General features: G+C 54.5%; 5 protein-coding genes, 1 non-coding gene and 2 pseudogenes across 10 annotated transcripts; 3 read left to right on the top strand and 5 right to left on the bottom strand.

Annotated features, from left to right (window-relative positions):
* Positions 1–11,328: 11,328 nt before the first annotated feature.
* LOC133348292 (CCA tRNA nucleotidyltransferase 1, mitochondrial-like) lies at positions 11,329–12,466 on the bottom strand (annotated as a pseudogene).
* A 20,592-nt stretch (positions 12,467–33,058) lies between these two features.
* On the top strand, positions 33,059–68,898 carry GALNT9 (polypeptide N-acetylgalactosaminyltransferase 9). Its single transcript, XM_061561024.1, has 13 exons — positions 33,059–33,587; positions 34,512–34,592; positions 35,536–35,934; positions 37,078–37,351; positions 44,406–44,572; positions 46,813–46,987; positions 47,600–47,797; positions 50,440–50,557; positions 55,088–55,273; positions 56,573–56,710; positions 58,912–59,007; positions 65,812–65,979; positions 66,418–68,898. The coding sequence occupies exons 3-13, from the start codon at positions 35,550–35,552 to the stop codon at positions 66,538–66,540; spliced, it is 2,028 nt and encodes a 675-aa protein (XP_061417008.1). The 5' UTR covers positions 33,059–33,587; positions 34,512–34,592; positions 35,536–35,549; the 3' UTR covers positions 66,541–68,898.
* A 6,775-nt stretch (positions 68,899–75,673) lies between these two features.
* On the top strand, positions 75,674–75,745 carry TRNAA-CGC (transfer RNA alanine (anticodon CGC)). Its single transcript has one exon. It is a non-coding gene; the product is annotated as a tRNA-Ala (tRNA).
* Positions 75,746–76,939: 1,194 nt separating this feature from the next.
* On the bottom strand, positions 76,940–85,562 carry LOC133348289 (pseudouridylate synthase 1 homolog). 2 transcript variants are annotated; one of them, XM_061561025.1, is made up of 7 exons: positions 84,628–85,562; positions 81,786–81,923; positions 81,265–81,367; positions 80,712–80,836; positions 79,787–80,003; positions 78,575–78,945; positions 76,940–77,349 (listed from the first exon to the last, which is right to left on the bottom strand). In XM_061561025.1, exons 1-7 carry the CDS (start codon positions 85,225–85,227, stop codon positions 77,305–77,307), a joined length of 1,599 nt encoding a protein of 532 aa, XP_061417009.1. In that variant the 5' UTR covers positions 85,228–85,562; the 3' UTR covers positions 76,940–77,304. The 2 variants fall into 2 exon arrangements, with proteins under 2 accessions (XP_061417009.1, XP_061417010.1); XM_061561026.1 differs by having other exon boundaries at positions 76,940–77,346.
* A 950-nt stretch (positions 85,563–86,512) lies between these two features.
* Positions 86,513–90,193, bottom strand: LOC133348302 (large ribosomal subunit protein uL18m-like). The gene is made up of 4 exons (XM_061561039.1): positions 89,940–90,193; positions 87,892–88,087; positions 87,097–87,328; positions 86,513–86,678 (listed from the first exon to the last, which is right to left on the bottom strand). The coding sequence occupies exons 1-4, from the start codon at positions 90,034–90,036 to the stop codon at positions 86,604–86,606; spliced, it is 600 nt and encodes a 199-aa protein (XP_061417023.1). The 5' UTR covers positions 90,037–90,193; the 3' UTR covers positions 86,513–86,603.
* Positions 90,194–91,818: 1,625 nt separating this feature from the next.
* On the bottom strand, positions 91,819–112,204 carry LOC133348285 (V-type proton ATPase 116 kDa subunit a 2-like). 4 transcript variants are annotated; one of them, XM_061561021.1, is made up of 23 exons: positions 112,052–112,181; positions 110,695–110,811; positions 110,067–110,259; positions 108,415–108,493; positions 107,588–107,685; positions 106,660–106,794; positions 105,616–105,722; positions 104,316–104,442; positions 103,931–104,013; positions 103,528–103,621; positions 102,935–103,012; positions 101,839–101,973; positions 100,885–101,035; positions 100,104–100,243; positions 99,416–99,573; positions 98,583–98,673; positions 97,533–97,651; positions 96,882–97,107; positions 96,268–96,399; positions 95,702–95,845; positions 94,897–95,014; positions 94,272–94,443; positions 91,819–93,891 (listed from the first exon to the last, which is right to left on the bottom strand). In XM_061561021.1, the coding sequence occupies exons 3-23, from the start codon at positions 110,181–110,183 to the stop codon at positions 93,798–93,800; spliced, it is 2,598 nt and encodes an 865-aa protein (XP_061417005.1). In that variant the 5' UTR covers positions 110,184–110,259; positions 110,695–110,811; positions 112,052–112,181; the 3' UTR covers positions 91,819–93,797. The 4 variants fall into 4 exon arrangements, with proteins under 4 accessions (XP_061417005.1, XP_061417004.1, XP_061417003.1 ...); XM_061561020.1 differs by lacking the exon at positions 110,695–110,811 and having other exon boundaries at positions 112,070–112,204; XM_061561019.1 differs by lacking the exon at positions 110,695–110,811 and having other exon boundaries at positions 112,052–112,188.
* On the bottom strand, positions 111,672–112,961 carry LOC133348249 (histidine-rich glycoprotein-like). Its single transcript, XM_061560963.1, has 2 exons — positions 111,848–112,961; positions 111,672–111,803 (listed from the first exon to the last, which is right to left on the bottom strand). The coding sequence occupies exons 1-2, from the start codon at positions 112,959–112,961 to the stop codon at positions 111,775–111,777; spliced, it is 1,143 nt and encodes a 380-aa protein (XP_061416947.1). The 3' UTR covers positions 111,672–111,774.
* A 1,843-nt stretch (positions 112,962–114,804) lies between these two features.
* The window catches only part of LOC133348246 (polypeptide N-acetylgalactosaminyltransferase 9-like), a 30,318-nt pseudogene continuing 27,179 nt past the window's right edge, over positions 114,805–117,943 (top strand).

Below are 117,943 nucleotides of genomic sequence, written 5' to 3'. Positions count from 1 at the left end.
CCCGTTCGTGCGGACGAACAGCGCGCTCCTTCTTGCCGAACCTTCGGGGGAGTAATCGGGCCGCTGCAAGTCCTCGCCTGACCCGCGGCGTTCACGCAACGCGAGGTCGCGGTGACGCGGCGCTTAACATTTGGGGAACGCGTTGAGCGCAACGCGGCCCCTTCGTAACGGAGCGCGCCCGTTACAAGGGAGGGCGCCCATTGTAACAGAGCGCGCCCATTGTAACGGAGCGCGCCAATTGTAACGGAGGGCGCCCATTGTAACGGAGGGCGCCCATTGTAACGGAGGGTGTGGGGGTCGCTAGCCCCCGAGATCCCTCCCTCGATAATGCTAACGGCCGGGCTAGCATCATCAATCGCCCCCCCGCTGCTAAGCGAACCGCTGCTAAGTTCCTCACCCATGGTGTGGGAGCCGTCGCCCGAGGATTCCCCTCCACCGCGGGTCCGCGTAGCAGGCATGGTTAATTACGTACGCGCACACCCACACACACAGCTCTGCACGGCACTCACTCTTGCGCCGCTCTGCGCCGCGCTGGCCGCTCACGTTACAATCGCGCACCTGGGGTACGCCGATTTCGCACGACGAGAGCTTACGCATACACCGTACCACACGCGTTCACACTTATAACACGAGATCACACGAGGCCACGAAAACGGGGCACACGCCGACACAACGACTCAAGTTGCCGCCGCCGTGCGCGCGAGATAAACCGTACAACAATGCGCAGCCGATTACGCGCTCGAGCACACGCAAGCTCGCACAAAGCTAACAGCTTCACTGCGCACCGCGGTTTCGCACACGCGAGCGGGGTGCACGCCGACACGACGACTCGTCCCCTCCCGCACTCGCGCGTGCACGTCAACCCAAGTATCGTGCAAGGACGATTCTCCTCTCACACGGCTGCGTAGGCACGCCAACACACAAAAGTACTCTCCCCGGGCGTTAACACACACACCTCCGTACCCGCACCATCGTACAGAGACCACGGCCTTTACGCATACAACGACCACACACCCGCGAATGCAGTGCACGCTAATACCACGTTCAAAAACACCCAACAACACGGTTTTGTTACTACGCTCGAGATTTTATTAACCCTTGTTAACCCACCGAGCCACCCGTGTGTGTGTACGAGCCAGCAAGGCGCTTCCAACCCACTCTCTAGTGGCGTGCAGCCCTATTTTATGCTGCGCTCTCTGTTACACCGCTTTCCTACTCGTCCTTACCCCGAACTAACCTTCTCCTACGGATCCTACTCTCCGCTCTGAGGTGTTGTAAGGCGCGTAATACGATACCGTCTGTAGTCCTAGGTGACCTTGCGGCGCTCAGGTCGTCCTGCAGACGATCCTGCGGCTCGCCCGATGACTCCCTCGTCGTCGAGCCCGTGTCACTACTCCAGAAGAAGAGAGTTCCCTACTGCCCCTGCGTTTTCTTTTAAACTATCCACATCAAAGGCTAGGCGCCCCCGTCCCGACCGCCTTGGTCTCTCGGCCAATCCTGAGCCTAGGATTTCCCGCCCTTTTGCGATCCCGCCGGCCTTTGACCTTTTGACCAATCAGTAGCCCCGGGTCCTGATCCCAGCTATCTGCCTTGCCGACCCGTGTTTGTGTCCATATGCGTTTCTCACTGCGGGGCTCTCTGAGCTCGCCGTGGTCGTGCGATCTCAAATCCGCCCACGGCGCCGCAGTGTTACTTAGCCTGGGAAGGGTCCTGTCCAATTCCCTGGCCCTGAGAAACCGTGGGGTAACCCCCCGAGGGGGCCCTCGGGTGAAAACTCAGGGTAGGTGACCCGACCACAAGGCCCTACGTGGGTGCGGGTGCATGCTTATGTGGGGGGGTGATGGGGGGCAGTGCAGTGGTGGAAGCCGGGCGGCTCCCTGGCTCGGCAGAGCGGCCCCGTCGTTGTGGCACCACAAGGGCGCCCATTGTAACAGAGCGCGCCCATTGTAACGGAGGGCGCCCATCGTAACGGAGGGCGCCCATTGTAACGGAGGGCGCCCATTGTAACAGAGCGCGCCCATTGTAACGGAGCGCGCCCATTGTAACGGAGGGCGCCCATTGTAACGGAGGGCGCCCATTGTAACGGAGGGCGCCCATTGTCACGGAGCGCGCCCATTGTAACGGAGGGCGCCCATTGTAACGGAGGGCGCCCATTGTAACGGAGGGCGCCCATTGTAACAGAGCGCGCCCATTGTAACGGAGCGCGCCCATTGTAACGGAGGGCGCCCATTGTAACGGAGGGCGCCCATTGTAACGGAGGGCGCCCATTGTCACAGAGCGCGCCCATTGTAACGGAGGGCGCCCATTGTAACGGAGGGCGCCCATTGTAACGGAGGGCGCCAATTGTAACGGAGGGCGCCCATTGTAACGGAGGGCGCCCATTGTAACGGAGGGCGCCCATTGTAACAGAGCGCGCCCATTGTAACGGAGGGCGCCCATTGTAACAGAGCGCGCCCATTGTAACAGAGCGCGCCCATTGTAACGGAGCGCGCCCATTGTAACGGAGGGCGCCCATTGTAACGGAGCGCGCCCGTTGTAACAGAGCGCGCCCATTGTAACGGAGCGCGCCCATTGTAACGGAGGGCGCCCATTGTAACGGAGCGCGCCCATTGTAACGGAGCAGCGCCCGTTGTAACGGAGCGCGCCCGCATGATATTGGAACCGGTCCCTGGGTCTCCTAAATTCACCATCTCGCACTGGCCAACGTGGTGAAGTATGGCTCAACGACCAAGCATGACCGACACGGCTTGTCGCAGTCACTGTCAGCTGCAGAATCATCATCAGCATCATCAGCAGCAGCAGCATTTCATAATATAATCCACAGCCTTCTTTGCCAATCCACTGCTGGATGGATTAAAGCTTCCTCCCGCTGTGTCCGTCATGGAGACTTTTCGCCCATACTTCACCGCAAGTTGCTGACGTGGGAGGAGTGGAGGCTTGGGGACCGGTTCAGGTATCACATGACTGCGCCACTGACGTTAGCCGTAGGCGGGAATCCAACTCATGTCCGGCCGGGTTCCTAGCGCCGTGCGCTAACCACCGCGCCACCACTCCCCCCCTCCCTCCATTGAATAAAACATAAAATGAATATACAATTAGACGGGGATTTGTGCAAATTAATTGGCAGGGAAACGAACCGGAATCCACCCAAGAGCCCCCCCCCCTCCACTCTCTCTCCCTGTGATGATGTACGGATTGTACGGGGTAATTGCGAGCGTTGTGAATTAAATTCCGTCTCTGTTATCGCAGCGTTCGTGTGTCCGCACGCGGCACGACAGGCCCTCAAATCTAAGCGCGCTTCAAATCGCAGTCACATTCAACACAGATTGTGCCACCCGTGCCCACGAGACCCAGGGTTCGTAACTCTCTCCCTTTCTCCCCCTTTCTCTTTCTCAATCTCTCTCCCGTGGTGCAGCACTCCGCAGTGTCACTGCACTCGCTCGCTCAATGCTTGCATCTTTCGCTCGCTCAATTATCCCACCCACCCATCCACTCAACTCACTCGCTCTCACACACACACCTATTAACACACCCACTCATCTATCCATCCACTCTTACACCCACCTATTCCCTCACTCACTCGTCTACCTACCCACTCACTCACCCGCCCACCTACCCTCTCACTCACCCACCCACCTACACACTCACCCACCCACCTACCCACTCACTAACTCACCCACCTACCCACTCACTCACCCACCCACCTACCCACTCACTCACTCACTCACCCACCCACCTACCCACTCACTAACTCACCCACCTACCCACTCACTCACCCACCTATCTACCCACTCAGTCACTCACCCACCTACCCACTCACTCACCCACCTACCCACTCACTCAATTACCCATACAAACTACCCACTCACTCATCCACCTACACACTCACTCACTCTACCTTTTCACTCAAACCTCACGACCTCCGCGGCGTAGAGAGGCCCTCATCCAGCAGTAGATCATCTAAAGGGCTCAATAACAACCCGGCCCCCTTTGTCTCCCTAGTGGCGATGTTTGCACACCGCACCAGGTGTCTCGTTTGAGGCTGAGTCGACCTAGACGCGCACGCGCATGCACGGGTCACGGTGAGGCCGGATAAAGGGGCGGCCCTGCAATGCCACGCTCCTTCCACTGCTGGCGGGAAGAGCGTCACAGCGGCTGTCTCGAGTCGTGGCGGTGTGTTTGGCCTACTCTTCCACCCTGGGCAGGCGTCTTGCAAACAGTACGAGTACCCACTATCACCCTACCAGTGACGTCTGTGGGATGTGTGTACTCAGTGTGTACGTATGGGGTGTGTGTACTCTGTGTGTACGTATGGGGTGTGTGTACTCTGTGTGTATGTGTGGGGTGTGTGTACTCTGTGTGTACTCTGTGTGTACTCTGCGTGTATGGATTGAAACCAGATACTCTTCTCACAGCCACTTGGCTCAAAGATCCCCCGTATAGCCTTCACACACTGTTGGGGCAAGTACTGGGGGGGGGGGGGTTCGCGTGGCTGTCATCACGCCCGGCCGCCTTTGTCTCCCTAGTGGCGTTAGACGTCCACACCATCCATCGTACCAGATATCCATCTCGGGGTGATGTGAGCCGTGGGCGGAACTCAAAATCGAGTCGCCGGGTTCGTGGCGCAGCGCGCTAATCACACGCGCTGCTGTTCACACCCACACTCTGACACACACACACAAAGACAAAGCTCTCCCGTATAGCCTTGCTCTTCTTTTGGGGCAAAGCGCTGTTAGCGAGCACCTATGAAGGGCGGCACGGCACACGAGGGGGTGGGTGGCCAACACCACGCCCGGCCGCCTTTGTCTCCCTCCAGTGGTGAGGTTTACTACACACCGCACCAGGTACTTATTTGAGGCTGAGTCGACCTCAGAGAGGCCCAGGACCGGTTCAGATAATCGTCACCGGTGTTGGTGGCCGTGAGCGGGAATCGAACTCGGGTCGCCGGGTTTCGTAACGCAGCGCGCTGACCGCTGCACTACCGCGTACACAAAGACAAAGACTCCCCCCACCCCCGTATAGCCTTAGCAGACTGTCGGGGCAAGTGCTGTTAGCGAGTAGCACCTATGAAGGCCGGCACGGCACACGTCACTCACACCTAGATACACAACACACTGAGCCTCCCTCCTCCACGAACACCTCGCTCCATTCTCAATCAACCAAGCAATCTTTTTTCTCGCAAGGGAAGCCCCCTGGGTTCCCAGTCGGCTCTCCGTTCTCATCTGTAGCGCACCAGGCGCGGACGGATCACGGATTATTATGGCCAACCAATAATAACAACAACCACAAGAACGCAATTACCATTTGTGTGGTCACGATGTTGCGTGATTGCCTCGCCAATTAAAAGCGTCCTGCATCACATGTCACGGCGACATGGCTCTTCAATTCACGACTTTTTATTTCACCAGGCAAGGCCCACTGAGCTAGGCGGCTCTTCTTCAGAAGCCACCTGGCCACGCAGATGAACACATTGTCCTGCTGCGGAGGGAGCTGGTAGGAACGTTGGGTTGCTCGGTCAATGGCCAGGGTCAACGGCGGCGTGGTGTATTCCACAAATATGCCCGACTGTGAGGGCGGGCACAAGCCGGCGTGAGTAGGTTAAACGTTGAGTTTTATAAGGGCACCACGGGGTGACCAGCCCCTCCCCACGCAGCCCCACCCTTCCCACCCCCACCCAGCCCCACCCTCCTCACCCAGCCCCTCCCTGCACGACGGACGGACGGACACAATAATCCCCTGTGGGCTGGTGTAACCAGGAGGTTCCGACCAGTATAACTCAACGAAGTAGCTTATCATGTTGGAAAGTTATAGCAGCAGCCAAAGACTCTAAACGCGTGGTGAAGTTGATTCTAAATGTGGAGGGAAACCCCGGAGGACCGGGAGAAAAATCCACGCGACCACGGGGAGAGAGACACGCAAACTCCAAATATCCACAGCAAGCGTCAGGGTCGAGATTGAATCCACAACCTCCTGCATACCGGGCGAGGTAGTCAACATCTCGCTACTGTGGCACGTCAACAATTGCCGCGCCCTGCGGTGTCCCGGCAATCGTTGTCTTTTAATGCCAATATCGTGCAGAGTAAATGTTGGGGTTGTTTTTGTTGAGATCGCGTTGATGTGAATGATGCCGTCAAACCATCCACACACCGTGCCGATGAGTTACTCCCTCGGCACAGCGGTGTGTTGGTGATTAACTCACAGACACGTTCTGTTTACGTGACAACCCTTACTAATTGGCTGTGTCGGGGTGGTGGTGGCGAGTTGCACGACACATTCGATATCCACGCGATCTCACCCAACAAATACAACCCCACCTCTTGATCGCGTTTCTCTCTCCTTGCAAAAGCCGCCGGGGTCTCCTTGAACCGGGAGGCTTCCCCGCTCCACGACGGGCCACTGTTTGCCCAATCCCGCTAATGAGGAGCGCGCCAGGGAACTCGAGAACCGGAGAAAACCCGGCACCGGCTCTGCATACTTCATCTGAGGGTCTATCGGGTGTCGCACTGCGAGCCATCCTCTATCCGCTGCTGGAGGGGAACACACAGCTTCGCCCCGTCGGGTAAATGTTTCACGGGGAGTTGGGTTTCCGAGGGCGCGACCCCAGGATAAGTGGGCCGGGGGGCGGGGTGTGGGGGGCTGGGGGTTGGGGGATAGTTGGTGGGGGTGGTGGGGTGTCAAGCCAGGGCAGGGCTAGTGGATGAGTGGGCAGCTGTTGACCCGGGGAGGTTGAGGGGGGGGAGATGTTCTGGTGGGGGGGGGGGGGGGGGCAATAAATGAGACGCGACTGCTCACGCGCACAAGACGAGAACACGTGGACAGCCCGCATACACACACACAGCGTGTACACACACACAGCGTGTACACACACACAGGGCGTACATACACACACACACAGCGTGTACACACACACAGAGGGCGTACATACACACACAGCGTATACACACATACAGAGGGCGTACACACACGCGGCGTGTACACACGGCGTGTATACACAAACACAACAACAATCGCCGTCCGCCACTAAGTGGCGGTGACATCACCACGGCGCTTGTGCCAGGCTATGTGCACGTTGAGGCCACGTGAAGTGTCGAACGCCCGCCGACAGGAGGTCACGGGGCAGACCCAGCAGGTGCCACGGGTCAACTGACTGAGATAACTGGCTGATGCACCACCTGTTCCCCCTTACTGTGCCAACTTGATGTGTTTTAGCCACCTGGCGCTCCGCTCGTTGTTGTGAGCGTCGCTCCTCCGCCCTCCGTTGTTGTTGGAGGGCGACTGCCTCCAACTGCCCAGTAGCGTCCTTCACGAGCCTCCTCCACAGAGGCCGATCTTGACACCGCTGGTACCAGTCATCAGCAAGTCCACTCAGCTCCACATCTTCCTGTACCACATCACTCCATCTCTTCTCCAGCCCGTGCCGCGCCCGTTTAGCCCCCTCTATCCGGCCGAACAAAGGCTGTTTAGGCATGCGGTGGCTGGGCATGCGGGCAACATGGCCCAGCCAACGCAGCCTTGCCTGCTGGAGGAGCTCACCGAAGGAACTTTGTCCAGATCTTTCAACGATTTGTGCGGGCCAGCCGCATTAAAGTAAAGATCAGCCACGGCACAAGTATTGGTCCTGCCGTGTTTCAAATCTGCCTTGTGCTCACGAACACGGTCCGATACATGTCGCTTAGTTTCCCCAATGTAACTACTGCCGCAGATACAGCTTAGTTTGTAGACGCCGGGGTATTGCATGTCAGAGATCTTGTCCTTCACAGATGGGATTAGATCACGAATTTTATGTACTGTGTTAAATCGGACCTGGATCTTGTGTTTGTTCAAGATTTTGGAAATATTTTTGGTTACCCCTGCTATGCATGGCAAGGTGCTGGTTTTGATTGGATCCTCAGATGACTCCTTCCTCACGGTTGGGGTGATGGCTTTGTGGATTGTGTTGTCAGAATATCCATGCGCCTTGAGAGCTGGGTGTACGTGTTTGAGTTCACTGGTTAGGTGTTCATGGTCAGAGATACATTGAGCTCTATGGTGTAGCTTTTGATGAGGGAATTCCATGAATGGAGATCGTACAAAGATAAATACGGAACATGAATGAATGGCCATGCGTACTTGATGATTAATTAAATGACATGAAATAAAAGGACATTACTCAACGAATGAAAAAAATTACGCGAATAAATGTACGGTGTAGGTGAATGAATAAAAAAGAACGAGGTACGCGAATTAATATTTTGATGAAACGATGACATTCACAAACCCCACGTGTGAAACCACGAACAAATGGGTACGATTGAATGAATGATAACTAACATGAATACGTTGTTGAATTAAAAGTACTGTATATATATATCGAAGTACAGGAATGAATAAATGAATGAATGCGCTCACAACGCGTGACCCGTCGCGGTTGATGATGTCTCCTCGCGGCCGGACCGCGCGCTCCGCTAATGGCCCGGCCACTTCAAATTCATTAGCGAGCAGCCCGAACGGGGAGAGCTCAATACTCTCTCTCTCTCCCTCTGTCTCCCTCTCTCTTCCCTTTCTTTCTCCTCTCTCCCCTCTCTCCCTCTCTCCCCCTCTCTCCCCTCCTGTTTTTTTAGGTTTCTTAATTTATTTAAAAATCTCAAGTACAGCCCCGGATGAATTACGCATCAGAAGTCTCAGGATGAATACAAAAAAAAAAACCACGTGAAACACTCCTGACAATTACCCAACAATCGTATATTCACACCGTCACCACGCACGGTGCAACGATCTCTGTGACTGACACGGCGTGGAGCGGACTTCATCCGGCAGTGGATTGCCAAAGGGGCTTTCTGTACATCAGTTTCACACGTAGAATACAACAACAAAACCCCCACAAAGATGTAGCGCATAACAGAACCCACATTATAATTACTGTAGCCACTAGAATATATCCAAGTACGGCAAACTATGTACACACAATCTTATACACGTGTTGTTATGCAGGTATCGGCGACTGAACGCCACACGCCTTACTGAACCGTGGATGGTTTTCGATGCAATCCTATCCTGTTTGGTTCACTCTCAGTGTGCAGACAGGAGCCATAATATTTACATGAGCTTACTGATGAGTAAATATTGGTCAAGGCACATTGACTCAGGAGGGACGACTGACCTGTGCGAGAGACTTATGCATTCGCTCGACCCACACACCCCAGCAATGCCCCCCCCCTCATCCACCTCCCAGAAGCCCGGCACAGTCCCGTGACGGTACATATCTCCCCCCACGACAGGTTAAGAGGAGGCAAACACGCATCATAATGATGATGTGTGCAGCCCCGTCGTCAACTTACTGCCGGATGAAGGCCTCCCTCCCCCACGTCATATCTGCTTTGTCTTTAGTTTGTTTCCCTTCCTCACCCCCACACCTCCGATGAGCACGGTCGGCTACTTACGGTGGTGCGAAATGCGTCCAACACGCATCCCAACACATTCCTGCGGAGGGAGCTGGTAGGAACGTTGGGTTGCTGGGTCAATGGCCAGAGTCAACGGCGGCGTGGTGTATTCCGCAAATATGGCCGACTGTGAGGGCGGGCACAAGCCGGCGTGAGTAGGTTAAACGGTGAGTCTTATAAGGGCACCACGGGGTGACCAGCCCCTCCTCACCCAGCCCCTCCCCACCCTCCCCTCCCCATTCAGCCCCTCCCCACCCTCCCCACCCAGCCCCTCCCCACCCTCCCCTCTCCACCCAGCCCCACCCCTCCCATTTTTGGATGCACGACGGACGGACACAATAATCCCCTGTGGGCTGGTGGAACCAGGTGGTTCCTAGCAGTAACATACATGTAGCGCTATCTCCTTCCTTCTCTGGTACACGAGAGAGACGTCATCGGTCACGGTGGCACTTCTCCACACTCGTCAGGGTGGCGTGGTGGAGCGGAGAGGCCCACCAGGACTGGTTCGTATGTTACTCGCAGCGAGGCGACAGAATATGCAAGAGATAGAGGCGACGGAAATGAAGACAACAGAGATACAGATGAGACAGCTGTGGCGGGACGAGCAGGAGACGAGACAAAGAATGTGTCAAATGAAAGATGAGACAAATTAACTTTTGATGTTTATTGAAATATATTTTTCTGACTTTTTGCTTTGTCCCTATATTTGTCATGAATCCAGAGCCCACTGCACATCAACTTTATTGCTGAATTTGCCCGTGTCGAGCGCCACCGCCGATTATTCCACAACGGGAATCGAACTCGAGTTGCCCTGTGCGTGGGGACATGCATTACTGCTCACTGATTTCCCAGGGTGTCAAATGCCCGCCAGTAATGGTCAACGTTCTCTTTTACTCGCGGCGTTTACACTTCTTTTATATCCCACCCCACCCTGCCCCTCAGCAAAATTTGCGTCACAAAGTAAATTCACCCGTCGTCAGACGAGCAGCCACCGTTTACAAGAGGATTTTTGTTTTGTTAAAGCCAATAACTGACCCGCGAGAAGCTCTGTGTGTGTATCCTGGTTTGCGTGCTTTTAAAATGTTAACTTAAACAAAATACACCCAACAACTGACTTCTTAACAGCAACACACCGATTTTGCCTCGTAAAACACGCCACGATTTAAAGCACCACCCACAGCAATCCCGCCGATAGTTTGTTTTGACGCTAATAATTTAGATCAATCCACTACGGGGTTCAATCCACTCCTCGGTGAATGTGGTTTGCCAAAAAAAATGATAATTTCCACAAAAACAGCATTTCTGACCGTTCCGAGGGGAAACTGAGCACCGTTACCCAACGACCAATGACCGAGAGGACAAACGAGCGGACGAACTAACGAACAAACAGTGTTTCAAGTTTATTTATGAGGTATAGCCCTGTGAGCCATTCGGCTCTTGAATCGGGTGCAACCGCAACAACCAAAAAACAAAAACATGAACAAGAAAACATCTTAAAGTGACTTCGTGACTAAGTGCAAACTGAAAATCCAGGAAAAAAACCCAGCAAAAATTCCAGAAAAAATCACCGTACACCAACGCTGTGTGCAAAAATCCCAGTGGGATGCAAGTCTAACAACAACAACAAGTTTCGATTTAAAGCTTTCGTGACTGCAGGGATTCATCTTCTTGGTTCTTTCGATACGTGATTTTACCGAAAGAACCAAGAAGAACAACAACAAGCACAAGACAACTTAGATTAAGGCCATCAGTCTAACTCCGTAGTACAACAAACAAACATGGCCAAACCATAAAAATTTTTCGAAATCACCAAAATAAAGCCATTAAAGCAATGTAACAGTGATCATAGGAACTGTGACCGATTTTTCACAATAAACGACATAAACAACATGTACCACCAAACCCGGCAGCCATAAAACGAGCGCAGTCAAAACGCATCCGATGGGAGCGACCGCCACGACTTGGACTCGTGGCCCTGGCGGACGGTGGCCAGCAGAGCGTCCTGGTCAGCGCGGGAGCCCGAGCGCCGCCGGACAGCGCGCAGGCGCTGCAGCTCCTTGCCGGACGTGAGGCCCAGCCGGCGGGGGTCGTGGCCGCTCACGGGGAAGGCCGGCGGCCTCCGACCATCCAGCTCGACGTCGGGCCCCGCCTCGCCCAGGGAGCTTAGCAGCGGCTCGCTCGCTCGTGCACGCCGTCGCCTCCCCGTGCGGAGACGAAGGCCGTGATGGAGCCGAGCGGGGTCGTCTCCGTCCGCGTCGGGCCGCAGCTCCCCGCGGGGCTTGGCGACGAACGCCGCCAGGTTGCGCTCGTCCTTGGAGAGGCGGAGACGCGCGTCCAGCCGGCCCACGTCGTCCGCGCAGCTCAGGGGCGCCGACAGGAGCGTGACGGGGCGCGGGCCACGTTCCCGGCGCACGGCAGGCCTGTGTGTGGTACCACGCCGAGCTCGTAGATGAGAGCGAAGAGGGGTCTCGCGTGGTGTCCCATGAGCGACTTCTTCAGCTCCACCCAGATGCGCTCGCCCGCGATGCCGGCCAGCCCGCCCGCGTCGCGCTCGATCGCCGCCAGCGTCTGCGTGCCCGGCCACGGATCCATAAAACCTGAAATATCGCACGATGCGGAGATAATTTTCTTGGATGCTTTTCTCTGGGTCTCCTACGAAGCGCACCTTCTTATTTTTAAGATCCTCCATCCAGTTGAAATATTCGTAAAGTGTCCCATCAGAGTCCGACTGCCAGTCGGTGGTGAACTCCACCTCGGCGTGGCGGCCGTCCGTCGTCACGTCCACTCGCAGCGTCGTGATCTCAAAGTTCTGCTCGTGCACCCTTGCGGCGGTGGTGCGAACGCCGGCCTCTGAGAACATCTCCTTCATCTGTGCCGGGGTGGCGGACGTGGCCAAGTCGATGTCCTGAGGTCGTTTGCCGCTCAGCAAGTCCCGCACGGCGCCACCCGCAAATCCGCAGCTCGTGCCCGTGCTCCGAAAGCAGCGCGGCAATGGCTTTGAGGCCATCAGTGAAGAGGCACTGGAGCTCGCTGGTGCCCAGCCTCATGGTGCGTCCCTCCACCCGGGAATGCAGGGTCCTGAAGGCAGGCAGCACGAGTCGGCTCCACAACATCCGCTGCACGCGGCGGCTGGGTCCAGTGAACTTACTCCTTTCCAGGCTCACCAGCGTCGCGATGCAACCTTGAAAACGCCCGACGGCTGCCGACGAGACGCTCTTCGAGGGCGTTGTCGCGCTGCACGGGCCGACGCTCTAAACGTTTCGCATCACTGCGACATCTCTGCCACCGAACCTGTAAGGGATGGGGCGAAGGGGGGGGGGGTATACAATCGACAGGTATGCCCCCAATCCCCCCACCACCGACATCTATGCACTACCCCCCTGCAACCTGGACCCAGCATAGCCCCCCCCCCCCACCGGGATTTAGTCTGCACAGAAATCACGCAGGGACCTCCGGTCTCCCAGTAATCCTGTAGACCCAACCCTGCTGCACACTCGTGACCCCCAGAACCCTCGAACAGAGCCCCCCCCCCCCTCGATCCACACACACAGACAGAGAGCCCCTCACCCCCGCCTCTTTCCCCCCAGGGGTGTGGGGTGCGGCGAGGTTGCGAGCCGGCACGAGGCCACAGCGAGGCAACGAGCTCAAGAGGCGGTCCGCACAGACAGGTTCACGAACTCACTCGCAGCAGCAGCACTGCGCGTTATCAACAACAACAACAACGTAACACGAACAGCAATTACCCTTCATTGGCCGTCAGGGGTGCCACGCTCAGGACAACTTGGAGTGGCCACCTCAAAGCCCGGCAGCACGCAGCGCTGGAAGCGCTCGCCGGAGGGTGCCAAGAGCCGAGGAGGGTGCCTGGGGAGCTGCCGTGCGCGTGCCTCGGTGCCACGTGGGACGCTTCTTCTTCCAACGACAACGCAAATGCAGCAGCGCCTTTAATTATCGCGAACGATTGATCGATCCCCTTCCGAATCGCATTGACTAGGCGATGACGACGTCACGCGTCAAGCTCCGTGTGACGTCACGCGGCGTGTGACGTCACACGCAGCGTGACGTGTGACGCCATCGCCTTGGCCGAAGAAGCTTACCCCGTTGATCGCCGTGGTTTTATCACGGGCAAGTTTTTTTTGCCCAAATTCCTTTAATCGGTGCGCGGTTTTAACTCTAGGAGAGAAGGCCTCGAATAGCAACACGACTTTAAAACTCAAATGTCATCGATATACTTCGCTGGACTCTCCATGTGCTGCGGAGAAGGGACATGAATCGAAACGTCGCTTCGACGTGTGTGTTTCTTCCCAGCTTTATTTGTCATTGACAAACACGTCGGTGCTACTGTTGTTGTTGTTTTGTGTGCACCACTGCCAACGGATGAGAAGCAGCAGCAGCAGCGGCCAAATACATTACCGAATTTCTTATCGGATCATTCTCATGCCGCTAATTGTGGCTGAACACATCTTTAAAAAATACAAACTCGACGTACCACCAGCAGCAGCAGCAGGACCCTCCGACACATTGCGCGTCGCACGCCCCAGCGACGTGCCTCTCCCAGGCAGATCATCATCTTCTTCTGCAATGAATAGCACGACTAAACAGGGAGGAATCAGTTTAATGCGCTCAGGGGCGAATGCGCTGCGTGCCACGTTTCACCTCGGCAAGAGCGAGTTGAGAGACCTCGTGGGGGAGGTGGGGGGCTATGCTTTGTTTGTGCGCTCTTGGCCATTGGTGATGAGCTTACAGCCCCAGCGCAGGACCCGCGCGCATACAGATTAGCACCGGAGACTTCAGGTACCATCACGCGCTCAGTGTGGATTACCCGCGGCTACGCAGCGGGGTGGGGGCTCAGGTGTGTGGGGTGTGGGGGGCTGGTGAAGAAGGCAACAGCTTGACAGGGTTATTTATTGTGTTACTCAACCAGTAGCGTACTCCGTGACATTACTACGGTCGCTTCTGTCTTCTTAGTCTTCTTGCGTACGGCTGCTGCTGCTGATGTAGACGCAAAGCAGCCACCTTCAGTGACGCATTCAGGCGATGAAGCCAGCAGGTTGCGGGTGACGTCATCACGCAGATGTTCCCTGTGACGTCACTGCACCCGCGTGCCAGCCGTGCGGAGAGGAATCGAGGCAGGAGAGCAGCCAGCAAAACTTGTAGATCTGATGCAATGATCATTTAGAGTCGTGTACTGGATGGGGTTTGCGTCGAATTAAAATATAGCCGAGAGTGTGGGGGGGGGGGGGCCCTTGCACTGTGCTGTGCCAGGCCCCCATGTACTCGACTCGTCCTGATTAATGGTGGGAGGGGGGGGGGCAATCCGGGGGAGGTAGGGCGGAGAACAATAGCGCCGGTAGAACAATCGCTTTGTTCTCTAACGTAGGGGGGGAGGGGGGGGGTCAAAGTAAAAGGGGGGTGGGGTGTGGTGTTTTTTTAACACCCAGCAGCAGCAGCAGCGGCCGGGGGCTTTCGCGAGCAATATCATCCATAACAGAGGTTGTTTGGGTCAGATCGCCCGGCTAGAAATGTGTCGGTAAACCCGGCGCCACCCGACACAGCCGATTAGTAAGGGTTGTCACGGAATTGGCACGTTTCGTGACACGCCTTGACAATCGGCTGTGTCGGGTGGTGGCGGGTTTAACGACGCATTTATATTTACGCCATCTCACCCAAAAAAATTCTATTGTGGTGGGGGGGGGGGGGGGTTAATATTGGGGTGCCCTCCCCCCGGCTTGAATGGCGGAGGTTGTGGAGGGTAAGCCGGGGGGGTCGCCCCAAAATCAACAAAACCAATCGACGCTTCCCCGCCCTTAGGGCGAGTGTCACTCCCGCCGGGACCCTGAGGGGTCTCAAATCCCCTTCCAGCGGTCCCTGTTCCCTCGGCATTCCCGTCTGGTTCACTCAACGCAGGAGCCGCATCAGGAGAGAGACCCCCCCCCCCCCCACACACGTGACTCATTTCCTTCCCCCTTGTGCCACCGTTCACCAGCTGTGTGGGATTTGTGCTGTCCTTTCACTGCAGGAGAGATTTGTCTTCCTGGCAAATCGCGTTCAGGGTCTGAAGCAGGGCTTGCTGGCGATCCGATATCTTTACTGACTTTAGATCGCCCCCCCCACCCCCCACGGTGTATCCTCTTAATCGATGTACGATAGGTTCGTGGCGCATAATAAAACCACAATGCGTCACATCTCGCGGTGAGGCTTCGCAATGTCTGGCAAGGTCAGAATACGTGGGAAGAACGGAGAGTTGTGCCTGGTGGTGCATCTGGGGCAATCCCCACCATCATAGATCCACGCGAACTGTCTTACAGCCAAGCCGGACTGCTGACGAGACGCTGAATGTTAGAACCGGTCCAGAGTTTACCGACGTTGCACCAATTATTGCTCCTACGAAATTTCCCCTCCCAGGAGGAAGACGCAGATGGCGTGCGTAGAAACACAAACGTGTGTTTTACGTGCGGGGACGAGATATGGGAAGAATGAATGACTATTATCTGCTTAGTTATTAAGCGTGGTGAAGTATGGTCAAACGACCCCCACGAACGAGGCCTACATCCATCAGCGTGGGAGTCAACGAGGTCTGTTTGAAAACGACGTGGGACACAACAACAGCAACAGGAGCCACACGCGATGGAGGCGTGGAGGAGGGGAGGGCTGGGGGAGGTGGTGGTGGTGGGGGTTGTCAATGAGAGGCCCATGCCCTCCCGGCCCATCTGCTCCTGTTTCACCTGCACGTTCAGTCTCCGTGCCCCGTATTTAACCGTGCGGGTGAGAGGAGCATGGAAACCGCACCTCCAGATTATCACGGTCGGCTACTTACGGTGCGAAAGAGGTTCAACATAATACCAATAGCCGCCATTCCCCATTAAGTGGCGGTGACGTCACCACGTCACCTGTGCCAGGCCAGGTGCACTTTGAGGCCACGTGAATTGTCGAAGGCTCGCTGCTGACAAGAGGAGGTCTCGGGACAGACCCAGCAGGTGCCATGGGTTGGCTGACTGAGATAACCGGTCGATGCACACCAGGTGTACTCCTCTACTGTGCCAGGCTAGGTGCAGGTCTCGGGACAGATCCAGCAGGTGCCATGGGTTGGCTGACTGAGATGACAGGTCGATGCACCGTCAGCTGTGCCAACTTGCCGCATCTTCGCCACCGGCGCTCCACTAGTGAGCATCACTCCTCTGCCCTCCGTTGTTGCTGGAGGGCGACTGCTTCCAACTGCCCCATGAGCGTCCTTCACGAGCATCCTCTGGCCACACTTAACATAATAAAGATAAAAGACAAAGATCCCCCGTATAGCCTTAACAGATTGTAGGGGCAAGTGCTGTTAGCGAGCACCTATGAAGGCCGGAACGGTACACGAGGGGGTGGGTGACCAGCACCACGCCCGACCGCCTTTGTCTCCCTAGCGGCGATGTTTACACACCGCACCAGGTACTCATTTAAGGCTGAGTCGACCTAGGGGAGGCCCAGGACCGGTTCAGATAATCGTCACACATACACACATACACAGACATACACACACAAACACACATACACAGACATACACATACACACATACAACAACAACAACAACCGCCATTCGCCACTAAGTGGCGGTGACGTCACCACGATGCTTGTGCCAGGCCAAGTGCACCTTGAGGCCACGTGAAGTGTCGAAAGCCCGCTGGCAGGAGGTCACGGGGCAGACCCAGGTGCCACTGGTCGACTGACCGAGATGACCGAGATGACTGGCTGATGCACCACCTGTGCCCCTACTGTGCCAACTTGCTGTGCTTTAGCCACCCGGCGCTCCGCTCGTTGTTGTGAGCGTCGCTCCTCCGCCCTCCGTTGTTGTTGGAGGGCGACTGCCTCCAACTGCCCAGTAGCGTCCTTCACGAGCCTCCTCCACTGAGGCCGATCTTGACACCGCTGGTACCAGTCATCGGCAAGTCCACTCAGCTCCACGTCCTCCTGTACCACATCACTCCATCTCTTCTCCAGCCCGTGCCGCGCCCGTCTAGCCCCCTCGATCCGGCCGAACAAAAGCTGTTTAGGCATGCGGTGGCTGGGCATGCGGGCTACATGACCCAGCCAACGCAGCCTTGCCTGCCGGAGGAGCTCACCGATGGGACTTTGCCCAGATCTTTCAAGGATTTGTGAGCTCCTCACACAATCCAGCCTGGTTAAACCCAGAATGGATCATAGGCAGGCCAGCCTCACATACACACACACATACACACACACATACACAGACACATACACACACACACATACACACACACATACACACACACATACACACACATACATACACACACATACACACACATACACACACACATACACAGACACACACATATACACACACATACACACACATACACACACATACACACACACATACACACACATACACACACACACACATACACAGACACACACACACATACACACACACACACATACACACACACACACATACACACACACACACATACACACACACACACATACACACACATACACACACATACACACACATACACACATACACAGACACACATACACACACACATACACACACATACACACACACACACATACACACAACAACAACAACCGCCATTCGCCACTAAGTGGCGGTGACGTCACCACGATGCTTGTGCCAGGCCAAGTGCACCTTGAGGCCACGTGAAGTGTCGAAAGCCCGCTGGCAGGAGGTCACGGGGCAGACCCAGCAGGTGCCACGGGTCGACTGACCGAGATGACCGAGATGACTGGCTGATGCACCACCTGTGCCCCCTACTGTGCCAACTTGCTGTGCTTTAGCCACCCGGCGCTCCGCTCGTTGTTGTGAGCGTCGCTCCTCCGCCCTCCGTTGTTGTTGGAGGGCGACTGCCTCCAACTGCCCAGTAGCGTCCTTCACGAGCCTCCTCCACTGAGGCCGATCTTGACACCGCTGGTACCAGTCATCGGCAAGTCCACTCAGCTCCACGTCCTCCTGTACCACATCACTCCATCTCTTCTCCAGCCCGTGCCGCGCCCGTCTAGCCCCCTCGATCCGGCCGAACAAAAGCTGTTTAGGCATGCGGTGGCTGGGCATGCGGGCTACATGACCCAGCCAACGCAGCCTTGCCTGCCGGAGGAGCTCACTGATGGGACTTTGCCCAGATCTTTCAAGGATTTGTGAGCTCCTCACACAATCCAGCCTGGTTAAACCCAGGATGGATCGTAGGCAGGCCAGCCTAAATGTTTCCAACCGGCGAAGATGCTCCACCAGGGGGGTCCACGTCTCGCAAGCGTAGAGAAGGGAGGGAATGACCGTGGCCGAGAAGACCTGAAGCTTCGTGCGGAGCGACAGACCAGGTAGCTTCCACACAGCGTTACGCAACCAATGAAAAGATATTGCCGCTCGACTGATTCGGAGTGAGACCTCTGCTGATAGACTGGAGCCGGTCATAAGCACACTGCCCAGGTATGGGAAACTCTCCACTCTCTCCACAACTGCCCCATCACCAATTGGGAGTTGTGGGGGTGGAGTGTCCGATGGTACAAAATACCCAGGCAGGTGCTTAGTTTTGGTGGGGCTGATGGTAAGGCCCCACCTCTTAGTGGCACGCTCCAGTCTCAGCAGCAGCGTCTCCAACTCCTCCTCTGAGTGAGCAGCTATTACCAAATCATCGGCATACATAACGTGGTTGACCAATAGGGAGCCATCCCTTGATCGCACCCGGGCGTCGATCAGCCTCCCATTATATCTGTACCAAATGGAAATTCCCCCGGTACAGCTATTGAAGGCTTCACGAACTACGCGGTCAAAATAGATGTTAAATAATGTGGGAGCCAGAGGACATCCCTGTCGCACCCCAAGGTGTACAGGGAAAGGCTCCGACTCCCGGCCACGTAGTTTTACCCGGGCCCGCTCACCATCATGAAGGTCCTTAATGATCGTGAGCAGAGGGTCAGGGACTCCGAAAGCACGAAGAACAACCCAGAGCCCAGGCCTACTGATGGTATCATAGGCCTTGACCAGGTCAATAAAGCAGAGATGTAGGTCTTTTTGGAATTCCCTACACCTCTGCTGTAGCAGACGGACAGAAAATATGGCATCTGTGCAGGACCGCCCTTTCCTGAAACCGCATTGGGGCTCCGCAAGCCTCTCCTCAGCGTGCCTAGCAAGGCGATGTTGAATAATCCTTGCCAGGACCTTACCCGGCACACTGAGGAGTGAGATGCCCCTGTAGTTGTTACAGTCGGTACGGTCCCCCTTCTTAAAGAGGGGAACCACCAGGGCATCCTTCCAGTCCTGCGGAACCCGTCCAGTGGTCCAGACTGTTGTTATGATGTCATATAGGGCAGTCTGTGCACAAACGCCACCCTCCCTCAGCATTTCGCTTGGGAGATCATCTCTGCCCGATGCCTTCCCTGGTCTCAGACTCCGGATCGCCCTCAGTACTTCCTCAACAGCTGGCACCTCAGCCAGCCACTCACAGGGGGTGACCTCTTCCAATATTTGAGGCACCGCAGCCTCAGCAGGGTTATCACCACTTTGTGCCATGATGTTTTCCTGGCTGAGAGAATTTCCCTCCCCCAGGACCTCACAGAAATGCTCAGCAAATCTGCAAACCTGTTCCTGTGGGTCGGAGATTGGATCACCGTTTTTTCCTCTAATGATGGTAATAGGTGTGGCGCTGCAGGTTACTTTTTTGATGGAGTTAAATAGTGATTTGTGATCACGGGCCACTGAGGCAGACTCCATCTCCTCAGCAACTCGCGACCACCACCCATCCTTACAGCGCCTTACGGCTCTCCGAACTTCTGAGCGAAGGCTGCGGTAAACCTCCTCATTCTCTGACGTGGGATGCTGTAGGCGATGAGAGTGGGCCTGACGCTTTTTCTCAATTAACCTGAACACCTCCTCTGTCAGCCAGGGTTTCTGGGGAGGTCTGGACCGCGTACCCAAAGCAGCCATTGCAGCTGCATGAGTCACAGTCTTAAACCTCGCCCATTTCCCCTCGACATCAGGTGGAGTGGGGGACGATGCCAACCCCAGCTGCAAGCGATGATGAAATTCTCGCTTGCAACTTTCATCAGCTAACTGAGACCAGGCCACTTTTGGTTGGAATGGGATCCTGGGTGTACACCCACCACCGGAGTGGAAGAAAGGCAGGCGCATCTTACAGATGACTAGTCGATGGTCAGAGGAGAGATCAGCTCCACGGTAGGTCCTGGTGTCAAGGACATGGGTTCGCATCCGCTGGTCCGTCACTATGTAGTCCAGCAGATGTTCTTGCTTGGACCCGGCATGTATCCATGATGTTGTGTGGATGCGCCGATGCCGGAAGAGCGTGTTGGTAATTACAAGCCCATGGGCTGCACAAAAATCTAGCAGCCTCCTACCGTTATTATTGAGCTGATCTGGCCCATGCCTTCCAATCACTCCAGACCAGGTATCAGCATCATGACCAACTCGGGCATTGAAGTCACCCAACAAGATGACTCTGTCCCGAGTGGCCACTTTAGCCAGCACCTGTGACAGGAGGTCATAGAAAGAGTCTGACTCATCGGCTTTGCCTGCATCCCTCCACGGATGTTCGTCTTCGGTGGGGGCATAAGTAACCACGACCACCACTCCTCGCCTCTGGTTGATGGGAAGGCGAGCCCAAAGTATCCTGGGGCTTACAGCTTCCCACACCTCACCGCCACGCTCCCACGCCCCCTTCATTCTTTTGTTCAGAAGAAGAGCCACACCCTGTTGTTTGGCAGTCTCCTGCCCCGAGTAGAGGACTGTCCACCCCTCATGGTGGCAGGAGCCAGAACCGGTCCACCGGACCTCCTGAATGCCACAGAGATCCAGGCGGTACCGGTCCAGCTCCCGACAGAGGAGTGGCAGCCTCTCCTCCGCAGTGAGCGTTCGAACATTCCACGTGGCCATCCGCAATGGTTTATTGTTGTTTCTGGAGGAGCCCCGAGGGTGAAAATTCAATCTCCTGGCTCCGCCAAATGGGGTTTGGCCAGGAGACGTCATAAAAGCCTGACCCCCCGGGGCCTCCGGCACAAGCTTATTTGTTACAGGTTTATGTTTAATTCGTGGTTTAGTGGTGGTTAATTGAAGGTGGAGGGGTTACCAGCCCCTCACACCCGTCCAGAGCCCCCGTTTAGCCACTGTGGTGGTCACAGACGCCATGAGGGGAGAGGCCAATGGGCATTGGCCCTCCCCCCACAGCACTGCCCACGACAGTGTTGCCCGTCCGGCACCGCGAGGAGGTAGGAGGTTGTTTTGCCGGACTACACACACACACATACACACACATACACACACACATACACACACACACATACACACACACATACACACACACACACATACACACACACACATACACACACACACATACACACACACACACATACACACACACATACACACATACACACACACACATATGAAGTACCGGTGAGGACGCTTGACGCCGAGGTTGAGGCACACGTATATTTATTTCACAATACGACAGTGGGCATATACACACTCGAGGGGGTATCGGCCCCCTCACCCGTATAACTCGGGATACACCCCTAGCTAACTCTGTCCTAGCCCCAAATCCTCCACTAATGGGCTAGGGGAGGCTAACTGGCCCGACACTGGTAAGTCGGGCCCGGTACCCGGAGTTCCAGACCAGCTCTTACAAGAGCACCGGCTCTGGCTTTCGGGACCACGCCGCTGGCTCAGTCCTGTCCGGCCCTGAAAAGGACATCGAACTAGGGGAGTCCAGGGCTCTATCTAAGACGTCTTCAGTCTTCTTCCCTTAGCTTAAACATAACTCTCTCGAGCCCTTTGAACATCCCCTTTTATACCCAACCCCTCCCTGAGGGGTGGGGCCCCGGGGGATCATAACGTTCGAACCAGCCCCCCCCAGGGTGTCTGGCTCGGACGTCGTAGAGGGCACCTCCTCGTGCACTTACGTAGCCCCGCCCACTGTGTTTGTTTTCCATAGGCTGCCATGCATAACGGGCCCTCTCTTTAACACCCCTACATCACCCCCCCCCCCCCCCCCCCGCATAGCTTGCAGCCGTCCCGGCTGCCAACATACAAAAATGACAATAAAAGTGCATTTACACCTTGACCGCGCGTGTGCCTCACTATTTTTCAACAATAACAAGAACAGCAACAAGAACACAACAAAATGCAACAGCAAGAAGAGAAAACAACCCGACGCACCCCCCCTTGAATAAATACGAATTCCGTAAAAAAAACAACCTATATACAATTTGCAGGGAACCCACCATACACACAACACCAGGTGAACCCAACGTATGTACATTTCAATGGGCAGGGAACACACCACCCACACAACACACAATGAACACAACGTATGTACATTTCAATGGGCAGGGAACACACCACCCACACAACACACGATGAACACAACCTATGTACACATCTTCCGGCCTCATAACAGTCTGCGCATTTTTGCGCGCGTCCTTGCAGCGGGCCCCTCACACGGGGTAACCCCGGGTGGCGGACCGTCAGGTGGCAATTGTCCGTCCCGGAGTGAGTCCTCATCCGATGCCGCGCGACCGTCGGTATCCCCAGGAGGGGTGGTCGGGCGTGAGCCCGTCAGTCCTGATGCACCTGGAGGTGGCACGGCCGGCAAGGCATTAGGTGAGAACGACGGAGACAGACCCAATGAGACGGTCGACCCCCCCCCACGTTTGGCCACGCATGTGTGAAGTGGGTTTGTGTACCGCAACGAAGGGTTTTAACCTAGAGGGGTGCACGAACCATCGCCGCTTCCCCCATTTAATGCGCACGCACTGTGGTCGCAAAACTTCGACCACCTCCACAGGGCCCCGCCACGGCCGCGCCAGCTTAGAGGAGGTAGCCAGGGGCACTTGGGGACAGTGCAACCATGCCTTGTCCCCCGGCTTCCACTGTATCACGTGCGCCCGACCCAGCCTGAGGCGCTCATTCGCTTTTTGACGGAGGTCCGAGTTTAGCATTGCAGCATCCCGCGCCTCTGTTAATTTGGCCAGATTAAATTTGACGTGGTCAGCCAATTTTCGTTTTCCCTTGCGGCTCGGGCATCTGCAGCTGGGCGCGAACAGGCGGGTCGGGTTCGCGACCGTACATGAGGTAAAAGGGGGAAAATCCCGTAGCTGCATGGGGTGCCATCCGGTATGCCGCCAAGACCCCTTGAATATGCAGGTCCCAGTCAGTCTGCGAGTCCGAGACCTGCTGTGACATCATTGACGTAATGGTGCGATGCAGGCGCTCGACCATTCCGTCAGTTTGCGGGTGATACGGGGAGGTACGAATTTTCTTCGTGCCTAAGAGGTCACAGACTTGTTTGAGTAATTTACCGGAAAAATTTCTGCCCTGGTCGGTCAGCAGCCGCTCCGGAGCACCTTTGTCCAGGACGTATCCCTGAACAAAGGCCTCCACGATGGCTGCTGCCGACTGGTTGGCAAGGGGCCAGGCCATAGGCCAGCGCGTAAAATACTCGACACCAGTCAACAAATACCTATTGCCCCTGGGGGTGGCGGGAAATGGGCCCAAAATGTCCAGCGCGACAAGCTCATTTATTCTGGACACTTTGATCGATTGCAAGGGCGGGTTAGACTCCCGCGCCAGCGGTTTCCGTTGCGCACACCGAGGGCATGATCCCAATAGATCCCCAACATCCCTCGTCATGCCAGGCCAAAAAAAATCAAGTTGTAGCAGTGCAAGAGTCTTTTGGGTCCCCAGGTGTAATAGGCGCTCATGCGCGGCCCACACCACCTTGCCTCGCAACTCAGAAGGGACCACCAGCCGATGTCGCTGGGATTTGCCGCCCCAATGCATCAGCAGACCTTGCACCATTTCCCATGCATCCGAATCACCCTTCACCCGCCCAGCACCCCCGACGCGACGACGCCACCCGAGGAGGGAGGTATCCTCCATTTGGAGGCGCCCCCATTCAGTGACGGGCAACCCCAACAGGGAATCTCTTCCCTGTTGTTCGATCGAATTAGTAATTAATGTTTCGTCGTCGTCGGTGGCTGCCAAGACCGGAACCGATGCGTCCCCTGAAGGCCTGCAACGTCCCGACCCCAGGAGGCATGCACATTCGGAGGTGGTTGGCATGCGCGACAGAGCGTCCGCATTCGTATGGCGAACGCCCTTACGGTAGGTGGTTTCAAAATCAAAGTCCTGGAGAACCTCCAACCATCGAGACAACTGTCCCGATGGTTGTTGAACTCGCAGGGCATACTGTAGTGCCGCATGATCTGTGCGGACGGTGAAATGCCGACCGTACAGATATGGGCGATACTGTTGGATGAAATAGACAATTGCCAACAGTTCCCTACGGGTGACACAATATCTTTGCTCCGCAGGAGACAACACCCGACTACCGTACGCGACCACCCGTTCCACGCCATCAACTACCTGGGAAAGCACACCCCCAATACCCGTGTTGCTCGCATCGGTGTCGAGCAAAAAGGGCTTAGAAAAATCGGGGTAAACCAAGGGAGGGGCTTTTACCAGGGCGTCCCGAAGGGAGCAGAAAGCAGCCTCCTCCTCTTGACCCCAGTGGAACCGAACCCCTTTAGATGTTAAAGCGTGCAGGGGTTTTGCAATTGTCGCAAAATCAGCGACGAACCGTCGGTAATACGACGCGAACCCAATGAAACTCCTGACCTCTCCCACCGAGGTGGGAGTCGGCCAGGAGCTGACACACTGCGTTTTGGCGGGATCGGTAGCAATACCTGAGCGTCCCACGATGTGCCCCAAATAACGCACCGAATCGCGCAACAAATGGCATTTTTGGGGTTTGAATTTCAAATTAGCAGCCCGCATCTTTAGGAAAACCGCCCGCAACCTCTAAAGATGTTCATCAAAAGTTTTACCAAAGACGATAACGTCATCCAAATAAATGAGGCACGACTCCCATTGCAATCCAGCCAAAACCAATTCCATCAAACGCTGGAAAGTTGCCGGCGCTGAGTGTAAGCCCATCGGCAACCGGTTGAATTGGAACAGGCCGTGCGGTGTACGGAAAGCAGTTTTAGGCTTTGAATCATCGTCCAGAGGAAGCTGCCAGAATCCCGAAAGTAAATCGAGTGTGGAAAAGAATCGCGCTCCCGCCAAGGCGTCCAGCGATTCATCCATCCGAGGGAGCGGGTATGCGTCGGCAACCGAAATTTTGTTAAGGCGCCGAAAATCAACGCAAAACCGCAACGATCCGTCCTGCTTTTTAACCAGGACAATCGGCGCTCCCCAAGGGCTGGTGGACGGAGAAATGATGTCGGCGGCCAACATGTCATCAATAGCCGATTTGACATGGTCCTTTTCGGCGGGACTCAACCGAAACGGATTTTGGCGAATTGGCGCGCTGTCACCCGTGTCAATATGGTGACGCAGCAGGTGAGTACAACCCAAATCGTATTTATTCCGACTAAAAACGTCGGAAAATTCCCGCAGTAGTGTTTTAAGTTGTTGACGCTCTGAATCTGACAGGTCCGTCGATCCCGCACAAAGCGCCTCGAGCCACCCTTCATCGCTGTCCGAATGCGGTCGCGACACAGGGACAGCGCTGACGTGATTTGCGACGGGTTCCTCACATGGCACCGGCGTTGCGTGAGCAAGCACGGTCCCCTGTGGGACCACCACCGTCTGCGAGCCCACATTGAGGACCGCGATGAAGGGTTCACCGTCCCCTCTTACTATGGTCTGGGCCGGAAGTAAATGAGGTCCACTAACCCCGGCCCTAGACGGCCCCAGCAGAACCCCTTGGGCCCCAATACCCTTAGCGAAGGGCCGCCGAAGTTTCAAAGGAATCAACATTTGCGCCCCCGGAGGGACGCGCACCGTTCTCTCTACGAATGCCGGCACCGTCGCGAACGCCGTCCGAGTCGTAACTGGCGATGGCAGAAACGCCATGCGTCTGCCCGACGGGAGCTCAATACATCCCTGGTCGATTAATATCCTAATCGGCATTTTGGCCAGGAAGTCCGTCCCCAGCAGGCACGGAACCGCCAGCGAGGAGGAAACAAAAATCGGCCCAGACAATTTAATTTCCCCAATACAAATTTGGGCACGAATTTGTCCGATGATGCCAAGTGAGCCCCCGTTAGCCGCATAGAATGGTACGTTAACAGGCATCAAAGGACGGCTCCGGACAGGGAGAATATTGTAAATTAACTCCGAAATAATGGTCGCCGATGCTCCCGTATCGACCAGGATGCGCACTTCAACCCCGTCGATGTGCCCCACAACGGCCGACGACCCCGACGATGCGGCTATCACACGATCGGCCAGCACGGACCACTGGCCGGGTTCGATATGAGTACCCGGAGTGGTGCGTGATGGTGCGGTGGTGCGCGATATCGGCCCCCCTCTCGTTGCGGTGTTTGAGTGCGTGACGGGCGTGTGTGTGGGCCAAACGTGTGGGGTGCCGCGACTCGCCGGGTTGTGATGGTGGAGCTTGTGATGAGGCCCGTCGTCCCGTTGAGGTGTCGTCCCGCGCTGACGAGGAGAGCGGCACCCCGAGGCGACGTGGCCCCGGACGCCGCAGTTAAAACACCGCGGGAGCGCCGTCGGAGGTGACGGATGGTCGGAACGGCCCGACCCGTCCCGGCCTGACCGTGCTCCCGTCGCCTGTTGCCGTCGGTGGTCGACGGCGTAGAGCTCCTCCGTCGGAAGGGTGGCTGCAGCCACCGCACGCCCCGCCGATGCCCTGCTGGCTTTCCGCCGGAGCGACAGGAGGTTGGCGTGGAGGAGCCTTGCCGCCTGGAGCGATGTCATCTCCGCGTCCTCCTGCGTGACCACAGCGATGTCAAGGTCGTCTGCCAGGAGGAGGATTTTCTCCGTGACCATAGCGTCCACGCCGTCGTCGTCCATACGAGGGAAGGCCGACTTAGCCATCGCCAGGAGGCTCGTCCGGTATGCTAGGGGCGACTCCTTCTCACCCCGCTTGCGGTCGTAAAATTGCTGTCGGCATTCAGCCGATGGTCCATAGACTCCGCCCAGCAGCTGTAGTGCCATCGGTAACGTAGACCGCTTCTCTCTCGGCGCCGATGTGAGGGCGGCGAGCGCGTCGCCGTCGAGGAGCGCCGGCAGCGCGCAGAGAGCCTCCTCATCGGACCATTTCGCCATCTCCTAATGGGCGAGGAAACGTCGGCGAAAACCGGCCCAGTCTCCCTCCGCGCCGATGAACTCCTTCAGCAGGGGCAGTCTCTGATGAAGCGCAGCGGTTGTTGTAGACTCCCGCAGGCTGATGTCACCACCACTCGGCTGTGCGTCGGTGCGAACGGCCGATGGGATCGCCTGTCGCGGTTGTGATGACGCTGCAGCTTCAGCGACGGCGATGTCGGAGCGGATGTCTAGGCTGGCCACGCCCCGAACAGCTGTAGCGTCGATGGCGGGAATTTCAAATTCGGACTGCTCCGAAATGGCGGGAAGGCGCCCTGGTCGTTGGCTCGCCTCGCCCCGTGTTGGATCACCGGCCCCTAGTCGCGTGATGGTCTCCAGCGTGGCGGCAGCGGCATACAGCAGCTCCGCCAGCCTCCCGTGAGCCAGCCGTAACGCGTCTGGCTGCGGCCCCTCTTCATTTCGATGCCCCGGTAAGGAGGCGTCAGGCCCCGGCTGCAACATGTCTTGTGGAGCTGTCTCGGGCTCGACGATCTCGGCAGTGTCTTCCTCCTGCGGTACTTTGGCCCGCGCTGTTTTCCGCGTGTCCATGTTCGAATTACTTCTGACACCAGTTGAAGTACCGGTGAGGACGCTTGACGCCGAGGTTGAGGCACACGTATATTTATTTCACAATACGACAGTGGGCATATACACACTCGAGGGGGTATCGGCCCCCTCACCCGTATAACTCGGGATACACCCCTAGCTAACTCTGTCCTAGCCCCGAATCCTCCACTAATGGGCTAGGGGAGGCTAACTGGCCCGACACTGGTAAGTCGGGCCCGGTACCCGGAGTTCCAGACCAGCTCTTACAAGAGCACCGGCTCTGGCTTTCGGGACCACGCCGCTGGCTCAGTCCTGTCCGGCCCTGAAAAGGACATCGAACTAGGGGAGTCCAGGGCTCTATCTAAGACGTCTTCAGTCTTCTTCCCTTAGCTTAAACATAACTCTCTCGAGCCCTTTGAACATCCCCTTTTATACCCAACCCCTCCCTGAGGGGTGGGGCCCCGGGGGATCATAACGTTCGAACCAGCCCCCCCCCAGGGTGTCTGGCTCGGACGTCGTAGAGGGCACCTCCTCGTGCACTTACGTAGCCCCGCCCACTGTGTTTGTTTCCCATAGGCTGCCATGCATAACGGGCCCTCTCTTTAACACCCCTACACATACACAGACACACTCGTCCACTCGCACGCGACATCACGGCACATGGGTTTTGTGGCGGGGTGCGTTCTGCGGTAATGGAGCGGTTTGCGCGCTGTGCCCCCCCCCCCCCACTCTGGGCTGTGCCCCCCCCCCCACTCTGGGCTGTGCCCCCCCCCCTCCACTCTGGACTGTGCCCACCCCCCCTCCCACTCTGGGCTGTGCCCCCCCCCACACTGGGCTGCCCCCCCCCCCACCGTGGGCTGTGAGTGACACCCTTAATCAATGTGTAATGGGTTCAACTGAGTCGCAGACGTAGACTCAGACACACGGGGTAACTTCCCCTTAGCAGAATAACAACCTATGGTGGTGGCAACCAGGCTAGCTACACTAGTTACTACGCTAGTTACTACACTGCACTAGTTACTACACTAGTTACTACACTACACTAGTTACTACACTAGTTACTACATTAGTTACGACACTAGTTACTACACTAGTTACTACACTAGTTACTACGTAACTGCTGCTACGGACCGAGACCAACAGCTTGGTTCCAGGTCCACGTGTTGGAGACTCGTAGAACGTAGAGCGTAGACGAAGGTTTCTCCCAGGATGATCAACAACAACCCTGGTCCCTCTCGGGACCCGGCTTTTATTCTCTGCGGCGTGGCTGCTCCACCCTTGGCCACGACCACCTTCCAGAATCCTCGGGAAGGATCTGGGTCCCAATCACGTGACCACCCCCAGCCCCCTCTGGGGGCCCCTCTGTAGACTTAACTGGTCACGTGTCCTCCCGAGTCGAGGAACCTCATCCCTCAGCCGGCACTCACACACCCTGTCCTGTAGGGTTGGCACTGCACGCCAAGCGTGGTGCCATCCAGCGCTATCAATCAGTGCCGGCACTACACCCACACCACTGTGGTATCCGCGATGTTGTTACACCACACGCCGTGCCTCTCTAGGGCTAGCACTGCTCGTTGACATCCCGCGATGTCACTACATCACCCCCCCCCCCCCTTCGTAGAACTCAGCCACCCCGGCTGTCAACTCCCCCTCAACAATACAACAAAGCCTCTTAGTGTGCCTCAACAAATAAATACCCCATCCCATAAAGACAATATATACAAAGACGAACGGGGGAAGGGGACAGAAGTACAGAACAACAATAGGCGAACACAAAGGAAGAGAGAGAAGGGAAGAGAAAACAACAACACGTAGTAGCGGTACACGCCGCCAACCCCTTATGTCGTTGCAAGAGCAGGTGCGCCTGGATGCATCTTGCAACCTTGAGAGAAGACAAATCGTCTTGGTCGACGGCCGGCAGGACGATGTTGAGGTCCTTCGCCAACGTCATCAATCTCTCGAGGACCAGCGAGTCGACTCCGTCGTGGTCCATCTTCGGGAAAGCAGCCTTCGCTCGCGCCAATAGTGCACTACGGACGGCGAGGGGCATCTCGCCCTCCCCCCTCCTCCGCGCAGCTAACTTATGGCGAACGTTTGATGGAGGTTCGTAGATTGCCGCCACTTCAGCAAAGGCTTGTTGTAGCGTGGCCCTCTCCGACGGTGGGATGTTGTGAAACGCCGCCAAGGCGTCGTCGTCAAGCGCGGCGGGCAGCGCTCTCAGCGCTTCCGTCCACCCCGCCAAGTCGCAGTTCGTCTGGAACCGGCACTTGAAGGCCACCCAGTCGCCTCCGGCGGCTGAAAATTCTTTAACAAAAGGTCGACGTCGCCCGAGGGATGTAATCTCAACAGGCGAACTCGAACAAAATGGCGGCCTCGTGCGCGGGCTGCGACACGGAGCTTTCCCGCTGGCGGGAAACGGCGACGGGATGCTCGACCACGCACAGCTCCGGTGCTCTCTCCTCCACCGCTGGCTGTTCACGGTCGAGTTAAGCGACCACCGCAGCCACGGCCTCTAGGAGTTCCGCGAGGCAGGTGCGGAACATGCGGCGCTCTCTCCCCAACGGTGGTGAGCTGTCGCTGAGATGGTCATTGCGATGCTCCCCCGACGGCGCCTCACTCCCTTTTCTCCGGGGTCGCCATCCCCGGCGCTGTCTGAGGCATAACGCCTTCGTCGTCCTCGTCGTCCTCCTCGTCCGACAACTTCCTGGTATGTAGTCTGCGTCGCGTACGCATAACCTAACTCGGCCTATCTTACTGACAAAAGAATGTTTGGCCACTTCCAACACCAATTGTAATGGGTTCAACTGAGTCGCAGACGTAGACTTGGAGGCAATACATTTATTCAACTCCACCACACGTCGGTAACTTCCCCTTAACAGAATAACAACCTATGGAGGTGAATCCTGTCACGACCATCACTGAATGTAACACAACAACAACAACCGCCATTCGCCACTAAGTGGCGGTGACGTCAACCACGGCGCTTGTGCCAGGCTAGGTGCGCTTTAAGGCCACGTTAAGTTGTCGAATGCCCCCTGGCAGGAGGTCACGGGACAGCAGCCAGCAGGTGCCATGGGTTGACCGAGATGATTGGCCGATGCACCACCTGTGCACAACACACACACACTCACACACCCTCGTATGTACGGGGCACGTTTGCGTAAACAATATAACGAGCGAGAGAAGGAGGCGGGGGTCAATCACTGGAGAGCGCAAGGGCGGCGAGATGTTAACTACCTCGCCTGGTCTACAGGAGGTCGTGAGTTAGACCCTGACGCCTGTTCTATATTTGGAGTTTGCGTGTCTCTCTCACTGTGGTCGCGTGGATTTTTCTCCGGGTCTTCCGCTTTTTGCCTCCACATTTAGAATCGACAACACGCGTGCAGAGTCTTTGGCTGCTGTAAATTTCCACACGATGATAGGCCACTTCGTCGATCTATCACTTGTGATAGCCACGTGGCCTCTGAGCTACACGGCAGCTCAGTGGGGCCTCACCGAGTAAAAGAAAAAACCGAGATTAGTCGCTCACTCCGCTGGGGACCCGGTGGTGGAATCGCGCGTGTGGGCGAGGAGCGACCTCTGAACTGGTCCCGTACCCCCCTCGTCACCCCCCCCCTCGCACTGACCACCAGCGTCGTGAAGTATGGCCAAGCACCCCTACCATCAACACGGCGCGAGCACGAACACTCCCCCGTGTAGCCTGAACAGATTGTTGGGGAAGGCCGGCACGGCACACAAAGGAGTGGCGATGTTTACACATCGCACGGGGGTACTCATTTGAGGCTGAGTCGACCTAGGGGGAGGCCGAGGACCGGTTCAGATAATCGTCACTGGTGTTGGCCGTGAAACGACACACACAGACGCACACAAAAACACACACACATCCAACACACACACACATCCAACACACACACACATCCAACACACACACACATCCAACACACACACACACATCCAACACACACACACATCCAACACATACACACACACACCCAACACACACACACACATCCAACACACACACACACATCCAACACACACACACATCCAACACATACACACACACACCCAACACACACACACACATCCAACAAACACACACAAGCTGCCTTCCACTTGATTCAAGGCGCGTGCTCATAGCGACCCGCGATTGCCCAGCGGCGGGGGCGAGTGGACGCACTGAGGGACGTGGGGGGGGGTCTGTAAGGGGGGCGGGCTTTAGAGGGACAGGGTGGGCAGCAGGGGCAGCGGGAGCAGCAGGAGCCCCCCGCTCTCCCCGTGGTCCCGTGAACAGCCCCGTGTCCAGACCGCGTCACATCCATCATCGGCGCGTAACCGCAGCGACCAGAGCGATGCTCCTCCTCCTCCCTCCTCCTCCTCCCTCCTCCTCCCTCCCGCGTCTCCCACCGCGATGCACAAGGAGCCCGCATCCAGCACAGCCCCGCCCCTCTCCATCCATTGCATTGACTCACCCCCCCCCCCCAATTTATTTCTCCCCACAGACCCCCCGCTCCTCCTACACCCACCCATACAATCACACAACACCACCTACAACACGCACGGCGTAGGTCTATTGCTGGGATCGAGATGGAGTGGTCGCGGAGCAAGGGTGGAGGAGGGAAGGGGGAGGGTGTGGATGGAGGAAGGAGAGAGAAGAGGGATTGAGGAGAGAGGAGGCAGGAGATTCATGGAGAAGAGGGTTGTGGAGGAGGGAGGAGAGAGGGACAAGGAACGAGGGATAGACGAGGGGGGGTGGAGCAAAGATGAGATGAGAGAGCGGAGCTGGAAGCAGCCAGAAGGCGGCAGGGATGGTGAGATGGAGAGAAAGAGATGGGGGGGAAGGAGGGAGTGAGGTGAGAGGGAGAGAGAGAGAGACGGAGAGACGAAGGGAGGGAGAGATCAACCGGGTAGGAGTGGGAGGGTTAAGGACCCGCCTTCGCTCAGACACACGCAAGTACGCACGCACGCGCACGCACGCACTCACACACCAGCGCGCAAGGACATCAATGCACGATGCACATAGCACGCTAACACGCCTGCGCATTACAAAACGCGGGCACGCACACGCACACACCGCACACACGCGCGCACGCACACACCACACACGCACACACACACGCGCACGCACACACCACACACGCGTGCACGCACACACCGCACGCACACACCACACACGCGTGCACGCACACACCGTACACACACAGGCGCGCACGCGTGCACACGCACCGAGACGCACCGAGAGACATGCGGTTCGTCACCGAGCGAGCAGCGGTGACGGTCTCCTCCGTCGGTCGCTCGCAGTCGCCATCGCTTCCTTCCCGTCGCTCGTAGCTCGAACGCTGCCGAGCGTCCTCGCATGGCCGGCCGAGTCGAGTGGCAAACGCGGCGGCGGTGGCGGAGGCGAGGAGGAGGAGGGGAGGAGGAGGAGGGCGCAGATCCACTGGACGGACGCGGCGAGCTCCACAGATTCTCACGTAGGGCGGCAAATGTCTCCTACAGTGCGCGGCTCGGCTCGATTGTGAATCTGTGCGGTAGCAGCAGCAGCAGCGGCAGCAGTAGCAGCAGCAGCTAGCACCGTCAGTAGCAGCAGCAGCGGTAGCGGCTGAAGCAGTAGCAGCGTCACAACAGCAACAGCAGCAGCAGCATTGTCGCCGTCATCATCATCAGCATCGTCGTCGTAATCAGCAGCGGCGGCAGTGGCAGAAGCATCATTAGCAGCAGCGGCGGCAGCTTCATCATCAGCAGTATCGGCATCAGTCCCCTCGTCATCAGCAGCAGCACCACGATTAGCATCAACCGCAGCATCAGCAGAATCGACAACCGCTGCAGGATCATCACCACCACGGCCTATCCACTGCTGAATGAACGTCCGGCCTCCCCACGTCGTCTCCATCCCTCACGGACTCGTCCGCGTCGCCCCACATCATCATCACCACCACCATCACCGCCACCACCACCTCCGCGCTACGGAATGACGATCAGCGCCGTTGCGGATTTCCATTCAATTCTGCTTCTCCCGTCACCACCGCCGCCACCACCGCCCCCACCACCGCCACTACCACCGCCACCGCCGCCACTACCACCACCGCCACCACCACCACCACAACCGCCACCACCACCGCCACCACCACCGCCACCACCACCGCCATCGCCGCCACTACCACCACCGCCACCACCACCACCGCCACCACAACCGCCACCACCGTTGCGTACACGGAGGGGGTAGGAAACCGCTCCGTGTCGCCGAGACGCGGACCACGTGCGCAAACACTGCACCCGCGAGGCATCCATCCAGCAGTGGACGGACCACGGGCTGAGTACGCGATGCCATGTCACGTGCACGTGGATTTGTTCATCGCTGTGCCCGTGCGTGTGTGCGTGCGCGTGTGCGCGTGTAGGACGCCCCGGTGAAGGAGGATTACGACCGCTGTCCGCGCGCGCGTGAACATCGGTGAGACGCGCAGTGGCAGTGCGGCGAGGTGAGCACACGGGCAGACGGATCGTGTATTTGTCACAGGGAGACGGAGGGACGCGGGGTGGCCGTGCGGCTCGCAGGTCTGGGGGCGCCGAGCCGCCGGCACCGCTGACAACGTGGGCTCGAATCCTCGCTCCAGCCGCACAGCCGCAGTGACTGACGCCGAGGTCACGGCTGACTCGTGTCGTGACGGTGCAGACTCTCACCGGGGTCCATGCACTCGCACCGATAGAGCCATAGACTGAGACAGAGAGAAGCAGAGACTCATGTGGAGACTCGTACACTCCCACAGAGAGCCAGAGACGTGCATGGAGGCCCACAGACTGCGCTGTGGTAGCTGCGCATGTGGCCTGTAATGCAGCAGCGTGGAGCAGCGAGGGTTGGTGGATCACGCGCACACACACAGCGGTGATACTCATTCCCGGGAGCGTCGGTGTCTCCGTCTCATGGCTTGCCAGGGTGTGTGAGTACAGCAAGTAGGTCACCGTCCACCTCGACGGCTATTGAGCGTTACCCCCCCCCCCTCGCACGCGTGGGGGTTTCTCCGGCCGCTCCCGCTGACTCCCACAGTGTACACAGCATTCACTGATCGTGCCAAACAGAGGACCGCAGAGCTGGGGAAATTGTTGGCGTCGTTTCTGGCTGGCATCGCGCTCGTTTCTGCGTGGGGTTCCCCGCGCCTCTAAACCATTCTCACTCCCTCCCTCTCTCTCTGTCTCTCTCTGTCTCTCTCCCTTTGTCTCTGTCTCTCTCTCTATCTCTCTCTCTGTGTCTCTGTCTCTCTTTCTCTGTCTCTCTCTGACTCCCTCTCTCTGTCTCTCTCTCTCGATCTGAGGTTGAACGAAGCCTGCCCGTTCCAAATTCTCGATATCAACAACATTCCAGCGGGATGCGCCTGCCCCAGCAACATCACCACTCCCCTCCCTCCCTCCCTCCCCTTCCCTCAGCTATCCCCGTTAGCATGGCCGTGGCACGTAAAGTCCGGACCCTCCTGGCCCTCAACCTCCTCATGCTGGCCGCGCTGCTCCTCTTCCTCGTCTACTCGCGCTCCGTGGACCGCACCGAGCCGGCGGTCGTCGAGGCGATGGCCACGGCGGGCGAGGCGGCCTCGAGGGCGGCCGCTGTGGCCGCCCGGGCCCGGCTCACGCGCGCCCGGGGCAAGGCGAAAGCACGGGCGAGGCGCGCGGGCGAGGCGGGGTTCGACGCGGCGGCGGTGGGGGACCAGGGCGGCAGCGTGGAGGGCAACGCGGGTGGCCAGGGGGCTGTCGGCGGGAGGAGAGGGGACCCCGAGGGGCTCCTCAAGCGACTGGAGCAGCTGGAGCAGTTGGTGTACCGGAGACTCGGAGGTGAGCCGCCTCCTCCCCCCCCCCAGGCCGCTTCCGCCCACCGGCTCGATTCCTGGCTCGATATTGGGACCGCTGCAGGGAGCTCCACAGGGCTCAGGATAAATGGAGCTCAGCTGATGAACACTTCGTAGCACGCTTTCGCGACCAATATCATCCATAATAGAGGTTTTTGGGGTTAGATCGTGTAAATATATAAATGCGTCGTTAAACCCGCCACCACCCGACACAGCCAACTAGTAAGGGTTGTCACGTAAACAGAACGTGGCCAATTCGTCACTAGTACAGCACACCGGTGTGTTGGAGCCAAGCTACAACATTTACAATCCGAGAACGACGTTTCGTCAGTAATTACAACCAGCTTCATCAGGCGACAGCCAGATTTGTGGAGAAGTCCACCTGTTTCGTTCCTTACACAGCTGATCGCTGTCTGTCTTATCACACTGAGTCCACGTGCTCCGTACGGGCGATGTGCGCGCCAGCGACACGCCGTGTGGCTCCGGGTTGAGGAGCCTACAAACTCCGCCTCGGGGTTGTCCAGTCTCGGCTGATAGCGCATGGCACGTGGAGTCATCATCATCGCCATCAGCTCACGCAGAGACCCGCAGACTCGCATAGAGACTCGCGCACAGATGCCCATCATGCGAGCACAGAGAGAGAGAGATCCATGGACCTCACGGAGAGTCCCAGAGACTCGCGCGGAGCCACAGAGGTTGACATGGAGGAGATAATATTTTCATTAACGATACTAGGGGCTGGGCTTAGAGTCGAGATAATCGGCGTTTTATTAAAAAAAAAACGTAAATTGTAAAAAACTAATTACAACGTTAAGATAATGTCTATAAATATGGCAGGGAATGGGGCAACTAGGGAATGTCTCAGTGACGGAAAAGAATGTAATAGTCAAACTGTCTTGTTTAAGAATTACTAATAGGGGCAATCAACTAAATAGACAGCGGTATATTCCGTCACCTACTTTGTTTTTGTCGGAATGTGTTGTTGTTGTTGTTGTCGTCTTGCTGTCCGCCCGCCCGCTCTGTCTGTGTGATGCGTCTCTCGCACGATTTGGCTCGACTCGAAGGTTGCCGACCCCTGCCCACAACGCTGACCGATCCCTCCCTCGCTCTGCCCCCCCCCCCCACACAGACGGGGGTCGCTTGGGCCCCCCGCTGCTGGGCGCCGGGCCCGCAGGGGGGGGCCCCCCGTTGGGAGCGGGGGGGGCCCTCCCCGAGGGCCCCGGGTCGCGCGGGGGGGCGGCCCGGGAGGCGGAGGGCCGCGCGTCGCTGCTGCAGCTGCAGCAGCAGCGGCAGCAGGGGGGGGATGACGACGAGGAGGAGCTGTACCACAAGTACGGCTACAACGCGCACCGCAGCGACCGCCTGCCGCTCCTGCGGGACATCCCCGACTACAGACCCGGCGGGTGGGTGGGGGTGGGGGGCACGGGGGAGGGGGGGGGGGTTATATGGGGGAGGTTGTGGGTGGAGGAGGGGGGCGGGGGGCACGGGGGAGGGGGGGTGAGTTTATATGGGGGAGGTGGTGGGTGGAGGAGGGGGGCGGGTGGGTGGGGGGTGAGCTTATATGGGGGGCGGGCGGGCCGTGGGGGGGCGAGGTCACGTGGGGGAGGGGGGCTTGCATTAAGGAATGAGAGAAGGGGGGGAGCGGTAGTGTGGTGCGCCACGAACCTGGCGACCCGAGTTCGATTCCTACTCACGGTCAACACCGGTTACAGCTGTAGCTGTAGTTACAGCTGTAGCAACAGCTGTGGAGGTCGGGTGGAGGGAGGAGGGGGGAGAGTAGGGGTGGAGGGTAGGGGTGGAGGGTAGGGGTGGAGGTAGGGTGGAGGGTAGAGAGGGGAGGGTAGTGGTGGAGGGTAGGAGGGTGGAGGGTAGTGGTGAAGGGTGGGGGTGGAGGTAGGGTGGAGGGTAGAGAGGGGAGGGTAGTGGTGGAGGGTAGGGGTGGAGGGTGGAGGGTAGTGGTGGAGGGTGGGGGTGGAGGTAGGGGTGGAGGGTAGAGAGGGGAGGGTAGTGGTGAAGGGTGGGGGTGGAGGTAGGGGTGGAGGGTGGAGGTAGGGGTGGAGGGTAGGTTGAGGGCGATTTGCTTCTCTGCCTCCCACCACGTGGTAGTGAATAAGTCAATTGTTTAATTATTGATGCTGATGATCGCGTCTGCCCACAGCATCATCGCTAACGCCGCCACGTTTCTGATTTGCATATTGCATTATAATGAGTGTGTGTGTCACTGTGTGTGTGTCACTGTGTGTGTGTGTCGCTGTGTGTGTGTGTCGCTGTGTGTGTGTCACTGTATGTGCCACTGTGTGTGTCACTGTGTGTGTGTGGTGTACGTGGGTGTGGGGAGCGGTAGTGTAGCGGTTAGCGGGAATGGAACCCGGCGACCCGAGTTCGATTCCCGCTCACGGCCAACACCGGTGACGATTATCTGAACCGGTCTTGGGCCTCCCCTAGGTCGACTCAGCCTCAAATGGGTACCTAGTGCGATGTGTAAACATCGCCACTAGGGAGACAAAGGCGACCGGGCGTGGTGCTGGCCACCCACCCCCTCGTGTGCTGTGCCAGCTTTCATAGGTGCTCGCTAACAGCACTTGCCCCAACAGTCTGTTAGGGCTACACGTGGGTTCTTTGTCTTTGTGTGGGCAGTGGTTAGCGCACTGTCCCGAGTTCGATTCCCGCTCAGAAGCAAACACCGGCGACGAATACCTGAACCGGTCGTGGGCCTCTCCTAGGTCGACCCAGCCTTAAACCATCAGTCTCATTGGGCGTGACAAAGGCAGCCAAGCGATGTTGCTGGCTGCAACACCTCAATAGAATAGGTGCTATTCGCCAACAGCACTTGCCCCAAGAGTCTGTCAAGTCTATACGGGTGGTCTTTGTCTTTGTGCACGGACGCGTGGTCGATTGGGGCGCCGCGTGATGAATCGCGTCCCGAGCGAAGCGCTGCAGACTGCAGGAGCGCCACGCGCACCAGAGACAAAGATCCCCCGTGTAGCCTTCACGCAATTTTGGGGCAAGTGCCGTCGGCGAGCATTTATCAATGCCGGCACGGCGCACCGGATGGTTGAGGGGGGGTGCCCAGCATCACGCCCAGCGATGTTTGCACATCGCAACAGGTACTCATTTAAGGCTGAGTAGACCTAGGAGTGACATAGGATCGGTTGAGAACATCGCCACTGGCGTTGGTCGTGAGCGAGATAGGAAGTCGGGGTCGCCGGGTTCGTAGCGCAGCGCTCACCACTTCACTACCGCTCCCCACACACCACACACACCACACACACAGACAAATATCTCCCGTGTAGCCTTAACAGACTGTTGGGGCAAGTGCTGTTAGTGAGCACCTATGAAGGCCGGAACGGCACACGAGGAGGTGGGTGGCCAATACCACGCCCGGCCGCCTTTGTCTCCCTAGTGGCGATGTAAACGCACCGTCGCAGGTACTCATTTGAGGCTGAGTCGACCTAGGGGGGGCCCAGGGCCGGTTCAGATCATCGTCACTTGGTGTTGGCCGTGAGCGGGAATCGAACTCGGGAGGCCGGGTTCGTAGCGCAGCGCGCTAACCGCTACACTATCGCTCCCCACACACCACACACACACACACCGCACACACCACACACACACGTCACACACACCACACACCACACACACAGACAATGTCATATTTTCCTTGTCAGCGGATACTCGTGTCGAGACTGAATGCGACTCCCGAGGGCGAGGTGGGGGCCCAGGGGAGAGTAGGGGGCCGAAGGGGAGGAGGGTGCGCGGGGGATGAGGGGAGGGGGTGTGGATGGAGGGGAAGCCCTCATAGGACGCTAAGTGACCAGGTCACCTTGCATGATCGGGTGACTTCACGTGACCAGGTCACGTTATGTAACCGGGAGTCATTTCGCACGAGCGGATAATTTCGCGTTTGCAAGTGCGACGAAATGTGTGGCCAATGTTTGGCCTCGCAGCTGTGGTTGGTTTGCCTTGGGGTGGGAACATCGTCGCGCCAGGCGTCACCAATGCTGCAATGTCACACGCGGGTCGCACACGCTGCACGCGCCCGATGATTGCTAAAACACGTGCGCCGTGAACGTGGCGAGATGTTAACTCCCTCGCCTGCTACGCAGGAGGTCGTGGGTTCGATCCCGACCCTGACGCCTGTTGTATATTTGGAGTTTGTGTCTCTCTCTCTCTCTCCGTGGTCGCGTGGATTTTTCTCCGGGTCCTCCGGTTTCCCCCTCCACATTTCGAATCAACATCAGCGCGAGTTGAGAGTGTTTGTCTGCCGCTATACATGTCCACGTGATGAGCCAACTTGGTTGAGCTGTCATTCGTGATAGGCCAGGCCGCTTCCGAAAAATAGCTACACAGCTCAGCGGGGGCTTACCTGGTAAAGTAAAATAAACATGTCTAGTTTATTAAGAGGCTGCAAAGACAAGAATGACCCCGTGTAGCATTGGACAGATTGTTGGGACAAGTGAAGTGACCGAGCGAGCGCCTATGAAGACCGCCACGGCGTTTTACGCACCGCGAACTCGTTCGAGACGGAGTCGACCGAGCGGATGCCCAGGACCGGTCCAGATAATCGTGCACTGGTGGTGTTCGTTGGCCGTGAGTGGGCATCGAACTCGGGTTGTCGGGGTTTGGGGCGAAGCGTGCTGAAGCGCTGCACACAGCAAGGCCTACGACCGCGGGGTAGGTGGCGTGCATATGAACGCGCTCGTTAAAGAGCCACACACACGCGCGCGATCTCTATCGATGTAAAGGACAATATAAATTAGGCGGATGATAACCGACTTGTTCGTGTGGTTTCAAACAGCTGGGCGAGTCTAAGGGGCGGCGGGGGGGGGGTAACTCTGTTAACCCCCCCTCCCCCTATCCCCCACCCATTAAAGGCACGCTCGCTAATTGGCTGTTCGGTGATTCTGCGTGCGCGCGCGAATCGCCCGTCTGAGCTGCGCGCCTCTCTCTCCACCACCACCATCATCATCCCTCCCATCCACCGCCCTCGCTCCACATTCTATCCATCCTCTCATCATCTCTGCCTTTCTCCACACCAACCCCACCATCACGTCTCCGTCCTTGCCTCTCTCCATCTCTCTCTCTCCCTTCCTCTATCAACAATGCCCCCCCTCCCTTTCCCATCTCCCTTACGTCAATTCGATCCTCCCACCTTCAATCCAATTCCCCTCCAACCACCATTGTCAACATCGTTGTCCCTACGACCGTAAACTCCTCCCCCCCTCGTCCTGCCTACCTCACCTCCCTCTCCCACACCTCGACAACCCCCACTCCCTCCCCCCTCCCTCCCCTCCCCTCCCTCCCTCAATTCTCCCTCCCGCTCGCCCCACCCCCTCGGCTCCCTTCCCTCCCCGTTCCCCTAATCCCTCCCACCCCCTGCGCCCTTCCAAAGACAAAGCGCCCCCCGTAGCCTTAACAGACGTTTGGGCCAAGTGCAATAAGCGAGTGGCACCTATGAAAGCCGGCACGGCACCACAGAGGGGGTGAGGGCCCAGCACAACGCCCGACCGCCTTTGTCTCCCCAGTGGCGATGTTTCACTACACACTGCACCAGGTACTCATTTGAGGCTGAGTCGATCTAAGGGAGGCCCAGAACCGGTTCAGATAATCGTCGTCGTCACTGCTGTCGGTGGTCGTGAAGGGCAACAGAACTCGGGTCGCCGGGTCCGTTAGCGCAGCGCGCACCCTCCCTCCCTCCCTCCCTCCCTCCCTCCCTCCCTCCCTCCCTCCCTCCCTCCCTCCCTCCCTCCCTCCCTCCCTCCCTCCCCTCCCTCCCTCCCTCCCTCCCTCCCTCCCTCCCCCTCACACGTCTCTCGCTCCCTCCCTCCCTCCCTCCCTCCCTCCCTCCCTCCCTCCCTCCCTCCCTCCCTCCCTCCCTCCCTCCCTCCCTCCCTCCCTCCCTCCCTCCCTCCCTCCCCCTCACACGTCTCTCGCTCCCTCCCTCCCTCCCTCCCTCCCTCCCTCCCTCCCTCCCCTCCCTCCCTCCCTCCCTCCCTCCCTCCCTCCCCCTCACACGTCTCTCGCTCCCTCCCTCCCTCCCTCCCTCCCTCCCTCCCTCCCTCCCTCCTCCCTCCCTCCTCCCTCCCTCCCTCCCTCCCCCTCACACGTCTCTCGCTCCCTCCCTCCCTCCCTCCCTCCCTCCCTCCCTCCCTCCCTCCCTCCCTCCCTCCCTCCCTCCCTCCCCCTCACACGTCTCTCGCTCCTCCCTCCCTCCCTCCCTCCCTCCCCCTCCCTCCCTCCCTCCCTCTCCCTCCTCCCTCCCTCCCTCCCTCCCTCCCTCCCCTCCTCCCCTCACACGTCTCTCGCTCCCTCCCTCCCTCCCTCCCTCCCTCCCTTCCTCCCTCCCTCCCCTCCCCCTCACGCGTCTCTCACTCCCCTCCCTCCCTCCCTCCCTCCCTCCCTCCCTCCCTCCCCTCCCCCTCACGCGTCTCTCACTCCCCTCCCTCCCTCCCTCCCTCCCTCCCTCCCCCTCACACGTCTCTCCCTCCCTCCCTCCCTCCCTCCCTCCCCCTCACACGTCTCTCCTCCCTCCCTCCCTCCCTCCCTCCCCCTCACACGTCTCTCGCTCCCCTCCCCTCCCTCCCTCCCTCCCCCTCACACGTCTCTCGCTCCCCTCCCACCCCTCCCCCTCACGCGTCTCTCGCTCCCTCCCTCCCTCCCTCCCCTCCCTCCCTCCCTCCCCCTCACACGTCTCTCGCTCCCCTCCCACCCCTCCCCCTCACGCGTCCTCTCGCCCCCTCCCTCCCCTCCCTCCCTCCCTCCCCCTCACGCGTCTCTCACTCCCCTCCCTCCCTCCCTCCCTCCCCTCCCCCTCACACGTCTCTCGCTCCCCTCCCTCCCCTCCCCCTCACGCGTCTCTCACTCCCCTCCCTCCCCTCCCTCCCTCCCTCCCTCCCTCCCTCCCTCCCTCCCCCCTCACACGTCTCTCGCTCCCTCCCTCCCTCCCTCCCTCCCCTCCCCCTCACGCGTCTCTCACTCCCCTCCCTCCCTCCCTCCCTCCCTCCCTTCCTCCCTCCCTCCCCTCCCCCTCACGCGTCATCTCACTCCCCTCCCTCCCTCCCTCCCTCCCTCCCTCCCCTCCCCCTCACGCGTCTCTCACTCCCCTCCCTCCCTCCCTCCCTCCCTCCTCCTCCCCCTCACACGTCCTCTCCCTCCCTCCCCTCCCTCCCTCCCTCCCCCTCACACTCCGCTCCCGTCCTCCCTCCCTCCCTCCCTCCCCCTCACACGTCTCTCCCTCCCTCCCTCCCTCCCTCCCCCTCACACGTCTCTCGCTCCCCTCCCTCCCCTCCCTCCCTCCCTCCCCCTCACACGTCTCTCGCTCCCCTCCCTCCCCTCCCTCCCTCCCTCCCCCTCACACGTCTCTCGCTCCCCTCCCACCCCTCCCCCTCACGCGTCTCTCGCTCCCTCCCTCCCTCCCTCCCCTCCCTCCCTCCCTCCCCCTCACACGTCTCTCGCTCCCCTCCCACCCCTCCCCCTCACGCGTCTCTCGCTCCCTCCCTCCCCTCCCTCCCTCCCTCCCCCTCACGCGTCTCTCACTCCCCTCCCTCCCTCCCTCCCCTCCCCCTCACACGTCTCTCGCTCCCCTCCCTCCCCTCCCCCTCACGCGTCTCTCACTCCCCTCCCTCCCCTCCCTCCCTCCCTCCCTCCCTCCCTCCCCCTCACACGTCTCTCGCTCCCTCCCTCCCTCCCTCCCTCCCCTCCCCCTCACGCGTCTCTCACTCCCCTCCCTCCCTCCCTCCCTCCCTCCCTTCCTCCCTCCCTCCCCTCCCCCTCACGCGTCTCTCACTCCCCTCCCTCCCTCCCTCCCTCCCTCCCTCCCTCCCCTCCCCCTCACGCGTCTCTCACTCCCCTCCCTCCCTCCCTCCCTCCCTCCCTCCCCCTCACACGTCTCTCCCTCCCTCCCTCCCTCCCTCCCTCCCCCTCACACGTCTCTCCCTCCCTCCCTCCCTCCCTCCCTCCCCCTCACACGTCTCTCGCTCCCCTCCCTCCCCTCCCTCCCTCCCTCCCCCTCACACGTCTCTCGCTCCCCTCCCTCCCCTCCCTCCCTCCCTCCCCCTCACACGTCTCTCGCTCCCCTCCCACCCCTCCCCCTCACGCGTCTCTCGCTCCCTCCCTCCCTCCCTCCCCTCCCTCCCTCCCTCCCCCTCACACGTCTCTCGCTCCCCTCCCACCCCTCCCCCTCACGCGTCTCTCGCTCCCTCCCTCCCCTCCCTCCCTCCCTCCCCCTCACGCGTCTCTCACTCCCCTCCCTCCCTCCCTCCCTCCCCTCCCCCTCACACGTCTCTCGCTCCCCTCCCTCCCCTCCCCCTCACGCGTCTCTCACTCCCCTCCCTCCCCTCCCTCCCTCCCTCCCTCCCTCCCCCTCACACGTCTCTCGCTCCCCTCCCTCCCTCCCCCTCACGCGTCCCTCCCTGCCTCCCCCTCACGCGTCTCTCGCTGCCCCCCCCCTACCCCGGGCAGGTGTAAGGAGCTGCGCTACGCGGCCGACCTGCCGCAGGTCTCCGTGGTGTTCATCTTCGTGAACGAGGCCGCGTCCGTGATCGAGCGCTCCGCGCACAGCGCCGCGCGCCGCACCCCGGCGCATCTCCTGCGGGAAATCATCCTCGTGGACGACGCCAGCGACGACCGTGAGTGGCGGGGGTGGGATGGGAGAGACGGAGGGAGGCGCGTGGGGAATGGAGGAGTGGAAGGGAAGGAGGAGCGAGGGATTGTCGGGAGGAAGAGACGGGGAGAGGGCGCTGTAGGGATGGTCGCGGGATGGATGATGCCGGCGAAGATCGCGAGCGATTTTGGGAATATGGTGGGGGAGGGGTGGGAGGGGGGATGTGAGAGATGGGGGGGGGTGTCTCGTCCCAGGAGAGGCTGCTGAAGGTGAGTGAGGTCCACGCTGTGGGGGGGGGGGGGGGGGGGTCACATCGCGGCGTCTCTCTCGGGGGCTTGCTCCTGGATCGGCCAAACATCTCGGCACAGCGGGGGCACCTCTTGAATACGTGAATTGATCATACCCTGACCGACGGAGGTTATTGAGAATTTGATGATCGGTTGATTTTTTAAATCAACAACCAGTAATGCTTGAATTAATTGACCGTTAACGATGGTTGTAGACGATTGTTACTTATTGTAAAAGAAAAAAAAAGAAAAATCAACTCGTGATGAATATATGGCCTCGTGGACGATGATTAATTTCCCAGTCACCTTCGTAATGAGCAGTCCACTCCACGTGACCAGCTCGAGTTGCGGGACCTGGTCTCCTTGCAGGATCGGGTTGTCTTTCATGGCAATGTTGGTGCTCATGACGATGTTGATGCTCATCATGACGATGTTGATGGTGATCATGACGATGTTGATGGTGATCATGACGATGTTGGTGCTGATCATGACGATGTTGATGCTGATCATGACGATGTTGGTGCTGATCATGACGATGTTGATGCTCATCATGACGATGTTGGTGCTGATCATGACGATGTTGATGCTGATCATGACGATGTTGGTGCTGATCATGACGATGTTGATGCTCATCATGACGATGTTGATGGTGATCATGACGATGTTGGTGCTGATCGTGACGATGTTGATGCTGATCATGACGATGTTGGTGCTGATCATGACGATGTTGGTGCTCATCATGACGATGTTGATGCTGATCATAACGATGTTGGTGCTCATCATGACGATGTTGATGGTGATCATGACGATGTTGGTGGTGATCATGACGATGTTGGTGGTGATCATGACGATGTTGATGCTGATCATGACAATGTTGATGGTGATCATGACGATGTTGATGGTGATCATGACGATGTTGGTGGTGATCATGACGATGTTGGTGGTGATCATGACGATGTTGATGCTGATCATGACGATGTTGATGGTGATCATGACGATGTTGATGGTGATCATGACGATGTTGGTGGTGATCATGACGATGTTGGTGGTGATCATGACGATGTTGATGCTGATCATGACGATGTTGATGCTGATCATGACGATGTTGATGGTGATCATGACGATGTTGGTGCTGATCGTGACGATGTTGATGCTCATCGTGACGATGTTGGTGCTCATCATGACGATGTTGGTGCTGATCATGACGATGTTGGTGCTGATCATGACGATGTTGGTGCTGATCATGACGATGTTGGTGCTGATCATGACGATGTTGGTGCTGATCATGACGATGTTGGTGCTGATCATGACGATGTTGATGCTCATCATGACGATGTTGGTGCTGATCGTGACGATGTTGATGCTCATCGTGACGATGTTGGTGCTCATCATGACGATGTTGGTGCTCATCATGACGATGTTGGTGCTCATCATGACGATGTTGGTGCTGATCGTGACGATGTTGATGCTGATCGTGACGATGTTGATGCTGATCATGACGATGTTGATGCTGATCATGACGATGTTGATGCTCATCATGACGATGTTGGTGCTGATCATGACGATGTTGGTGCTGATCATGACGATGTTGATGCTGATCATGACGATGTTGATGCTCATCATGACGATGTTGATGCTCATCATGACGATGTTGGTGCTGATCGTGACGATGTTGATGCTCATCATGACGATGTTGGTGCTGATCATGACGATGTTGGTGCTGATCATGACGATGTTGGTGCTCATCATGACGATGTTGGTGCTGATCATGACGATGTTGATGCTCATCATGACGATGTTGATGCTCATCATGACGATGTTGATGCTCATCATGACGATGTTGGTGCTGATCGTGACGATGTTGATGCTGATCGTGACGATGTTGGTGCTGATCGTGACGATGTTGGTGCTGATCGTGACGACGTTGATGCCGATGGTGACGAGGAGGCGCTGTGCCCTCCCTTCTCCGCCCCTCCAGCCGACCTGAAGGCTCCCCTGGAGGGGCGTCTGAGGGGGTCGCTGGGCCCCCTCGTTCGCTTCGTGCGCAACTCCAAGAGGGAGGGCCTCATCCGCGCGCGCATTGCCGGGTGGCGCGAGGCCACGGCGCCCGTGGTGGCGTTCTTCGATGCGCACGTGGAGTTCGAGGAGGGGTGGTGAGACACGCGGGGGGGGGGGGGCACGCGGGGGGGGGGGGGCACGCGGGGGGGGGGGGGCACGCGGGGGGGGGGGCACGCGGGGGGGGGGGGGGGCACGCGGGGGGGGGGGGTCACGCGGTGGCACCGTCAGGGACACGGTCGCAGGCAGCGGCAGCAGCCGCCAATAGCCACTGTTGATGGTCACGGTGGTTGATGTTGTTGGTGGTGGTGTTGGTGGTGACGATCATGATATCAGTAGGGATGACGAAGTCGGTAGTGACGATGATGATGATGAATTTGGTGATGATGTTGTTGATGATGACGATGAAGTTGAAAACGATGCCGATTTAGATGATGACGAGGATGTTGATGATCACGATGAAGTTGTTGATGATGATGTTGTTGATGATGACGATGATGATAATGTTGATGATGTTGATGATGATAATGTTGATGATAATGTTGATGAAGTTGATGATGATGTTGATGATGTTGATGTTGATGATGACGTTGATGATAATGTTGATGATGATGTTGATGATAATGTTGATGATGATGTTGATGATAATGTTGATGATGTTGATGAAGACGACGATGACGATGATGATGTCGCGGTCCCGTCGTGGGCAGGGCCGAGCCGGCGCTGGCGCGGATCCGCGAGGACCGCTCCCGCGTGGTGCTCCCCGCCATCGACAACATCCGTCACGGCTCGTTCGAGGTGCAGCGCTACCACGACTCGGCCCACGGCTACAACTGGGAGCTCTGGTGCATGTACATCGCCCCGCCGCGCGCCTGGGTCCAGCGCGGCAACAAGACGGCGCCCATCAGGTGTCCCCCCCCACTCCTCGTCAGCGTCACCACCATCATCATCATCACCATCATCACCACCATCATCACCACCATCATCACCACCACCATCATCATCACTACCATCATAATCACCATCATCACCACCATTACCACCACCACTATAACCATCTTCATCATCACCACCACCACTATAGCCACCATCATTACCACCATGATCACCACCAGCAGCACCATCATCACCACCACCACCATCATCATCATCATCACCACCACCATCATCATCATCATCACCACCATCATCACCACCACCATCATCATCATCATCACCACCATCATCACCACCACCATAACCATCTTCATCACCACCACCACTATCACCACCATAATCATCATCACCACCACTATCACCATCTTCATCATCACCACCACTATCACCACCAGAAGCACCATCATCACCACCACCACCACCATCATCACCACCATCATAATCACCATCATCACCACCATCATTACCACCATTATTACCACCACCACCATCATCATCATAATCACCACCACCACCATCATCATCATCATAATCACCATCATCTTCATCATCATCACCACCATTATCACCACCAGAAGCACCATCATCACCACCACCATCATCATCACCATCATCCTCATCACCATTATCGTCATCATCATCACCACCACCACCACCATAACCACCATCATCATCATTATCACAATTATCATCACCACCATATCACCACCATAATCATCATCACCATCACCAATGAATGGCACACGGCGCTAACGATGATGCCGATGACGTGGTCGGTAGCCTTAGCGATGATGCCGATTTTGCCGATGCGGCAGTTTGGCGGCGATGATCACGGCGACAGCGATGAGAGCGATGAGAGCGATGACAGCGATGAGAGCGATGATGCTCAATGACGATGCCGATGCTGTCTCAGTTGTAGTGACGATGACGCCATTGACGATGCCGCCGCCGCTGCTGCCGCCGCCGCCGCTAGCGCTAAGTCAGCGTGCCCTTGCGTGTGAATCGAAGCGCGAGGAGCGCCGAGTGCGAGGGGCCCCTTGGGAGTCCGCGCGTCTCCTCGCATCGCATCCACCTCCCAACGACAGTCACGTGACGCGCGCTGCTGCCCCCCCCCCTCCCCCCATGAGGGTCACGTACAGAATGAACCCCTTTGGGGGGGTGGGGGGGGGGGGTCGCAGGGTGAAACTGAATGATTTAACCCCCTTTGGGGAGTGGAGGGATGAATGATTAAATCTATTGCTGGGTAGGGGTGGATGTTTGATTGAACGACTCGAGGGGGTGGTGAGAATGAATGATGGAGTCTCCTGTAAAGCTCCCAGGGGGGGCGGCGGTGGTGGGATGGGGGGGGTGAATGATTGTAAGCGATTGAATCACGTGAATCGTTCAGCTGAAATGTTCCCGCACTGAAACCCAGCCGCACTCTTGCTGATGAGGCGGCTCAGAGTAGTCAAAATTCCGTCAGAGCTTTGCTCGATTGGCAACACTCATTCACTAGGGGAGGGGGGGGGGGGTAGCGCGCCATTGCCGTTTGTGGCATCGTGACGGAACAGACCCTGGGCTGTTTCACCACACACGACCATCTCTACCCTCCGGCAAAGCACGACCCCAAGTCTCGCGTGCGACCTTTCTGACATTTAGTTTTTGTTTTGTTTCCTATAAACACAACATTCGGGGCACAGGCTCAAAACGTCCAAACGACCAGCAGACACGTGGCCACGTGAGAAGCTGCCGCGGACAAGATCCCACCTCGACCCCCGTGAGGTCTCTTCGCCTCTTCGCTCAGCTGCCGGCGATCCAACGGGGAGACTGCTGACGGATGCCGACATCTGCAAATCTTTAGACCAAAACACCTCCAAGGCAGGAAGCCGAATCGCGGAGCCGTCGGCCGTTAGATTCAACATCTGGATTCAGCGCCGTTGTGCAGCCTCCAGATTAATAGGCCACGAAACGCCCCCGCGTTGCAATCACGGCGGTCAAAATAAAATAATACGTAGGTTGTACCCTTTGTGGCCGTAATAAAACCGTTGTGTTAAGATGTTAAAACACCAAACTGAAACCTTTTGCAAGGAATCACGTCACTGCATTAACCACATCTACTTGTGGTGAACATGCCCTGGTAGTGGTTGCATTGTCTTTGCCATTGTCAAAGACAATGCAAACGCTACCAGAGAATGCCTTTTCCTTGTTAAAGGTTTAATTTTGATGTTTTAACATCTTAACGCAAATATTCCATTACCAGAAAGGGTAAAACCTATTCTTATATTTTGATGCTGGCAAGGGAGGTCCCATGATGAAAGGGCAAATCAAGTTGAACGAGTTGTGTCCCGAAATACAGAAGCATGTCGGAAGGCTCCCGGATCTAAATGTCAGATGTGTTCAAGCTTTGTCTCGCATCCTCAACGTTTGAGATTGCCCGCAGGAACATTTACGCTCGCTCGCAATCTTTTTTTCTTAATGCCGGAGGAATCCGATGAGCTATGAAGATCTTTTTCAAAGAATGTCCACAAGGACATCCGTGACCGTCCTCCAACATTCATGAGCACATCAAGTCAAACTAGAGTTCTCCCCATTTGCGCCCCCGTGTCCCCACGTCCCCCCCCCCCTTCCCGCCCAGGACCCCCGCGATGATCGGCTGCTCGTTCGTCGTTCACCGCGAGTACTTTGGAGAGATTGGGCTCTTCGACCCGGGCATGGACGTCTACGGCGGAGAGAACGTGGAGCTGGGATTCAGGGTGAGTGCCAGCGCCGGCCCTCGGCTTGGGGCCCTGGCCGCGTTGGGGCCCAGCACTACCACAGGTCCCCTTTGCTCCCCCCACCCCCCAAAGTTCACTCTGTTCATTCACGGCAAATCACTGTCACGATGCTCCCCACCGCACACAGCGGCTCTGCTGCCCTCCCCCATCCAAGACGAGCCGGAGCACGTGCCCCGACCGCACGGGTACCACGTCGGTTGTGCTCGGTGGTGCGGCCATCGAGTGTGGTGGTGCAGGTGGTCGACCGGTGTGGTGTGCAGACATCGCCACTGGGGAGACAAAGGCGGCTGGGTTGTGGTGCTGGCCACCCAACCCCTCGTGTGTCGTGCCGGCCTTCATAGGTGCTCGCTAACAGCACTTGCCCCATCTACAAGTACTTTATTGAGCCCTTTAGATAATCCACTGCTGGATGAGGGCCTCCATTACCGCGGCGGGAGCGAGGTTTGAGTTAAATGGTAGAGTGAGTGAGTGGGTAGGTGGGTGAGTGAGTAGGTGGGCGAGTGAGTGCGTGGGTAGGTGGTGAGTGAGTGGGTAGGTGGGTGAGTGAGTGGGTAGGTGGGTGAGTGAGTGGGTAGGTGGGTGAGTGGTTGGGTAGGTGGGTGAGTGAGTGAGTGGGTAGGTGGGTGAGTGAGTGGGTAGGTGGGTGAGTGAGTGAGTGGGTAGGTGAGTGAGTGAGTAGGTGGGCGAGTGAGTGCGTGGGTAGGTGGTGAGTGAGTGGGTAGGTGGGTGAGTGAGTGGGTAGGTGGGTGAGTGAGTGGGTAGGTGGGTGAGTGGTTGGGTAGGTGGGTGAGTGAGTGAGTGGGTAGGTGGTTGAGTGAGTGGGTAGGTGGGTGAGTGAGTGGATAGGTGGGTGAGTGAGTGAGTAGGTGAGTAGTTGGGTAGGTGGGTGAGTGAGTGGGTAGGTGGGTGAGTGAGTGGGTAGGTGGTGGAGTGAGTGGGTAGGTGGGTGAGTGAGTGGGTAAGTGAGTGGTTGGGTAGGTGGTGGAGTGAGTGGGTAGGTGGGTGAGTGAGTGGGTAAGTGAGTGGTTGGGTAGGTGGGTGAGTGAGTGAGTGGGTAGGTGGGTGAGTGAGTGGGTAGGTAGGTGAGTGAGTGGGGAGCTTTGTATTTGGTGGAGGCAACGCAACTGCGCCAGAGCCCACGGGGCCGAAGAGGCGCAGGCGCCAGGCGAGGAAGTGGAGGGCCAGGGGGGGGGGGGGGTGACCGAGAAGGCGACACACTTAAAGGAAGTCGACCTAAGGGAGGCCCAGGACCGATTCAGACGAATCGTCACTGGTGTTGGCCGTGAGCTGGGGAATCGACTCGGGACAAGCTCTGGTCGCCGGGTTCGTAGCGCAGTGCGCTAACCGCTGCGCCACAGCTCCCCACATATGCGCAAACACAGACGTGCAGGGCTACACCTTGACGTGCTTCTGTGCAGATCGCATGCTGCGAGTGCTGCTCTGCCCACGACTTCTCAGAAGGGCCCCGCAATGTGCTGCACGTGGGAAGCAGCCGGAGAACCGGGAGAAACCTCACCACCAATAGCGGGGAACGCTCGGGTTCCAGAACCCACTTGCTGTACTGCCCGCCTCCTGGCCACGTCACGGTCCAGCGCCGGGAGGGACTTCCACAAATCTCTTGGCGATCCAAACCAAACCAAACCCGTTCGCGCGATCCTCACGTGAAACTCCCCGTGATCGCGCGTGCGCAGCAACAGCAGAAAACAACACGGACAATCATCATAAATACTGCGCTCACAACAATCGATTCTCAAATCGATGTTCGACTGGAGCGACGTTGGCCGGGAGCGCCGTGGTTAACGGCGGAGCGGAGCCGCGCGCCCCGGAGGAGGAGTCGCGGAGCCGTGCGGACGCGCGCTCAATTACAAGCGGGCCGACCGATTTACTGCGGAGGGAGAGACAGCGCCCCCCTCCCCCCCATAGCCCCCCCTTCCCCCCATTGCCCCCCCTTCCCCCCATAGCCCGCCACCCCTTAGCCCCCCTTCTCTCCATTGCCCCTCCCCCCGTCATCCCCTCCCCTAGCCCTCCAACCACCCATACTCCATCCTGCTCCAATCTCCTACCCTCCGGCACCCCCCTACCTTTCCTCCATCCTCCACCACCCCCCTCCTTCCCTACCGATCGCCTCCCCCCTCTCCTCCACCACCCCCCTCCTTCCCCTGTACCCCCCCTCCCTCTCCCCAACTAGCCCCGGCCCCCACCCCGTCCACACGCACGCAGATTCTCTGGCCCAAACCAGAATTAATTATCTCCCAAATATTGATCGCACATTTGTTGGATCTTTTTTGTTGAATTTCTCAAAATCCTCCTCGTGCGGCGGAGGTGGAAATGAGCTTCCAGCGAGACCCCGAGACCACGGCCGCACACGCAGATTCTGCGTGCGTAGTAATCGTCGTCGTCATCGGCACTTTATCACAGAATACGAAAAACTCACACTCGTCAATTAGCACTGCCCACACAAATATAACACAGGCGGCGTTTCAGGCAATCACCCTTCTTCATGGCCATGTCGCTCTTACGAAGAAGGATCAGTGTGCGCGTACGCAACTACCACGTGACTTAAGGGGCCATTGCCCGAAACGTAGCCGATTATAACAACCACCGCCATTCGCCACTAAGTGGCGGTGACGTCACCACGGCGCTTGTGCCAGGTTAGGTGCACCTTAAGGCCACACACACACTCACAGTGTTACTACTGACGAACACGTTGAGAGTTTGTTGCTGTTGTTGTTGTCGTCTGTGCTTGTGCACCACTGCCAACGCAGCAGCAGCAGCATCAGCAGCAGCCGCAGCATCACCAACATCGCAAACCCGAGTGGCGCGAGTTCACCCTGTGGACCCTCGCCGCACAAATGTTGACGTTTCTCCCTGCGGGTGGCGGCACAAACGCAGGCGTCCAACAACCACCACCCCCGACGAGACGTGGGGGGTGATGAGGCGAAGTGGCATCGAGAGTGACAGACAACGCGGCTCGGTTATTTTCCTTACAGCCTCTAACACTGTTGGGGCAAGTGCTGTGAGCGAGTAGCACCGATGCAGACCGGAGCCGCACACGAGTGGGTAGACGGCCAGCACCATGCCCGGCCGCCTTTGTCTCCCTTGCGGCGACGTTTAACACCGGCGCACCCAGGACCCGTTCAGATAATCGTCGCCAATTTAAGGCCGTGAGCGGGAATCGAACTCGGGGTCGGCCCGGGGTCGCAGCATAGTGCGTTAACCGCCGCGCCACCGCTCCACCCACACGCGCGCGCGTGTGGGCAAAACTGACAGCACCATCACCACGACCCCACCGCGACCCCACCGCGACCCCACCACGATCCCAAGAGGGACAAAGTCATGCGTCCGACAACGCCGCCGCCGCAACCACCACCAACGCGGTGGGATTTCGCTCTCGTGAAACGGGGTGGGAGAATGATTTCCCATCCCAATTACCCAATTACAGCCCTCATTGGGTCGGAAACGCGGCGACCTTGTAAAGCCCGCTTTCCTCATGACACCACTGATTTGCCCGAGTCTTTAACGAGAGTTAAACGTACTCACGAAATCGCGGGACTGCCCCAGTATTGACTCAAAGGCGAACAACATTTTACACTTGCGCAGATTACCGTAGCCGATAATGATGATGGCGTGGGGAGCGGCGGCGCAGCGGTCAAAGCAAACCGTGGCGTGGACCCTCTGCCACCCGAGTTCGATTCCTGATTGCGATGTGCGGGACACGTGGGGGCCGAGCAGGACGGAGGGCGGCGGCTTTACCGAGACCGGCATTGGAGAGGCGGCCTCAGAGGTGGCCGGCAAGGGGAAGGCCTCTTAAGGCAGGACAAATGCAGGGCGCTTCAAAGCAATGTTTGAACACTTCTGAGAATTTGCAACAATACCACGAGAAATATGCTGCCTCAGGGCTCTGGAGAAGATTCCAGGCGTGTGTTGACAATGATGGCGAACAAGTGGAGACTCTTTAACTTGTTGAAGCTAGCAACTTACATTTGTTATCATTCTACAGTGTATCATTCATTACAATCGACAGTCCCATGTAAGTCTTAAACATGTTTTGAAGCACCCTGTATTTCCTTAGAGAACGCATCTGGCCCCATGGCCTTGTGGTCTCTGTGGCTGTCTTGGGGTCATTTCAGCAGCATTCGTGCAAACTTTGGAAATCGGTCCAGAGTTTCACGTGTCCAGAATCAACGCTGTTCAAATTATGCACCCCACCCCCGCCCCCCCCAAAAGGCCGCGGGGGCCCCGATGGGTTTGTGCAAGAGACACTTTACTCAATTATACGGAGAAACAGACACGTGAAGCGGACCGTCTGCTCTATCAATGTCGACAATTAATATTCCACCCAACGACGCCAAACGATTACTTTGTGTTGAAGCCAGAGGCGAGGCGGGGGGGGGGGGGGTGAAGACTGAGAGCGCATCTTGGAAATCTTATTAACTCGAGACTTCAAGAAGACGATGATGATGACGATGTCGCTGCGTGGTCCTCCCCCTGGGCGTGTGCGTGGCGCAGGTGTGGCAGTGCGGAGGCAGCATGGAGGTGCTGCCGTGCTCTCGCGTGGCGCACATCGAGAGGCGCAGCAAGCCGTACGTGCGCGACCTCGAGTTCTACATGAAGCGCAACGCGCTCCGAGCCGCCGAGGTGTGGATGGACGAGTTCAAGAGCCACGTGTACATGGCCTGGAACATCCCCATGAGCGTGAGTCGCTCAAACAGAGACCCGCAGGGGAGGGGCAACGTCAATTATCTCCGTTGGCTCTTCACGGGCCGTGGCGGCGGTGGTGGTAGCGATGCTGCTGGTGCTGCTGCTGCACGTGGTCGACTCTAACCCAGCACTGGAGAGGCAGCGGCAGCAGCAGCAGCGACGTGGGTTGGCGGATCACCGCACTGATGTCGTCAAACTCCCTTCCCCCGCTCGAGGCGTGGGGCCTTCTCCAAGCGCTCCGGTTTCACCCCGCACTCATAATTAATGTGGCAGCATCCTCCTGCACAACAGTCACACGACTCACTGTGGCGTTCCTGGATAAATGAGTAATGAGCAACACAAATATATCACGATAAATTATAGCTCTTCGCAAGGGTGGCCTGGGCTACATCGAGTAATTTTCAAGTCACGATCGTAACTGCAGTCCAACATTGCATGCTCCGCTTCACATCGGTTTGTGGGAGTGCATGAGAGGAACGTCGGGGGCTTACATCGTGGTCTCTGTGTCCGTCACGGGGTCAGCGTCTCTTCGTGTCGTCTCACCGGCCCCCAATACCCCCTCCACCACGCCCTTCCCCTCATTTGCATAGACCCCCCCCCCCCACGGTGAGCACGTCACGTGCGCCCCCCACCCTCGGCACGTGCCTCCATCACGCTCCGCCACGTGGTCGCCGTTGAGGGATTTTGTTGTTGTTGCCGCAGTCGCGTTTGGCTGCGAGCGTCTTCCCGCAACGATGAGGATAAAATAAACAACAACAACAAACACCAGCGGCGGCAGCAGCGGTGCGCGAGTGGGAGGCGCGGCACCGCCATGACGTCACTGAACTCCTCGTCCTGCACGGCCCGTCCCGCTGTGCGCATGCCCCCCACATGCCCCCCACATGCATCCCTCTCCTGCGCCTTTCGCTCTCTCCGTCTCTTAACCCCTTCCTGCACCGCGCTCTCATCTGGCTCACTCCGTGCCTCCCTCTCTGGCTCTCTTCCTACCTTCCACCGTGCCACCCGCCCATCTCTTTCCCGGATTCTTGCCCTCCCCGACCTCCCTGCGACCCTCTCTGCCTCCCTCTCCTCCACCTATCAATTAGCCTGCTCACTGCCACCCTCTTCTCCTCTCGATTTCCCCAGCCGCTCTCCCACCCCATCTCTCTCGAAACATCCTCGCCTCTCTCACCCTCTCCCACCCTCCCACCCTCTCCCCCTGGCTCTCTCCAACCCTCTGTCCCACCCTTCTCACTTGCCTCCCCCTCCCTGTGCCTTCCCCTCCTCCGCTACCCCCCCCCCCCCCCACATCAGAACCCCGGCATTGACATCGGCGACATCACGGAGCGAGTGGCCCTGCGTGAGCGGCTCCAATGCAAGAGTTTCGAGTGGTACCTGGACAACGTGTACCCCGAGATGCGGCGCTACAACAACACGCTCGCCTACGGCGAGGTGCGTGCCCACCACCGCCCACCCATACCTCGCCTTCGATGGTCTACATTTTATAATACTGGGGTGCGCTTCAAAAATAAATGTTGACACTTCAGAGAAATTGCAACAATACCACAAAAAGTGTTGTGCTTCCGGGCTCTGGAGACCACCTGGAGAAGATTTCGGGCGTCCGTTGACAATGATGGCGAACAAGTGGAGACTCTGACTTTTTGAAGCTTATTAACATTACATTTGTTATCATGTTACAGTGTATTCGTGATTTTTCCATTAAAAACGATAGTCCCATATAAGTGTTAACATTTTTTAAAAGAGTTATCCCAATTGCGCTATCGCCCTCGTCGGCGTCGCCAGTCGCGGCGCAAATACAAGTCAAGCCGCTTTACTCGCCGCACGCGCCGGATGATGGCGACACGCGTCCCACGCGACGCAGAGAGCGCCGAATCAAATTGAGATGCAAAATAACAAAGACGACGTCGCGCCTACTACCACCTGCCCACACTTGTCTCTCCACGTAAAACGAAACTCAAATTACACATCTAATCGGCCACACGGCCTTCTGGGAGTTATTTGTATTTCAACAGCATTGCTTTAATAAAAGCAAACACCGGACCCGTTGCAACTTTCAGTGTCTCATCAGCAGAGTAATGATTATTTCGCGGTACAAATGAAGATAGAGGTCTTTGTGTGTGTGTGTATGTGTGCACGCGGGTCCCAAGTGACGTAGAGGGCCGGTTAAAATTAATTGGATTGCAGTGGGAGTGTCACACGAGCGCCACGGGTGGGAACTGCTCAAAGTCAATTTAAACTATTTTCTGATTAACAAACCTTCTCAAACCTGTGGGGGCATGGCAGCCCGGGACACGCCGCAGCTGATGCGTGCGTGGCCCTCAAGAGGAGAGCCGCTCGATTTCTGGATTGGAAGTGGCATGAGCATCATGGCCGAACGTCAAGAACGACGAAGGGAGTGGCGGTCAAGGAATGGGACGAGTCCGAGAGGACGCCCATCGCGGAGATGGAGCGAGAATAACAATTGAGACTTGTAGCGCGCCGCACAGGATTCGCGCGCTCTCGAAGCGGGGAAGGCAGCAGCCACTCAGTGTGCCGGCATCAACTCCCCTCCCCCCCCCAGCTCTGAAGTCCTCTATATATGAAGGTGTTTTCAGCCAATTAACAAGTATTTTTACCAGTGGGAGGAAACCGGAGTACCCGGAGAAAAATCTACATGTGCGAAGGTCCAACACTGTATCCCATACAGATGGAAACAGATGGAGATTAGTCCGCACTTTGCCGCACAGTCTTCTCTCGGCAAGCCAGGGTATGCACAGGAAGATTGTGGGGGTCACACAATGTTTGTGTGATCCACCAACTAACATTTAACAAATAACTTAATGTGCAGTGGCTAAGGTCGATTGTTACGTTGCAGGATTAGGGGAGATGGCAGCAGCTTGGATGAGGCCTTCATACCAGCAGTGGATTCGTTTTAAAACTCTTCACTGCCGCGATCGTTCAAAACTCCCACGTCAATGACCGCGTCCATCATCATTCACAGGACGCTTCGCTCCGACGCGCGACAAACCCCCGACATGGGGCCGGCTCGATATCCCACGCAGGACCAGGCACGATCAAAACACGGGAGATCAGACGGAGCAATTTCCTCGCCAAATACCAGCAGGGAATTCATTCCATTTCATTGCCAAAGTAAAATCACAACTTCATTGATTGACTAATTGAGCCGCGACTGAGGTATAAAAAAAACTTGGCAGGATCCCTCCCGAAGTAAAAGTCTTGAGACTCGTGTTTTCCTGGTTAACGCGACTCAACCTTAAACGGCTCAAAACATCTTAATATGTAGAGGACTGCAGAGATTGGGGCAGAGGGGGGTTTGGAGCCCCTTTATCATTGCCTGGCTGCTGCTGCTGCTGCCTTCCATGCTCGTCCGTGGTTCTTCCTGGCACCTCCGAGTCGTCCGCGGATCCCTACGCAGCGGCGCCCCGCTACAAGTCGACAAAGTAATTCTCAAACGAGCATAAATAGATTTAGTGCAGTCACGGCGTGGCTTGTTAAACTTTGTACGTATGTATGTAGAACTTCTTTCGCACCGTACGTAGCGAACCGTACTTTGGTATAGTATGTCAAACAATTTCGGTCTGGAATTCAGATTTTTTTTTGGTTTTAAAAAGGGGTTGCCGTCCCGTGTGCAGATGAGGAACAGCAAAGCGAACAACTTCTGCCTGGACCAGGGACCCCCGGAGAACAACACGGCCATCGTGTACCCGTGCCACGGGTGGACGCCGCAGGTGGGGCAACCACGGCAGGCGACGAGTCGCCACGCTCGGCCTCGCTGTGACACCGCACCACGACACGCCTCGCCACGCCTCACAGATGCCACGCAATGGCGCACCTGGGCAAGCCACACCGTGGCGCACGCCACGCCACACCAACACGACACACCGCAACCACGCCAGGGTACACCGCGCCAGGGTACACTGCACCACGACATCACCGTACCACGAAATCACCGCACAAAGTCTCAATCTTGGGTCACGAGGGCTCGCGCATCCCCGCCGCCCATCGTCAAGCAGGACGCGGGCAAGGTGGTGGCGGTGTGAGTGGTAGGCAGCACAGCCGGCGGTTGCAAAATATATGGGGGGGAGGGGGAGTCGGGGGCACGAACATGATTTCCAACGCCACTGCTTCGAGCAGAATTTCTCAACTCCACTCCATGCGACCCCCCCCCCCATGACGGTCCAACATTTAATGACTCCCAATCTCATCTCACCCTCCTAACTCTCCCCTCTCGTATCACTCCACTCCCCTCCACGCACTTTCCTCCCTCTCATCTCACTCTACTCCCCTCCACGCACTCTCCTGCCTCTCCCCTCTCATCTCACCCGACCCACCTCCAACAGCCAAGGCAAATCTGTCGAGGCCCCCGGTCAACCTTCTCTCAGTGGGCGTCGCTCAACCTCCTCTGCCGCCCCCACGGTCGGGAACTCCCTTCCCCCAGCCACCCGTGCTGTCGACTCCCTGTCCCATGGTCCAACCCAGGCTCCGGAGTGGCCTCTTCTCCTCTGCCGAGTGACCGACTGCCTCTCTCTCTATAATCGCAAGCGCAGTTTCTGTACGGCACCTTGAGCTGCTGCCACATCCACGTTCTATCGTTGTGTTACTCCTCTAAGGATGCATTAGGCAGCGCGTGAGACCGGCACGCTTTGCCAAATAGGGACTCGTCAGTGAGTCGCGACCACACCACCAGCCGATAACGACGGATACGCGCAGTCCGGCGCGTATACCGTAGCATGCAATGCACTCCGTGGTACTCAATGTGTACCGAGCGTAGACGTAATGCGCCCACATTTGTGCCAATTTGCATATCTAAATTGGGCGCACATTTGAGAAATGGGTCAGGTGATATTGCCTCTTAAGGCCGCATTCAATTAATGGGAAACTCTACGCCAAAGTAAGTTTTAATTGGCAATTATCCATAACTGGCGTGCACAAATTAGCCTGGCGGCCCAAGTTGAAGCGCAAGAACCGAGGCGGGCATGCCGCCGCATTCCGCGCGAATTGCCGACCGCGTTGATGTCCCAGCCATGCGAGCAGCGACATTGGCGAGAAATTCACGCACGCGCGCACGCACACGCGCGATAATAATAATAACAATATTCTACAGCCCATTGCCATTCCATTTCTGTATGTATGTACGTTGATTATTTTGCTACCGTACGTAGCCAACCGTGCCTCCCCATACAAAGACAAAGATCCACCATGTAGCCTTCACAGACGCTCGGGGCAAGTGGTGTTAGCGAGCACCTATGAAGGCCGGAACAGCACGCAAGGGTGTGGGTGGCCAGCACCACGCCAGCCTGCCTTTATCTCCCCAGTGCCGATGTTTTCAAATCACACCAGGTACTAATTTGAGGCCGAGTCGACCTAGGGGAGGCCCAGGACCGGTTCAGATAATCGTCACCGGTGTTGGCCGTGAGCGGGAATCGAACCCGGGTCGCCGGGTTCGTAGCGCATTGCACTAAGCGCTACACTACCGCTCCCCATGCACATACACATATGTATGTACACACACGTCCAATGCTTTTGTCAATGCACTGCTGGATTAGGAGCTTCTCCACACCGTGTGGGTCGTGGGGGTCAATTGATCGCAATATTGGTCAGCGCGAGCTGGAAAAGCCGGGGAAGCAGAGACGTGCGAGCAGAGTACAGTACAACGATTGGTTTTAATGGATATTTCTTCATTGCCCTCAGCTATAACCGATAACGACCAATCTTATGCACGCTCGTGCAATTCCCAGGAGGTGGAATTGAGCCTAATCAACTGCAAAACCAATCGCAATATGCCAAGGCCCTTCCTCAGAGTGAGCGGCGACCGCTACACTTGAAACACCCGGTTTGAGCGCAGGTGGCTTGTAACCTGGATCCGAAGCGAGGTTCTCCAGCTGTACCAACTCAGCGCTGCCGAGCGCGAGAGTCTGGCTCCTGCCGCTGCCCAGTGACAGTCCCGTTACCGCACCTGCCACGCGTCCCGTTTAACGCGGCCATCCATTGGCACGGCCAGCGTCACTGGGCAGGTGAGTTAGCCCGACACGTTGACGGGTGACACGGGCCAGCGACGGTGCCAGGGATACCGTGGCTGCATTGTCCACCAGAGCGACCGAGACGTTAGCCAGTCAGGGCTGAGGAACTTCTTCACCTGACTCCGAGGTCGGATCGGACTTTCGACCACCTTCGGCGGGCAACCATTACATGGACACGAGAGGCCCTTGCAGTGACAAGAGGTGGCCGATCACGAGGGTGTCGTTGCCTCGCGAAAGATGGCCCCCTCTGGAATCCATTGAGTGCAGCTCAGATGCTTGGGAGAACAGATAAAACATCGTTTGCGGGCCGCGTCGAAGTGGTTAAGCCTCACGCCCCCCCCACCCCCGTGCCCGCGTAGAATGAGGTCGAGGGCTGTACCCGGCCTGTGGGCCTCGCGTGCCTCGCGCCCGGCCTAGACACACCAGAGGCCCCGAGCTCGACGCCGTGTCCCACAGGCCCAGCCGCTTGGCACGGGGGAACCCGTGGCACAGAGGCCGCACATCCCAAACGGAGGACCGCACAGCGAGCGGACCACGGGCATGCGCAGTGCATCCCGACAGCTGTGGCAGAGGCGCCCGAGTGGCACAGATGTGGAGCGGTAGCAATGTCGCTAACAATGTTCACGACAATGCCGGGGGGGGGGGGGGGGGCAGAAGCAAACAACGGCGCAGCCCTCGGCCCACGCAGACGAAGCTCCCTCCGCATGAGCGAAGCGCAGCCTGGCCGCGTCCCGCGAGCAGAGGTCGCGGCGAGAGCGTGGTGTGCGTGCGTTCAGCGGTGAACGAGTGCGTGTGCGACCTCAAGAGCAAGAACGATGAGAATGTCGGCTGCATGCAGTGCGAAATAAGTTCAACATACATAAATAAGAGAGTGCTTGCAGAGCGTGAATGAGAGCGAGTGTGTGCGAGTGAGAGTGTGGTGTGAGTGACAGAGTGGTGCATACAGAGTGGTGTGTGTGTGAGAGCGAACGCGAGCATGCCAGCCATTATATGGAGTGGTAGTGTAGTAGCGACCAACACCAGTGCTGAATGTCTGAACCAGTCTTGGGCCTCCCCTAGGTCGACTCGGCCTCAAATGAGTACCTGGTGCGATGTGTTCCGCTAGGGAGACAAAGGCGGCCGGGCGTGGTGCTGGCCACCCACCCCATCGTGTTTCATCCCAGCCTTCATAGGTGCTCGCAACAAGCGGTTGCCGCAACAGTCTATTACGCCTATACGGGGGATCTTTGTCTTTGAGCTATTGTCAGAGAGTGGTGCATGTGGAACGTGAGACAGCAAGTGTGAGAGTGTGAGAGTGAGCGAGCCCCATCTGGCTCTGTAGCGTTGAGCGCTCCGACATTGCCACCCGCTCGTGACGTCACCGCCGTCGCCTCCGTGATTAAGGCAATTGCCACTCGTCAAGCGCAAATTGACTTTAGGCAATTAGAGCGATGATACATTCACAGAACCTAGAACGCACGTCCCGACAATCGCGTCCCATTACCCCCGCTAATGGGGCCTGCGCAACAACAGAGCGCCGATTTCATTAGGAACCAGAGATTTCGCCTCCTCCTACTCTCCCTTCCTCCTCTTCCTCCTTCCAAGTACTCCCAGCGATCCCAAGTCTCGACACATTCTCACAATTGTCAAGCCTATTGCGGGGAGAGAGAAAAATAGCAAAACTCGCAAATGTGCGTTCTCCTTTGCCTACTGGTGTAGCTGTCGGGCGTGCCATCATTGGACCTCCGATGAGCACGTCTGGCTACGTACGGTGTGAAAGAAGTTCAACGTACGTACGTGCAGGCATTGCAACTGCACCGGTGGCCGCGGGCCGGATTGGCCCAGCTGCTGAGGGTGGGGGTCATTTAATTCCTTAAATCACGGTCCATGCCAATGACGGACGTCACTGACAACCACCACCACCCCCACCACGACCGCGACGAAGCGAGAGCCGCCCCCGCCTCCCCGTGCCCCCCTGGGGGCTGACGAGCGCCCGGGCGACGGCGCTCGTCGTCGCGAGGCCGCGGGCGCCGTACTCCCTGGCTCGGAGCCAGGCTCGGAGCCAGGCTCGGAGCCAGGCTCGGAGCCAGGCTCGGAGCCAGGCTCGGAGCCAGGCTCGGAGCCAGGCTCGGAGCCAGGCTCGGAGCCAGGCTCGGAGCCAGGCTCGGAGCCAGGCTCGGAGCCAGGCTCGGAGCCAGGCTCGGAGCCAGGCTCGGAGCCAGGCTGCGCGCTCCGCTGAGCCTGCAGCCCGGCCCGCTCCTTGTGATGGAGCAGAGACGGGGACGACGCGATTCGGAGTTAGGGATTTGGGGGCGGGTGTACTCCGAAATAGGATTAGGATTCCCTAAACAGGGTTTGGGGAAGGGCATTGTCAATATCACCACCACCACCAACCACCACCACCACCAACAACCACCGCCACCCATAAACCACCGCCACTGTCACCAACCATCACCATCACCCAGCACTACGCCAGGGTCGGATTGGAATCTTGGCAGACGTGCGACCGCGACTAACGGCGCAGACCATTCACACCCAGAGGCACAGGGGCCAAACAGCATCGAGGCCTCTGGTTATATAAAACACACAACACCCACGATTTAAGGAATAATGATGTAAATTTCACACCGTAGGCTTTCGGGACCAATATCATTCGTCGTATTGAAGGGTTTTTTGGGTTAGACCGCGTAAATGTGTCGCTAACCCACCACCACCCGACACGGCCAATTAGTGAGGTTTGTCACGTAAACAAGGAAATTGCACCTGGTAGGCCCACAGTGATGACGTTACCGTACTCTGTTTAAGACCAGGAAACAGGAAGACTTCTTCACAATTATGGCAAAATCGCCTGATGAAGCTGGTTGTAAAAACGTCGTACTCTAATTGTACACGTTGTGCGTCTATTCTTCGACACACCGGTGTGCTCAAGTAGTAACTAATTTCACGTTTTATTTACGTTATAGCCCTTACTAATTGGCCGCGTCGGGTGGGTTAACGACACATTAATATTTACTTCATCTAACACAATTGTATTTATTTATTATAAATAATAATGTCACCAAAATATGAACCGTGGACTTCGACAAAGTAAACGGAATAAAAGATCACGAGCGGGCAGCCAAGCGTGGAGGGGTGGAACGCTCGAAATTTCCGCGAGAGGCATGGGGAGAGACCCGCGGGCCAGAGAGAAGGACGACACCGCAGGTTAGAGACGACGTCCCGTGACCGGTAAGCACATTCGGTGGGCTCGGGGCAGGACACGCCGCCTGGAGGAACGATGGGCGAAGCTACGGAAGGGGCGCCACGGAGACGAGATGTTAACCGCCTCGCCTGGTATGCAGGAGGTCGTGGGTTCGATCCCGACCCTGACTCCTGGCTCCTCCGGTTTTTCCCTCCACATTTAGAATCAACGTGCGTTTAGAGGATTTGGCTGCTATAAATGTCCACGTGATAAGCCACTTCGTTGAGCTATCATTTGGGGCCTTACCTGGCAAAAAAAAAAAAATGTACGGTTGAGTTTTAAGGACACAATGCCGAGAGGATGTCCCGCCACACGGCATTACATCAGATCGCGGGCAGGCGGTTCGTTTGCAGAGAAGGCGATGGCTCGACAAGGCATTCATCCAACAGCGAATAGATCGTGACCGACGATACATTTTAACAACAACAGCAACAAACAACCGTTGCGGCACGCAATGTTCGGGTCGCGTGCGTGGAGTCTCGGGGTTCTCGGTGGGGGTTGTCTCTTTGTGCCGATTAATCCGCGAATGCGCCGCCGAGTGAGAGTGGCTCAGCCGGATTTTTCTCTCCGTGGCACAAAACGGCGTCTCGACCTCAGCAGATTAAGAAGTGCGCGGTGGCGAGGAGGGGATGGGAGGGGGGTGGGCGAGAGGGGGGTGGGGGGAGGAGGATTGGAGTTGGGGGAAAGCGCTGGAGCCGAGTGTGGAGTTGGGCCTCAGCCAATTCAGTCACTGGCCCCGTCCAGCCAGCCACCGTCACCACCGTTAATGTGAACATCGCCAACAAATAAAACCAACCTTCCATCACCATTACTGCAAACATCATCATGCACTATTCACCCACTACCACCACCACCACAGTAAACATCACCACCAACTCGCCCATACCAACCGCACACCGTTTAAACACTTTTACCGCATCGCGATTTTCAACGCTAAATCATGTCACTTCACCAACAGTGGCGGGGAAGCAAAATGGACGCAATTCATGCTTTGACAATGAATTCAATAACCGGCAGCGTACCACAGGACTTAGACGGAGATCCGAGACAACACGTCGACTTGGATAGCTACAGACTTACACAGCGGCATCGCTAGCGCGTGTGTGCAGGAGGTGCACCGCACCGTGCCTTTTAGAGGTGTGACCGAAGTGGCCCAGACCCCCAGGGCTCTGAAGAAATGGGGGAGGGGGCAATTGGAAAGGAGGCCCCTTTTTATCCCCTGCACCGGGGGCCCCACGCCGACCACGCGTGCGTGCGTGCGTGCGTGCGTTGCCTTTGACCTGCGCCCGCAGCTGGTGCGCTTCACGGCGGATGGGCGTCTCCAGGTGGGGGCGACGGGCTCCACCACGCAGGTGCCCGACACGCGCTGCCTGCAGGACGACGGGTCCACGCGCCGCCCGCGCCTGCTGCCCTGCCGGGGGCCCGGGCCCGACACGCGCGACAACTGGGAGTTCACGCAGGTGCGTGTGTGTGTGTGCGCGCGTCTTTGTCTTCCTAATGTATGTGGGGAGCGCTGGTGTCGTGGTCAGCGCGCTGCGCTTCGAACCCAACGACCCGAATTCGATTCCCGTTCATGGCTAACACCAGCGATGATTTTTTTTAAACAATCTTGGACATCTCCTAGGTCGACTCAGCCTCTACTGGACATCTGTGAAAAAGACTTCATATCTCATCGGATTCCTCCAGCATAAATATTCTGATTCTGAAATTAGTAGACGGTGAAGTGTGGTTTTGGCCACCCACCCCCTTGCGTGCCATGTCGGCATTCACACATCCACTCCAACACCCACGTGACAAACTACACAACTACCCCGAGCCTGGCTCGTTTTCAGATCACGTCCTTCCAGGTGACATCAATTCTGACATTGAAAACACTGTAACAACATCTGCCCCTACAGAACGGACCCGTGGTAAACCGCAAGACCCGGCGCTGTCTCGAGGTGGAGTCCACGCCCAGCGGCCTGGAGCTCGTCATGCACGTGTGCTCGGGCCAACAGTGGAACATTCGCAACCTTCTGTGAGTGCGGATCACGGGACTGGGGACTCCTGTGAGCGAGCGTCGTGAGATTCAATCACCCGGTGAAACGGCCCTCCTTGTGGTTGAGAGGGTTGTGGAAACGTTCAAAGCGGTGGGCAGCGCATGGCAGATTATCAGCATTCTGCAAGAGAGAGAGGTTTAGAAAGTCAAGAGGAGAGAGCGAGGATTTCTGAGCCGCAACCACCTGAGAGAGAGGAGAGTGACGGGAACGGTCACTGTGGTGGACAGAGTGAGGGGGAGCGCTCCGTCCCCCCCTCCCTTGGGAGGGAGTGAGCAAGCCGCGGTGAGCTCACGGTGAGAGTGGAATTCCGAGAATTGACCCTCTGAGAGAGTGCGAGGGGATGGCTCACGGAAGAGGAACGACGCCCGACGCTGTGCCCCCCTCCCCCCCCCGCAAGAATCCTCGCTCACAAAAGTCCGCCCCAACTTTTGCGCGCACAGTATATCTTTTTTTGCCAAATGTAACTTTGGAAACGCCTTAAAAGTCGACTCAGAAAAGCAAGTGCATGAACGACAATACTTTTACAGGTAGGTGTTTAAATTAAATGTACGTGTACGTCCGTCTTCGGCGTTTGACTTATAGCGGCCATCTCGGTGTTTTTAATTTCTAACGGCAGCTCCTCGTGCCCGACGTCGAACCAGCTGTACGGCGCTGCCAATGTAACCCAGCCGAGGAAGAGGCTCGTGATTTTGTTTTGTAGGAGACAGCGTGTGGGGGGGGGGGGGGGTTAAGGTTACGTGTCTCATCACGGCTGTTTCGTGGTCACTTTCGGGAAAGACAATCCGTCCCGTAGGAATGGGCAGCGCACTTTTGCCACAAGAACCCGACCCCCACTGCAACTCCTGCCCCCCCCCCCCTACCGCCGCCACCACATTCACATCACCACCTCTGAATGATCAACATCAGAACAACAACGACAACAACAATTCCACCCACCACCACAGTTAAGATTTAATTCACATCGCACCCCTCACGATGAAGTGCTTCACGAGCCCCTGAGTGCTGCGTAATGTGTTCAAGGAAGGAAGAAAAAAAGGTTAATGATGAAACAAAAAATTGCCAAGGCCAGTTTACGAGATCCATTTTGTAGAACATTAGCGGGAATCTCAAGAGTCGCTTGCCGAGGGAGCGAGAGTTAACGTCACCACATTTAAATAATTAATATATAATTATAAAAAATGTATTCGTCCCCACGAGGGGCTGAAAAGAGCTGCCAGACACACCGATACGATGCGTGCAAAGTGTCACATGCAGCAGCATTGTGTGGTATACAATGCATGACCCTCTTGTCACGTTGGTGTGTGGTGTTAATACAAGGGTGTGTTTCACCAACAACAAATTAAAGTAACTCACAAGTCCATCGCACTAATTGGCCTTCCAGACAAACATTTCCCAGCAGCGGTTGACAAGCAGCAGGAAAATTCTGGACTGGCTTCCCGATCCTCGTCCCATTTTAAACAATTCGCCGCCGTTATCGGCAAAAAGCTCCTCGCTGAAGCCCACGGGGACGTGTGCAGCGCGGTTACAATTCCACGTCCTTGACACTGCTGATGAACTCTGGGAACTGCGGCCCCCTAAGGGGGGGCTGCAGCCCCTCGCGCCTGACCCCAGGGGGGGTCTCGTGCTCATCAACTCCGAAATCCCGACCTTGGGTCGTTAAGAGGCCTCCTGATGGATCAGCAGCCCGGCTGCCTCTCACAGCTCCCACACAGACACACAAAGACGGAGCCAACCCCAGCCAGAGCTACCAGACACTCGACAACCACCGTGAGACACAACATCGCCACTCGCTCGCCCGCCCAGACACACTTTGCTCACAGGCTGCAACGTGGCGGATGATGCCCCCTCCGCTTCACCGTGAGCGCAGCAGTTTCCTCACCTATTCGTCTAATCTCTTCCCTGCAAGTACAATATAATCATCTGAACCGTTTAGATTTAAAGCTTTCGTGACTGATTACGTTACAGTATAATTTCTTCACCGATCATAGTCTGATTGTTTCACGACAGTATCGCTTCATCTCTTCAGTTTAAGTACAGTCTTACCTTGTAAGTTCAGCATCAGGTATTCACCAAGTAGGGATTTCTTAAAGTACACTATCATTGCAAGTGCTGTAATGTCTTCACGAATTACAGTTATATTATTTGCATGTATGGTATCGTTACACTGCAAGTAGTACAGTATCATGTCTTCACTATGCTCGTGTCACGGCACACACACGAACACGACTACAGCATCATGATCATCATGGTGTTGTTAGAGGTTTGCCTTTCAGTGCCACAGCAGCAAATTGGGTTGAGAGCGATGGAGATGGGACAGGGGAAGTGTTCTGTTTTATTCATATCGAGAGGTTATACCTCTCCTGAAACAGAATCCTCGACGGGAATTACACGTGGATCAGCCTTCAGCACATCCCCCCCCCCATAGCCTTCAGCACACACGCTTGGGAGGCCATGCGCTGTGAGCGGGCAGCACCTAGGAAGGCCGGCACAGCACACGAGAAGAGAGAGGGGTGGGGGGTGGGTGGCCAGCACCACCGTCCAGACAGCTCTGCCCCGCCAGTGTTGTCGTTTTACACACCGCACCAGGTACTCATTGTAAGGCTGAGTAGACCTAGGGGAGGCGCAGGACCCGGTGCAGATAATTGCCACTGTTATTGGTCGTGAGCGAGAATTGAACTCGACGGGTTCCTAGCGCCGTGCGCCAAACCACTGCGCCACCGCTCCCCACTTACAAACACACGGACGGACAACAAGCATTGAGGCTGAGAAACTGATAAGCCATAAAGCCATGATTATTAAATAAATGTAGTGTAACCAATTAAAGTCGAAATATGTATGAGGTTGTTTTGGGTTAGATTGCGTAAATATGTGTGTGCCGTTAAACCCGCCACCACCCGCCACTTAGTAAGGGTTATCACGGAAACAGAATATGGCCAATTCGTCACGATTCCAGCACACCGCTGTGTTGGAGAGTAAACCCACAGCATTTACAATCCGAGCACGACATTTCGCCAAATATCCATATGCGAACCTCGTGTACAAACCACGAGGATGCATCAACCACAAAATCATTCACATATTCCATGGCCCATTATGACGTCGCGTCATTGATCCACGCAATTGGTCATGGGGCACTGTTTGGCCATACTTCACCACGCTGGTCAATGCGAGTTCGGGAAGGGAGGGGGGGCAGCCAGGACAGGTTTGAATACAGCTCGCCACTTAACCATAGACCCACACCCCCCGTGGCGTAGCAACGACGTTATCAGCTCAGGGGGGTGCGGCAATCGGTCAGTTGGGGCCCCCCAATATTTGATTTGTCTTGCACGGTCGCACCGAGGGTGTCGTCGTCATTATTATTATACATCGCGGCTCTTTCCTAGTACCTTCCCCCAATTCGCTCCGGAAGCAGGGCTCTGCTCCTCTTCACTGGATACGCGATGACAACAACAACAACATAGAGGCAAGCGTGCGGTGCGCAATTTGCGGCAGCCAAACGTTCCTCCCCTCATTAAGTTTTCATAAAAAAAAGTATTTGAAACCGCGTTTTAAATAAGTTTCTTGTTCTTTGACACTGTTGTTGAAAACAGATCTCGGGGGGCCCCAACTCGTGGTTTTGGCCAGCAGTGGTGGTGGGTGGGGGGCAAGGCACCCCCACGCTCGTGACACTGCTGCCAACCCCGTATGCCCACCATCGTCAGACGTGCTCTACCCACTGCTAGCTGAAGGCCTCCCTCCTCAAAGCCGTCGCCATCTCTCACGGCCAATGCGATGTAAACAATGTAAACGATCCATATAGCGAACGCGCACACGAGCCGATTACATCGCTCCATCTCTGCAGGAGACGTCCTCCACTTTTCTTCACGGTAAAAATGTATATCTCTAACCCGCGTATATTCTCTAATCCACGTGTTCGTCTTCCTGCGTGAGTGCAATTCCGAGCATGAACCTCTCCCCATGTTTTACCATCATGATCTACCCACTGCTAGATGAAGATGAATACGAGGTCTCTATCCTAAGCATTGTGCTCCAACCCCACGCGTCCCTCCATCTGTCTGGTGGTGTAATCCTGGACTTGGCAAACACAACTCACTACCCCCCCCACCACGAACCGTGGGGGTCACGCGGGCCCCCCAAATTCAAGCCCATAAAAAATGCACCCCAAGACCGACATCCCCACCCGGTGGAGATTGCACTGCCACTTCACACTGCGGTTAGCATTGCGGTACGCGAGATGTAATGATTACAGATGAATAATATATAGACCTAATGTATTATACATGAATGACGTGTTCGATCATTTAAAATTAGGTTGGTTGGGGAGAGGGGTGGTGAATGCGTGTGTATGTTTGCGTTTATGTATGTATGTTATGGGTGGAACCATGCATCAATTGCCATGTCCTACCGATTGTACGACGCTCCGGAAAGTAAGACGCACCCCATAACTCAAGCCCGATGTCCATTTGAAGTTACAGTAAACAAATCACACACACACACACTACCGACTTGTAAGACGCACTCGCAACTTAAGCTTTAAAATGCAGGGGGAAATGGTGCTTCTTACATTCTGAATATTGCCGTAAATTTTTAATCTTCAACTAATCGAATCGCGTGCATTGTGTTAATGAGGCGCTACAATACACCATACAGAGACTCCTCTACTTACGAACACCCGACTTACGAATTTCAAGAGATACAAACAAACCTGTCCGTATGTCCAGTTACCTGTTCAGATCGAGAGTCGCAAGTTCAACCACCGCACAATAGATGGCGGTGGTGGCACCTACATCTGTAGAACGTGAAGAACCAGTGGCATCTACAGAACATGAAGAACCAGTGGCATCTACAGAACATGAAGAACCAGTGGCATCTACAGAACATGAAGAACCAGTGGCATCTACAGAACATGAAGAACCAGTGGCATCTATATCTACAGAACATGAAGAACCAGTGGCATCTACATCTGCAGAACATGAAGAACCAGTGGCATCTGCAGAACGTGAAGAACCAGTGGCACCTACATCTACAGGAGATTATACAAATGTTAAAGCCATTCCCTGTGTTTAGTGTACAAGCCGTACAACATGTTTGGAATAGACAGGAGTAAAGTTGGACTCACGACCAAACCGACTTACAAACAGACCTCTGGAACCTAACTCGTTCGTAAGTAGAGGAGTCCCTGTAATGTAACTAAATTCTAGTATTTAATTGTATCTCGAGCATGGTACTGCTGTAATCATATAAATATAAACAAAAACTCACACTCGGCAATGACAGCATGGACCTAAAATGAAAAGAATATAAAATCCGGCGACGTTTCAGACAACTGCCCTTCATAGCACAGGGTCATTTCCCGAAACGTCGCCTATTATATGCTTCTAGTGTAGGGCAGTGTTATTGACGAGTGTGGCAATAAAAGGAAAAAATATAACGGGCGACGTGTCGGGCAATGACCCTGTGCTGTGAATTAGGTCCATTGCCTAAAACGTCTTTATATTTTGTTTCCGTTGAAGGCCCATGGTGTTATTGACAAATGTCGAGTTTTTGTTATCTGTGCACCATATGCCAACGCACCAGCAAACGTCTACAATTCCATAGTTCCACCCCTAAGTGTGCGTTGTGTAAATATCAAAGACACATCAGCAATTTAACATAATCATGAGAGTATATATATACACAAACATATATGGGATTGTGTGTGTAAAGCGTGCGACTTGAGAGTGGCTCTGGGAGTCGATCTGAGCACGTGCGTCTCTCTCCACGTGCGTCTCTCTCCACGTGCGTGCGCTGAACAAGAGGCCCGCACAGCTAACCCGCTCGTACATGTTCCATTTTAAGAGGGCTCACACAACTCACAACATACGGATGCATTTCGACATGTATATTTTGTGATATTACCTAAACATTGCTATGCTATACGCTCATGTTGCAGCCCCAAACCATCGGTTATTAAATCACGGCCATCATCATCAACAACAACAACAATCTTCATCATACTCTCCGGTTCTTTCCGTAAAGTCACGTAGATAGAAAAAAACGACGTTTCGGTCGCAAAACAAGCGTCCGTCTTCAGGTGTGAAATCATCATATTCTACTCGGGTCGATAAAATAAATACCTATTTGTGGAAATCCCACAAAGGTTGCCCGCACGGAGACACGTGGCTCACGCCAAGTACATGTGCATGCACTCTATAGCCCCCTTTGGTCATGAATCTACCGACTGGATGAGGGTCGTAAGTTGTTGTTTTTTGTACCACACTTAACCACCACGCTCGCTAGTGCCGAATGTGGGCAACAGACGACACAGTTCAGCAAAATAAAAATTTGCTGAACCGCGCCTCTACGTAGCGCCGCAGTAGCCTCCTATAACACCGTGTTATGCGTGGTGGTTGTGGGTGGTGGTGGTGGTGGCCCATCCAAGCACTGCGGCAGGCTCACGACTGGCTGAGCCTGCTCGTTCGGCTTCATCGACTTTTCGAAGTGAATCGACAAATAAAATTGTCACACGGATCTGTCTCTGTCGAGGAGGCTATTTCCCTTGGTGTTCTATCAGCAATATCAGCAGCAGCAGCATCAGCAGCAGCATCAGCGTCACGATGTTTGTTTTACCGTGCATCATTCCCTTCGGTAAAATAAATGAAATGCAACTAACAACTCTGCCAAGTCTGAATGATTGAAACGTGCACGCACAAAACACGTGCACCTGGCCCCGAAATCCACTGCTGGACGTCATGCTCGTCGTGGCAGGGGATCGAACTCAGGCTGCCACTCCCCGTGAGGACATGGGCTGTTGTCGTGTTGACAGCGAGCACCCATTCATCCCGGAGGAGGAGAGAGGCGTGACCGCAGCCCGGCCTGGCTGCCTTTGTCTTCCCGGACACGTACACACACTCACACGCACGCACGGCGTGCTGACGATGTTCCCACTCACGACGTTTGCAGGGGTTGGGGAAGCACGCGGGCACGGAGCTGCACCACGTGATCATCTCACTCGCTCTTGTGGCCACGTGGTCAACACCCACGTTTTACTTCACCACCACTACTACTACTACACTATTATTAATACTATACCACTACCTGTACTTTACACAGTACAGGGACTCCTCTATTTACGAACACTCGACTTACGAACTTTCAGAGATACGAACAAACCTGGTCCCGTATGTTATAGTTGCCTGTTCGGACCGAGAGTCGTTGGCTCAACCGCCATAAAATAGATGGCGTTGTTGGCATCTACATCTGGCAGAACGCGAAAAAACCAGTGGCATCTACATCTGCAGAACATGAAGAACCAGTGGCATTTACATCTGCAGAACGTGAAGAACCAGTGGCATCTACATCTGCAGAACGTGAAGAATCAGTGGCATCGACATCTGCAGAACGTGAAGAATCAGTGGCATCTACATCTGCAGAACGTGAAGAACCAGTGGCATCTACATCTGCAGAACGTGAAGAACCAAGTGGCATTATACATCTACAGAACATGAAGAATCAGTGGCATCTACATCTGCAGAACGTGAAGAACCAGTGGCATCTACATCTACAGAACATGAAAAACCAGTGGCATCTATATCTTAGGTTTTTTCCGGTAAAGTCACGTAGGTAAAACATCAAATTAATAAAAATAAAATAAAATATATTTTTATTAATTTTGATGTTTTACCTACGTGACTTTACCGAAAAAACCTAAGAATATGAATCCTTCAAATCTAAAAACAGTGGCATCTACATCTGAAGAACATGAAGAAGCAGTTACATCTACAGAACGTGAAGAACCAGTGGCATCTACATCTACAGAACAAGAACCAGTGGCATCTACAATATACAGCACTGCATGATATACAACAAAGAAAAAGACCTCCCGTGTAGCCTAAACAGACTGTTGGGGCAAGTGCTGTTAGCGAACAGCACCTATGAAGGCCGGCACGGCACGCGAGGGGGTGGATGGCCAACGTCCACGCCCGACCGCCTTTGTCTCCCCGGTGTCGATGTTCACACATCGATCCTAGGGGAGGCGGCCCAGGAACGGTTCAGATAATCGTCGCCGGTGCCGGCCGTGAGCGGGAATGGAACCCCGGCCCGCGCTGACTGCTGCACCACCGCTCCCCACTCCGGCCACGTGGCCCCAAAGCGGCCACGTGGCCCTCCACTGCTGGATGGAGGCGGCGAGCAGAGTGCGGCAGGCCTCGCACGCGGCGCCGTGCCGCCCTCTTGAGCTGACGCGGCTCGTTTGATGAATTATCGTAATTAGCCCGGTAATAATCATAATAATCACTGACAAGTTAAATTAAATTATAATTAACGAATCTATTAGGTTGATGGCCTCGGCGCGCGGAGCCCGGGAGGCAGGAGGCCCCCTCGTGGCCGACACGGTAATTGTCTGTAAACACGCGGCTGCTGATATTGCTATTGTGATTAATATTGTCACTGTTTCGATTTAAAGCTTTTGTGACTGCAGGGATTCATCTTCTTGGTTCTTTCGGTAAAGTCACGTAGAAGGGAAATAATAAAAATAAATCATAATGAAATATTATTATTTAATTATGTTTATTTTTATAAAGCATAATGAAATATATTATTTAATGTTTTATTTTTATTATTTTATTATTTCCCTTCTACGTGACTTTACCGAAAGAACCAAGAAGATTGTCACTGCTGTTGATGATTACATGTTTAAAACATTGTTTTGTGGGATCGTTAATGTTAATAGGCGGGATTGTGCCGCGATTTAAGGCGGGAGCGATAATTTTTGAGGGGGTATGGGGTTTTGTATGTTTTATAAATCGTGACTACAATGCTAAGATACTGTTAGTGACGCTAAAACTGCTGTCTTTGTGTTTATTTATAATTTGTCTACAACTGCGCTAATAATACAGTGCAAGTGCGTTTGACGTTTTTAAATGTAGGACATTGAAGGACTGCTATTTTCCCCTCACGGCCTCTATTTCAATTATATTTTAGATTCTAAAGCACTACACTGCGATCACCGTCGACGTTATAACTGTAGTTTTATTTATAAAAATGCGTACTAAGATTACGACAAAACAGATTACGATGGCGGAAACCGTGGCAGTTGTGGTTCTTAAGGCGTCTGGGAGGCCTTGTCCACGTGGCAGGGGATGTAGCTCAGTGGTAGAGCGCACGCTTCGCATGTGTGAGGCCCCGGGTTCAATCCCCGGCATCTCCACACTTTTTTTCTTGGCGCCCCGTAAACCTTTAAATAAACTCGCGGCAAACGGGCACTTTACTTGCAATTGTTATACACAAATTGTAAAGTTCATAAATTGTTTTAAAACATGTACAATTTGCATATTTGCCTACTACGCACGCCCCGTTCTCACCCGTATAAAATGAATCGATGAATGGGACTTGGTAATGTTTGATGCGCATTCAACCAAAATCAATTCACCGAGGAAGCTAATCGCCTTTCACACAGCTGTGTAAGAAGGCCAATGTGGCGAGATAGGACCAGCTGGGCCCCCAGAACTGGCAGTCATGATTTGGCTGAAGATTAAAATCCGTTTCAGCGCAGTCATGCCAAGTTCTCTCTCGTCAGGTGCGGTTCCTCACCGCCCCCTAGCGGGGGATGCGAACCCGGGCAGGCATTGGTGTGTGGACGGTCATTGCACTGTGACTGCATGTTGAACCTCTTTCGCGCCGTACGTAGCCAACCGTCTGCTTGGAGGTGCGGTCAAGGGGTGACAACTCGCCCGGACACAGATGGTCCTTGCCTACAAACGTGTGGCATTTCACCATTACGAGCTCAAGCAAACCGAGCTGCTGATGAGACACTCAATGTTGAAACCGGTCCGGAGTTTGGCTTGTGTTGAACCAGTGTTTCTGAAGCCATGCACTCCCAGAAGGCCGTGTGGCAAATGGGAAATAAAAAAAACGTGTTATTTTGTGGACGGGTATGTGGAGGCGTTCTGTCTTCTTGTTGTTTCTCAACAGATGACCTTTAAGACCAGGCGAGGTGGCCGCCCATGACCAAATCGATAGGACTGTATTTATTTCGTCCGATCGCAACGCTCGGAAGCCGAGCATCGTCTTTGTCTCTTCTCAACACATGGACATACCATCCAAGTCCTACCTCTATTACATTTCCAAGGATATGAGTAACCCCTGCTTAGGATCGACCTTCGCTCTGCCTCCTTTCCCTTGAAATATTCCTGAATTTGGGTTATTCTGAAGGGCCAATAGGCTCGAGTTAATGTGGACATTTTAATCTTCACTGGGGTATCGTACTTCAAACGTTGTGCTTTCTCCGTTGGCACTACATATTTAAAATTTCAGTGGCACATTAAGTATTTACTCTAATGGTTCACAAACCCAAAGCACTCGCACACACAAAGACAGCAACTATAATTACAGCAAACAGAAATGTTGGGTGTTTTTTTATGAATAAGTGCATTTAACATTAACCCTGGAGGATAAAATACAAATGCAACCAGAATTCAACAAAAAAATAACAAAAAACGCCGCTCCAGACGAATGCAGCAGCACGCAGCGCAAACGCAAATTTACAAAAATAATAACACAGGGGCCGAGGTGTTTTTACAAACGCTCTGAGCATTTAATCCTTTGAGAAACTGTCACGGCGACACTCCGCTCCCCACTCAGCTGTGAAAAATTAAAAAGGGAGCGCGGTGCCGGCGCTGATGACTCCAGGTCTCGTCAGTGGGATCGGAACATCCACAATGGGAAGCCTTTTTGAAATCTTCCAGCTTCGTCCGGGCGAACACAACTTCACTCCGATTCGCTGTTGCCGTCCGAATCTTCTCTTTTCACCTGCTGGAAACGGTTCACAACAACTATTTCAATATTTATGTAATGCTTAAATGCAACCGCATCTCATTAGTGAGGCACAAAGTCAGGGAAGATGCATGAATGGGAAGTGGAGTAGGGTCAAGTAGGGGACACACGGGGAAGGGGTGAGACCGGAACACTGAGGCAAGGCCCAGGGCGGGCCATGTTTTAAAGGTAATTGAAGAAACATTTTTAATCTCCCGATAGACGACAGCCTCCCCCCCATGCCGTGTAAGCCATGGAGGTTGTTTGACCTTGCTTCCCCACCCCCGGTCGGTGTAGCTTTGTGAAATCAGGCTGCGGGGAGGCCTGTACACTGGTTCCAATATTAGACACAAACCGATGGTAGCCGTGAGTGGAAAATTAATTCAGGTCGCCGAGTTCGGAGCACAGCGACCTAACCACAGCATCACCGCCCCTCCCGCTCCCTCATGTTTTACAATGATTTAAGTTATTTTCTTGGGCATGCGATGCATGGGCAATTTTGAAGATGGACAAACGGACAGATGTATACATCAAGTGAGGAAGCCATTATCTTATTTTTGCAGGCTGCTGGATTTTTGCCGATTCAGCATCTACATGTATAGTTTATAGGTTAAAGAAAAGCTGCGCCTACCAGGAAACAGTGATTGAGAGTTACGGCTGGCCGTGAAACGCTAAAGCAGGGCGATATTCGGCATAATGGCCAGTTTATAACAAGCACACCCATATACGTTACCGTTAAAGTCCACCACGCCAGCCGAGTTACCGCATTATATTGTTTTAAATGCACCCTATCAATAATTATTCTTAAAAACCATATCAATTCACTGCTGTATAAAGGCCTCCCCCACACTGTGTCTACTACGTAAGCTGTGCAGCACGTGTGTGTCTTTGTGTGTACATGGGGAGGGGAGGCGCACTGCGCCACGAAGCCTGCGCAGCCCCGCCCCCCATCGCCATTCCTGCTCAGTCAATATCGGTGACGAATATCTGAACTGGTACTGGACCTCCCCTAGGGATACTCGGCCTAAAACGGGTAACCTAATGCGGTATTTAAACGTCCCCACTGGGGAGACAATGGCAGGTGGGTTCGACGCTGGTCACACCACCCCCCTTGTGCGTAGTGGCCTTAACTGGTGCTCAAAAACTGGACTTTCCCCAACAGCGAGTTGTGAGCTACACGGAGGATCTTCGACTGTCTGCGCGTGTGCGCGGGTGTGAGACTTGCGCTGTGTACGGCGCGCGCGAGGCTGCTCGTGAAGTCGTGCTTGTCCAGCGTGCCGAGCCAGCGCCGCATGCTGCCCTCCTCGCGCTCCGCCGCCACGATCCCCGCGTGCACGTGGCGCTCGGCGAACTCGGTCAGCGCCGGCGCCAGCTCGGGCCAGGCGAGCGCCGCGTGCACGCCGTCGCCCGCGTAGCGCGAATCGTAGCGGTCGTAGTGCACGCGCTCGAGCACCAGCCCGAGCCCCGGCGCTTTCGGTACGTCGAGCTTGTCGTTGGCGAAGGCGTCCTGCATGCGCTGGTCGCCGGCGTGGCCCCGCGCCACCGCCACCACCAGCCCCACCATCTTGCGGATCTGGTGCAGCATGAAGCTCTGGCCTGAGACGGTGGTGGCATTGACAAAGGGGGAAGACGATCGTTCAAAATTGGATGTTAGTTGACTGGGTTGCTTCGGTATCTGAGACGGTGTTACACTCCCATTTGTCTTCCTATAGGTGAAATAAAATACAATCTGCAGATCGCCACAGGGCAACTGAAAAGGTAGCATGCTGGAACAAATGTTTAAAAAATTTATTTTAAAAGATTTGATTGTGCCACCAGCATTCTTGATATTACTTGGAGTTCCAGAGGCAGGGAACATAAGATTCAAGGCCAATGCCTCTCCTGATGTTCGATAAAAATGTATGCACATGCGAGCCCATTTTTGTCAATCCACTGCTGAATGAGGGGTTCACCACACCGTGTGGGTCACGGGGATTATTTTCCCATAATTCACCACTCATCATGACAGATTGAAGGTGGGGAGGATAGACCCAGAAGCACACCACGGAATAGCTTTTGCTCGTCTGCCCTCTGCTGCCCAGCACATGGCAAAGCTCCACGGCCACCTTTAACGCGTGCTCGATGCATTGTGGTCACCCATTCATGAGCCAAGCTCAACCCACGCTTATGTTTGAGATATCACGAGGTCGGGCACAATTCCGGGTGATTAGTTCATATGCGTATGTAGATCAGCACTCGGATAAAGAAAACCGTGCAATCTGTCGCAGTGAGTAACGCTATGTAAACATGGAAAATCACGCTGCAGGTGTCCTCAAGAGCATTTAGTGGCGTTCCCGGACAGCCACGGAAGATCCCTCCCTCGGCTTCCTGGGCAGCTGAAGAAGCATGACAGCAAAACAGTGAAGCAGCGGAGGCTGGGTGGCAGGGTGGCGAGGACCTCTGATTCGAATGAGCGCAAACTCGATCCCATGTTGCAGCGACGGCGGCTGGCAGTACGCTTCTGTCACGTAGCGCCGTGCGCTCGCCTCCTGGGCGCCCTTGCCCGACGTGAAGTTGTGGAAGTTGTGAGTTCCCACGTAGCGCCGCAGCAGCGCGTTCACGTGCGACAGCGTCTCCTCCGGCAGCCGGAAGCTCTCCTCCCACGCCGTGTCCCGCTAGCGCACGAGGCGGACGTCACATGACAGGCAGAAGATGAAGATAACCCACGTAGCCTACGCAGACTGCCGGGGCAAGCGCCGTTGGCAAGCTGCTGTGTTAAGGCCAGCCACCCAGCGAATGTTAACACACCGCACGCCGGGTTCTCGTTTAAGGCTGAGTCAACTTGGGGAAGGTCAAGGAACGGTTTTGTATGTATGTTGAAGTTCTTTCGCACTGTACGTAACCAACCGTGCTAATCGGAGGTGCGGAGTTCATTTATTAGCCACTGATATTAGCCATGGCTGTGGAATGAATTCAGGTTCGTAGCACAATGCACAAACCACTGTGCCACCACTCGACCCCGATCACCATCTAAACCTATTTGCAGTGATTTTAGCAAGATTAGTGGATATTTTGTTTTTTGCTTTGGTTTATTTGCACATTCCCACCCTGCAACGTCCCATAACTGCCATCACTGCCACCACTATTTACGACGGCCTTTGGCTGTGATCTTCCTTGTAAAAGATCTGCTTAGCTCAATGGGCCTCACCAGGACAAATAACGTCGAATTCTGAGAGGGAGTTAAACAAAACATTACTTTGGACTTTTGTAAATACGACGATGACGATGAACGTCTGCCCCGAATTTGATCGCGTGAGCAGTCGAGACCCCGCCTGCGTTGATGACGGCGGCCTCCGGATGCACGCGGCCAGGAAGTCTCTCACCTCCCCCTCCCCGTCCCACTCGCCCTGTCCCTTGGGCCCAAACGTGAAGCTGGGCAGGAGGTAGATGTAGGTGCGCGCGTCGCAAAGCTGCTTCGAGTTGAATCCGTTCGTAACCCTCTGCATGCCTGACCCAGTGACAGCAGGACGAGAGAAAACAACGCACCAATTACCAACAACGCGACTGTATGGACAGATATGATATTAAACATTGGTTAAAGCCATTCGGTTAGAGTAAACTCTCTCAAAAATCTGGGATAATCGTGGGGGGAGGAGGCATGGACCAGATAAAACATAAACATAGAAAATGGACTTGGGCAGGACACATCGCTAGAAGGGATGATGACCTGTGGGTGAGACTAAGTGCCGAGCGGCAGCTAAAGGAAGAGAAGCGCACAAGAGGCCGTGCCGCAGGAATGGAGCCACGAGGTCGGCCCGCGCGGAGGTGCTGGGTTGATTGTTGCACCGCGGTATCGTCAAGGACGGTGGCGACGTTTGGCCATGGAACGACGATAGGCGACGATGAGGGGTCGGTGAAGGTCAAGTTTGTCCTCACCCATGATGCGGATCTGCTGGGGCAAGTGGGCGTTGATCTTGTTCACAACATCGTCGATGAGCCACATTTTGAGGGACACCACCTGCCCAATGGCTGAAACACCCTAGCAGACGCGTACACAACAAGAGACCCCATTAGCACAACAACTATATATAGATAGCAAGTCATAATAATGACATACAAACCTTTGCAAATCCAATGGTGGATGAAGAGCATCCCCACATTGTTTTGGTCATGGGGCTTGTCTGACCATACTTCACCACAGTGGACAGTCAGTGAAATGGTTCGTAAAGCACTCGCCGCTGATATTAGCCACGGCCGTGAATTTAACGTGGATCACCAGATTCGTAGGGCAGCGCGCTTACCGCCGACGGGGTCTCTCTCGCACGACAACAACAACAACCTGGTCACCTGTGCAAATGAGACTGTGTACGTATGTACGTTCAACTGCTTTCGCACCGTATGTAGCCAACCGTGCCAATCGAAGGTGCGGAATAATGCACGCGTGCGCTCTCGCTAACCTTGTCCGTGCGCGCACAGCGCTGGAAGGACATCTTGCGCATGTCGGCGGCGTGGTTGTCAGGGATGCACCCGGCCCGCACCAGCGCCTCCACCAGCTCGTCCTCGATGGTGCGGTACGCCGCGTTCCCTGCGTTCCGCTGACGGCGACATCCATCGGGAGAGGAACGGTAAAGGAGCAGCCCCGCGATCGCTCGCGCCACTCCTCGCGGAAGGGGCCCCCCCCCCCAACTAGAGGGAGCTCAAGAGAGTCCCCTTTTAGAGGGTATTTCCTTTCAGCTGCTCTTCCACGTTGCCATATGGCAAAGATATGGGGGTACCCACAGCACCACCACACGGGACCTGCAGATCGACGAACTGTGGTGTTGCCCATTTATACTGCTAGGTGGACAGAGGCAGAGCGACTTAGGAAACTTGCCCCACCGTTTCAAGTGCCACGCCGGGAGATCAAACCAACGACCAGTGCGGCATCTGATGGGGAAAATCGGAGGAGGAAAATGGAAGAATCTACCCCGGTGATGAATCAAGGACCCAGTCGGCATATGGACGGATGCAGTTGCACACCCAGGTAAACATTATGTAGGGAGGCAAATTTTATACTCATATCTGGAAAGAAATGGATTGCGTTGTATAATGCGAGATAGAGGTATGGAATCGGCTCGTGTGCACGCGCTAAGTGGAATTGAGCAGGCCTTCGTCCAGCAGTGCATTGAGTAAATGCATCTAAAATGAAATATACATCTGGAATTATGATTTCATTATTCGCACTTTCACACTCATTAGCAAATCAAAAGAACGGTTTCTGACATCGTGCCAACAGCTGTACGAGACGTCAGGGGGACGCGGGCTACCCCGTGTCCCCCTCTGTGTGGCACCCCAAGATTGATGACCGCGTGGTAAACGTTCGGAGACCCGGCAAAGGTTTGGACCCCGCGGTAAAATCAATTTGACCCCCATTACGAGAGGGGGGCAGCTCTCAGGCAGGGGTCGATGGGAAACACCCTCCACCACAACCCCACTGTGGGCTCAAGAGCAGTTACACACCAGCAGGGTTAGTTACCACGGGAGATTTGTGGCTTAAATTGTCGCCACATAGTTTGTTCTTCCTCACTGGTTCCTACCAAGTGGCCCCCCAACTCACTCAGCTCCTTAGGCTATCATTAGCAGCATCAGCATCACACGTGGACACGGGAATCATCATGAGTTGCTGCTACACAGGAGCAAAGTGCCTACGGCCATTGCCTCACATCATCCCCTTCAGAATCAAGAGTCTGTATTTAGACTGCTGGAGGTGGAATCCGATGAGCTATAAGGCTCTTGTTCGCAGATGTCCCGTAGGGGCGGGTCAGCAAGTTGCAACAGCCAACAATACAACAACAAACGATATGAATGTATAACAGAGAAGTAGTTAAACGAGTCGCTAAATATAAAAAATATAATGCTTCCGCTTAATCGATTTTCATCGCAAGCCGAGAGCAAATCCAGGAGTGTACAATGTAAGTAATGTCTCAGAATCGGTTGCCGATTGCATAACATAGACAAAAGGTTTTTGTTGGGTTAGATCGCGTAAATATATAAATATGTCGTTAAACCCGCCACCACCCGACACAGCCAATTAGTAAGGGTCGTCACGTAAACAGAACGTGGACCAATTCGTTCCTGTAACAGCCACACCGGTATGCTGTACTAGTACATTACACTAGACACTACACTATACACTACACCACTATACATTACACTATACACTAGTGCTGTACTAGTACACTACACTATACACTACACTATACACTAGTGCTGTACTAGTACACTACACTATACACTACACTATACACTAGTGCTGTACTAGTACACTACACTATACACTACACTATACACTAGTGCTGTACTAGTACACTACACTACACTATACACTAGTGCTGTACTAGTACACTACACTATACACTACACTATACACTAGTGCTGTACTAGTACACTACACTATACACTACACTATACACTAGTGCTATACTAGTACACTACACTATACACTACTATACACTACACTATATTATACACTACACACTAGTGCTGTACTAGTGACGAATTGCCACGTTGTTTGCGTGACAACCCTCACTAGTTGACTGTGTCGGGTGGTGGCGGGTTTGACGACACATTCTTATATTTACGCGATCTAACCCAACAAAAACCTCGAATATGGATATTGTTCGCGAAAGCCTAATACGTGTTAAACTGCATAGCATACCTCAACAGCGCTACACGATATAAACAGACGATAAAACACACACAGTCCTGCGTGTATATAAACACACACACAGTCCTGCGTGTATATAAACACACACACAGTCCTGCGTGTATATAAACACACACACAGTCCTGCGTGTATATAAACACACACAGTCCTGCGTGTATATAAACACACACACAGTCCTGCGTGTATATAAACACACACAGTCCTGCGTGTATATAAACACACACACAGTCCTGCGTGTATATAAACACACACACACACCAATCGCCCACCGATGCTCAGACATTGGCGACACCGTCTCAAGAATCCACCCGCGGTTTGTTTGACCAAACTGCAGCCAGGGCCAGGGGGGAGTTTAACAACAACACCCACAACAACCACAGAGTATCCACGAGGTTAACAACAACCACAACAACAACAACCACAGAGTACCCACGAGGTCAACAACCACAACAAGCACAGAGTACCCACGAGGTTAACAACAACCACCACAGAGTACCCACGAGGTTAACAACAACCACAACAAGCACAGAGTACCCACGAGGTTAACAACAACAACCACAACAACCACCACCGAGTACCCACGGGGCCCGCACCTGCATGCCGTGGTAGCCCTTGCCCGAGTAGGCCACGAGCAGCGCCACCTTCTTCTTGGGGAACTTCTTCCTCGCTACCTCGGGGCCCCCCTCGAGCCGGGCCCTCTTGGCCACAGGCGACCCCTCGGAGTCCGCTGAACCCCCCCCTTCCTTCTGCTGCTGCACCCCCTGGCTGCTGTCCCCGTTCTCCGCGGGGCCCGGCGCCTCCCCGTTAGTTTCGGGGCCCCTTCGACTCTGTGCCTCCTCCTCCTGCAGGAGGAGACGGGGGGCCGGGCCCCTGCCGTGCCCGTTGCCGTGAAGACCCCTCGAGGCCCCCTTTTCCTGGGGGCCCTGGCTGTCCCCTTTCCCGTCGGGGCCGCGTGCTTCGCCGTTCTTCTCCATAGCGACCGCGTCGCGGCCACAGTCAGGGGCGAGAGGCGGGCTGGAGGTGTGGGGACGAGGAGGAGGAGGGGAAGGGGCGAGAGTTGCGGAGCACGGCGTGGCCATGCGGACCGCCGCGTGTCCTCGCAGCAGCAGCAGCAACGACGGTGGTGGCGGTGGACGGAGGAACGCGCCGAGGTGCAGACACCAGCGCAGCGACACCAGCGATGCCTGCCGCATCCAGGGCGCAGCCAAGACGCATGAGCCACGGGGGGGGGGACGAGGCGAGGCTGCGGGGGGGGGGTGCTCTGGACTAGGGATTCAACTCCTCATTTCTCCCCCACGTCGTCGTCTTCTCCTCCAGCGGGGCTCTGCTCTAGCCGCTGCCCCCGCCGGCGTGGACGGGAAGGCCGCCCGCCCGCCTCCTCGTACGAGGCAATGGGGCGGCCACGTTGGGTCAGGGTACCGTGAGCCGCGTGTGCGAGCACAAGCAGCAACACGCTCGTCAATCACACTGACTTACTAGGGGAGGGGGGGGTGTATAAAGCGACGTTTCGGGCAAGGGTCCTTCTTATTCGAAGCACGTGCGAGATGGGGGGAGGGGGGTGACGTTTCGATGACGTGACCCCGGGGAGGGGGGCCGCGTCGACTGCGGGCGCGTGGCGCCCCCTGAGCAAGATGGCGAGGCGCGCCCACGTGGGCCCCGCCGCGCGGAGCCGGCGAGGCGCACGTGGGCAGCACGTGGCGCGCGGTGGGGGGGGGGGCGGTCCCTGCAGCCACCGCGATTAAACTTGCAAGGGCTCATTGTGACACTTTAATTACAATAATAATTCATGGCAATAATAATATCATCACCACGATGCACGGGCAAGTAGCCCGTAGATGTCCACTGCACATCTTGTAATTTGTTTCCATCTTCCTCTCGTCTGGTGCCAAGATGCTCCAGTCCAGTAGTGCCACATCCCTCTGGTAATAATGTACAAAGGCATTGCATCTGGCAGGAGGGTACAAACGCGTGGTGGGCTTTAGCCGCCTTTATCCATGACTTCTTGAGCTCGATAATGATATTTGTCTCAGTCCACTGCTGGATAAAGGCATCCCTTCCCGCTATCCACCACGAGGGTTGTTGTGTGTTGAAGGTGCTTGCTCAGATATAATTCTCCATGAATGTTAGTCGTGGACGGGAATTTAATTCAGCGGCCGTCTGGGCTCGTAGTGGAGTGTGCTCACGTACCCAGATAATATAGTAACGTATACAGCAGTGTGAACATTACTGTACTATGGATATACCGCATTTCAAGATGCCGTGTTTTAGAGATAAAATACTGGAATGGACTACATAAAATACAAAAGTTTCGACTTAGTTTGCAATCTAATATAAACACAGCGAAACATTTACAATGTCCAACTGGCCACTGGGTCCAAACATAAATCAAGATGTCACTGTGATGAATTGTCTGTAATGTACACACCGACGCCTCATCTTTCATATCCAGCTGCACTTAAAAAAAGACGGAAGACAAAATAGAGTTAACCTTTTTTTTTATAAAAGAAAAGAGTTACGTTACAGAAACAGAATACGTGAGAGAGTGCAGGGGGGTTGAATGCGTTGACGTTTATTTTACAAAGATGCGTCGCGGTTCACTCAGCACCAGGCCTCCCTCCTTGCATGCTTTCTTGAAGCTCTGCACCTGCAACGGCAACAGTTCGATCTCAATCTCGGTCTGTCTTCCACAATTACGCACGCGCCACGACCAGACACTGCACAATCGTGCCAGTGTTAAGAAGAATTGTGATGTAATGAATAAAACATACAAGCAAAATACAAACGTGAAAAAAACACATGGCACATTTAAAGAGGGCAGTATAATGTGTTTTAATGTATGCGTTTCTAATTGAAAACAATTGTGGTCGCCCAAGTGTTATTATAGGCTGCTGTGGGGCTACACGGTAGGTAGCAGAAAGCAGTGCAGCTAAATCTATTATTGTGCTGTATCATGCTGTGACCCACCGCCTTCACCAACCTGCAGCGACCAGCTGGCAAAGGAAGGGCATCTGAGACTATGGGGACGGCAGAGGAGAAGGAGCGAGAGACACGCACGCACGTACCGCCGCGCTCTTGTAGGACCAGGGAATGTGGCGGAACACGGCGTAGCTGATCCCGCTCTCCAGGCAGCGCTGCGCCAGGACGCGGCCCACGTTCTCGGCGGCTGCCACGTCGCTGGTGCTGTGGAGGTGGCGCTTGATGGCCCACTCGTGGGTGCTGACAGAGACGACCACGTGGCGGCTGCAGTGCTCCACCCAGGCCGACACGTGTTGCTGCGTGCGATCCAGACACAGCCTGCAGGGGCGGGCCGTGAGCGGTGCGTCGTTCATTTTTCTGCCGGTTTATATTTCATGTCTAAAGCGGCAACCATGGCCACTCTCCATCCCCGCGTGCCCCTGGCGAGTTTGTCTGCCTCTGCAGCGTGTGAACTCTCTTTGTTTGTTAGCCATGGTGGTGAGTTTCGTTGGTCCATAATGAGCGCAAGTGATGGACCGAGTCTCTCCCAACAAAAAGTGACGAAACTATCAGGAAATTATTGACCATTGGCCATAATCCTATCTGCTTAAACCCACTTTATTTCCTTAATATTAAAACACATTATTTGGTGGTACTGAGTTAGCAGCAGTGCTTTAAACACTGCTTTGACATGCAATGTTATTGCCTTTTAAGGTAAAAACACTGCCTCTTTTGGCATTGTTATTTGTTGAGAATCTGTTAATTTTCTTAATAGTCTGACATCATTAGCCTGCTTATTTTCTCTAATCCATGTCATCTAGTCACGGGCTATTCGTGGACTATCATGGTTTTTTTCACAACACCACTCAGACCTTTAATTCTGGTCCACGGAAGTCTCTCACCGGTGCCAGTAGCAGCGGTTGGGCCACACGGTGTCCCAGCCGCGGTCCTTGAGTGCGAGCGCCATGCGCTCCAGGTTCCTGGGGTTGCGGTTCACGAAGTCGGGCCGCACAGCCTCGTTCTTCGCCGTGCCGACCTCTTCGTACTGCTGCTGGGCGAAGGAATGGGTGGAGGACCCGGAGGACGACCTCGCTCCTCCTTTGCCAGGTAAAGGACAGCGGAAGTTGAATCAGACCAGCGGGACACACATTCGCAAAGGCATTGGGTGTGAATAATTTTACAGAGCGTGCATTGTTGCTCTGGGGACCGGGAGATCAATAATCGGATGTCCGGTCGCCGCATTGACGCCATTCATCGCGATTTCTCACTTAACAGTGGGCCCCGTGAAGGCTGCCATCTGAAATTGTAGTTGTTGCTCTGCATCTACATCAGCCATACGAAAGAGAAGATGTACAGAGCCGTGTCAAACGGTGAAGGCCTGCCCACGCTGTGAAAGCCATGGGGGTGATATGACCATACTTCACCACGCTGGTCAGAGTGGATTGGTGAAGTTGGGAAGCATAGACGTTGGGAGCAATGAAGTACAGTACAGCACAAACATGGACTTTGTTGCACTGCCCTCTGCTGGACACAAAAAGTGTAGTCCCACCGCATCGTTTCACACCCTGCCATACATAGAGGCCGCCCATCCACCCAATCACCTCTGTAAGCCACCACTGTGGAGGAAGTAGCGAGGGTTGGTGGATCACCGCAAAAATGTTGCGAAATTCCCTTCCTGTGGGCGTCGAGGAGGTTGCCGTACCCTGGCTCGTCACGAGATTGAAGTACAGCGGGGATCGAGTGTTCCCCCCTTGCACGCGAAGGGTTTTTTTTCCACCCGGGGGCTCCGGTTTCCTCCTCCCACGTGTATAATAAACACACTCGTCATTAATTGGCTGAAAATGTCTTCAAATAAAAACCTGCTGTAGCAGGACCCTCCTGAGAAAGAGTCCTACGACTGAGTTGTGACTTTCCTACTCGTGTAAGTAAATTATTATCGACCCTGTTTTGCGTCCTAGATTTGACGAGACGAGCGCATTCTTCTTACTGACAGTCAAGTCACCCGCGATTGTTATTCCAAGTTACCTGTGCAGTATTTCCCTTAATTAGCCCACGCGATGCACAATAACATAAAGCGGAAAACACGAAGTGCCGATTAAACGGCGAAATGAAAATTTGTATTTGACGTTTTGTAACGATACAGGGGGCTCTCGTATTCACTTTACAGAGCTGTCAATATCATGTGTCTCCTCGTGCATCACCGGGGTCCCCGTAAACCCCACGGGTAATCCGTGCTGGTCCCATGGGGTTCCGTAAGCCAGGTCTCCAACCCTAACCCATGGAGTATTCGAGCCCCGTGAGTCTCCAGGAATCTTGATTCTCGTGGCCTCCGTGACACCCAATCCCTGTGTATCCCGAGGGTCGCCTCGGTGGCTCGGAGATGTTAACTACCTCGCCTGGTACGCAGGAGGTCGTGGGTTCGATCCCGACCCTGACGCCTGCTGCTGCTGTGTATTTGGACTTTGCGTGTCTCTCTCCCCGTGGTCGCGTGGATTTTTTTCTTTGGGTCCTCCGGTTTTCCCCTCCACATTTAAAATCAACATCACCACCACGCGTTTAGAGTATTTGTCTGTTTACATTTACACGCGACAAGCCACTTCGTGGAACTATCTTCTGTGGCCAGGTCGCTTGTGAAAAAGTGCGATATAGCTCAGTGGGCCTTACGTGGTAAAATAAATAAAAGAGTTTCGTCGCCGAGATTCCTGTGGATCCCGCGTGCCCTCGTGGACCCCCTCCCCATCCCCCTGGACCCCCTCGATGCCCCCAAGTGTCCCCCCGATACTCGCGAATTCGTGCGCGTTCCGTTGTGCCCCTGTGGGGTCCCCATAGACCCCATCCCCTCTCTCATTTCCCGATGTTCCCCCGCGTACCCCTGCGAGTCCCCTCGCTCCCCGTGGACCCCCTCACGATCCCCGTGGACCCCCAGGACCCCCAGGACCCCACGACTTGCCTGCCAGGCCCCTCCCAGCCGCCGCGTCCTTCCCTCCGCCGCCCAGAGTCGCCCCGACGCGCCTCGCCAGGCCGCGGCACACTCCGGCAAAACGCATTTCAAGGATGTCCCCGAGTCTCGCGGGGTTCCAGAGGGTCTCACGGGGTCACCGGGGGTCTCACGGGGTCACCGGGTCCCCTCGGAGTCCCCTCGGAGTGTCTCTGGGTCCGGAGGCTCGGGGTCAAACCTAAGGCGCACGCCGTGACCTCTCACCCCTGGCGGCTACGGCGGCTCCGCGGTGCCCACACGATTCGCGTTTTCATCCACAACCATGATTATTTTATTAAATATTCTAAGTCTATTTTTATGGTTGAATAGACACGAGGCTCACTAACGTAGCGTTGCACTCTGATGTTATAAGAGAAAACATTTATTAAAAAGTCTATTTAATTAAGTAGAACGTGTTGTCAATCTTTATTTAAAGTTGCGCATTTTGATATGACGTCACATTTCTCACCCCCCACCCCTCGTCACACATGTCTGACCCACCCCCCTAGGCGCGTGACGTCATTTATGAACGGCCCCTAAGCCATTAAAGCTTTGTTTTTTGGCAATTAACACGGATTTACGTTCCTAAGGAGGGCTCGCGAACATGTACACGCATCATTGTTACGCGTCTATGAAACAGACGCCGCTAGTCCCTAATGCAGGAGCGGCTCGCTCGGTGTGACATCGTGTAGGTGAAGGCGCAGCCCCTGAAAGCGCTCGCCCGCGGCACTGCTGCGGGAAGAGCCTCCACAGGAGGCATCTCGAGACGCGCTTCCCTCGAGAGGGTGTTTTTGGCCTCCTCTTCCACGCCGCGCAGACGTCTTGAAAGGGGGTGGGGGGAGTAACTTGCTGACCCGTCCCGACTGAACATCTCCGAAAAAGAGCTTTCTAGCTCATCGGATTTCTCGAGGATAAATATTCTGATTCTGGACTCCGGTCGACTGAACTCATATACGCGGCTGGCTTTGACAAAGGCGGATTATTAATTTGAGGTGCACCATTTGATTCACAACTGCCGGGCCAGGAGATCGAACCAGTGACTTCTGGATTCAAAATCCAGTGTGCAGCATCTCCAACCGAATGTTTATTATATCCGGTAATTAATGCAGAATATTCCTCTTCCCAGATCACAATGACAATGAGCTATCAATGTCGGGGGGGGGGGGGGTCTGATGTTTGTGTTTTTGTTTAATCGATCTCTCTGCTGTTGGTATCGCAACATCTTCTCAACTCTTTTAAGTTGGTGGTCTACTCACGACATCATGGACACATTCAGTTATACTGGTAGGAACCTCCTGGTTACACCAGCCCACAGGGGATTATTGTGTCCGTTCGTGGTGCATCAAAAAATGGGAGGGGTGGGGCTGGGTGGGGAGGGGCTGGTCACCCCGTGGTGCCCTTATAAAACTCAACGTTTAACCTACTCACGCCGGCTTGTGCCCGCCCTCACAATCGGGCATATTTGCGGAATACACCACGCCGCCGTTGACCCTGGCCATTGACCGAGCAACCCAACGTTCCTACCAGCTCCCTCCGCAGGAATGTGTTTTTGAGCTGGCGGTCTGGATCAGGCTGAGGGATTATGCATATGCAATACACATTTGCGTATTTGCTAATACGATAAGCTTACCCCCGCTGTTGTTATTTGGTAGGTTTGGCATGCGATATGTGAATTGCGACTTAAAGGTTCCGTGACCCAGAACCGGTTCTGATCGCACGATCCACTGTGGTCACTCATGGCCCGGAATACAACTCCGTAGCCGGATAGCAACATCGCGGTTATCGAACCACCGCACCACCACCACCACCGCTCCAATCCCCGAATTAAAATCACCCATCGCAAAACACTTCCTCATTACCGAAGCCGGTAAATGGAATAGCATTTATTAATTCGCTTCAACGGACGACACGAAATCAAACCATTCCGTGAAGTCGGTCTCACCTCCGACGTTAAAGCAAGACCCAGAGATGTGGGTTATGTGGTCAGGTCCCATGAATGCAAGTGCAATAGTAACCGTTTGGATAATACAAATTATGATCTCCCCCCTACCCACCAACCTCATTATCAAAGGGAACATTTCCTGTAAGATTATTTAATTTACGTCAATGGAAACAGGGTCTCACCACCGCTCGGCAACCCTTCCAAAAGTCGCGTGTGGCTTCAAAAACTTGCTGCAATGTCCATCACACAACGTAGCAGAGTGCGTCGACTGCGCATAGTCATGCCGATGTGTGCTTCTGAGGGAGCTCTCAGCACGTGGAGCGAAACGTCGGACGTCGCAGCGCACGACACGCGATACGACGCGAGAGTGCATCGGACAGGTGACATTTTAAAACTTTAGTTTTCAGTTAATTTGATGTAAATTTCCCAAGTCTTGATTTTGGCCCTTCCAAAGTTTACGAAAACAAGACGGGTATGAAGTTAGTATTCGTAGAGTCCATTTTGTTGTTCTGCAGAAAACCCTGCAAGTCATTATTCTGTTTCATGCAACTGGTCACAAGCTTCCAAAAATCCACAACGGGTTTTTGGAGATCGGTCTCGGTACTCGGGGGGTCTTTTTACAAAACGTCATAAGGCAAGTCGACAATTTGTGAACACCAAGGAATGAGCGAACAAGTTTACCACGCCGACCCAACACGGGTCAGTCACCGCATACTCTTCAGGGTACATTCACTTGTATTGCTAAAAACAATATGGATTTCTGTTAGCAAGGCTGATGCAATTGGTGTCACGGCCTCAGCAGAGAATCTTAAGATACTCTACACATGCAAACAAAAGCAAATTCATATGTAGCCCGTTCTACAGAATCCCCATATTTTTGTAAGGGTCCCCATGGACCGTGTATTCTTCATGCCCTGGCAAAAGACAAACACTCGGTGTTTATCGATACAATGCAATACAGAAGAGAAAACGTGGCAAGTTCAAGTGTTCAGAATGGAGCACACCTCCATTACAATAAATGTTTCCATCGAGTTAAATCACGCCAGGTGGCCCATCGTCACGTCGCGATTGGTGGGGTTAGCATGGCTACCCCCACCTCTTTCAAGATGTCTGGATACCTCCTAGAGGGGCTCTACAGGTCCTTCCGCTAGCAGTGGCATGAACGTTATAGTGCAGGGCTGCACCTTTACCTTGTATGCCAGGCGTGTATTAAGCACAATGCAGAAGTGGCTGAACACCTGAGCAGCGCTTGCCACATGCCACTTGTGTGCAATGTGTGCATGCAAACGTGGTATTACGTATACATTCCGTGTAACGATCTTCATGTGGACATTGCAAATTTTCTTTGTCAATAGAGCAAGATTCAATGTCTGAACGGTACGCCTCGCACCTCGTCTTCACAGCTTCAGGAAGCCAAGAAAATGCACTTCCAAAAATAAAAGGAAATTAAATAATCTTGTTAAAAACAAATCACCTGTATGCATATATATTTCGTTATTCTAAAACTCAAGACACTATAGTTTACACGTATTTAATATATATTTTTATTCATGCCTGCCTAGTTTGTTATTATCCCATTCCCGAAAAAAATTACTTTTGGCACAAAGAATATTTTTGGGCTACGTTTTTCAACATCCACCATCGACTTAACTGCAAAAACAGCGCAAGGGGCGCTCTCCGCAGCACTGCGCCGGAGCCCTTTCACTTTGCACGTCTGAACGATCATAAATACGGCGGTCAACGAATGGAAGCGTCAATCAACGACACTCGACAATTAACGACCTCGGGTAAGCAACGCTAAAAATGTTGCGATATTTGAATTTGTGAAAAAGGGAAGGTGCCCGTTTAACGGGTGGTGCTATGACGATGCCAGAGTGAGCGACGAGTCATCACGCGTGTCTGCTTCTCAGCAGTATCGTTGCGAAGGAGAAAGGAGCGAACTTGTACCCCATGCCAGAGTAGAACTTGTTCTGGAACTCCACCCTGCAGTCGCACGCGCACACACACAAAACACACGTGCTCAAAATACACAGCTACAACCGTCATACACAAACAGGTGGTGGTAGTAGTGGTGATATCGCCACCTCATTACCAAATCACCCGTGATGCGTCCGATCTCAACAGATCTCGGAAACTAAAGCAGGGCTGCGCCTGGTTGGTGCTCGGGGGGGGTGACCACCAAGTAATGAACTGGCGTTGTAGGCCGACGCAGGGCTACGCTGCGGGTGGCAGCTGACACGCAGAAAGGCACCCGAGTCGGGAATCGAACCCGGGCTCTTCCTGCAGCGAGGCACGAGCGTTACCACTGCACCAACCTGCTGCCCCAAGGCTTGTGGGGACGCAGGGAAGTCAGCGGGACTCACCAGTGGAGGCGCAGGGCGTGCAGGAACGCGGAGAGACCCTCCATGAATAGCAGGATCACCACGGTGAGGGAACCGAAAAACCCAAACACCGGCACCAGCAGGGGCCCGCCTGCCGAGCTGGGCAGCTTCAGTCCGGTGCGCATCACCATGTTCCACAGCACCTCCGACAGCTCTGCATGGACGCAACGTAGGGCGCAACTGTGAGGTGGGTGTTATTTAATAATACTTCACCACGCCGGTTAGTACGGATTGTTGAAGGCGGGGAAGCATGGAGTACAACAATGGCTTTTACTTAAACTACCCCTGTATGTATGTATGTTGAATTTCTTCCGCACCATACATAGCCAACCACGCTAATCGGGAGGTACCCCTCTGCTGGCCACCACGGTAGACCCGTAGCGACCCCTTTAATAAGCTAACAACGGCGATGATAACACAAAATGCAAGTTTATTAAATAAGCGAGCGAAACAACAGAGAGGTCCGAACAAATACGGGGGTGGGGGGTGCGCGGGGCAGTAGGCGGGGGGCAGAGGGTGGGGGGCAGGCGGAGGGGAGGTGGGGGTGGGGGGATGACACGGGGCGAGACGACACGGGGCGAGACAACGCGGGAAAACCTCACGGCACCTGCGTGGGCGAGGCTCAGGGCCCACAGGCGCAGGTAGGAGGCCGTGTTGGAGATGCAGCCCAGGCAGTACTCGATGGTGTGGATCGCCTGGTGCATGAACGTGTCGCCGGTGTCAAACTACAGGAACACGGACAGAGTGGGGACGAGTCTCAGGGCAGGGCTTCTCCAACTGCACTTTTGGCGGTGCCACGCAAGTGCTGTGGTGACATCGAGAGCCGCGTGGGATCAAGCGTGGCGGTGTCGTGACGTCATACCGTCGACACGCGTGACCGCAAACCTCTACCGATCGTCGCTATGCCACTATGTACTCGTTTTTATCACTTCAATCCTGACCATTATGTACGTATGTTGAACTTCTTTCGCGCCGTACGTAACCAACCGTCTCTTGCCTACAGCTCTGCCGTCTCGCTGATCTATCTCTTGTCTAAGGCTCTGCGATCTCTTCCTTCGAAGGCCACGTCTGGCCCCCCTGGCCAGCGGGTCATGAAATCTGTCTTACGATCAATGCGGAAAGACGCAGCCTGTTTGGTTTTCCTTTCCAAAGATTCGTGGACAAAAAATTCGGAGAGTGATCATCCGTCTACCTTTACGAAGCGACTGCACAATCCTTATCATGTTCAAAATGCCAAAGCCTTTAAAATTAAAGTGGCCCCTTTGCTCCGACGCGTTCACACCTCCTGCGACAGCGGTCGGCGTGCACCGCGACACACACGTCCTCCGCGTGTCCCAACGCTCGCGTCCGCGTGACATTACGTCGCGCGTCGTGCCACAGTTGTACAAACGCGGCACGCGCGGTGACTTCACCTTCTCGGCGCCGGTGTCGGCGCCGGCGTCCGCACCGGGTTCGGTGTCCTCCTCCGGCATCAACATGGAAACGGTCACATCATCCGTCTCGTTGATGAGCGGAATGTACTCCTCCTCTTGGTACCTGCGTATGCGCTGCGAGCTCTGGCACACAAGCAAATGGCAAACGCAACCTTGCATTATCATTGGATACACTTCGCGTATGCACACGTAGAGCCCTTTGTCAATGCCACTGCTGGATGAGGGCCTCCACATGCCGTGGGGGTAGTGAAGGTTTGCTTGTTGTGTGGCCGTGTGGCCGGGTGGACGTGTGGTCATGTGGCTCAGTGGACGTGTGGCCGTGTGGCTCGGTGAACGTGTGGTCATGTGGCTCGGTGGACGTTTGGTCGTGTGGCTCAGTGGACATGTGGCCGGGTGGCCCGGTGGACGTGTGGCCGTGTGGCTCGGTGGACGTGTGCTCGTGTGGCCGGGTGGCCGTGTGGTTCGGTGGCCGGGTGGCCGTGGGCCGTCTGGCGAGAGCCACGGTCGCCGCTGTGTTTGGCGTTGGCGGTGTGGAGTTGGCGCACCCCGTCTCGACGCGAGTTGGCGCCGTGGTGAGCCTGCACCATGTGCTTGCGGTAGAGCACGTAGGGCTTCCCCAGCAGCAGCAGAGGAACCATCAGCAAGGCCACCACCATCAGGAAGTATTGCAGCCCCTCCTGAGGATGCACACACCAACATAGATTACAAACAAAATTTTAAATCCCTACGTAGCCTCAACAGACTGTGAAAACAAGCACTGTTCACCTATAATGGCCGAGACGGCGTACGGGGAGGTGTTGTGGCCAGAAACACGCCCCACCACCCATATCTCTCTAGTTCTGATGTTCATACACCACCGAAGGTACTGTACATTCGGTGGTGGATCGGTCCAGATATTCATCACTAATTGTGGCCTGTTGTAAGAATCAAACTCAGGTTGCCAGGTTTGAGCACTGTGCACTACCACACTACTGCTCCCCCAGGGGGAAGGGGGAGTGGTTACAAAGACAAAGATCCACCGTATAGCCTTAATAGACTGTTGGGGCAAGCGCTGATTGCGAGCGCCTATTATAACCCGCACGGCGCATGAGGGAAGTGGTGTGTGGTCACAGCAGCACGCTCGCCCGGCCGGTCGGCCGCGTCTGACGGTGCGACGTGCCTGTCCCGCAAAGAGCAGGCCCGGGCCGCCCTTTTCCCGGGACGAGGGGCGGAAGAGGAACATGTTGATGAAGATGATGAGGATGCTGGGAGCGGTCTGCGCGTCGTCCACACCCCACGCGCACCACTTGTAGAGCACCATCAGCACGAGGTATCCGAAGAGGAAGAGCATGAACACCATCTCCGGCATGAACACGAGCCAGATATCCAGAGGGCGACGGAAAAACCTGCCACAGTACCGTGCCGGTCGCGCAACCACGGGGTTAGCCAAGCATGGCAGTGGTGGCTGCGATATACAACTGCGGTATACGACTGCGGTGTACGGCTGCGGTGTACGGCTGTGGTGTACGGCTGCGGTGTACGACTGCGGTGGTTTATGGCTGTAACCACAGCGATGTGGGCGGTGGTGAACTATGAATTGAGGGGTGTCCTGAAAACACATCATCACCACGGCCACCATGCCTTTCGGTCATAATGGTTGTTTGGTCATACTTTACTACGCTAGTTGGCACTGGTTGGTGATGACAGTGTGCCTCAGACCCGTTCGGAATCGAACTCGGGTTCACCAGGTTCGAAGTAGAGCGCGCGAGCCACCATGCCACCGCTCCTCCCCACTTCCCTGGTGTGTATGTGTGCGAACGAGCGACCGTACCGGTGGTTGAAGACACTCAGGATGACTCCAAAGGTCATGTGCACCATGCCCAGAATGATGGACATCTTCATCTTGTAGGAGTTGAGGAACGTGAGGCGATTGGCGGCCAGGTTCCAGATCTGCAAACGCACGAGACCTAAGTCACATAACCTGTGCATTGCCTTTCAATAGGATAGCAACCCCTTAAAATGCAACGAGTACCCCAATTAAAACACAATTTGACATCATTTGAATTTTAAAAACTGGATGTTTGAAACATGTTGGTAATAATAATCATCACTATTATACTTTACAAGCCTTTGTGAATCCACTGTTGGATAACGGCTTTCCCCCATGCCGTGTCGGTCATTGGTGTTGTTTCACCATACTTCACCGAGCTCGTCAATGAAGTGCTGGTGGAAGGCTAGCTCAGGTATCACTTGCCGAGAATCCAACTCGGCGAACTGGGATCATAGCTCAGTATGTCAACCGCTGCACCGCCGCTCCCCCCCAGACTCATTTATGGGCACCGCGGTGGCGAGATGTTAACTCCCTCGCCTGGTAGGCAGGAGGCTGTGGGTTTAATCCCAAACCTGATGCCCGTATATATGGAGTTTTCATCTTCTCGTTGTGGTTCCGTGGATTTTTCTCCGGGTCCTCCGGTTTTTCCCTCCACATTAGAAATATGCCCTTATGGTATTTGGCTGCTATATATTTCCACGTGATAAGCCACTTCATTGGGCTACCATTTGTGGCCAGGTCGCTTCTGAAAGAAAGCTACATAGCTTAGTGGGCCTTACCTGGTAAAATAAAAATTGTTTAGTTTACATATAACACAAACTAATCGAATCTATATATGGTATGTGCACACTTTAGAGATACAAATCGTATTATACTTAAAAGTATATTTGTTTAACTTCACTGTATTGCAGAGGTGACATCCCCTGCGATGGATCAAATCTTTATTTGCGTTCATTCACTGAACCAACAGACTTGGGCCAATTCCACAGGACACGCTATTGCACAACACTGGGCAACACGAGGCAGTGACACGAAGCGGCGGTGACTCACGGGGTCAATGCCGAAGGGGTAGGGTCCACTAAATACCCCCTCCACCTTGGGGTCCAGACTCAGCAGCTTGTTCGCCCTCACGACCTCCGTTCTGTGACAAAAAGCAGATTTTAACACCTTCCTCCCTCCCTCCCTCCACTTCTGTCCACCCGGCAAGACAAACGGCTACACGAGGGTCAAGTCTCGCGGCAGGCTGCGTGTTGGTGTGGAAAAGGTGTGGGTACTCCCACCTTTTCCAAGACGTGTGGCTAGGGTGGAAAAGTAGGCCAAATACCATCCGCAGGGGCTCTGTGGAGCTGCCTCGCGTGGAGGCCCCTTGCGCCAACAGTGGCGTCAGAATAGAATGGCAGTGGCACTTTTACCGTGATACTTTGATATGAAGCTGAGACTCAAATGCTTATGTGCGTGTGTGCGAGTGTGCCTATGTGTGTCTGCTTGTATATTCGTGGGTGTGCATGTGTGTATGTGTGTGTATGCGTGTGTGTGTGGGGAGCGGCAGTGTAGTGGTTGGCGCACTGCGCTACGAACCCAGCGACACGAGTTTGATTCTCGCTCACGGTCATCAACAGCGACGATTATCTGAATCGGTCCTGAATGGGCCTCCCCTATGTCGCCTCAAATGAGTACCCGGTACAGTGTGCAAACAAAGGCGGCTGGGCGCGGTGTTGGCCACCCACCCCTCGTGTGCAGTGCTGTCCTTCATAGGTGCTCGCTAACAGCACTTGCCCCAACAGTCTGTCCAGGCTATAATGGGGGATCTTTGTCTTTGTGCGTGTGTGCTTCTAGGCAGTGTGAGTGTGTGCACGTGCGCGTGTGTGCATATGTCCACGTACGTCCAGGGCCCGGATGAGTACATGGCCGTCACGTTCCAGGACGAGGAGAAGAGGTCGATCGACTTGGAGAAGCAGTCGTTGTAGATGAGCCCCGTGTAGATGGAGAAGAGCCCCATCAGCAGCACGATGTAGCGACCCTGGAAGAATATGCCGAAGATCTGGACGCACATACGCACACGCAGACATCATCGTCATCATTTACTACTCGCCTGGTATACAGGAGGTTGTCGGTTTGTTCCCGACCCTGACGCCTGTATTTTTGGAGTTTGCATGTCTCTCTTCCTGTGCTCATGTTCATTTTTCTCTGCGTCTTCCCTCCACATTCAGAAACGTGCGTTTAGAGTATTTGGTTGCGAGAAAATGTCCACGTGATAAGCCACTTCGTTGAGCTATCATATCTGGCCTGGTCGCTTCTGAAAAAGAGCTACTTAGCTCAGTGGGCCTTACTTTGGTAAAATAAAAATAGACTTTAGTTTTTGGAAGAGAAGACCAGGGTAAAAATGGTGCTTGATAGTGTTGCCGTTCATTAACCGTAGGTTACCTCCCAAGGTACGTCTCACTGACCTCAACCTCCCCGTATGCACCCCCCCCCCCCCTTCTCTTCTGCTGATTAGACCGTTCCCAAGCTGACACCCCCCACCCACCTCTCCCCAGCCACCCCCATCGTCGCTCGCGGTTAGGCCAGTACCTCGCTCTCAGCGGCCTTGGGTGCCAGACGCTTCTCCATGATGACCATGGCCAGCGCAAAGAGCAGCATGAGAATCCCGTGGCCAAAATCTCCGAACATGACGGCGAACAGGAACGGGAAGGTGATGATGGTGTACGGCGCTGGGAGACAACACACACACACACACATGTCGTACATACTAATGACTATTTAAGCTATAACTTTTTTTACTTTACCAGGTAAGGCTCACTGAGCTATATAGCTGTGTTGCAGAAGCGACTTGGCCGCAAATGATAGCTCAACGAAGTGGCTTATCATCATGTGGAAATTTATAGCTGTCAAATACTGTAAATAGATAAGCCTGTGGAAAGCACAAGGAGTTTTGTGCAAGGTCCAAAAGACTAAAATAACAAGACATGATACAGTCATGCATATACTTGGATTCAGTTACACTTTACAACGAGCAATTGTTTTGGGATGGATTGAATTTAGCGATACGGAAGCAGATTGGGGAGCTGACAGGGCAAAACAAGTATGCATATTTGTAAATCGTCATTTTTGCTCTGGTTTGTGTCTCTCCAAGTTTTGTGAAATCCTTTGATATATGTGTCCGGTTTGCAAAGTCCCTCATAGCAACACAACTTTGTACTAAAGTTTATTTCATTTTGGATCAACTTTACAAGAGGTACCCACCCACCACCACCCACCTCCGTTACGGACGGACTGACAGAGCTAACGAATTAACGATGATTTCAACTCTAGTCTGACAGCGTCGATATAACAGCGACGTGTCCTGGCGCACCTGGGTTGACCTCGCGGTAGCTGCCGACCCCGTAAGCGTCCACGATGCCCTGGAAGCCGCCCGTCAGCTTGTTGGTGCGCAACAGCGTGGGCGGAGACTCGCGCGTGGGAATGCGCGTCAGGAATGATGGCAGCGACGCGCCGCCCTGGATCTGTGCCCGGTCAGCGGACACACACAGACACAGAGCAGCGTTACACAATGGCAGCGTCAGATGTGAGTAGCGTTGCACACACAGCAACGTTACAGATAAGTGGCGTTGCAAGCGAGTGGCGTTACACGTACAACGGCATTAGGAAAGGCACAGTGGGCAGGTAGTTAGTTATTAACTCAATTCAACAATCGTGCCTTTTTATAGTCATATCCCACTTCACCACTTTCTATGACTGATAGATAAATCCTCTGAACTCTAAACATTTGGCTCTGAATATAATTATTTTTGTGTTTGGTTGTTGTCCTTCCCCCGCGCCTCCGATTAGCATGGTTGGCTATGTACGGTACGACAGAAGTTCAACATATGTACATACAACATCAATCTGCACCAGTAGATTGTGCAGCAAAACAGATATCATAACGTTTGACACGGAGACTGAATGAACGCAGCATGGGTCATTTAGGATCAGGGGGTGTTTCCACGATGGGGGTCACAAAAAGAATGACGTGGAGGTGCCGAGAGAGAAAGGCTGCAAACAAGAAAGGTGGCCATATTCAGGACATAACATAAAGAGTGTCATCACAGCTGAAGGACATGGCAAACACGATTCTGCAGGGGAAATGAAAGGAAAGAGAAGATTGAATCTGATCGGTTGGCGAAAGGACGTTCCGGGTGGATGGTACCATTCGTGAGAGACGCAAAAGATCGGAAAGCACCCGTCACGCTTGCTCAGTGACGAAGTGAGACACTAGAAAGATGGTGGGGCAGAGATGCGCGCACACGTGCTCGCTCGTGATGCTCACGGAGACTTGTCGCAGCACGTCCTGCAGGCTGCCCAGGTCCGCCGTGGGACACCACACCTCCGCGATGAGGCAGCGGTTCGTGACGTCGTAGCGGCACAGGTTGAGCGCGTGGTAGATCGCCTTTGTCTTGCGCACCTGTGCAGCCCCGCGGGCAGAGGCAGACAGGCGACGAGACGGATTGACGTAATAAGGGTGACACTGAGAGACAAAAGGATGCAATAATGTCTGAAGCAACAAAGCTGGTAGAAGACAAAGACGGAGGGAGTTTATTCGGCGAATTGTTTACGTGGCTCTTGAGCCGACGGGAGAGGAAGAAGATGGGATCATATTCATGTTGCGCACCTGCGCAGCCCCGCTCACGCACAGCGCATGCAGGCACGGTTGTATTACAAAAATGAAAATTGTTTTGGAATATTCGTCAATGTACGGGTAGAGCGGTGGGTGCAGTGGTTAACACACTGCGCTTGTGAACCTGGCGACCCGAGTTCGATCCCGAGCCACGGCTAACATCAGTGGCGACTGATGGCTGCACCAGACCTGGACCTGCTACTCGTCCCCCTTTGCAATCCCACCAGTGGACCAATGCCTGGAGGTTTTGCGGAGAGACAAAAGTCGTGAGATAACATCGGGAAGATTTCTTGGATCTGGACCTCACATCACCAGAAAAAGCCAGACCCTGCCAGAACTAGCAACGGTTGGAGATTTGCCGCGAATGGGGTGCTGCGGTGGCGAGATGTTATCTCCTCGCCTGGTGAGCAGGAGGTCGTGGGTTCGGTCCCGACCCCGACAGCTGTATATTTGGAGTGTGTTCTCTCCGTGATCGCGTGGATTTTTCTCTGGGTCCTCTGGTTTTTTCCTGCACATTTATAATCAACGTTCGGTTACAGTATTTGGCTGCTATCAATTTCCACGCGATAGGCCACTTTGTTAAGATATCATTTGTGGCCAGGTTACTTCTGAAAAAGAGCTATATACCTCAGTTGGCCTTACCTGGTAAAATAAAAAAAAGTTTAGAGTGCACTTTCAGCATGTGCCGAATTGTCAGTGTCATCAAGGCATCAAGTCACGTCTTGAGCTGCCAACGCGCTCGGCTCACCTGGAGCTGCCAGGTGCTGATGTTGTCCACCGCCTTGAGCAGCATCTGGCGCAGGTAATCGTCTGTGCGCAGCAGCACCTGCCACAAGGGTGAGTTAGTGGGTCGTTGGATCAGGAAATTAACTGCTGATGCTGTCTGCTCGGTGTGAAATGTTCCAATGTGGGTTTGCGATCTGAATTAAGAAATTATAGCTATTTATTAAAATTTCCCCCCGTTTGTACAGTTTTGTTCACTCTGTTAGCCTAAATTTAACATTTAATGTATAATTTGCATGAATCGAAAATAATCTAATCTCATAAAGACAAATAGATGTACGTATCAAGGGCGTAATAATAGATTTTCATCGACAACTGCCCCTTTATAAGATTAATGCATGTAGTCTCTGTATAGCATCTTGAGAGGCAGTCACAATTACATTGCATTGTAACGTCACAAGCCTACGCAAACACACACAAAACCATCCACACATTGACACAAACTCATCGAGTGGCACAAAGCCCATCCACACGTGACACAAACCCATCCACACGGTGACACAAAGCCTTCCTCAGTTGCGAACAGCTGATACTCTCCGAGGTGTACCAGAAACGCACCACTTTTATGTCCTCGATGCGCGTGAAGAGCCCCATGAGCAAGTCTCGCCTCTCCTTCTGCGTGTCTGGGTACGGGTAGAGGTGGCAGTGGTAGCTGGGAGGGAGTGGGAAGGGAACGGTTACTCGACACATATCCTCCGTTTCACGAGTCGCTAGAAAGTCGCGATTGAGCGACGGTCGACAACGATGACGGAGTGGCGGCCAAGGGGATGGAATGCGACGGGAGCGATGAAATAATCTCGCGTGTAGGTGCTGGGTGGATTATTGGATCGAGAGAATCGTTAAGAGATGGCAACGGCTCGGGGAGGTCTTCATCCGGCAGCGGATTGATCGTGGCCGATGATGATGATGACCAGAGAAGGGGGGAGATGAGCAATATGCATCGGAAAGGGTGAGAGCTCACCATTCGCAGATCATCCGGACCTTATTGCCGATCTGCTCACCCCAGTACGACACCAGGATGACGCACCAGTTCACATTCTCGCCCTGTTCCACACACCACGCATGTCAGGCCATGATCAATATGAACATAGTAACCTTTGCGTATATGAATATATGAATACACAAGGTCAACTCAGCCTCAAATGAGTACCCGGTGCAGTGTGTAAACATCACCACAGGGGGGGACAGGGAGGCCAAGATGGTTGAACGTGGCATTGGCCACCCACCCCACCGTGTGCCGTGCCCGCCTTAATAGGTGCTCGCTAACAGCACTTGCCCCAACAGTCTGTTAAGGCTACACGGGGGATCTTTGTCTTTGTCAGACATTGAGAGTTGGCGAGTCAGACCGAGTCGGGGTCCTCCAGAGGCTCCGGGATCTGCATCTGGTGGAACACCATGTAGCCACGGCAGGCCCTCCACAGCATCCGCTCCAACGCCGCCACCTTGCCGGGGTGCACCACGCCCGCAATGAAGCTGCGCGCGCACACACGCACGCACATATGTACGCACGCACACACACGCACACACGCATACGCACGCACACACACATACGCACGCACGTACGCACGCACACACACGCACACGCATGCACACACGCACCAATGAAGAGAACAGCTGTCATCTCAGGGCCGGCGCTAGCGGGCTGCTGGGGTGGGCTCTGCACCACAAAGTGTCCCCCCCCTTTGGCATCACCGAGGATGTCACTCTCCCCCTTAGTGGTGAATCACTCTGACGGTTGCTTGCCCCCCACACCACAGTTCTACTGCCCCACCACCCTGGTCCATTAGAGAGGAGCTGGAGCCACGTCATCTACTGTTTCCCTGCCATGGGCAGGGGATGTGAAGCAGAATTAAAACAATAAATACTGCTGGACTATTTTGATAATAAACCTTCATACTTCATGTGGAGGAGGGTGGAGAGGTGGCGCAGTGTTTATAACATGTCAAAGTACAGCGTTATAGTTATAACGAGAAAATCTTCATGGCAGGGCATATAGGCTCACGATGATGTACCATGTAATAAACTTCTGCAATTCTGTTTTTGTTTATGCGTTTGACTGCAGTGTGATGTTCATTACATCATGTAGACTGTGTAAGTGATAGATTTAATATGTTTGTATATGTGTCCTTGCGTGTTTGCTACGTCATTTGACACCCTGGACAACCCGTTAAAATTACATTTTCTATCTCAAGGAATTACGCAGGTAAAAAAATGGTATTAAGTAAAATATTTTGGAGGGAAGACATTCAGTAGAATCATGAGAACTACTTTGCCAGTATTCAATTAGTAGAATGTTGCAGATGTATGCAACCAGCATGCACTGGCTTAACTGCACGTGATTAGCAAGTGGATCGGCAGTAGAGCTAGCGGCTAGCAATCAGAAAGGTTGCAAGTTCTAATCCCGGTTGGGGGGGGGTTGACTCATTCCTCTAGGATAGATAAGATGAGTACAACTTTGCAGGGAAAGTCATCAGCGGTTTTCTTAAGGAGAGGCTCGCTCCTGTCTCAGGTGCGCATAATTTCCACCACTGGCTCTGCAGGGCCATCAACTGGAGGGGAGTGCCAATGCCTTAATGGTAATTTGAGCAGAGCAGGAAACTGCTCTGCGACTTGGACAGCGACGGGAGAGCGAGCTCGCGGCCATACCTTAGTCGGGCTCCCAGGCGCTGCACAAGCCCAGAGTTCACCAGCGGCTCCTTTTCCACCGACGGAAATTCCTCGTACTCGCTGGATGTCTGCTCGATAATTTGCTCCTGCACGGTAGGAAGAGAGAACACGATGGAGAGGCCACGGACCAGCTGATCCAGCGGGTGGCATTTCACGTTGACAGGCAACTCCCACCAATTTCTATTTTATTGAATAAGTCACATTCCGATTGAAAGCTTTCGTGACTGCAGGGATTCATCTTCTTGGTTCTTTCGGTAAAGTCACGTAGAAGGGAAATAATAAAATAATAAAAATAAAACATAATAAAATACGGTCTGTCTTTCCGACAGACCTGTTCTTCACCTGAGGACGGCTGCTTGCGTTGTGGCCGAAACGTCGTGAGAATTGTATTTTATTATGTTAAATTTAATTATTTTATTATTTCCATTCTACGTGACTCTACCGAAAGAACCAAGAAGATAAGTCAAATTCGTATCATTTTTATTATATTGAACTCTGCATTTATAGAGCGTAAATGTCTGAGCAACTCAAAGTGCCTTCTATCGCATCTCATCTCAAACATTCCAAGGGGACCCCCATTGGCAGCTGTCCCTTTTTGGCACGAGATGACTGGGCACCGGGCTGCAAGTGGGCATGAGCCTGTGAGTAGAGGGCAATGGTTTGACAGTCGTAAGTTAATTGTGTGGGCATATACCGCCCTTTTGTCAATCCACTGCTGGATTGACAAAAGGGTTATTTCACCATACTTCACCACGCTGGTTATTTGCATATCCATTTGTTTTTATCAGTTTCAGCCTTGACGAGCTCATATGCCTGTGTGCATGCAAATCCAAACTTTCAACCCATCACAATTTTTTTTACGATTTCCATCAATCACATTTGCCCATAAATTTCATGTGAAATGAGGCCGGGTGAGATGCGGCGTGCGGGTGGGGAGTGGGGCAGAAGGTGGGGGCGGGGGGGGGATAAGGCGGGAGGGATGGGGTGGGGGTGGAGAGCCGTGTGGAGCATGGGTGATGGCACCTCGGACTGGTCCCGGAAAGCCTCGGAGATGCGCAGCACGTGCGAGTACTCCTCCAGCTCGAGGCGGTTGTGCCGCAGCGTGTCCTGGTTGCGGCTCACCTCGCGCAGGTCCCCCTCGAGCTTCTCCGACTCCGTCTGAGCCACACGCGCGCAGCGGTGCGCGCACGCGTAAACACGACGACAAATAATCCTCCGTCTAGTCTGTACCTCCCTCTAATCTATGATTTGTTAACCCAGCAGCAAAGCCACACTGAGTCTTACGATTCTTTTTCAGAAGGGTCCTGCAAAGTTTGTTTGCGGTAAGGGGGCGACGTTGCTACGTGTAATCCCAAATAGCAACACGGCCCTCGATTGTGAAAACTAGATAACCCTTCTGAAAAAAAGTGTAATCCTAGTTCACAGGTAATAAATATACTTCACCACGCTGGTTATTTGCATATACATTTGTTTTATCAGTTTCAGCCTTGACGAGCTCATATGGGATGTCTGGCCAATACCAGTTACATTGTATGGGATTTTTGTTGAGCTATAGGAGGAAACCGAATAACCCCGAGGAAACCCACAGAACAGCGGAGAACATAAAGCTCCATACAGAAAGGCACCCGAGTCGCGAATCGAACTCAGGAGCTTCTTGGGGTGAGACACAAGCGTTACCACTGCCACAACCACGGTCACTGTTCCCATCATTTTCACTCACCGATGTTGGGACTGACCATTTATCTCATCCATACGTGTTCAACCGTGCTCATTACTTCTCCCTCTACTCCAGCCTCCTCACGACCATCTACTCAATGCGATCATTTACACGTAGCTGCATAAGAATTAGCAGTCTGCCTCCAGCAGCGGATCGATAATGGATGATCAGGATGACAATGATTCGAGAGTATCAACAGACCGGACAGTCCTGGCTGACACAGCGAAGACGGACCTGTATCTGCAGCAAGTCACGGGCCAGAGGAGCGCGAGGATTCCCGCTCGTCAGAGGCAGCGCGACGCCGGCCTTCGTGATCTCCTTCTCGATGTAATCTGGGCGATGGCCGACAGGGGCAGGCGGAGACACGGGCAAATAAAGCATGCCGTTACCGTTTGTCATCACGTTGAGAGACACCAACGCAAGGGATCAGAAAAACAAGTGAGAGACATCGGATTGACCGTTGAGAAAAGTAACAGGCAACGATCATTAGTGACGGCGTGGAGAAGAGAAGTAAAAACACAAATTCTGTTCCCTCCTCCCACATCTTTCTCTGCGCATAAAGTAAAGTATTTATTTTAACACGTCCCATCGGTCGAACGGCCCTTCTGGTAGTGCATTTTTTCAGCAGCAATTCATTTAAAAACAAAAGTGTATTGCTTATGTGGGGAAACAGCCGTGTGCTTCTTAATGAATAAAAGCGGGTTTTTGGGCAGGCATGATGGTCGATAACAACACGGCATCCACTCTGGATATGGAGCGAGGAAATCAGTTTGTGTGCAGGTGTCAGGTGGATTGCTTCATCCCAAGAATGTGAGATATGGATGATGACTTGGGGAGACCACCCAGCAGTGGAGTGATCATGGCTGATGATGATCACGTCTTATGTTCTCAATAAACCTGAATATAATGCAAGTTAAAACCAAGCCATGAATGCAAACATCACAATTGAGCCAAGACAGTTGCAAGAAATATAAATGTTTGGCAAGTATATGAAGTATTCCATCCTGTGAAGCTAGGAAAACATAAACCACAAGTCCCTAATTTTCCACAATTACACTCACTGAGAATTTTCTCCATGTCCTCGCACCTCCTGATGTCCGTCACGTGCTTCCGCTGAAAGGCGCTCACTTGTGCGTTCAACTGAAGACCAAGCACATGACACACAAGAGACAAATGACAAAGATCTTGCTATAGCCGTAAAAATAGCTGGGGCACGTGCTGTGAGCAACACTCCACTATGACCGGCATGACGCACAAGCCGGTGGTGTGGGCAGAACCATGCTCGGCTGCCTTCGTCTTCGCCAGCGGCGATGCTTACACGCAACTCTGGGAACTCATTTAAGGCTGGGTTGAGCTGGGGGAAGGCCCAGGACCGGTAAAAAAAAACCCTCGCCACTGACATTAGCCATGGCCCGGAAGGGAACTCAAGTCGCCAGGTTGGTAGCACAGTGCGCTAACCACTGCGCCATCGTCCCCCCACTCCAAAAGCACACACTCACCACTGGTCCGCAAGGCACAAGCAGATACAAATCACTTTTGACATAAGCCTCCGATGCTCAAATAACAATTTAAATTTTTCACATTCACAACATACCCGCTGGGCTTTCGTGGGAAAACCAGGGTGCAATATTTTTTACAATGCCCAAAAGTGATTTTATATCCCACAGCACAATGAGACCGCCTCAAGCGAGCACAGTTTGTAGTGAATGGCTATGAACAATATATCATCAGAATCCTAGCAACGGAATTACTTTTGTCCTTGTGGATGCGAGGGGAAAGGGAAGATTTTGACAGAAAAGCCTTCGGGACCATTCAACATAATAATAATAATTTACAGATCTTTGTCAATTAAATGTTGGTTGAAGGCCTTTGTAAACTGTCAGTCAAGGAAGTTATTTTACCATACTTCACCATGCTGGTCAGTGTGGCTTGGTGAAGGGGAAGTCCAGGTTCTGATATCAATCACCACTCATGAGCCGTGATCAGGAATCAAACTTAGGTCATAGGGCTCATAGTGCAGTGCGTGAGCTATTGCACCACCGTTTAACCCCATTGAACATTATCAGCATTTATAAACAGTTTAGAATCCATGCATCAGAAGGTCAAAATGTCACCATTGCCAATAACGCTGATGCCTGTACAATATCACAATCGCCAAAGCCTGTGGTTTTATTTTACTAAGTCAACACCTAATCACCAAGTTCCACTCGTGCAGTTTGCTACCGTGTGGATTCTTGTTTCCCCTTTGGTTTCTGCCCTCATTGGGCAAAAGTTCAAGCCGAGCTGGGCATCGTGGCTCAAGAGCTCGTGCACCGCGGAGATGGAGTGATATTCCCTGCACCGTCCTCCTCCTCCTCCCCCCTAGGATTATCCCGTGCACTCAAAACAAAAAGCGAGCGACTACTGTCCCCACAGATGCAGGGAAGGAAACAGAGATTAAAGCTTAACCATCTCTAAAGATATTCACCCAATCATAGCCCATATTTTTGTCCAATCACAGACCTGCCTTGGGCTGTCCTTCCCCATTAGCAGCCCTTTCTAATTCCTATTTGAATTAGCTTTTTATTACCCACACGATCTAACCCAGAAGAGAAATTGCGAATCGTGACATTGGTCAACAGAAATCAATGCCTTGCAGTCGGCAAAGAGGTTTGAGATGCGGTCGCATTGGTAACGCACTTGAGAGACCGTTTTAGACTGGAGCTGTACATACATCTCTGAACTCCACCAGACCCATCTCTCCCAGCTCGCTCATGCAGCTGTAGGCGGTGCCGTCCTGCAGGAACAGCTGGGCCAAGCACATCTCCTCGCTGCGGAAAATGGAGCCCATCTCTGCTACTGGTGGCCACCACCACCACCTCCTTCACCTCCTCCTAGCTGGCGGTGCGCCAGCCGAGGCTGGATTCCTGTGACACGCGTGCAGCGTTAACGAGATAGCACAGCAAGTGGGTTAGTTAAAACCACCTGTGAACGCGTGGCAAGACAGCGTGCGTCTTGGATGAAAAGTAAAATCTGGCGATGGGGAAAATGTAAAATGCTACTGTACATGTGTGCAGTGTGGCATGGAATCACTTGTATATGGAGAGGAAATATGTTTAGGCACAACAATGAAGAATGATGGTAGACCACGAAAATTGGAGTTGAGAAAAACCGAGTTACACTTGTGACGAGTGAAGAACTGGTTAGCTGAAAACCCGGCTACCCGAGTTTGATTCCTAGCCACGGCTAACACGAGTGGTGAGTGATATCTGAAACGAACATCCTACGTGGCAAAGCTTGGAGAGGCCTTCATCCAGCAGTGGATCAACCAAAGTGTATTAATCAAGGCTAACGACACGCACCGTTACAGAAGTTGCCGACTCGCATATCACCGAATGTGTCTCGGGTATCGCTGGCAGTCAGGAGGAGGTGGCGCGTGACTCGTCGCCACAGCCAGACTGAGATGTCCTCCTGACGTTCTACCAGACGCGGAAATATTTCACAGAGCCGGTTGAACTGCTTGATGAGGCTCAATGATGTGGGCTCTCACGTCGTTCTAGAGACGTGTGTCTAAGTGAGGCTCCACTCCCCAGAGCGACGTGGAGCGGCGATTATTGCCGGTGGACACAGCATCGCCGGGGTCACGGTTCGACTACAACGGCCGCCCTGATTAATACTACGATGTGGGGAGCGGTGGGGTATGAACCATAAGTAAAGATACCACGCGCAGTACGCTTCGCAGTCGAGGGTCCTGTGAAGTCAGGGTTCAAATGTGATAACAGAGTACACCCGATAATGCTCGACTGGGATGACACAGCAACAACAATCAGAATCACTATTTATACTGGAGGAATCCGATGAGCTATAAAGCACAAGGGGCTGGGTCAGAACGTTAAGAGTTGAGGCCTTGCCGGGCAGTGAAGCCGTCAATTCAAAAACTCTGAACCGCGGCGACGGATGCCAATGTACTGTACTCGAGTACAGTGCGCAGAGTACAGTACTCGAGTACAGTGCGCAGAGTACAGAGCGATGCAGTCCACGCACGCAAAGGAGAAGATAACGCATGTACAGTGCGTACAGTATGGTTTCGTGATTGCGTGTAGTACAGATGTCTAGCAGCGCACGTGTTCACAGTACGAGCAGCGTGCGTCTGGCGTGTTCTGTGCAACAGCGCGTGCTGTATTGTAGTGTACTGCAGGTGTGCAGTACAGTGGGTGACGATGTACTGTAGGTAGGTGTACTGTATAGTGGGCGACGGTGTACAGTAGCTAGGTGTACAGTAGCTAGGTGTACAGTAGCTCGTGTGTCAGTGTCGTTGTGTTGGCGATGGTTGAGCGAGGCCGATTGCGCGCAGCGACCAACTTGAGAGTGGCGAGTCGCGCGCAACGTCGCTGCAGTCGCGGGCAGTGGAGGCGTAAAGTGACGAGGTGTGTGTGTGTGTGTCACGAGGTGTGTGTGTGTGTGTCACGAGGTGTGTGTGTGTGTGTCACGAGGTGTGTGTGTGTGTGTCACGAGGTGTGTGTGTCACGAGGTGGCGTGTGTAACGAGGTGTGTGTGTAACGAGGTGTGTGTAACGAGGTGTGTGTATGTAACGAGGAGGTAACGAGGTGTGTGTGTGTAACGAGGAGGTAACGATGTGTGTGTATGTAACGAGGAGGTAACGAGGTGTGTGTGTAACGAGGTGGTGTGTGTAACGAGGAGGCAGGGCGCCGTCGTGACCTGTCAATGGGCACTCGCCGTGATGGTGACTGGCGGGGTAGTGGAGGTTGTCAGCGCGTGTTATCTTGTTGTAACCGGTGAAGAATATTTCGTAGTAAGGAGGTGAGTAGCAATTCGATGTCGTGTGGAGTAGCTTGTGGTGACGAGGTGAGTAGTGGTGAGTAGTGGTGGTGAGGGGTGGTGATGAGGTGAGTGGTGAGTAGTTGTGGTGACGAGGTGAGTAGTAGTGTGGAGTAGCTTGTGGTGATGGGGTGAGGGGTGGTGACGAGGTGAGTAGCTTGTGGTGACGAGGTGAGTAGCTTGAGCTGATGAGGCGAGTAGCTTGTGGTGACGAGGTGAGTAGTGGTGAGGGGTAGCTTGAGGTGAATAGTAGTGAGGGGTAGCTTGTAGTGACGAGGTGAGTAGCTTGTGGTGACGAGGTGAGTAGCTTGTGGTGACGAGGTGAGTAGTGGTGGTGACGAGGTGAGTAGTGGTGGTGACGAGGTGAGTGGTGAGGGGTAGCTTGAGGTGAGTAGTGGTGAGGGGTGGTGACGAGGTGAGTAGCTTGTAGTGACGAGGTGAGTAGTGGTGAGGGGTGGTGACGACGTGACGATGTGAGTGGTGAGTGGTAGCTTGAGGTGATTAGTGGTGAGGGGTGGTGACGATGTGAGTGGTGAGGGGTGGTGACGATGTGAGTGGTGAGGGGTGGTGACGAGGTGACGATGTGAGTGGTGAGTGGTAGCTTGAGGTGATTAGTGGTGAGGGGTGGTGACGATGTGAGTGGTGAGGGGTGAGGGGTGGTGACGACGTGACGAGGTGAGTGGTGAGGGGTGCGAGTGAGATGAGAGTGAACGAGGTGACTTCTGTCGTGACGCGGCAGCAGGGAGGGGGTGAGGGGAGGAGGTGAAGGGGGCGGGGCTCCACCCCGCATCGCTTCCGCCTCGCGCTGCTATCGCGAGACGCCTTCCTCTCGCGAGGTTTCCTTTCCCGGAGCCATCGCCTCTGTCTCACAACAAAGGCGCGCAGAGGCGCGTGTTTTCAATCGTGGCGGTGGGTGGGGGGCAACACAATAAACACCGTCCACCGCCACATCATCATCCACCACCAACTCCACAACCACCGCAATCACCATCACCACCACAATCACCATCACCACCACAATCACCAACTCCACTACTACAATCACTAACTCCACCACCACCACAATCATCGACTCCACCACCACAATCACCATCTCCATCACCACAATCACCAACTCCACCACAATCACTAACTCCACCACCACCACAACCACCGCAATCACCAACTCCACCACCGCAACCACCAACTCCATCACAATCACCAACTCCACCACAATCACTAACTCCACCACCAACTCCACCACCGCAACCACCAACTCCATCACAACCACCACAATCACCATCTCCATCACCATAATCACCAACTCCACCACCACAATCACTCCACCACCCACCACAATCATCGACTCCACCACCACAATCACCAACTCCACCACTACAATCACCAACTACACCACCACAATCACTAACTCCACCACCACCACCACAACCAACTCCATCACAACCACCACAATCACCATCTCCATCACCACAATCACCAACTCCACCACCACAATCACTAACTCCACCACCACCACAATCATCGACTCCACCACCACAATCACCAACTCCACCACTACAATCACTAACTCCACCACCACAATCACTAACTCCACCACTACAATCACCAACTACACCACCACAGCCACCACAACCACTGACTCCACCACCACCACAATCACTGACTCCACCACCATAATAATCACCAACTCCACCACAGTTACCACCATCACCGACACCACTGCCATTTACTGCATTGAACCCAGATTGCCGATTTCACAGCCCAGCAGTGTGCTAAACACTGCGTGCACGCAAGACATATTCGACGACGATCCGTGTTCACGGTCAAAGATGACAACCGCGAAGATGGGGTTGAGTTGAGCTTGTGTGACGAGGGGTTGCCGCTTGTGAGCTGCATACATGATCGGGGGGCCTTGCAGCTTTCACAGGAAAACTTCTATCAACAGAAAAGGGACGGTCTGGGAAAATCAGGGACAGGTGGCAACTCTACTTTAAACACACGTTTGGAGCTCGATGTAGTAACTAATTACCGGTAATCGAACTCCCAACACAAGTTCGAAGTCAACTAATCTATACTCGGGAAAAAAAAAACAAGTCTCATGACTCATTTTCAGGAGGGCCCTGCCTGCCAAGTTGTCGCTGTTGATGGAATGTTTGGAGGCTCCAGCACACAGCTTCACACAGACGAGGCATATGAACCATGCACGAACACAGCCGAAAGCTGTGACCAAATCCCCCAGAATATGCGCCTGATCCCGTCATATCTTGCAAGCCATTAGCATTCATAACAGGTGTTATAGGCTGCGTGGTTGTCAGCAGAGGACAATGCAGACAATGCGATTGTTACATCGTATGTACCTGCATGTTCCCGAGTCTTTGCTGCCCACCCCCCCAATTTATACACCCGTGTTGACCAGCGTGGTGAAGTATGGTCAAATAACCCCCACTAACCGCATCCGCTAGTGGAATGACAAGGGTTAGATGAACGTGTGCACGCACGTGAACACACAGGAGCAGACTGAGAGCCTTCTCGATAATTGGCTAAGCCGCACGGGGCAGATCATTTGTGACACTGCCCTCCTGCATGTGCCCTTGATGTCCAGCTAATCGGATTTTGGAGGAAATGACCAACAGATGCGTCGTCTCGCCGACAGGGAGCAGGCTGAGACGGACAGCTCCATCGCTACAGACGGCACACTCGTGGCATCAGCCAACCGGCCAGCAGCCGGTACCAAACTGGAAAAGGGGGCATCTTGAGCAACGAAGCCATTATGTTTCGCGGGAGCAGAACTCGCCAGTCCAGAGGGGATCCGCCAGGGGCTGTCAGGTATGTCGTCGTCGTCATCATCATCATCGTCGTTCCTGCTGTTTGTTTTTGGCCGCACGGGTCTTTACACATAGATTGCCATTTGATATCTGCCGTTATGACGACCAAATCATCCAACACGGCCTTCCTTTGGCTATGAAAGTTTACGCTTGCAATGTCGGGCTGAGCGTACACGTAATCTATTGAGTGTCAGAGCTGAGCTTTCTTAACACCAGATGATGCTAGCTGTAATCTCCAGCGAAACGTGGAATAACATTGTCAAAATATTACTTGATACATCACAGACTGGATGGTAATATGTAGTGCAGTGGTTCGCACACAGCGCTACAAACCCAGAGACCTGAGTTTAATTCCCAGCAACGGCTAACATCAGTAGTGAAGGATGAACAAACAGCCACTTGAACTGACAAAGGGCCTTACATATTATATGGTAATTATAATGTCTATTTTATGTAAACGCTTAGATGATTAGGAGCTGAAGAGAGCCTTAGTATTTTACATCTACTAGACGCTTTTATAAAGCATATTTAATGCAGCTTGTGGTTAAGCCTGGAGGACATGTATAGCACCTTTGTCATCCCATTGCTGGATAAGGACCTCCCCATGCTGAGGGGGTTATTTGACTATACTTCACCATGCTGGTCAATTGTGGGTTGGTGAAGATGGGGAGAATACACATCTGAGTACAATGGAATTTGCTGTGCCATTCTCTGTTGGCCGCAATGTAACCTTGCAGCTTATATCAACGTGTTTGTGCAGGGCGGTCACCCATCCAAGCACTATTCAGGTGCACCCCAGCTTAGCTTTAGAAATCTGACGAGAGACCATTCACTGGTTTCTGAAATGTAGTTAATGAGCAGCTGTGAGGGTCTTTATCCCTAGAGACTGTGATCCGAAATGAACTCCACTCGACCTCAGGATAATGAGCTCTGGGGGGTCCTTCATGTATCACGCCATCTAATTTTAGTGCCCTGGGAATTAGCTCTGTGCCACACATTTCACGCTCGGATGCAACATGTCACCTGCACATACGCGATTGCAGTAATCAAAAGACAAAGGGGAACAAAAAGTTATCCCCGGTTTAAAATGTTCGGCCTGGTTTTGATGAGTTGATACATTTGAATGGAGCAAATGGCAGAGTGGTTCGCACGCTGCACTGTGAACCCGGCCACCTGAGTTTGATTTCAGGCCACGGCTAACATGGGGTGGCGAGTGATATTTACATGTCCTGGGTCTCCCCCTTCACCAACCTTCGCCAGAAAGACCCCATTCAGACCCCAAACACTCAATGTAAGGGTCACCTATGTGTTGGGTATCCATCATTGAAAATGACTGACCCTCATTCAGCAGTGGTTTGACAACTCGCTGTAATTGCTCTTATTTCATTTTAATAGCAATGAGGTGAGCACAATCAGAACTCACAACTTTCCAATTGTGATTCCGGTGCATTACCAATAGTCACCCGGCATGCATTTTCTCTAAAATGCACGCCCTATGTGTGCAAGTACTATATACGCTGACCCATGCACCTAGCTGCTAATCAATGGACGTAAACATGTGTTTGTGTAAACCACTCTCGCTCTCTCTACCTCTCAGCCCCTACCCTCACCCGCCTCTCCAGCCTCTCCCGCCACCGCCCGCCGCCCCCCAGCAGCCGAGCCTCCTGGCTCAGATGGCGAGCACCGCGGCCGGGGTGGCCATCGGCTCCAGCGTGGGGCACGTGGTGGGGAACGTCCTCACGGGGGCCCTGAAGGGAGGCTCAGAGGCCACCGAGGCCCAGCACTCCGAAGCACTTTCCCAGGTTTCTGCGGCTTGACGGGGAATCCGTGGGTCGGTCGGGATCACGTTGTTGCGTATGTCGAGATTAAATTTGCCAAATCTGCCCCTTTGAAAACATTGGGTTCTCAAGCATAGCAAGTCACCAGTGAATTAACAAGAAATTTATCATATAAAAGTTGGTATCCATAAGAGGTTTTTTTGTGTTAGATCGCGTAAATATATGTGTCGTTAAACCCGCCACCAAAACAAATCAATTTTATTTGGTTTTGCACTTTGGCTAAATTGCCGCTTTGTGTGAATTACAAATATTGCTAGATTGTGTGGTGACAATATTATATCTCTGTGGCAAAGTGGGCAAGTGCTGCCCCCTACTTGTGTGGGCCAGAGGTCACTTAAAGGAACTATAGAGGTAGGTCTGTGATATCTCATTCTGTGGGCCGTTCTCTAACAATGATGGCACAATCAGGGAAACAATCAGGGGAAAAGATAGGAAATGATACATTAATTTCTACTTTAACACAGACCGGTTGCCATTTAAAGGGCTGTTCTTAGTGAGGGATTGGAAATAGGTGTGCCAAGTGAACGACACGACGGGTGGACATCCCGTGCACAGGGCTTCATTTCAGCTGGGTCCGTCGGGGTCAGCGCCTTCGAAAATATTTACACACCTGGGACACCACATCCAGTTTTCATCCCACTTTGGCTGCGATTAATACTCAAGTGCTTAGCTCAGCCTAGCAGCGACCAGAAAAAGTATCGAGCATGAAAAGGCGAGATCATGAATCGTTTCCCCCCCCCACCCGCAGGCAGGGGGAGAGAGGAAGGGACACGCCGGCCGAGGGGCAGTGCCTCTGGGAGCTGCGGCAGTTCATGGAGTGCGCGCAGGGACAGAGGGACCCGGCCCTGTGCGCCTCGGCGAGGCACTGCGCCACTGCAAGCTCGGGCATGGTCGGTGAATCCTGCAAGTGTCCGCTTCTAGGCACCAGGTTTCAAGCTCCCTGATTCTTAGCTCCACAGGCTTCAGGCTCCAAACTCTGGCATCTGAGCTCCAGGTTCCTGTGCGCCACGGTGGCGGAGTGTTAGCTCCCTCACCTGATATACAGGAAGTTGTGGGTTCGATGCCGACCCTGGCGCCTGTATATTTGGAGTTTGCGTGTTATCCCCGTG

Source organism: Lethenteron reissneri, chromosome 27, assembly GCF_015708825.2.
Source record: "Lethenteron reissneri isolate LAM-NWPU_2019-01 chromosome 27, ASM1570882v1, whole genome shotgun sequence".
Lineage (NCBI taxonomy): Eukaryota > Metazoa > Chordata > Hyperoartia > Petromyzontiformes > Petromyzontidae > Lethenteron > Lethenteron reissneri.
This window is presented reverse-complemented; position numbering and strand designations above follow the sequence as displayed.

Excerpts from the sequence above, each read along its gene's own strand:
- GALNT9 (XM_061561024.1), top strand. The coding sequence starts at position 35,550 with ATGGCCGTGGCACGTAAAGTCCGGACCCTCCTGGCCCTCAACCTCCTC. Across the intron at positions 37,352-44,405 it reads CCCGACTACAGACCCGGCGG|GTGTAAGGAGCTGCGCTACG; the intron begins GTGGGTGGGGGT and ends TACCCCGGGCAG. Across the intron at positions 46,988-47,599 it reads GTGGAGTTCGAGGAGGGGTG|GGCCGAGCCGGCGCTGGCGC; the intron begins GTGAGACACGCG and ends CGTCGTGGGCAG.
- LOC133348289 (XM_061561025.1), bottom strand. The coding sequence starts at position 85,227 with ATGCGGCAGGCATCGCTGGTGTCGCTGCGCTGGTGTCTGCACCTCGGC. Across the intron at positions 81,368-81,785 it reads GCTGTGCGCGCACGGACAAG|GGTGTTTCAGCCATTGGGCA; the intron begins GTTAGCGAGAGC and ends CGCGTCTGCTAG. Across the intron at positions 80,837-81,264 it reads CCAGCAGATCCGCATCATGG|GCATGCAGAGGGTTACGAAC; the intron begins GTGAGGACAAAC and ends TCACTGGGTCAG.
- LOC133348302 (XM_061561039.1), bottom strand. The coding sequence starts at position 90,036 with ATGCGTTTTGCCGGAGTGTGCCGCGGCCTGGCGAGGCGCGTCGGGGCG. Across the intron at positions 87,329-87,891 it reads AACCGCTGCTACTGGCACCG|GCTGTGTCTGGATCGCACGC; the intron begins GTGAGAGACTTC and ends CCGCCCCTGCAG. Across the intron at positions 86,679-87,096 it reads GGTCCTACAAGAGCGCGGCG|GTGCAGAGCTTCAAGAAAGC; the intron begins GTACGTGCGTGC and ends TTGCCGTTGCAG.
- LOC133348285 (XM_061561020.1), bottom strand. The coding sequence starts at position 110,183 with ATGGGCTCCATTTTCCGCAGCGAGGAGATGTGCTTGGCCCAGCTGTTC. Across the intron at positions 98,674-99,415 it reads TACTCATCCGGGCCCTGGAC|AACGGAGGTCGTGAGGGCGA; the intron begins GTACGTGGACAT and ends TTTTTGTCACAG. Across the intron at positions 96,400-96,881 it reads GCCTGCTCTTTGCGGGACAG|GAGGGGCTGCAATACTTCCT; the intron begins GCACGTCGCACC and ends GTGCATCCTCAG.
- LOC133348249 (XM_061560963.1), bottom strand. The coding sequence starts at position 112,961 with ATGCGGGGTGGAGCCCCGCCCCCTTCACCTCCTCCCCTCACCCCCTCC. Across the intron at positions 111,804-111,847 it reads CCACCTCGTGACACACACAC|CTCGTGACACACACACACAC; the intron begins CTCGTGACACAC and ends ACACACACACAC.